The sequence below is a fragment of the Stenella coeruleoalba genome (assembly GCF_951394435.1).
Source record: "Stenella coeruleoalba genome assembly, chromosome: 9".
In the NCBI taxonomy this organism is placed as follows: Eukaryota; Metazoa; Chordata; class Mammalia; order Artiodactyla; family Delphinidae; genus Stenella; species Stenella coeruleoalba.
In genome coordinates, this window is record NC_137155.1 from 8,739,481 (window position 1) to 8,861,376 (window position 121,896).

The 121,896-nt window shown below is 52.3% G+C and overlaps 2 protein-coding genes across 5 annotated transcripts; one reads left to right on the plus strand and one right to left on the minus strand.

Moving 5' to 3' along the window:
• Positions 1-53,281: 53,281 nt before the first annotated feature.
• On the minus strand, positions 53,282-107,133 carry RAMP3 (receptor activity modifying protein 3). Of its 4 annotated transcripts, XM_079931503.1 has the most exons (5): positions 107,090-107,133; positions 103,274-103,444; positions 92,040-92,107; positions 58,509-58,641; positions 53,282-54,468 (listed from the first exon to the last, which is right to left on the minus strand). In XM_079931503.1, exons 1-5 carry the CDS (start codon positions 107,092-107,094, stop codon positions 54,213-54,215), a joined length of 633 nt encoding a protein of 210 aa, XP_079787629.1. In that variant the 5' UTR covers positions 107,095-107,133; the 3' UTR covers positions 53,282-54,212. The 4 variants fall into 4 exon arrangements, 3 of the variants coding, with proteins under 3 accessions (XP_079787629.1, XP_079787630.1, XP_079787631.1); XM_079931504.1 differs by lacking the exons at positions 103,274-103,444; positions 107,090-107,133 and having other exon boundaries at positions 92,040-92,329; XM_079931505.1 differs by lacking the exons at positions 92,040-92,107; positions 103,274-103,444; positions 107,090-107,133 and adding an exon at positions 70,727-70,837.
• Positions 107,134-107,229: 96 nt separating this feature from the next.
• Positions 107,230-117,116, plus strand: TBRG4 (transforming growth factor beta regulator 4). Its single transcript, XM_079931492.1, is given in 12 exon segments — positions 107,230-107,295; positions 109,199-109,663; positions 111,580-111,903; positions 112,509-112,680; positions 112,957-113,114; positions 113,727-113,837; positions 114,604-114,748; positions 115,106-115,132; positions 115,135-115,350; positions 115,723-115,834; positions 115,948-116,062; positions 116,717-117,116. Coding segments are annotated over 11 exon segments (1,896 nt in total). The 5' UTR covers positions 107,230-107,295; positions 109,199-109,249; the 3' UTR covers positions 116,819-117,116.
• The last annotated feature ends 4,780 nt before the right edge of the window (positions 117,117-121,896 follow it).

The following is a 121,896-nucleotide window of genomic DNA, read 5'->3' on the forward strand; positions in this document are numbered from 1 at the left end:
CCTTGGGAAAAAAGGGCAGGGCAGAGCAAACAGCTTGGGAATGGCTGGTTTGAATAATTCTGGGGGGCTTTGGGCTGTAGATGTGGTCCCTAGTTGCCTGGTGCCTGGCCTCTGGGTGATTAAGGCAGAGGAATATTGCCGCCTGGGAGGCACGGTCCAGGCAAAGGGGGTCTGGCTCTGGATGGGGGAGTTCTATATCACAGGTCTGCTCCCGGATGGGCCCTTTGTTGTCTCTAAGGAATGGCTGATCCAGGAAGGGTAGTCTCCCCTCAGCCAGAAAGGGTTTTCAAGATGCCAAAACATCATAATATACAGAAAATTTTTCACATCAGGCGTACCTCAAAGATACTGCCAGTTCAGTTCCAGACCACCGCAATACAGTGAATATCACGGTAAAGCAAATATGGTAAGAAAGCAAGTCACACGGATTTTTTGGTTCCCCACTGCATATAAAAGTTACGTTTACACGACACTGTAGTCTGTTAAGTGTGTGGTAGCATTCTGTCTAAAAAAACAATGTTCATACCTTAATTTAAAAATACTTTATTGCTAAAAAATGCTAACCGTCATCTGAGCCTTCAGTGAGTCATAAACTTTCTGCAATAGTAACATCAAAGGTCACTGATCATCATAACAAAATGATAATGAGGAAGTTTGAAATATTGCAGGAATTACTAAAACGTGGTCACAGACTCATGAAGTGAGCAAATGCTGTTGGAAAAATGGCGCCAATAGACTTGCTCAAAAGGCAGGGTTGCCACAGACCTTCAATTTGTAAAAAACACAGTATCTGCAAAGCAATAAGCAAAGTGCAATAAAAGGAAGTATGTCTGTGTATATAGTACAGAAGCAAAATGCATTGTGAGTTCATATTTCAAAATTAAACACAGAGCTCCAGAGTTTTTGTATACTTTAATCAGTCTTAAATTTGCACCTCCTTTGTCTGTTGATTTTTAAATGCCAGTTCCTATTTACTTTATCCAGTATTCCATGCACCTGGTTAAATTTGGACTCCATTGTATACGGAACACATAAATATATAAACAAATGTATATATTAGATAAAATGTAAAATAGAACATATAATATATACTGTTTAATATTTCCTATGTAATATTGTATTTAGCCTTTAATAAATAAGCATAATGCATATAACATAGTATATAAAAACGAGGAAAACACAGCAAACTACAAAGAATGATTGTCTCTGGATAGTAATATACGAGCAATTCTTATTTTCATTTTTATACTTTTCTGAAATTCCTAACAAAACAATATTTAAAATGCGAACCTTGATAAGCACTGATTGATGCTCTCGCAAATTTTAATTTGCATGCAGGAAATAATACTGCAAAAGAAATATAAAAGCAGGGAATTCCCTGGCGGTCCAGTGGTTAGGGCTCTGCACTTCCACTGCCGAGGACACGAGTTCAATCCCTGGTCGGGGAACTAAGATCCCATGAGCCACGCGGTGCGGCCAAAAAAAAAAAAAAGAAATATAAAAACAACCCCTTATGAATGATTTTATGATGTCGTTAATATTAGAAATGTTTGTTTTGTTTTTAGTTAAATGTGTGGTGTTTGTAACTTGAGCCCTAACATGCAGGATGTCACGATGGTTGTCTCTAAATGTCAGGACATCCTGCCTAGAAGCAGTACCTGCCCCGCCCACCCCAAAATGCTGTAAGGGTCAAAGGCTCCTGGTTATTTTCCCCTGGCTGACCCTGCATTATTGCCCTGCCCTTCTTGTCCACAAAGCAGAGCCCCAGGATTCTGGGGATGAAAGGCCCCAGAGTCCACACCTCCACAAACCATGCCTTCCTGTAACACTGTGGAGCACCCTAATAAATGAAAGCTCATCACTGCAATTAACAGGTTTCCTAACTCACACCTTCGATCTCCTTGTCTCGTCTTCCCTGAATGCACCTCCCTACCTCTTCACGTCTACCTCCGGTGCATCCTGCGAGATCCAGCTCCAGGGCCAGGCTCTCATAGCTGGCCCACACTTCTCTCCACCGCATTCCATTTGTGTGGCCCTCCTACCTTGCGGTCCAGTCATTCCTTCTGTGCCTGGATACCCATGAGTCCCCCCAGGTTGGCCTGTGGTTCATTCATCTCTGCAGCTCTCAGCACCAAACACATCACAGGCTCTAAACTTGTATCTGTTCAAGAAATGGAAGGTGGGCTTCCCTGGTGGCGCAGTGGTTGAGAGTCCGCCTGCCGATGCAGGGGACACGGGTTCGTGCCCCGGTCTGGGAAGATCCCACATGCCGCGGAGCGGCTGGGCCCGTGAGCCATGGCCGCTGAGCCTGCGCGTCCGGAGCCTGTGCTCCGCAACGGGAGAGGCCACAGAAGTGAGAGGCCCGCGTACCGCAAAAAAAAAAAAAAAAAAAAAAGAAAAGAAATGGAAGGTGTCCTTTAGAAAAAAGCACACAGAGCTGTCCAGTGCTGAAATGGGAGACCCTGTGGGTAGAAAACTCACCACACACTCCATGAACGTCAGGAAGCTTCCGCCCTTCCGGGCGAGGGGTGTCAAACGGTGAACAAGCCCCTCCTCACCAAGCTTATGGTCCAGAGGCTATGAGGAGCCTTGCAGACCTTCTCAATACTGTTGGGCTTTATTAACTATTTTTATTGGAATGCAACATGTAGGGGGCACTGCACAGCTGCACAGCTCACCGGCGTACAGCTTGCCGGATTTCCACAACACGCAAACACAGTGTGTCCAGGACCCGCCCAAGAAGTTCCTAGGCTGTCTGGAACCCCTTCCAGCCACTGCCACACTTCAGGGTGCGGCCGACCCCCAGACGGACCTCTGACTCTACCGATAAAGACTTCAACTTTTGAAACTGGTGTAATGGAATTTTATGATATGTACTCTCTTTGTGTGTGGGGGGGTTTTTTTTTCACTTAACGTAATGCTCAAGGGCCATCTTTTTACATGAATAAAGAGTAAACTTTAAATAAATTGCACACCTGAGTCGTTTTAATAATTCAGACAAAAGGGAAAAGGATTTACAGTGAAAAGTAGGCCTGTCTCCTACATCCCTTCCTCAGAGGTTACCGCTGCTACCAGTTTATTCACCTTCTTTTCAGGCAAACAGGCTTCTGTTACGTATTGTGTGTGTATGTGTGCGTACCTTCTTACAAACAAAGTGGCACATGCTACGTACAGAAAAGAACTCTTTGTGAGATTATCTCCTGAGTATTTCCGTCAGAATGGCCATCGTTAAAAAGTCTTCAAATAGGGCTTCCCTGGTGGCGCAGTGGTTGAGAGTCCGCCTGCCGATGCAGGGGACACGGGTTCGTGCCCCGGTCTGGGAAGATCCCACATGCCGCGGAGCGGCTGGGCCCGTGAGCCATGGCCGCTGAGCCTGCGCGTCCGGAGCCTGTGCTCCACAACGGGAGAGGCCACAACAGTGAGAGGCCCGCGTACTGCAAAAAAAATAATAAATAAATAAATAAATAAATAAAAAATAAAAACAGGAGGGGTCTGCAGTTTTGTCTATGGTAAAATCACCGAAATCAGTCTGTGATGAGTTTAGTAATTTGTGGGGCTTCTGTGAGACAATGTGTCTCTTTGTCATCAAGCATCCATTCACAGGGGTGACGCCGCCAGCGTCCGCACTTACTCTGGCGCCTGCCGCAGGCTCGGTCTGTGCTCCTGTTGCCTTAACTGCTCGGAGCTCCGCTGCCTGTGGGACCAGGCAGTACTTCTCAGATCTGTGGCTCCTGCGGTGCTGTTCAGCATCTTCAGGCGGCCTGCCTGTGGCTGCAAAGGCTGAGACCCAGGAGGAGTGGTGGGTGGTGAGGCCAAGGGTGAGGACCTCCGATGCAGAGCCGTGTGCCCAGTCCTGGCCCCAGAGGATTCTGGGTTGACTTCGATGCCCACGGCTGCTCATCACGGGGATCTTGTCCCTGGTCTTGTCTTCACTCTAAGGCCTCGTGAGTTGTCTCTTCCTCTGGGCGGAGCATCCAGAGCTTTGATTTTGAAACCAAATTTGCATTCTTGACCCTAGAACCCCTGTTTATTTGGCAAGTCACAGTCTAGAATCGATGCAAGGGAAGGATTGTTCCTGAATGCTTTGATGAGTGCGTGTAGCCGGGAGGGGGCGCTGCGGGTACGATGCCACCTGGCTCCTCCAGCTTCAGTCTTCACTTGAGGGTGGTCTTGTCCATGATCTGGGCTTAATTCTAACACCTTGCCTTTTCCGGAATGGAGACCTGATTCTTCAATTCTAAAACCAAATGTGGATTCTAGATTCTTCAGTACTGAGATCTAAAGTAAGTTTTCAATATTACTTCAATGTGGAATCTGAAATATGACACAAATGAACTTATCTACAAAACAGAAACAGACTCACGGACATAGCAGATTTGTGGTTGCCAAGGGGGTGGGGAAGGGATGGATGGAGAGTTTGGGATTAGCAGATGCAAACTATTATATATAAAATGGATAAACAACAAGGTCCTACTGTATAGCACAGAGGACTATATTCAGTATCCTGTGATAAACCATAATGGAAAAGAATATGAAAAAGAATGTGTCTGTGTGTATATATATATATATATATAATATATATATATATATATATATCTGAATCACTTTACTGTACAGCAGAAATTAACACAACATTGTAAATCAACTATACTTCAGTAAAATTAATTTCTAAAAAATATAAAGTTTTCATTGGGTAGTACAACCTGGGTGAATGCGTCTCTAAGGGTCTTGATTATCTGTGAACTTAGCCTGACTGCATGTGTCATTTGTAGTGTAACCATGTTTGGGGTCACCCCGTGACATGTTGGAATAGAGTCCTCACAGCTAAGGATGTGACTAGGCACAGGATAATGTCTTTAAACGCATAAATACGATCCTGACAATCTCAGAGACAATGCAGTTGGGATATTGTGATACGTGCGCTCCTTTATTGACGCATTAAATAAAGCAACAGCCAGCAGAGTGTGCAACAAGCGTCATCATTTTATGAAATTTAATGATGAAAATAAACCATTTCAGACTCTCTGCCGCAACTGTCATGCAATATGGAATCATTTGTGATTTTTCTTGATGACACAGTCACAGGTGCTGCTGACAGTACGAGAGCCGCCAGTTAGGTGTTGAGAGCAATAGTCACACCTTTTCTGCCGCCTCTTGAAGTGGAATCAACTAAAAACATGGCGGTCGGGGTGATAGAAAATACGTGTGTGCGTATGTGCACGTGTGTATGTGTGTTTCACCTTCATCACTGATAAGGTGCCTTGGGAACTGCAGAGTTCAGCCTGCAGCCACAGCTGGACCCCTTCCCACCCCTGACACCTCGTCTGTCATACCCTCCAAGGCAGTCTCCAGTACGTGGAGCAGACATTTACCCCGAAGGATCCTCAGGTGCAAAGAGGAAAGAGAGAAGCAGCTTCCTGACCTCCTTCTAGAAGGAAGGGCTGGTGGATCCTGACCTCTGGGGCACCACCTGCCCCAGGCAAACCTGGCAGGTCAGGCCCGGGGGCTCATGCCCATCCCTGCTCCTCATGTTGCCAGTCAGAGAAGGGGAGGGGAGACCACCCTCCCAGCTCCCGGTTCGCAGGCCCTGGCACGGAAGTGGGAGGAGTCTTCCGTGTACCCACTGGCCTTTCCCCCTGAAGCTTGGGGCCTGTGGTGCCGGGGGGCAGTCCTGACTCTAGCCACCTCCAGAGGGAGCTGCTGCTTCTCCATGATTCTCTAGAGCCTCTGTCCCCAAAAGACTCCAGAGTGGACAAGAGAGCATTGCTGAGACTCCCAGCCCCCGGCCCGCTCCCCGTCCCCTAAACAAAAGCTCTTATTTCAGCCTCACATGATGCCTGTGATAACTCATTTTGTGTATCAACTTGGCTAGACCATGGTACTCAGTGTTTGGTCAAATACTCATCTAGGTGTTGCCATGAAGGTATTTTTAAGATGTGATTAACATTTAAATCTGTGAACTTTGATCAAAGTACATTACCCTCCATGACATGGGTGGGCCTCATCTAATTAGGTGAAGCCTGTAAGAGAAAAAAGACTGAGGTTTCCTGAGGAAGAGGGGGTTTTGCCTACACACGCCCTTCAGACTCAAGATCGCAGCATCAGCTCTTCCCTGGGTCTCCATCCTGCCTTCTGCCCGGCAGATTTCAGAATTGCCAGCCCCATGATTACATGAGCCAACTCCTTAAAATAGATAGATGGAGAGAGAGAGAGACGGAGTAACAGAGAGACTGAGAGAGACAGATAGAGGAAGGGGAAAGAAAGTTTGAGACAGAAAAAAAGATAGAGACTGGGAAAGACAGAAAGAGGGAGAGAAAATGCAGATGTCAGAGTCTTTCTTGGAGATCAGGGAAGCAGAATACAGAGGACAGAGCAGGGGCAGGGTGGTCAGGTCCACCAGGGCCACGCTGTGTCTCTGTGTCCCTCACACCTCAAAGGCAAATAGAGGATCTTCAGGCCGGACCTGCAGAGAAGATGCCGGGTACCTGGGTCCCACAGCAGCGGGCGGAAGGACCAGGGAAGACACCACTGTGGTCCACCTGCTGTTCGGGGGCAAGAGGTGGGGGGTCAGGGAGTAGGGCACTTCTGCTCCCCTTACCCGGAGGCAGGAATAAATGACCAGTGATGAAATCAGGATGAGAGAATCTCTCTCTCTCTCTCTCTCTCTCTCTCTCTCTTTCACACACACACACACACACACACACACACACACACACACAGAGTTTGCTGCCGCTGTTTCATTTTTGTTCTTGTTCTTGTTGCTGTTTACTTATTGTGTGACTTTCCTGGATTAATTCTGCAGATTCTGTATTCCTGGCAATGCGTGCACACTGAGTTCTCTCCTAGCTTTAGTTCTTTTCGTTACTTTTAAGCCTGGCTTCCTATGAGTCACGCAGATCAGGATCATTTAGGGATCAGCCAGTTATCGATCTTCAATGCCTTGAACCACCTTTTGCCAACGGGGTCTGTTTGTAAAGGCCCATCTTGAAACTGTAGGCAATTTACAAGACGGTTTAGCTTTCGTTGCCTGCTTGCCCATTTCCCAGGTCCTTCCTGGGCACGGATGCAGCCTTATGCATACCCAGGAATGTGCCAGAGCTTTTTGAAGTACCCTATGGTCATCTAGTTCTCCAGGTCTTCCTTTTATAATTTTGGCCAGTCTTTTTTCACCTCAGCTGAAAGTATAGCCTGTGTAGCTGCCATATTACTAGCAGATTGCTAGTGTTTTCTGTAATAGGATAGGGCTTTTTTTTTTCTTTTTTTTTTTTTTTGCGGTACGTGGGCCTCTCACTGCTGTGGCCTCTCCCGTTGCGGAGCACAGGCTCCGGACGCGCAGGCTCAGCGGCCATGGCTCACGGGCCCAGCCGCTCCGCGGCATGTGGGCTCCTCCCGGACCGGGGCATGAACCCGCGTCCCCTGCATCGTCAGGCGGACTCTCAACCACTGCGCCACCAGGGAAGCCCCGGATAGGGCTTTTTTTCCAGAACTCAGCTCTGAGTCAAATCAAGTAGAGACTATACCAGGGGAGTGAAGATCTTCCAGGTTACTTCTAGTTTGGTCAAGCTGTTGACTCTGTTCTGAGCTTCGGGCTTTTAGTGGAGCTCTCAAAGTGGTCATTCCTCTGTTGGCTGCGGGGCTGCCAACATTTCATGCCACTGAGCTGGGGAGGAAGGGCAGATGTCATAGCCTTAATTTACACCACCACATCCCCTGCTGTTCTTAGGACAATTCAGGATAATTTTTTTCTCGAATGTATGCGTTTTAGTTTGTTCTGTACCTTTGGTTAATTTCCAGAGTTCTGAAATGGTTGGGTTTTATTGGCTTGTCATTATTTCTGCTGCTTTTGTGGGAAAGTAGGTTCCTAAGGTTCACCTTTCCAGAAGTCAATCTTTCTCAACAGCCTATATTTTTAAGCTGCCTTGAAACCCTTTAGGAAGCAGGTGAGGTGTAAAGCATGAACTGATTATAATAGTCATCCTAGGGCTTCTCTGGTGGCGCAGTGGTTAAGAATCCGCCTGCCGATGCGGGGGACACGGGTTCGAGCCCTGGCCCGGGAAGATCCCACATGCCGTGGAGCAACTGGGCCCGTGAGCCACAACTACTGAGCCTGCGCTTCTGGAGACTGTGCTCCACAGCAAGAGAGGCCGCGACAGTGAGAGGCCCGCGCACCGCGATGAAGAGTGGCCCCCGCTCGCCGCAACTAGAGAAAGCCCTCACACAGAAACGAAGACCCAACACAGCCATAAATTAATTAATTAATTAATTTTTTTAAAAAAAAGAATAAAATAACAAGAAGCTGTAATAAATCTCCAAAAGAAAGTGGATATTTAGAGCTATGTCTCTAAGAAATGGTGTTTGCGAATTCAGTGAAAGTCACTGAATTCAATGGCCATCTTCGGCCCTCCTTACCCAGCCACGTGGCAGGATTGGTCACTGCTGCTGCTCCCATAGCTGGAAGACCTCACAAACGCCATCTCTCCGGGGTCTCCTTTGCCTCCTTTTCCAGGTGATCCTGTCTCCCCGCCTTTAAATGCAAGAATCCCCCAAGGCTTGGTCCCCACCCAGCCCAGCTCCCCCATTTCCAGGCCATGCGCGAGACAGAGGGAGGAATCAAAGATGATGCCAGGGTTTGTGCCAGAGAGACTGTAAGAACCTGAGCCTGGCCTGGCCTGAGCCAGGCCGAGGGGAGCAGATCTGGGGCCCTGGTGGGGCTGGAAGTAAGGAGACAGACGGGTGACCATCTTGTTGGAGTTACAAGGGTGGGAATAATTGGCCTGATAAATCCAGATCAGATGTGAAAGGACACTTGTATTCATTTTCAAACAAGACGACTTTTGGTACATGGTAGAGCACTTTCTGATTGCCAACCTTTGCTGCATCTCCCGCTGTGGGGAAGTGTAAACTGCTGTCACTGTGTGCTTGTAATGACCCTCGTTGACAAAGCAGCAGGCTGACAACAGCCCTGAAACCTCGGAGAGGAAGGCCCCCCGTGGTGTGGTTTTGCCATCAGATACACACAGACGTTCAGGGGAGGTGGTCTGTTGTCGGTTCATGAGTTAAATACAACTCTGTCAGCTACTAGCCGTGTAATCATTGGACATCCCACGGGGGGAGAGCCCTGGTCTCTGGCTGTCCTAATGGACTCCGTGGGCCCACACCGTGCTGGTGGGTGATGGACCTGAAGCCGTCCGCTGCTGTGCAGAGGACGAAGGCCCCCATTTAAACTCATTAGGCAGCCGATCGCCCACGCCAGGGCTCTGTGTACCTGCAGGGGCCCTTTTCTGTGGTTTTCCACTGCAGGCGTGTTTGGGCAAGTGTCCGTGTTCTGGTTTCTTTGGCAGGTCTGTGCGTCTGGAAGGGAGCAGTCTTTCCAGAGACACCACGATGGCTTGGAAAGTGTGGTCCTTAGGCCCGTGCCCTTGACTATTAGGCAGTCCCAGGAACACAGGAGAAGATGGATTCAGAAGGACATGTCCCCTGCCCAAGGGAATGAACAAGCCTCACATTTGAAAGGCAAATCTGTTTGTATTGGTTGACAGATCCTAATAGGCACTTACATAAGACCTCTAAGAAGGAAATGAAAACCTCCTAGTGCTTTGAATTCAAACACACTGACTCTTTAAGAAAAAGTCTCAATGCCGTGGAGGGGGTACTCCAACTCAGAGGGACAAATGGAACTGAAGCCTCCACCCACCTTGAGTTTAGATGCTGTTGCTAAGCTACAAGGCCAAGAGCAAAGAATGTGATGAGTTAGTAGTGAAAAGGAAACAGCTCCAAAAACGCCTAAAATATCAAGACGTTTAAACAAGATCTTTTTAAATGTCACTATGTTCTGAAAACACAGGAGAATTATACAAGGATTTTTCTTGGATTACAAAGAATTTTCATTGAATATTACATGTCACCGTTCCTCCTTAGACAAATTTAACTGGTCTAATCTTGATAAAAAATTCTGCTGTTTATCTTCTCCTGTATGGTATTCACAGTGTGGAATACAATGCAGGCAAAGCAAATTGTGTTTGTTTCCTCTTAATAAATTGAATTAATTCAAACGTCTTAAATTTCCTATTCTGGTTTCATGAGTCACTGTCATTTCCACTAAACGTTTAGCACTGTGGATGTAATCATGTATTCAACCAAATTGAATTATAATAACTAATGTCTTTATTTTTATAAAATCAGTTTGTACATGTCAAACCGGGCTGCAAATGCCGTGGGTCCACAGTCACGCCAACAGGTCTGGGACACCTGCAGTGAGCGTGTGGCTACACTTAGCTGAAATATCATTTCCAAGGTGCCTGATGGGCTCTAAGTCCACGATTCGTGAATGATCTTTGATTATCTGGAAATTTCTGAATAAATTAAAATTCCACAAAGAGAGAGAGAAAATACGGTGCACTGAGTTATTACTTAGTTATTACTTAGACATTACTTAGACAAGTTATTACTTACATGTAGACATGGCTGTCTACATAAAAACAGATTTGCTCTTTTGCAATTTCCATTGGGATGGTAACTTGGATATAGGAATTGTCACGTGCTGTTAAGGTTAAGAATACTGCACTGCTAAAGTTGGGTGTTCTATTAGTTTGCTAGGGCTGCCGTAACAAAACACCACAAACCAGGTGGTTTACACAACAGAGATTTATTCTTTCCCAGTCCTGGAAGCTACAAGTCCAAGATCAAGGTGTCGGCAAGGGCTGGTTCCTTCTGCACCTGTCGGGGAGAATCTGTTCCCAGCCTCCACCCCAGCTTCTGGTGGTGTGCTGGCAATCTTGGTGTTCCTCGGCTTGTAAAAGCATTGCCAGATATCCGCCTCAGTCTTCACGTAGTGTTCTCCCTTTGTGCCTCTCTGTCCAAATTCCCCGCTTATAAGGACACCCGTTGTTGGATTAAGAGTCCGTCCTATTCCAGGATGACCTCATCCTAACTACATCTGCAACGGCCTTATCTCTAAATAAGGTCACATTCTGAAGGGCTGGGCACTAGGGCTTCCAACATATGAATTTTGGGGGGACACAATCCAGCCCTTTACAGCCACCATTCAGGAGTGGGGTTGTGCTCCCAGGCGGAATCCAAGCCCCCAAAATCCCTAGAGAACGATGGCTCATGTTCTGAGGTTCTGGGGCTGGTATTATGGGAAGTGAGGAAGGTCCCTCACAGCAGACAGGGTGTTGCAAGTTTCAGGGCCCTGGGAGACAGACCCGCCCCCCTGGCAGATCTGGGGACCAACTGGTACAGACAAATGGTCTAGGCTTGGTGAAGAGAGTTAATCCTTTAAGCTGAAAACAAGTTTTCTGGATCCTTGAGGAAACTCCAGGTGGGATTTTGTACAACTTTAGGAGGTTGACTGAACCAAAAAGCAAGGCAGGGCCAAGTCAGCTCACACCTGCTGCCCAAGGAGATCACAGGGCCCAGATGGGATGAGCAGTCACTATGAAAGGCCCTTGTAACACGAGTGACCACGGGAGCGTTTAGAAATCTTCAGAGGAGGAGGAAAGCAGCTTAGAGGAATGAAATCAATGTGCAAATAATCATGATAGGGAAAATGTGTTTAAAGGTAAACCTATGTCTAATTTCCATTGTAGAACGTGATTGACTAAGAGACGTGTTCCATTAATGATCTTAGTACAAAAGCACAAGGAGACAAATCTCCAGAAATTGTCTGTGTTGAATGTGGACAGTTAAGGAGAACTTGGTCCAAACTTGGAAGAGCTCTTAGGCGTCTCTGCAGGTTTCCTCACTAGTGAGTTAAATCCAGCTTTGATATGAACTTGTCTATTTGCATGAGAATGTTGTTTTTAATAGTGATCTTTAACCACGAGATTGAATTAAATCTAACAGAAAATCGCCAACAGAAAAGAGGCTTTCTGGGAGGACAGAGCCTGGGGTGCTGCCCCCTCAGAGGTCTGAGATGAGGAAGGACCCAGGAGAGCAGTGACTGGGAGCCAGGTGGTGGGAGCAGTGACCAGCTGACCGGATGCCATCTGAGAACTGACGGGTGGAGGTTGGTGGTGACTGGCTCGGGAGCCCGGGAAGGGTAAAGAACAGGCTGGGGAAGAAGCTTCAGGAGAAAACAGATGGAAATTGCTTAAAGCCAGGAAGTGAGTCCTCAGAACAAAGGCATCAAGCTTCACCGGGGACCAGTGACGAGGCTCCCAAGGGGCCACTTACCAGTGCATGGGCAAGGGTGGGGGACCACAGGGGGCGGCCCGCAGGGAGGGGCAGGGGCATCTGCTGGGTCCCGGAGGCACGTGTGGAGGGGGCCGGCCCCTTCATTCTCGTTCCTCTGTGAGCCCGTCTCATTCAGAGATGCCCTAACACAGGCTTGCTGGAGTTCACTAGACGGGAAAACTTGAATCCTAGAAAAATGGCTGGTGGAGCAAGCCAACCAGAGCACAAACCCTGGCTATGCCATTTCCTTGCTGTGTGTCCTTGGGCAACTCCCTTTGCCCCTCTGAGCTTCTCTTCCCACATCTGTAAAAGGGACAAAAACGGTTTCAACCTCATAAGTTGTTCTCCAGGTTGAGTAAAACAGCAAAGAAAAACACTCCACACCCAGTAAAATGCTCAATAAATGGTGCTTCCTTCCTCCTAACTCACCCCCCAGGCTGTGTCCCCAATACTAGGCCAGACAGTGGGGCTGAGTTTATGTAAGACTCACTGTACTGATAACAGCATCAGCTCGGCCCTCGTGAGCACTTGCTCTGTGCCACACAAGGACGCTTGGCCCCACTGAAGCCCAGCTATGCGAAGAGGAAAGTGTCACGGGGGCAGGGCTGGCCGTCAGGGGTCACCCCAGGACCTGAAGCCAGGCGCCCATTCTCGCCTCTGCACACCACTGTCTCAAATAAGACAGTGTTCTCACCACAGCCCAAGCCCTGAAGCCAGCAGGAAGGTCGGCGATGCAAGGCCAGAAGGACACTGGCTCGGGGTCCAGAGGCCTGGGTGACAGACACAGCCCCTCCCAGGAACAGAGTCAGGCGAGCCCGTCGGGAGACATCTGGACACTCCACCTGGAAGCCTGAGGATCAGGGAGGAGGACTCCCAGGACCCGCTCTGCTGAACCCGCCAGGAGGGAAGGAGCAAGGGCTCTGTGGGGAGCCCCAGGGCCCCTGAGCACTGCCTGGAAGGTGGGCTCAGGGCGGTCGGAGGGATGACTGGGACTTGGCCAGTGGGGACTTGGAAGGCAAGCACGGCGGATGGAGGGCCCGCCCTCCTGGTGCAGCGCCCACAGCCATGGGCCCTCAGGAAAGTCACAGGGTCTTTCTGGGGCTTGATTTCCTGTCTGTGATATGAAATCCAGCCAGTACACCCCAGGACAGCTAAGCCCGCTGTTAACATTTAACAAGGCTGCTCCTAACCACACCTCCGCGCCCAGGGGTCACACCTGCCACCTGCACGCCTCCTGCTTAGCCCCACTGCTCTCCCAGTGCCTCTGCACCCCACTTCCTAACTCAGCCAGAGGACTCTCTGCCCGGCAGCTGCTGAGCCCTCTCGGGGCATCTCTTGCTGCTCCTCTACCCTGAGCGTGTCCTCCCAGCTTCTGGGATGACGGCCTCCTCTGCCCCGCGGGTGTCAGCCTCCTGGTCAGCGCCCACCGCCCATAGGAAGGCAGGACTCATCTGCTTTCTACTACTGCTAGCAGACCCTGTACGTCCCCTTCCCTCCGTTAAAGGAAGTCCAACTTTCTTAGGGTGTCTGTGTGTCCAGAGGCAAATGCTGACTCCCAGACACCCTTGCAGCTAGGGGTGCCAGTGAAGGCAAGTCTGGACACTGAGATGCCCGTGAACGTCTTCTGAGCCATGTCTCTGGGAAAACTGCCGTTCACCTGAGCAAAGAGGCAGGCCCAGGAGGGGTGCACCCACTCCACCTCCCTCCTGAGGCATCTGCAGGTGCACAGCCCACGGTGGCCCAGAAGCTTGGATCTCATGCCGCAGAGGGCCTGGATCCTGATGGCGGAGCTGGACTGTCTCCCCAAGACTTCTGACCACAGAGGGAGGCCCGGTAACGTCCGCCTCCTACAGAGCCAGCACCCAGTGAGCGTGTGCAAGTATTTGTTGTGGAATGAACCGTTCAGGGTGTTTCAGAATCAGAGGGGAGGTAGTTAGGAGATGACGGAGGAGGAGGCCGGCAAACATGGGGACTACCCCCCAAAATCCAAACCCGGCTTGTAACGTAACTGGAGAAAGCCCACTGAAGGCAGCTTCGACCTTCACCCGCAGATGTGTTCCCACTTAGCGTCTGACCCAGGGACTCTCTGGTCGGCGCTCCTGTCTGAATTGACCTTGTCACCTGTCTTATTTTGTGACACTAGGCCAAGAGCCCAGATGGAGAGGAGTCTGATCCACAGCCCCCCCCAGGGGGCCCTGGCTGAGGGAGGGTTTCCACTTCCACCCCCGGCTGTGTGCCCCTCCCCACTAGCACCCATCTGTCCCCGAGGCCAGCCTTAAAGCCCCACCCTGCTGCCTCTGAACACAGAGCTCTCCCTCAGCTTGCTGGCATCAGAAACCCCATTTTCCCCAAAATGCTTCAGTGCATGGGACACAAGAATGTGTTTTTGCTGTCATTATCTGAATAACTTGACCAATATGCTGAGGCAGCGGGGTCTGGCTCTGGAGGGGCACAGATCAGACCTCCTGTAATAGAGCCCTTGCTGTCTACATAGCCAGAGCCCTCTCAGACCACCAGGGGCCAGCGTGGTCCAGAGTGGGATTTAGAGAGAGTTTCTATTGAGTCCAAGGTCACCGTGACTGCCTAGGGCCACGTCTAGTTTGCTACACAGAAAACAAGAGTGACGATGGTTGGGGTGTGAGCACCTGAGACGCCAGCCAGGGAGACACAGTCTCTTCCGTCCCTGACGGAGCCTCTCCCATCATCTCCACAGAACGAGCTCTCAGCCTGCACGTGGGGCTTAACTGCGAGTCCAGAATAAAGACCCCACCTCAATCCCTCAGTGCTGCTGGTACCCAGCCGTCCTGAGAAATGCTGGCTGGCTGGCTGGATGCATGCATGCATGGATGGAGGAGTGAATGGGTTTTCCCAGACTTTCAGACGGGAGGCTGATCCCATATCCCAGGCAGAATTGACTCGGAGCCCAGGCTCTGCACCCTCACCCTCCATCAGCCAGAGCAGTCATTCAGGAGGCTCTCAGCCCTCAGGGGGCTCATCCCCCACCCAAGGACCAGGAGCTCAGTAGGGAAGGATGTGCTCAGCTATGACAAAAGGCAGTGGTTGAAAGATAAATGGCATAATGGTACTCAATGCTTTCTTTTTAAAAAGCCAAATGCACACCAGCCAATTCTTCCAACATACACTGAAGGCTGGCCATGGCCAAAGACTGCAGAGGCCACCTCCGTGGGCGCGAATCCAGGTCCCTGAGTGGGGAGGTAGGGGCCACATCCCTGAAGGCTGGCCGTGGCCAAAGACTGCAGAGGCCACCTCCGTGGGCGCGAATCCAGGTCCCTGAGTGGGGAGGTAGGGGCCACATCCCTGAAGGCTGGCCGTGGCCAAAGACTGCAGAGGCCACCTCCGTGGGCGCGAATCCAGGTCCCTGAGTGGGGAGGTAGGGGCCACATCCCTGAAGGCTGGCCGTGGCCAAAGGCTGCAGAGGCCACCTCCATGGGCGCGAATCCAGGTCCCTGAGTGGGGAGGTAGGGGCCACATCCCTGAAGGCTGGCCGTGGCCAAAGACTGCACAGGCCACCTCCGTGGGCGCAAATCCAGGTCCCTGAGTGGGGAGGTAGGGGCCACATCCCTGAAGGCTGGCCATGGCCAAAGACTGCAGAGGTCACCTCCGTGGGCGCGAATCCAGGTCCCTGAGTGGGGAGGTAGGGGCCACATCCCTGCAAGGCTTCCACATCTGCAGAGAAATACGACGGGTGCACCTGAAGGGGGCCAGGCCCGGGACTCTGCCCTCTCCCCACAACAGGTGAGGCTCCCGAGGGGCGGGGCTGGCCCAGGGCCTTTCCACAGCACCCCAAGGGCTGTGAGTGCAGGGCCCCAAGGAGGAGTCTCGGGTGTGGGAGACCCCTCACACCCAGCACCCCCAGCCAGCCTCTGCATTAAGGGGCCAAGGTTGAGCCCAGGTAAACTGCGAGGTGGGATTTCGTGGAGTCAGGAGGGCAGAAAGCTGAGAAAACAGGGCGGGAGGCCTGCTGGGGATGTGGGTGAGCCCCGTGGGGGAAGGTCAAGGCTCTGGACACCTCTGCAAAAGCTGGGCAGCCCGCACACCAGAGGGCCCAGCCTAGTCAGTCCACACGCTTTCACCCATCCCTTCAAAACCTCAGGGCAATATGCCTCAGCTCTCAACCCACCCACGTGAGGCAGCTAGAAAACTTGGTGGCTCCACCTTGAGCTAAAATTATAAGCAATTTGTGTGGGTACATCAGCTACCTGTCACTCCTCAGAAGCCAAGGGAGCTGCTGAGCTCTCGTCTCACCCAGAAGGGGAATCGCCTTGACGCCACGCTCCCTGCGCCGCTCCAGACGCGAGGTCTGCAGTCAGGCAACGCTAGGAGGGATCCAGGGGCGGACAGGGGGTGGGTGGGTGCCTGCTCCAGGGTGTTGGCGGTCTCCTGGGTGCTCACCCGAGGGGTGGGAGTCTTCTGAGCAGCAAGGGACTGTCCAATCCTCCGAGCTGAGGATTCAGCAGCCAGTAGGACCCTTGACCCTGCCCTGGAAAAACCCCCTGGACTTCAGCGCCCAGCCCCGCCATGATGCCTTTGCTCTCCCCCCAGCGGGAAGGGGGTGGGGTAGGGCTGGCTGGCTGCCCACTGCCCAGGAGGAGGTGGGAGGCCCAGAGGGACCAGTGCCCACCCCTCCCCCCAGCTTCCCCAGGGAGTCTGGGGTTTGTTCCCATCGACAGCAGACACGTGGAGGGGCTGCCATGGGCCCAAGTGTGCCCTTGCACAACCAGAGAGCGCTGGGCAAATGCCACAGTGGCCACGTTGCCCCCTCCCTTTCCCGACTTTCCCTGACCACCTCCATCCCCATCTCCATGCCACCAAGATGCCGGGTACCAGCTGGAACCGACCTGGTTTAGGAAGGATCCCACCTCGGGCCCCCAGAGGAGCTCAGAGGATGGCTGTGGTGTTGGGGGAGCGAGACCAGGAGGGGAGCAGGGGGCGCCCAGGGTGACTCAGGGTCTTGGTGTCGCGGGATGCCCACGCGGCAGCCCAGGGGCCTTCCAGAGGCCACAGAGAGGGAGGGCAGTCTGCGAACACGGGGGACTTACCCAGGAACCAAAACATGTCCTGGAAGCGCCCAGGCAGCCCCCAAGCCACGACCCACCTGCAGCCCCCAGAGAGGCCAGAGCCTTGGCCTTAACCCAAGAGAGACCAAAATAGGCCAGCCGGGGAACCAGACAACGTAGTAGGAGGGTGGCCTTGGTGGACGTGGGTGTCGTTGTGACCCTGGGAGTGTTGTGTGTCTGGGTGTGACCCTGGGTGTGAGGATCTGACCCTTGACGTGGACGTGACCCTGGGTGAGGGTATAACTCTGGGCGTTTGGGTTTGCCCCTGGGTATGTGAATACGACCCGGGTATGTGAGTTTGACCCTGGGTGCAAAGGGAAGAAATGGCCTCCTAGGCTCCCCGGGCAGCAGTGTTGCCATGGGGGACAGCCTGGTGCCGGAGGCACTGGGTGGTGGCCACCTGCCCAGTGGCCTGGAGGAGGCAGCCCTGCCCCAGCATGGGCACCCTGGGTCTGCAGTGGGAGGGGCAGCCCTGCTGACCTCTGAGTCGCCTTGAGGTCGGTCTTCCCTTTCCTTGAAGGATTACCTACGTTCACAGCCAAGTGGCCTTGTCGTGCGTCCTGTAGGATCTGGGAAGTCTGATGGCTCCTCCCTTTGTCCAGCTCTGCCCGCTTTTGTTCAAGCTGCAGTGTTTCCACTCTGTCATTTCATGATCTCTTTACCCAGTGATGGTGAAACGAAAACAGGACCCCATGGTCCTTGCCCTCCCATGTCCTCCGCCTGCCTTTCATTTGTGGAAAACCTTTAGCCGAAGAGTAAGTTTAATCAGAGACATGAGAAAATGCAGAAACAAAGGAAAGCAGTCAAAGGAGACCACATAATAATAGTTCAGTCATTAAGCACAGTAAGGACACTTAGTTCCTTCTCAAGGGCTACAGATAATATTCTGAGCCGTATCCTGGGAGCTGTCTTACAGACACTGATACCCACACCAAGTGGAAGAAGGGAACTACATGATGACCAGACCGTAGCCATGACATCACCTGCCACAGTTCCAATAATTAGCCTCAGAGAAATGGGAACGAACCAACCATGGAACCGAAGATTAACTGTACTTAAAACAATCAAGATGATGCTGAACAGACCACCCCATGACCAATTTCAAGATGACTGTCGGAGCTGACTGTGATGTTTCTACACGGAGCACCCTCCCTCCGTCTATAAAAGCTCTTGTCCACGGATTGTCGGGGGGGAGTAGGCCTTTGGACGGGAGTCCGCCCTCCCCACTGGCTGCCAGCGTCCAAAATAAAGCAAGCTAAAAAAAAAAAAAAACAAAATAAAGCAAGCTTTCCTTTCCGCCAACCTTGCCTCTTTATTGACGTTTGAGCGGCGAGCAGTCAGACCCCACTTTCGGTTATAATGGTCCAGCCACTGCCTGGTGTCCTGGTATACATGTATACTTAAAGGAGTATAAGAAGCTCATAAAGGGTCTAGTGGGTAAGTCTCCGTGCTCCCAATGCAGGGGGCCCAGGTTCAACCCCTGGTCCGGGAACTAGATCCCACATGCATGCCGCAACTAAGAGTTTGCGAGCCGCAACGAAGACCCAGAGCGACACAACTAAGACCTGGCGCAGCCAAAAATAAATTTAAAAATAAATATTTTTTTAAGAAAAGAAGAAGCACGTAGAGAGCATGTGTACACGTATACGTAATGTCCACAGATAGATGTAGGTATGTGGACAGAAGGAGAACAAGATGTTCATTTGCCATGGTCACAGTCGGTGATCCGGGTAAAAAGTTTATGGGATTTCTTGCAACTCCTATACATTTGAAATTACTCAAAATAAGCTTTTTTTAATATATAAAATATCATTATGTGTGAACCAGGGTTTGGGTTTTCTGGAAAGATGACCCAAACCCGTGTCAAACGAACGTGGTACGTTCGTCCATGAGCTCTGTCCGCACCAGTCCCTTCTCTGGGACTCACCGGATCTCTGACCCACGAGGACCCTGAAGAACATCCCTTTTCTGGGCCTAACGCAACCCACCCCTCCGCAGATCCCACATCCCAGCGCCTCTGGAAACCGCTGGCCTGGGCTGTTTTCAGAGCTCCCCTCTCCCAGATTTCCCAGGGATCCTGGCCAGGCTCTGCTCCCCTGAGACTCGGGGTGAGGGTCCCTCTGCACGCTCAGAAGAGCTGTTTTATAGCACAGGCCTATGTCTTCCTGCTGCCCGTCACCCAGCCGCTGTCACCCCCTCAGGCTCCCCCAGGTCACTGCCCCAGCACTTCTATATCCGGACATTGGTCCAAGCGCTGGGAGTGGGGTGAACACTTGCCCCGCAGGCCCCTGCTCAGGGGGTGCCCTGAAAGCATGGAGGTCACTGAGATGGAAGGCAGGGGGAGTCAAGGGGCACAGCAGGGCTGGGGCGAGCAGAAGGGGAAGGACGGACCTCAGCGGCCCCGGGGGACAGAAGTGGGAACCGCGCCTTCACAGAGGGCCGCGCACTGAGCCTGTGGGCCCCGCGGCCACAGCCCCGTCCCTGTGCCCTAGGTACCAGCGCGCTCTGTGCTTCTGTCCTCCACCTGTGACGTGGGGCTGAGAAGACAACCCTGAGGGCTCCAGGATGGCAGCCCCCCTGCCCTGAGTCCCCTCCAGTGGGCTGCCCCCTTCCTCGCCTCAGAGGTGCACTGAGGCAGGCCCTCACTTTTCTGGTCACTCTCAGATAACAGAAGTCACCTTGGTCCTGAGACAGCCTCCAGGTTGGCTGTTAAACCAGCCAGCCCAACATACAAACCAGTGTCTGGGGAAGGCCTTGCTCCCCGCCACTTCCCGCGCCCACCTCGGGCTCCACCAGGCTACAGGGCAGTGGGTGCAGGGGCATCTCCTGGCATCCCCCTCCCCTGTCTGGGCAGGGGCTTAGGGGCGCTCAGGTCCTCCCCCAGCACGGCATCTCCACGCTGAACAGCAGGAGATGCACGTCAGACCCTCTGAGCCGCCTCCTTTGATGCTCCTGCCAGAAGACTCAAGGTCAGGAGAAGGCACCTGTCTCCCAAGAAGCCTCCCTCCAGCTGCCACAGCCCTGCTGCCCTAAGTCCCAACCTCTCACCTCCCTCAAAGGGAGGCAGTGGGCACCTGTGGTCCCGGGGTCTCAGCCAAAACAGACAGGGAAACCTTTCTGTCTCCGCATCCTGTGCCACAGGACGGTGCTACGGACTGAACCGTGTCTCCCAAAATTCATGTGCTGAAGCTGTAACCCCAATGTGACTTTCAGAGACGACATGGGACCTTTAGGAAGGTGATTAAGGTTAAATGAGGCCATAGGGTGTGGTCCTAATCTGATAGGACTGGTGGCCTCATAAAAGGAAGAGACACCAGAGCTTCCTCTCTCTCTCTCTCTCTCTCTCTCTCTCTCTGTGACATGTGAGGACACAGCAGGAAGGCGGCCATCTACAGGCCAGGAGGAGGCCCCCCCACCAGAACCCAACCCCACTGGCACCCTCATCTCGGATTTCCAGCCTCCAGAACTGTGAAAAATCAATGTAGTTTGAGCCGCCAGTCTGTAATATGTCGTTATGGCAACCGAGCTGACTGAGACAGATGGCAAAACACATCAAGTGCGCCTAAGCCTCCCACCAGCAGATTCCCTTAGCCATCAGGAGAGTTTTTTAAGTCGAATTAGTATCATCTTCCCTTCACATCAGCTTCGACAACGACGCGAAGAGCTGATCTACATGTGGTGCTTCCTTCGTGTCAGGGGTCACTTAGATCCTCAAACCGATCCTGGGCTGGAGGCATCACTCATGACGCAGGTGAAGAAGCCAGCCCCCACCTGCCGGAGGGGAGGGGGAAAAAGAAGTGAGCCCCGGGCTGCCCTGGCCTGTGGTTTGCGCCCCTCGGTGTGCTTCCTCCGAGTTTGCAAAGTGCTTTCACAAGCATCATTATTTAACACGACCATTCAACAGATTTATCCAACAAGGCACTGGTGAGCTCCTCCTGCAGCCCACATGCTGCGTGCGTGAGTGCCAGAAGGCCAAAGACACAGGAGACAGACACACCACCGCCCCGCTGCGCTCCATACAGAAGGTAAGAAGCACTCAAACTGTTACACAAGTATGTGTAAAGTTGCAGCTGTACAAACTACAAATTCAGTGCCACCCCACTCGAAACTCTCACTGGAATTTGTGAAGAATGCGAACAAGGACATTCTAGAATTCATACAGGACAGGAAAGATCTGCAGACAGCTCAGTGCCCTTTGGAAAAAAAGCAGAGGGAGGACTCGCTCTCCCAGGCACTCAGACTGATTCCAGAGGTGAAAAGCTGGAAGAAAGACCTCGGTTCTTGTCTTCTTTGAAGAAAGAATTCAGCAAAGAGACCAAGATTTTGAAAAAGATAAAAGCATTTCTTAGAAGCAAAGTACACGCGGAAGAAGCAGAGTACACGTGGAAAAAAACAAAATACCTGTGAAAGAGCACACAGGCGAGCTCAGAGTGAGTTGCACCCAATAGGAGTGGCTTAGCTTGCTTACATAGGGGCAGTTTTCCGGGTTGTCTCTGGTCAACCATTTGGTCCTGGGGCGAGCACGCATCTCTCAGCCTAGACGGATTCTAGCTGGCATCTTCTCCCTCCTTTTGTCCTCACCCTGGACCAAGGACCTTCTCCGCGCATGTGTCGGGCCGGGAAATCCACAGGAATGCACCCGATCGGAGCCCAATGGTCCTCCTGGTATCCCATCTCGAAGCTTCAGCAGAAGTCAGCTGCAGCTGCTCAGCCTGGGGCCTATATATCTCCTACCTCAAGACCTGCTTCAGAACCTGAATGACAGCAGCCAACTCTGCTCCAAACAAAGGGCCCCTTTGGGGGGCTAACTATTAGAGGGAGCAACGCCAGAAAGCAGAGGAGAAAGGACAGCTTCATGGCAGGTGTTGTTCCTTGCTCCTGACATGGAGACACACAAAGCCAGACCCCATGTCACACCATTTACAAAGGTAGACGCCATGCAGATTAAAGACTTCAATGGGAAAGGTATAATTCTAAAGCCATGAGAAGAAAATGGAGAATATCCTCGTGACTAGGGGTGAAGAAAGCCTCCTTAAATAAAATAAAAAGAATAAGTAAAGTCTTCTTAAATAAAAGCACAAAGTGAAGAACTGATGCATTTGATGACATGCATTTAAGGACTCTGCTCAGTGACGAACATCACGTACAAATTAATGGGTGAAACCACATCTAAGACTGACAAGAGAGTGAAATCTGGACCGTAAGGAATTCCTGGAATGAATAATGCAAAGTCAGACACTCCAACAGATAGATGGGGATGAATAGGAATTATGGGAAAGGAAACCCAATTGGCTAATGAGTCTATGGGACACTCTCACCCTCACCGGTAACAGGATAAAGCACAGCTTTTAAAGGAGAGGACACTTTGTACCCAATAGAATCACACACAGAAATTAAAAAGGGGTATGATGCCAAGTGCTGGTTAAGATGTGAAGAAAGGGGAATCCTCCTGGTCTACCAGGAGGAGAATAAACGGGATTCAGTCATCTCGGAAGGCAATATGGTGACACTCATAACATGAAGCAGGTGTATGCAGAAGACCCAGGAACTCTGCTCCAGGGTAGACACTCCAGAGAGACCCTCTAGGGCTCCGAGAAGGGGTCTGTGGAGGATGTCCACCACGGGATCCAGGGTGGCAGCAGGGCATTGCAGACAACCCTGGCATCCTCAGGAAGAGAATGGCCGAGTCAATGTGCCAGGTGATTGGCTGACCCAACACTCGGTCCCCACCCCTTTGTCTACCTCCACCTTGCAGCCTAGAGAACGTAAATATTCACTCTTTCCAGATGCCCACACCGATAGATGTGGTTGTCAAAGAGAGAGAAGCAAGTCTGCTGAGGATGTGTGGGGACCCCTTGTTCCCTAACTGGTTCGGCACACTAAGAACGGCAGAGACAGGGAGAGGCAGGGGCAGAGATGACAGGTAGAGCGGGGAGAGACACTACAGGGGCCTGAGGCGAGAGCAGTGAACGGGGAGAGATCTCCCTTTCCACCCTTCCACTGGATACTTTGTTTTTGTGTCTCTCATGTCTCTTGCCTTCTGAACTGGCCTTCAAAGACATCCAGTGGGGTAGATGCAAGGCCTCCTGCCTCGCTGAGGACAGTAACACTGTTGGGTTGGCGGTGACGGGGTCTGTCTTCCCCTCCACCCTCCCCTCAGTCTCAGGGTCCTCCCAGCTCCTCTGTCTGCTCTGTTTGCTCTGGTCTCTGTCTTTCAGGTTAGAGGCTAAAATTCCCATCACCAAATGCCAGTGTGCGTGTCAAGTTTGGGGCTGGGGACCCGCACATACCTCCAGGTAATTCTCTGACACCAACTGGATGTCCTCCAATTCCACTCAAATCTGACACTGTCTACCTGGACACAGAGTCAGATCCCACAAGACTGATGCCCTCCCTTCAGATGCCAGTTGAAAGCCCAGGTTGTCACCTGTGCTCCTGACCAGCTGGCTCTAAAGTCGAGGTTCCACGACCCTCTCCATCCTTGGGTTCAATATTAATTTGCTAGAGCAGCTCACAGAACTTAGGAAACATGTTTACTCACAAGATCGCTGGTTTATTATAAGCGGATATAATTCAGGAACATCCCGATGGAGGAGATGTGCAGGGCAAGGTATGGGGAAGGGGCATGGAGCTTCCACACCCTCTCCAGGAGCTCTGCTCTCCCCGAATCTCCACGCGCTCACCAACCTGGAAGGTCTTCAAACCCTGTCCTTTTGGGCTTTTGTGGAGGCTTCATTACATAGGCAGGATTGATTAAATCATTGGCCACTGATGACTGATTCAGCCTCCAACCCTTCTCCCCTTCCCGGAGTTTGGGGGGCGGGGGTATTGGGACTGCAAGTTCCAACCCTCTAATCACATGGTTGCACGGTTGGATCTCCTGGCAACCGGAAGTTTCTTTTCCAAAATCACATTATTAATTATTTATTAATTTCCAAAATTAACATAACAAGAGACACCTTCATCACTCTCACCACTTAAGAATTCCAAGGGTTTGAGGAGCTCTGTGCCATAAACAGGATGAAGACCAAATACGTATTTCTTATTATAAATCACGAAATCCCAGAGGATCTCTGGAGAAGTCAGCTGACCCTGCACCACATGTGACTATTTAAAGGGAAAACAGTGGAACACTGGCTGGAGGCCCCAGTGAGAAGACAGGGCCTGGGGACGGATGTGCCTCGAGTAGGGTGACCAGGCGTGGCCACACAGCCTCACTGCGGGGGTCCCCAGAGGTCAGCGTGCGTGGCTCTGGCCTCCCAGCTGGGTGGCTCCCTCAGGGGGCGATTGTCCAGCCCCCTGCAGGAGCGGGGAACATTCCAGGGAGGAGCACAGAAGGTGGCTGGGCCTCACCTGCCCACCCACGCCCTCAGCCTCACCTTCACCCCTCAGCCTCTCTGGAGTCACAGGGTCTCCTGCAGGGGGAGAGGGCAGGGGGCGGGCATAGAGGTCTCACTGCTCACCCCGCTGACGGGGCCAACCCACGCCGCTGGAGCCCTGGCTCCCCCCACTTGCCTCCTATGGGCCTGGCCCACCCAGGCCTCACTTAGGTCTCACTTCTCTCCACTTTGCAAAATCCACCCACTTCCGGCTTCAAACTGTGCTGTCAATGCTCCTCGGCTGTTGTTTCCTCTGTTGTTCTCTTCATTCTCTCGTTCCTCCTGGGTAGCTTTAGTCAGGTTTAGGTAAATGACCCTGTCAATCCTCCTCTTTAACCAAAAGTCCTGTCCACAAGTTTCCACCCCGCACCTGGGGTTCTCCCCCAACTGAGGAAGAAAAGGGAGGACTGTCGTCAGGCCAAGCAATCCCACCAGGCCTGCCTGTCTCCAAGCCTTCAGTTGCTGGGTCCCGTCTCTCTGACATCACGCTGCGTCCCGGAACCCTGAGCTTTGCCTGAAAGGGGAGGTGTGGAATTTAGACGCCCCTTTTGAAGCCTGGCTTTCTAGACTGTTGCCTCACTAGAAATTCAGGTCAGTCTTGAAACTCAAAGCCAAGTCGTGACCATCTTGTCATATCCGTTATCGGAGTGGAATTAAGTCAGCAGGAGGGAACCCGCGGAACTACCTGATTTATGGGGAAATAGACATGCATCGGTTTGATGTCTGAACAAACACCACCATCCCTCCGGGTACAATGGGCACAGGTAGCAGCGGACTTTGGCCCTACCAGGTCTTCTGGGGAGGTAAGAGACTCAGATTGAAGGATGGGGAGTGTTAATATAGCCCAGGGGGAATGGAACGTGCCCGCGGCCCCGCTGCACCAGCCCTTTCATTACTGCCTTCGGTTCTGACGTTTCAGGTTCAGGGCTTCTCCTCTCTCGGAGGCTGGAAACTATAGCCATTCAGCAAGGGGACAATAGGACAAACCTGCAGGTTTCCTGTTTGAAGTTCACGCTCAGCATGGCTCCATCCTGACCCTCAGGTCAATCAGCCCTCGGCAGCGCCAGGCTTTCTTCCTACGTCGAGGCCGGGTGAGTTCAGAGCCTTGCTATACCAAGCAAAGGCACTGGGGTCAGCCCTGATACCCAACCTTTCCCTCCAGGCTGGCACCCAGGCTGACCTCACACAGCAGATGTGTCATGAGTGGACATGCTTCTCAAGTGGAAGCTCTCATGGGCGTCCCAGGAGACGATGGAAGGAAGCACCTTCCCCTGCCAACCCCTGCACAGTGCCAGCTGTGGGAGGGGCTTCTGGATGACGTCTAGCCTTTGGGAAAACACATGCCGTGTGGTCCCACGGGCAGGCGGAGGAAATCCTGCTAGATGCAGTTCGCTGTGTTTTTACAGCTCCTGCAGCTATTCAGAAGTCCAGTATCAAATTGGAGGCCTGGGAGAAGCTGTCCCTGACCACCAGATTCCATTCCAGAAACATCATCTCCCAATCCTCAGTCCTAGATGAAAATCCTATCATTTCTGGTAGCCACCAGTCAATTCATGTGCCCAAGAATGCAGCCACAAATGTACCTGATGACTCCCACATCTGTATCTTTGGTCTAAATCTCTCCTGAGCTCCAAACTGAGATATGTACCCCAGGCACCCAAAACCTAACATGTCTAGAACTGAACTCATACCAGTGGGAGGGGATCAGGGATCCCCAGGACAAGGAGGCCTTTATTTTTTTAAATAAGTTTATTTATTTGTTTGTTTTTATTTTTAGCTGCGTTGGGTCTTCGTCGCTGTGTACAGGCTTTCTCTAGTTGCAGCGAGTGGGGGCTACTCTTTGTTGTGGTGTGTGGGCTTCTCGTTGTGGTGGCTTCTCTTGTTGCGGAGCACAGGCTCTAGGCGTGTGGGCTTCAGTAGTTGTGACATGTGGCCTCAGTAGTTGTGGCTCGCGGGCTTAGTTGCTCCGCGGCATGTTGGGTCTTCCCGGGCCAGGGCTCGAACCCGTGTCCCCTGCCTTGGCAGGTGGATTCTTAACCACTGTGTCACCAGGGAAGCCTGAGGAGGGCTTTAAATTGGGCTTTGCAGAAGAGTAGGCAGAAATGGGAAAGGGGATGGACAGAAATGGAAACAGATTTGAGAAAATTTTACATAGTAGAATCAATAAGGCCTAGAGATCGAGCTGATGTAGTACTGGGGTCGGGTTAATAGAGAGGAATCCAACAATATTAAGCAACACATTTTAAAATATTATTTTTAGAATTGATAATACATGTACATGTTCAATATTTAAAGCCTACAAAAAGGTATAAAATGAAAAGTCAGTCTCTCCTTCTCTTGCCCATCTCTGGACCGGGTCCACCCGGGGCCATGAAATACACAATGCTCTGAACCTGACAGCACACCACGGGGATTACCCCCACTCAACACACAACAAATGTACCACCTTGCATTTAACTAGTATTCTGCTTGAACATTCAAGTTGCTCCCAAACTTCTGCTGTAGTGAATGTCCATATAGATTACATATATATATATGCAAGTATTCAGTAAGACGAATTTGTTGAAGTGAAATTGTGGGCCAAAGGTGTATGCATTTCCAGTTCTGATTGACAGATATTGCTGAAGTGCCCTGTACCAATTTACATCCCCACCAGCAACATATAAGAGAGCTTTTTCCTCACATCCTCCCCCGTGCACTGTATTATCAATTTTTTATTTTTGCCAATCTTATCAGTGAAAAATGATGGCATCTTCATATATATATATATATATATATATATATATATATATGCCTCTCACTGTTGTGGCCTCTCCCGTTGCGGAGCACAGGCTCCGGACGCGCAGGCCCAGCGGCCATGGCTCACGGGCCCAGCCACTCCGCGGCATGCGGGATCTTCCCAGACGGGGGCACGAACCCACGTCCCCTGCATCGGCAGGCGGAATCTCAACCACTGCGCCACCAGGGAAGCCCTTCATATATTTTAAATTGTATATTTCTTATTATGATGAGGTTGAATATCTTTTCATATGTGTAAAAGTCATCTTAACAAAACATCTCTACTGAGCACCTAGAATATGCTAGGTACTGGGCTTGCAGAGAAGATAAAAAACTGGAATGATTCCTGTTTCTGCCTCAGTCAACTTGGTGGATGAATATAGCACTCACTGAATACAAGAGGAGGAGGAATTTGGGTAAGGAGTGAAGGGGGTGAGAAGAGAGAAAAGGGAAATTTGATAATCCAGGCAAGGGACTATGGTGGCCTGAACTAGCCCAGCGGCAGAGGGAAAGAAAAAGAAAAGACAAAGAGAGGAAGGGCTAAAAATGCATAAAGGATAGACTTTGAGGACTGAATGGAGGTGGAATGCAGGAGAGGGAGGAGTCATATATGATTCTTAGGTTCTGGGATAGAAAGTTGCCTGAAATATAAATCTATTCCCTGAGAAGAAGACACAACAGAAAATGCAGGAGTAAAAGAAAACATTATGAGATCCGGATATATGCTTCTGGTCAAGATGGTGTAGTAACAGGACATGCAGGTACTGCCATGCCTGGAAAAAAAAAACAGAAAAAGAAAAGAGATAATGTATAAAATAACAATTTTCAAAATATTGGACCTCAGACTATGAAGGACAGGGATCCTGAGAGCTGGAAAACAAACAAGATGAGCCCAATTACGGTCCCAGCTTACTGCCTTGGGATAATTTCCAGGTGTGGCACAGGGACGGGGAGTTGAGGAGATGCAGGCGAGAGACTCAGGTGTTTAGGGTTTTCATGACAATGTACCAGAGAGGATACAAGCTGCACAGAGAGAGAGCTCTGAAGGTCTGCAGAGGGTCCCCCTTGAGTCTTCAGTTAAGAAGGGTCAGTGCATGTGTGAAGAAACCAGGTGAGGCTGGGAGAGAATCATCTCAAAGGATTAGAGACAACAGTACCCAGCGTTGGCACAGAGCTGGTAATAGTGCCTTTTCCCACCATCCAGACTGGATAGTCTCATACTTTGCAGTTCACTGAGTGAAGTACTAAGAATTGTCTAACATCATTCCCCAGAATACACACTGCTCCATCCAGCCTAGCAAACCTTCAAAGTGGAACGTGAGAGATTCAAATGGCTTCTATGAAGATAACTGCATCCAAGAACAAAGTTCAAGAATATTTTTATAAAAACAAAAACGCCCAGTGCCAACAAGATAAAATTCACTGTACCTGGTAGTTAAACAAAAGCTACCAGGCATGCAAAGAATCAGGATAATACAACTCAACATGAACATTAAAATCAGTCAATCAAAACTGACTCAAAACTGACACAGCTATTAGAATTAGCAGACAAGGACACAAAATATATAGACAGTTATTATAACTGTGTTCAAAAAGCTAGAGGCAAGATGGAGTGGGATGAACTGGGAGATTGGGATTGACATATATACACTACTGTGTATAAAATAGATAACTAATGAGAACCTGCTGTATGGCACAGGGAACTCTACTTCACTTCGCTGTACGGTAGAAACTAACACAACGTTGTAAAACAGCTATACCCCAACTTAAAAAAAAAAGCTAGAGGAAAGATGGAACATGTTATATAGAAACACTGAAGTATTAAAAAGACCCAACTCAAACTTTGAGAGATAAAAACTACAGTGTCTGAGATGAAAAACACACTGGATGAGATTAACAGCAGGTTATACATGGAAGTAGAAGAGAGTAGTGAACTTGAAGACATAACAATAGAAACTATTCAAAATGAAACCCAGAGAAAAGTGCTCAAAAAAACTGCAACACATCAGTGAGCTGGGGAACAACTTCAAGTGGCCCAATCAATATGGAATTGGAGTCCCCCAAACAAAAGGATGTCGAGGGGCAGACAGAAAAATATTTTTTGAAGAAATAATGGTCACATTTTTTCCAAAGTTCATGAAAATGATAAGCCCACAGATCCAAGTAACTCAACAAACTCCAAGCACAAAAATCATGAAGAAAAATACACAAAGGTATGTCATAACCAAAATGTTCACAACTAGAAAATCTTAAAAGTAACCAGAGGAAAATGACATGAAACACAGAAAGGAAGAAAGGCAAAGGTGACAGCAAGAGGCAAGGCAAGCAAGAAGATAGTGAAGCATATTTAAAGTACCAAAAAAACTGTCAACTTAGATGTCTATATCCAGTGAAAATATCTTTCAAAATCAAAGGCAAGCACTTCTAGACTAGTGGAATGAGGAGCTCCACAGCCCTCTTCTCAGCAAAACAGCAATAACTAGTGACAATTATTTTTTAAAGCAGTCATTTAGAGTCTCTGGAATTATCCTAAGAGCACAGAGCAAATGGAGAAACATTTATTCAAGAAAACCTACTAAATCTCAGGGATAACAGTGAGATACAATGGCATTTGAGTACTGACCCACTCCCTCACCATCCCCTTCCCCAGAGCTCAGTGTGATGGAACCTAATTCTGGGTAGGTTCAGTCAAGAATACGGGGCTCCCTTTCTCTCCATTTCCCAATTTATGGCTACAGTTATTCCCCAGCTGGAGCAAGCCACCAGCATTTCTCACCTCCCCACCAGCGATAATCCAGGCAAGTGTGGCTGAGAACTCTGGGAATCCCTTCTTCCAACCAACCCCTACTGATAAGGCAGTAGCTCTACCCAGGTGTAGCAGGCTGAGAATACTGGACCAAATTGTCCTCAACTCAACTCACTCATAAGGTAATGTTCAATGTCAGGAGAGGCAAGCCACAAATACCAGAGGCTACTGCATATGCCCATCACCCCAAGTGTAAAAGTGGGGTGTCACTTCAAGAAAAGCAAGTCACTGTCCTGACCCCCAGCCTCAAAACAGTGGCCAGAGGTTTTCAGAGAAAGAGACAAGCAGTGAGAACAGACAGCTCTACGGCTCTCTCTGGGGAACTGACTTCATTTAGAACAGAACATGGGGAAGTTCAAGCCCAAGGGTGCTGCCAAACATGATGTAGATTTTGGTGGTGAGCAATTAAGAGGAGGCTGGCAGCTCCATGAGAGCAGCAACTGAAATGGGACTAGAAACTTAACAGAGAGAACCAGGGAAAGAGACAGCTGAGTGGAGCCCTTCTCAAAGGCTTTGAGCAAGCCTCAAAACTGGCCTCTTAAAAAAAAAAAAAACAAAACTGGCCTCAAAGAAAGCCCTGCTAACCAGTGAGACATTAACTGGATCAGGAAAGGTAATAATGCAGGTAATGATTCTTAAGAACAACATAATTAAATAGTCTTATCTCTTTTCATCTTATTTTATGTAAAAAGAAATAGTATAAAATAATATATATGAAACTGTAGTTTCATATATAGTATAAAATAGTATAATAATAAAATAATTTATAATATAAAATATAATATATAATAATAATATAAATAGTATAGTATATATAGTATATATATAGTATATATACTATATATTATAGTATATAGTATATATATAGTATATATATACTATATATTATATAGTATTATTATAATAGTATAAATAATATGAAATAGTATAAAATAATATATATGAAACATATATATATGTCCAATATTGTTGGACTTGTAGCAAAAAGAATGTAATATGATTGACAATAACAATACAAAGGAAAGGGTGGGAATGAAACTACTGTGGTGTAAGGAGGTGAGTGCAGAGGGTAACTTGAATCCACAGGAGGAAATGAAAAGAGCCAGCAACGGTAAACAAGAATATTACTATTTTTAAGACTATAAATACATTGGTTTTCTCCTGTTGTTTCTTAGCTCCTTTAAAAGACATGGGATTATATAAAGCCATCATTGTGCCAATGTATTGAGTTTGTAGCACATACAGATGTGATACGGAAAACAACAATAGCATATAAACAAGAAAGGGAAGGGAGCTATACCAGAGTGCACTTTTATATCTTACTGGAATTAAGCTAGTATAAATCTGAACTAAATCTGGTATGTTAAGGTGTGTATATAAGCCCTAGAGAAAATAGCTCAAAGTTATACTTTTAAAAACCATTAAAGGAATTAAAATGTTACATTAGAAAATATCTATTTAAGATAGAAGGGAGTAGGAAAGGAGGAATAAAGTAATTATGAGACGTTTAGAAAACAACAAGCAAAAAGACAAATGTAAATCCAGCCATGTCAATGGTAACATTGAGAAAGGAAGCATGGGGCCCCATATCAGGTTTGATTTGGTTTTGTTTACCAGCTATTTTAAGCCCCATGAACCCCAAAGACGCTGGCACCACACCAGGCGCACCCGGAAGCTTCCGACACGTTCAGGCCTTGATTTGTCTCAATGTGGATGTCTCGATTTCATCATACTTGTGTAGTTCGCCGAGTGCTGCTCTTGGTCTTTGTTTCTCTTGGGTAGATTCTAGTTTCCAGAACAGCCCACAGAACGTCCTCCGGAGTCTTTAGTTTCTTCACTTTGCGCTTGCTTTCGAGTACACTCAGCCTGAACTGGGGAAGTCTGCTGGTGTAACTTCCAGTCTTAGGAAGGACCCACTGCTTGCAAATTCAGTCCCATTCTTCATGAGTACCACTGCCATCTGTGACCAAGTTTCCTTCTCTCACAAGCCAAATATTGGACGGAGATTTCTTGCAATGGCTGTGACCACTCGACAGCAACCAGGAAGTTCTCACCTGAGCACAGCCTCCCAAGCCTGCACCAAAGCTGGGATGCAGGGGACAGGATGCACTGATGTTCCTCCGTCTGCCTCTTTGCTGGATGGCCTCAGGCTACAGTCCCTAGCCGACAGTTCCAGCTCCTCCTGGACCTGTACTGACCCCTTTTCCCATGTGTGGACTGCTGCTTCCCTGGAGAGAGGATTTGGGAGAGCTCTGGGTCCAGGCACATGGTCCTACCTATGCAGACAACCTAGACCCTGGTAGTGATGACAGCCAAGCCTGAGGGGCACAGGTTGGCCAGAAGGCATTCTGGAGCAAGTTTTATGGAGTCCCCATCAGTAAAGGGCAAGGAGATGCTGACTTTGTCTGCCCAATCTGGGCAGCAGAATCTTGCCTGCAACCAGGCAAGGACCCAGATAGAACCCACCTGGCCTCACCATCTTCTGGTCCTTCTTGGAAGAGCTCTTTAGTTGGCCTCACTATGAAAACAACAAAAATGTTACCAGTGTGAACCCATGCTGTGAACTGAGCTCTGTGCACAGTTACCATGCTGCTAACATAACCAAGATTATTGTCAAAAATCATAGGAAATGCAGAATGAGATTCCTTCCCTATCAGAGAGGTACTGAAACAGCTAACCTGTCCTATCCCATCGGACCTCCTCTTCCAGCCTCCCCTGGGTTCTCGCATGTTCTCGTTCCCTGCTTGTCTGTGCTGTATTGGTTCTCTCTCAACCAGCTAATTGCTGTCTGCAGGCAACCCTGTATTTACATCTGCAGCTACACCAAGTTCTCTGTAAAAAAGACTCCTGATCCACCGACCTCTAGGAAGATGCTTCGTGCTGATGCCCACTGCTGATTCCTCATTTCCTGGGATGACCTTGGCAATGGAAAGAGCCAAGATTCTACTTTGTTTTATGGAGAAAAGTAACCTCCTTATCATTTTCCCATGTCTGTATATTTCTCTATAATTTTTAAATAACTTACCTTAAAAGAGGAAAAAATGGGAGCAGTTGGGAACTCTTCCAAAAATCACTTTCATTTATTCCTTAGATGTTCACTGAAGTCCCACGGGCCAGGACGTGTGGGGGCCCTTTATGGATTCAGAGGTGGATTAGATATGTTCTTCGAAGCCTCGGCAAGGAGCTGACACCTGAGAGAATAGTGACAGATGTGGGCAGGGGTCCTCGCCCAGCTGGTTCTTGGGGCGTTCAGGGAAGAGGAATGACCTTGGGCAAGTTACATTTCTCTGTGCCTGGTCCATAAATGGAGGGAAGAGGAGCAACCTGTGCTATAAGATGAAATACACAACATACCTAAAGCACTGCCTGAGGCCTGACAAGCATGCCTGGTGCTGGCTGTTGTGGTCAGGAGTGTGGAAGGCAGACATTGTCAACAGATCCTTATAATGATCAACACATGTGCCGTGATGGCGCTCAGAGCCGAATGACCCAGGACCCTAGAGGAGGCAGGAGGGGCTTCTGTGGAGGGAGCAGAGGAAGGCTTCCGGGAGGATGACTCATTGGAACTGGACCTTGGGGGATGAGTGACGGAAGGTGGAGGAGGGGAGTAGAGACCAGGTGGAGAGAGAAGAATGGAGACCGCAGCCTGAGAGCACACACGTATGCAGGAGGCGAGAAGTGTTCTCGAGGCTGGAATGGGTGGTGTGGAGAGGAAGGCTGGCCCCAGCTACAGAGGACTCAGGACACCACATCCAGGGTATGGACTTTTCTTTGTAGGCAGTAGGGAGTCAGAAGGATTCTCTAAGCAGAGGAGAGTGTGGCATCATGGGACTTGTGTTTTAGGAAGACAGCTTCAGCTCTTGGAATGAAGGATACATGGGAGATTCCAGAGATGTTGGGGACAAGGAGATGAGTTCGGAAGTAGGAGTTACATCCAATGGAGTCACTCCCTGAAAATCTCCCAGAACATTTTGGTTGTGGGCGGCGGGAGGTTCCTGAAAAATCAACCACATCATTTCTGCCTGTAAAGACCCAACCTGTGGTGGGGTGGGTTTGTAGAATATTGGTTGATATCACTGCACAATTTTATCATCATAATTCTAATGAATTATAGTTCCAAAAGTAGAGGCATATAAAATGTTGATAGAAAAATTTCTCTATTACACAGTGCTCAATTACTCAATACTCAGTTATAAAACAAATATGTTGGTAAAAGAAAGTGAAGTGCTGGAGAAAGCTGGCTTCTTCTTTGCTTTACACATAAGTATGCCCATGTGAAGATAAAACAAAGAAGGAAAAAACAATTCTTTGATAGTCACCACCACCAACCCTACAGAGACCCCAACTCCCAGAGAGTACCACACTCCCCATGGAACCTGGCCATCGTCACCCAGACTTCAGTAATGCGGACCTCCAAATGGGGTTTTGCTGTTGCCAACTGTGTCACCTCTTCAGATTCAGGGCATCCAGGGTAGACACTGTCAAGGAAGAGCCAGGCTGACTGCAGTAGAAGGAGAGGCCAGCTAATGAAGCAGTGGGGACTTGGCTGGGTCCCCAGAGTGGGAGCTTTCCATCCAGTGGGTGCAGCTGTCAGGTCATGCCAGCCAGCCCACCATGAGAGGCCCTGAACCCAGGGCCAGTGGGTTTATTCAGAATGAGAAATGGGACTGCTCAACAACATGGATTCCCTAACCTGAAAGCCAACATATTCCATCCTGAGGGGAAGGTGTAGGTGGAAAGTCAACACTGTGCTCTTCAAGTTAACGGGGAAGTGCAAAGCCGAGTCCAGGTCATGGCCAGTGTCCCTGAGTGCTGCCTCCAGGGATAGGCCTGCTGAGCGGACAGTGTTTCAGGTTGCACCCTGAGACCTCTTGCCCTGTGACCCTATGGAGACCACTCCTTTTCCTTTTCACCATGAGTAAGTTCCCTTCTCTTTCTAGTTTGCTGAGAGTTGTTATCGTGAATAGCTACTGAATTTTGTTTTCCACGTCTATGTAAATTCTCTCCTTTGTTCTATGAATGTGATGATTTACATTGATTTTTTTAGTAAAACCAACCTTGCATTCCTGTGGTCAGACCCACTTGGTTAAGGTGCATTATCCTTGCTCTCTACAGCTGGATTCAACTTGCTAATATTCCGTTAAAGATGTTTGCACCTATGTTTATGAGGGATATTGGTCTGTGATTTTCTTTTCTTGTAATTTCATTGTTATGTATCAGACCTATGCTGGCCCCACTGAATGAGTTAGAAAACATTTTTCCTCTTCTATTTTATTAATGTAAGATTGGTGTCATTAATTCCTTAAATGTTTGACAGAATTTACCAATGAAGGTCACTGACTCTAAAGATTTTTTTCTAGAAAGTTTTTTTTATTAATAATTCAATTTCTTTAATAGCTACAGGGCTATTCCAATTACTTCTTGTGTCTATTTTAATAAACTAGGTTTCAGAAAGAATTTGTTCATTATATCTAAGTTGTCAAACCTAATGACATAAATTTGCTCATAATATTTCTGTATTCTCCTTCTAATATCAGTAGGATCTATTATCATGGCCCCTCTCTCTTTCTCGATGTAGGTAATTTTTGGATTTTCTTTTTCCTTTTTCATCAGTCTTGCTAGGTTTTCATCAATTTCACTAATCTCTTCCAAGGGTCAATTTTTGACTTTATTGATTCCTCTATTGGCCATCTGCTTTCTATTTCATTGATTTCCACTCTTACCTTTAACATTTATTTCCTCCTACTTATTGTTGGGTTTTCTACTTATTTAATTTTTCTCTAGCTTCTTAAGGTAGAATTGTCATTAATTTAAAATGTGCTTCTTCAGGAATTTTGGTATTAAAATCAGGACAGTACCTAGGAGAGAAGGACATTGTGAGAGGTGGTGAGGAAAAGAAGACTTTCCATGTTATAGTTATTGTTATTATCATCATCATTACTGTCAGTAGTAGTAGTAATAGTAGCAGCGTTATAAACCTTTTGATAGTAATTTCTAACTCTAATGCATGTATCAATTAGAAAATAAAAGAATTTTTTAATTTGTTTTAAAAAATAAATAATGCTTGTTTTCTCATATAAGCATTCAGGGCTATAAATTTCCACTAAACACTGCTTTGGCTCACTGCACAAACTCTGACATGTTGTTTCCATTTTCATTAAGTTGAGATATTTTCTAAAAATTACCTTGTGATTTTTGTTTGACCACAGGTTCTTTAAAAGAGTTTTTGCTTAATTTTAAAATATTTGGGGGGCTTTCTAGATATCTTATTGTTACTGATTTCTAATTTATTTTCATTGTGGGCAGAGAATACACTATATATGACTCTAAACTTCTGAAATTTATTGAGATTTGTTTTTAAGCTCGGGTAGATAGTCTCTCTTTATGAGAAAATGCCTACGTCCTTGCAAAGAATATGTTTCTGCAATTGCTGGGTGTAGTGTTCTATAAATATCAATCAGGTCACCTTGACAGATGGTACTGTTTAAATCTTCCATAGTTTTACTGATTTGTTGGCCTAATTGTTTTATCTATAAATGAAAGGAGGGTGTTAAAATCTCCACCCATAGGACTCAAAAATATTCTCCCCAAATGATATGAAATAACTTAACTATGAAATTTCTATGCAAAACCATAGTCTCAACATTTCTTAAAAATAAAGAATACCTAGACTGCAAAATAACTGTCAGTAAAAAGAGAAAAAGCAGCAAACCCCGGCACAAGGTCCCACCCACTGCCCTACCAAGGCTGCCAGAAAAAGACCACAGAGAGGAGGGGGCTGCAGGGTCCAGGCAGAAGTGACTCTTCAGAAGGTAAGACCAATCCAGCCTGAAAATGCCCCCTCTAATTCCAAAGAACAATTTCAGGGCTGGCATCATGTTCAGGGGCAGGCATGATCTAAAGGAACTGTCCTCCCAAAAAAGCCAAAGGAGAAGAAAGAAGCGTCCTTTGGAAATTAGGGGAAAACAAGAAGAAGTAAGTGCAGGGTCATGCATGACAAAATCCCACAAAATCAGAGGATTTGCAGCCCCTCTCCCAAAGCAAACTCTCATCCCAAGGACCGTAGTTGCCAGACTGACAGGAAAGGGTCATGCTTAACTAGGAATTTTATTTATAAAATAAATAAGAGGAAATAAAACCCATAGAGAACAGCTGCAAAACATCAGGAAATGAATTTATACACAAACCAGCAGAGGAAAACACACCTATCCTCCAAAAATGAAAAAGAAGAAAAGTGTAAGTCTACACTCCAAATAGAATTAGATATAGTCGAAGCATTTGAGAATATGAAAACCCATCTGAATCAGAAATCCAAATGTCAAGAACAGAAACGGACAAAACAGAAAGAAAAGGAAAAGAGTTGATTGAACTCGGAAGAGAAGTGGAAGAAAAGGATGAAATTTCTTAGGAAAAAAGAATAAAATAATAATAATAAAGTAGTTCAGCAATTAAAAAAAAAAGAATAGATCACAAAGTGCCCAAGAGAAAATAGACTTAAATGCAAAACTTTTTTTTTTTTTTTCTGGCTGCTTAGAATTTATTTTCTACTTGGTGTAAGGCACAGTGTTATGTGTCAGGAAGACTCTCATGTGGTTTGCATAGTAAAGAGTGGGGTTCTCTCAACTTCCTTATTGGTGTTTTGCTAAATGCAAATTTAATACAAAGAAATTTAATCAAAGAAAACAGCAAAACAACCATGAGAATAAAAATGACACAAGAGAAAGAAGTAAAGCAAGTCAGAGAGAAAGGAGTAGAAATGGAAGAAATAATATTTGTATTACTGGAATCCCTGAGGAAGAAAAACAAAACAGTGGAATAGAATTATTATTCAAAAATATAATCCAAGAAAACATTCCAGAAACAGGAAAAGACTTGAATCTGTGTATCATAAAGGGCTCACTGGGAACCTGAGAAAATTAACCCAGAATGTCCAAATTCAAGACGTACTTTAGTAAAACTATTACATATCAAAGATGAAGGTAAAATCCTCAAGGCCTCCGGACATAAAGAAAAAAATAACTTAAAAGGCAAAAGAATTAGATTAACCTCAGACCTTTCAAAACACACGAACAAAGCAAGGCAACAATGGAGTGGCATTTTTCAAACACCCAACGAACAGAAGTGTGAAGGAGGATTTAAATACAGCCAAGCTGTCCTTCAGGTATCAAGTCTACAGGAAACACATTTCAAATACACAAGAACTTAGGGAATCCTTCACCCATTAGCCCTTCCTGGGTTCCTCTTTCTCTTGAGTTGAAAGCAAAACTTAAAATTGCCAACACACAAAAGAACATGCCTCCCAGCCAGTAGCCCACTCACCTTCCCAACCCAACACAAGATTTGAAGTGGACCCTCTAGCATCCTAGAGACTTCCCCCCTGCACACCCTCACCCCGTCATGCCCCTAGTAATAAGTGGGATAGCTAAGAGGTGTGAGTCAAGTGGGAGAATGCTGTTTGTAAAAGGGAAATAAAGCAACCCATTGTTCCTTAACCAAACTTCCCAGGCAGGACAGTTTTAGGAAAGAGCTCTATGGAGGCTAATAATCTAGAAACTGATTATTTAATCTCTCTGTGTGTAAGCACATCCTTTGCAGGTTTTTTCCAGTTTCTGAATTACACACACCTGAGATTGAAGAAACCTGTTTAAAAGCAAATTTGTCATTTCCAACCTTATTTATTTGCATATTTATTCATTAATTTAAGTATATTCCTCTTTGCTGCAAAAAGTGCTTACAGAGATCTACAGAATACATACAAAACCTAAAAAACAAAAGTCAAAGATAAATAAGTCTAAACATAAAACAGAACAGGGAGTGGGGTTAATATCCAGCATGTGTTCCATGAGACTCTGCATACCTGCCAGAGACAGGCCCCAAAAGTGGCTCTAAATTTCCTAGTAGCCAATAAGAAAAAGAAAACATTACCCGCTACACAGTTTACAGCATATAAAGGGAAAAAGCCATCCAGTCACTTAAGAGAAATGCAACTGTTCTTGAAGCCAGACCAAAAGGGAATTTCTTCTGAAGGTCATCGAGTGACCCAATGACCATCGTAATTAGTGTCTTCATCGCAGCATGGTAGTGAGTAAACTAAGGCCGTTTTCTCAAAAGTCTCTAAAAAGAAGCCAGTATGGAATCTAAAACATACAACACATTAGTGAATATAACAAAAAAGAAGCAGACTCACAGATACGGAGAACAAACTAGTGGCTACCAGTGGGGAGGGGGGGGGGGCCATATGGGGGTAGGGGAGTAAGAGGTATGAACTGTTAGGTATAAAAGAAGCTACAAGGATATATTGTTCAAATTGGGGAAGAGAGCCAATATTTTATAATAACTATAAAAGAAGTAAAACCTTTAAAAATTGTGAATCACTATATCGTACACCTGTAACCTATATAATATTGTTCAGCAACTATACTTCAATTTTTTAAAGAAGAAGCCAATGTCTTCACCTCAAAGCCCCAGTCGGCCAATTGCTTGCAGTCTTGCTGCTTTGCCATAAGCAGGGTGGTTTTAGGATATCTAAGGCACAGATGTTCTCATAGTCTTCCAGCAACTCTATAAATATTGCATTTCTTGGCCACATATTGATGGACGAGGAGACACAGTCTGTACAAGTTTGCTGGTAAGTCAGGGAGCCCTGTCCCTGACAGCTGACCAAGCTGGCCCTGCAGCCGTGCCTGGGACACAGATGGTGCCGCTACCAGAGAGCTCTGGCCCTCCTTACACAGAGACACCTGCAGACAGACTGACGCCCAAGAACCTAAACCGTGGCCCCTTAAGATGGGAGCAGGGGAACTACTGTGAATAAAGATAAGCATCGGGCACAGGGAGATGGGAAATGACTGAGCAGGGAGTGTGGGGGTGGGGGACGGGCTAGACCCCTCTGCTGCCCCCATGCGGTCATAGACAGGTCTGTTCTCTCTGTGCCTCCGTTCCCCCAGCTGATAAGGGGGGGCGCGGTGGGGTGGGGGGGACTCTGGACAGGACCATCCCCTGAGTCTCTGCTTTGATCACCTAGCACCAGGTTAGAGGAAGTGGACGAGCCCATGCTCCAAAGAGCCTCGGGCAACTCCAGGACACCCCACGGTTACAGACAGCCGAGCACGTCACTGCACTCCCTGGGGGCCAGCTGGGTAGGGGAGGCAAAGCCAGAAAGCGCCAAAGCCCAGCAGAGGGGACGGTGAGCTCCGTGTTTCTCTGTCCAGAGGCATTGGCAATTCTCTCATGCCCAAGTCAATACGGGGGTGGTTAAAAGTATGTGCGATCAGATAAAACCAGCATTTAACCTTTTCTCACCACTAACCAGCTGCGTGGCCTTGGAAGCATTACCTAGCGGCGCTGAGGGCTCAGTTTCCTCATCTGCATAATAGCAATAAAAATAGAATCTGCCCCAAGGGTCATGGGGGGAATCACAGGAAACAGGGCGCTTATGCACAGTTCCCAGAATGCAGTGAACATTCAGGAAGGATGTACTATTGTTTGTTCCTGGAAGCCCAGGTCCCATGTTCCTCCTCTGGTGGCTTTGTTATTGGGAAACACTTTTAATTTCTGGCTAAAGGAGCCACCAAGATCCCTGCCTTCCCACTGCCCCCTCCCTGTCTCCCTCTGTCTCCCTGTCTCCTGGGTCACCCACTTTCTCCTTCTCATGGGAACAGAAAACCATCTCCCCGACCCCCATTCCTGGTGTCCCCCAAACACGTCCTGTGAACTGAAGAACTCACTGTTAGGAAACAAGCAAGGAATAGAGAGAAAAGGAGAAATAAAGAGTTCAGAATCTCCCAAAAAGGTTTCATCTTTGTCCCAGTTCCTGGACCCCTTTCTGAGGTCGTTCTGCTTGCAGATGAAGCTGTCCTGAGTGATGGAGATTGGGTGGGGGAGCTGTCCTGAATGATGGGGGGCTGGGATCAGGGGGTGCTGTCCTGAGTGATGGGCACCTGGGGTCAGGGACACTTGAGTCCTTTCTGACCCGGTTCTTCATCTCTGCTGCCGGTGATCGGGTCTCAGAAAGAAGTCACCTCCGTCCGCTTTGGTCTGCAATCATACTCCGTGCTTTATTCATTTATTCTTTCTTTCAAAAAAAAATTGAGTACCTTCCTCTCTGAAGCTTCTGCCACTCCTTTGCCTCTAGCACATGCGTAATTCTTTACATCTTCCATGAAGTTACAGGCCACAGAGGGGCAGGGACCCTCTGCTGATGGGGTCTCAGGATCACCAGAGTACAGGACCCCACTTCTCTGCAGAGAAGAGAGGTGTTTCTGCCTTAGAGCACATCTGTCCCTTGGTGCTGTCAAAGAAGGAAAACCAGACAGGCAGCAGCTTGTCTCCGGGTACTCTGCAAGTTAGAGGAGAGGTGGGGCCAGCTCTGCCCTAAGCCAACCCCACTCCCTTAATCTGCTGGGCTGCCAAAAGGAAGTACCACATACAGGGCAGCTCAAACAACGGAAGTTTATTCCAGAACAGCACTTAGAGTTAGACAGTCTAAGTTCAAGGTATCTGCAGAGTTGGTTTTCTCCAGAGCCTCTCTCTTTGGCACGTAGACAGCCGTCTTCTCCCCATATCCTCACATGGTCTTCCCTCTGTGTGTATCTGTGTCCGGATCTCTTCTTCTTAAAAGGACACCAGTCAGATTGGATTAGGGCCCAGCCATATGGCCTCATTTTAACTTAGTCACCTCTTTAAAGACCCTACCTCCAGGGCTTCCCTGGTGGCACAGTGGTTGAGAATCCTCCTGTCAATGCAGGGGACACAGGTTCCAGCCCTGGTCCAGGAAGATCCCACATGCCGCGGAGCAGCTAAGCCCGTGCACCACAACTGCTGAGCCTGTGTGCGCACCTAGAGCCGGTACTCTGCAACAAGAGAAGCCACCGCAATGAGAAACCCACGCACCACAGCGAAGAGTAGCCCCCGCTCGCCACAACTAGAGAAAGGCCGTGCGCAGCAACGAAGACCCAACGCAGCCAAAAATAAATAAATAAATAATTTAAGTAAAAAAAAAAAAAGACCCTACCTCCAAATAGGGTCACATTACGAGGTCCTGGAGGTAGGGTTTCAACATATGCATTTTGAGGAATATGGTCACCCACCAACCCACGCAAAGGCAGCAGAAAACCCATCATCAGCTCCAGACGATTGCTGATTTTCAGCCTATATTATTATTGGTTATCTTGGATCGAGCTTTTGATGGACTGTTTTGAAATCAACAAAAGTAGAAGAGCAAACATATCAGTGGGGTTGTGGATGAGTATGTCCTAGAACACCTTTCAGTTGGACGGGTGGGTAAGAGAGGGGGACCGTGACAGGTGGGTGAGGGAGGGGGACCGTGACAGGTGGGTGAGGGAGGGGGACCGTGACAGGTGGGTGAGGGAGGGGGACCGTGACAGGTGGGTGAGGATGGTCAGATACAGCAGTGCTAGAAGTGATAGATGAATGGGATAGATAGAGAAGAGAGAGTACGGACAGTATGTTTATATATACAGTGTTCACCTCTGTGGTGGGATGATAATTTTTATTTTCTGCTTATTTTTCTGGATTTTCATAAATTTCTACAATTAATGTGTATTGTTTTAAAAATAGAAAATATAAATAGATATTTTCACTTAGTTAGAAGTTATACACCCGCCCTTTGTCTGCCTTGACAAGGGGACATACTGGAATGGGATCCCTAAACCAAGTTCTGCTCTGGGGAAAATGGTTTCTGAAAGGGCTCAACCTATAAAACTCAATGCTATAAAATTCTTAAGACCCTTATGAACACATAAATGAGTCTTGGAGGTTCCAAGCCAAAGCCATGAGTACTTTTATTATGGTTCCAGAAATGGTGCAGAGCCACCCGGTCGCAGATAGTTTTAATTAATCCTGGAACGGGCAATCAGGCCTGTCCCTCTCAACTGCCCTCATATCCTGAGGACCCACATTCATTTTAAAGATACAGATAAGTGTCCAAAATACCGGGGGCCCAAGGTGGGGCTCTTTCTTGGCCTCCCTCGTCATTTTTATTGTCACAGTGTTATTAATGCTAGTTAACTAGACCAGCGTCTGTGCTTCCCAGATACCTTATTGATCATAACTAATATCTATTTGGTGTTAATTCCTTGACTGAGTACTCAATCTTCCAGTTGTAAAATTAGTAATACTTCTGTACTAAAGCAGATCTGTATCACAAAGAGACCTCCATGAACGCACCATATTGTGAGCACCATAGACTCCATGCAGAAGCAATGATAATACTGTTTTATCTTGTCTCAGTTACTCCCCACCATGAATTGGTGTCACTGGGGGACAGAGTCCCTTTCACATCTGCTCTGGTCTGAATGTTTGTGTCCTCCCAAAATGCGTACGTTGAAATTCTAATGCAGAGCCTTCATGAATGGGATTCACGCTCTTATAAAAGAGACCTCAGAGAGATCCTTAGCCCCTTCCACCAAGAGGACACCGCGAGAACGGGCCATCTGAGAAGCAGGAAGTGAGCCCTCACCAGACACCTCGCAGAAGCGGCCAACGCTGCAGTCTTGTACTTCACAGCCCCCAGAACTGTGAGAAATGATTTCCGTTTATAAACCCCCAGTCTGTGGTATTCTGTTATAGCAGCCCACACGGACGAAAACAACATCCTTGTAAACAACCAAAACGCTTAGAAACAAGACCTATGGAGCAGAGGGGCATCGGCCAAAGGAAGCAGCTTCTGTGGCCAGAACCCGCTTTCCCTCCAGTTGCATCCATTCAACATCCACTGGCGTTTGACTTGAGGCACATCCATGCAGGGTGGGGTCAGGGGCCGAGGGCTGAGCATGGGAGGAAACGCAGAGCTCAGGCCAACACAGTCCCCGTCGCAAGTAGCTTGACGTGGGCGTCAGTTTACAAACATATGATGTGCATGGCCTGCCTCTTAGTGGGGCTCAGTAGATTTTAGCAGAAACAAACTGGAAAGGGGACACGTGGAACTCGATAAGGAGACTCAAAGGAATGTCCTGGGCCACCTGGGTGGACGATGCCTAAAGCAAGGCACACAATCACATCGGTGCTCGGGGGAAGGACACGCCGCAGTCACCTTCCATCTCCAGGCGCTTTGGCAGGACCACCTCTTCTCCCCCCCAGCTCCCCCCCACCCACTACGGGAGCACCGGAGCCTCTGCAGCCATCACATTCTGTGACCTGGGAGTTCTAAGAACTCTGCTGACTGCTCTGTGACCTGGCGGCCATCGCCCATCTGAACAGAGGACATTATATCACACCTCCAGCCAGAAGGATCATTTTCAGTGCAAAGGTGAACACAGAGATGAGAGCTTCCCAAAGGGGTGGGTCCAGCCGTGGAGACTGAGCCCCAGGAAGTGGGACAGAGGCCAGAGACCCCCGAGTAAGGGTACACAGATGGGTTCTGGTTGGCCAGCTGACTACAGAGAGCCTTCTGGTAGTGATCAGAGAGTCTCAGAAAAGGACCACATGCACAGGCAGGGTTGCAGCTCCACTCTGGTCAGAATCCTGCAAACAGTGTGCGTCGTGCCCGAAGGAGCAGAGAGCTTCCTCCCCGGCTTGTCCGGTTCTCCTAGTGGCCACTGACGGGGAGAGGGGCAGGTCACGATAACTGCAGTAGGCAGCTCAGCTGCCGTCACAAGGCTGGGCAACTTAAACAACAGACATTTATTCCCTCTCTGTTCTGGAGGCTGGAAGTCTGACATCAAGCCGCCAGCAGGGCTGGTTTCCCCTGAGGCCTCTCTCCTTGGCGTGTAGACGGCCGTCTTCTCCCTGTGTCCTCACATGGTCCTCCCACTGTGTGTGTCTGTGTCCTGATCTCCTTATAAGAACACCAGTCATATGAGATTAGGGTCCAGCCATGTGACCTCATTTAACCTTAATAAAAAGGTTTTATCTCCAAAGAAAGACACATTCTGAGATCCTGGGTGTTCGGGGTTCACCACATGCATCTAGGGGACACACACAGTTCATCACAACCACCATCCTGGAACCATATGTGTCTTCCCTGACTTCACACACACGCTCACACGCAATCACACACACAACACGTGCACGCACACTCTCATACTGACTCACACATTCACATTTACACACGTTCACACACACTCGCACACTTTCACAATTATTCCCCAAAGTAACAAGACCTGCTGACAAGTGACTCCCGGGCAGAGAAGACCCGTCTCCCACACAGGAGAGAGCAGCGCAGGGCCCCGTGCAGGCTGCATGCAAGCATTAGTGTGAGGGGTGCGTCCCCCCTAACCAGGGCTCAGGCAGCCTCTGGAGGAAGTAGAGACCTGAAGGTGGGTCGTAACTGCCCAGGCAGAGTCCGAGAAGGGTAGAGCGTCCTGGCATCAGGACAGGAACGGTGCGTGTAGGCTTGGCATTGGAGGAGCTGGTGGTCAAGAATCATGAGGCACAGGAATACTACTCAGCCATAAAAAAAGAACAAACTAATGCCATGTGCAGCGACATGGATGGACCTAGAGATTGTCATGCTGAGCGAAGCAAGTCAGACACAGAAAACCAAATATCCTATGATATCGCTTATATGTGGAATCTTAAAAAAGGGTACAAATGAACTTGTTTACAAAACAGAAGTAGAGCCACGGATGTAGGAAACAAACATGGTTACCAGGGGATGGGGGGGAAGGGATAAATTGGGACATTGGGACTGACATCTTCACACTACTACATATAAAATAGATAACTAATAAGAACCTGCTGTAGAGCACAGGGAACTCTACTCAGTACTCTGTAGTGGCCTATACTGGAACAGAATCTAAAAAAAAAAAAAGAGTGGATATTTGGATAGGCATCACTGAATCACTTTGCTGTACACCTGAAACTAACACAACATTGTAAATCAACTCTACTCCAATAAAAATTTTTTTGAAAATGCCACCAGGAAAAGAACCCCAAAATCAGGTGGTGCAGAGGAAGGTGGCTCGGGGGGGCTGGGGCTACACCGGGCCGGGGGGGCGCGCACATCCTGCTGAGAGCCAAGGACACCGCCGCCTCCTGGCCTCACTTGCACTTTAGGACACTGGCTAGGTGCGGACTGGCTGGGAGGGGAAGCAGGACTGGGCGCTGGTGAGGGAGGCACTGAGGGGGCGGGGACGAGGCTCTGGGGAGGCTGGGGGTGGGGGTGGGGGTGGCAAACCGTATGGGCCTCCACCCCTGGGGTCAGATCACATGGGGAAAGAATCACTCCTTGTGACCCCGCCAGCCTCTCAGCGCCTTTCCTTACTACAGTGCCGGTGTGTGTGGGGGCAGGGGGGGGGGGTGACCCAACATCCTGGGGGAACAGAGAGGAGCCCCATGGCCCCTCCTCCGGGATCAGCTGGCAACCGCAGCCGCAGGCCAGTCAGCCACCTCTGCGGCTGCGGGGCTGCCACAAGAAGGCGCAAGCTCCTTTCAGGGTCCCCGTTAGGGCTGGGAACGGATTTAGATGAGGCCCCGGCGGCCACGAATGCCTGTGCCCTGCAGAATCTGGTCCTGGGGCTGCAGCACCCCAGTGGCGCCCGCTGCCTGTACTTGTGCCCCAAGGTTGGGCAGCCCTAGGCCTTTGATCTCATCCTCTGGGCAGTGACTGCACCATGGGGCAGCTCTGTCCACCTGAGGCAGGCTTTTCTCCAGGCAGGCTGCTCTGAGCCAGCCCACACCTGCGGGCAGCAGGTCAGCTGAGCCCACCGCAGGCCCTAGGAGGGAAGCTGTCCCGCACCGCCCTGGGGTACCTGACGGGGGCCCAGGGCTGTCAGTGAGGCTGACTCCAGAGGGCATCTCTCCTAGGCACGGGGGAGGGGACGATACTTCTGGCTTTAACTGAGTCAGATCAGCTGGACAGATGGGGGGCTTTCGAGACAGGGAGGTCCCCTGAGGCCACAGAGCCCTGGTGAGCTCTAGCTGGGCAGGCAGACAAGATCGGCAGCCCCAATTCCTCCCAGACTCAGGGCCGAGGAGGGCTGTGGAGTGGGAGGGCAACCGTGCATTCCTGTGGCTTATCTTCAGGCTGCCCTCCCCTCCCATCCCACGGTCTCCGGTTGGCTGTGAATTGGCTTTTCCCAGGAGCTCGGATGGAATTCCACCGTATCTCGAGCATCACAGAGAGCCACGAGCCTCAGAAACAACAAAGCCGCCCAGTTTCCTGCTGTGCTGATGGGAATCTCCGTCCGAAAGGCATGGTGGGAGGAGCCGGCACCTCCACCCTGAGGTGCCTAGCTGGAGGGGTGGCCACAGGGAAGCTGCTGCAGAGGCCGACGGAGCAGGAGTGATGGGGAGAAACCCGCCCGCTCTCCAAGCTGCTGGGGCCTTTCGTTGGCCAAACGCAATCCAGGAGTCGCCTGGGCAGGGGGCAGCTCCTGAGCACAGAGCGGGCCCGGAACGGCCTTTGTCAAACTTCCTCCTGGTGACCCCAGGCACCCGCCATGTGGACCCTGTGCCTCTGCACGTCCATCACAGTTTGGTCCAGAGCCCGCACAACAGCGCAGAGCCGAGCCTCTGGATAAGGAGAGCTCTCGTAGGCAGGCAGGTGTGGAGGGGACCCCAATCCCTCAAGAAGTTGCCCCTTGTCCACAGCCTCCCCAGGTCCAAACCTGCATGTCACCCGGCCTCCCCTCCAGCCTCCTTTTGTCCTGAGCACATCTGACTCTCCAGCCCCTGCTCGGGCAGGACCCGTTGCCAAAGCCCCAGTGACTCGGTTCTGGCAGCCTTTGTGGGTCCTCTCCCGCGTCCACCCCGTGTCCTCTGCTGACCGAAGGCCAGGCCTGGGACTTTCCTGGGGCCCCTCGGCAAGTCGGGGAGGAGCCAGGTCCCGGGCACCTGTGCAGCCACACACGGCCTCTCTGCTCCCGCAGGGCTCAGGGAACAGCGCCAGCCAGTTGCCAACCATTCGTCCCTTACCCAGTTATGGTCAGAGACATGAAGAGTGACCTTTGGGGGCCTCTTTCGTCTTCCTGGAAACGCGCCGTGTGGCTTGCGGGATCTCAGTTGCCCGACCAGGGATCAAAGCCAGGCCATGGCAGTGAAAGCCCGAATCCTAACCACTAGGCCACCAGGGAACTCGCCACCCCGGTTCTGATGTTCTGACTGATTCCCTTCCACTGATTGCATTCATTTTGGCTACTTTGCAAGTTAAAGGCATCCACTGTTAACTGAACATAAATGACAGCAATAAGAAGGTGTCTTCACCCCTGGACACAAAGGGACACCCGGCCACAAGTGGGCATCTCTGGACATGAGCGGGCACCCTGGACACCAGGCATGTGGGGGAGGCAGCAGCAGCGCTGGGCTCAGGTGGCCTTGCTCCCCCTTCTTGGCTGCCCCGAGGCAAGCTGTAAAAACAGCCTCAAGGCTTTTGCTGCCTGGTGACCAAACCAGCCCCAAGGAGAAGGCTCCTGACGAGAGGGACCAGAAATAAGCGCGTAGGAGGGGCGGGGTCAAACCTTTGCGGGGAAACGGCCCCCCTCCGCCTGCGCATCTCTGCCTCCCTGCCCGGAACCGCTGCTCCCCGAGAGGACACCCAGCTTCCCTCCACTTGGGCCCCTGCCCGTGAGGAAAGGGTGGGTCTGCTTTGCTGGAGGCCAGACCGGCCACTAAGGGAGCAGTGGGTGGGAGGAGCCTCTGCAGTGACGACACAGAGGGCCCGTTCCTCCTTCCTCTATCCCTCAAATCCGCTCCCACCACGGGAACCTCGCCTTGTTTAAAGCCTTTCCGCATCTCCAGTTGTTTTTTGTAAAGTGGCAGCTTCGGGGCTGCCCACCTGCTCCTCAGCACCTCTCCCACACCCTTCAGGACCACCCAATCTCCCAACCTTCTGACCCACCCGTCATCTGCCAACTCTGCTCTTTCTGGAACCTTCTCCAACAGTCCCAGCAGGATCAGGGCTCCCCCAGCAAGCGTTCCCGGTGTAATCGTGGCCTGCTGTTCGGGGGGATGGTGAGGACATCAGGAGGGTCAGGAGTGCCCTCCCCCCACGAGGACCCGACTGAAGCCACGTAAGCCTCCCACCGTGGGTGACATATTCTTGGTCCTGTTGCCTTGCAGGACAGGAGATGGTTCTGACAGCGGTCCAAGGATCGCCACCTGACCACATCCAGGGGATTCTTCTTGGTCTCCATGAACTGGATCCCTCAGCAGCATTTGACGCCTTCTGGAAACTCTCTGGTTCTCTCACTCCCTCCCTGCTGCCCAGGACCCTCCTTCCTACCTCGGGACTTTGCCCTAAGCTCTCTTTGTGCCCCACTCAGCACATCCCCTGGGATGTCCACTCCCACATCCCACAGCACATCCCCTGGGATGTCCACTCCCACATCGTCCACTCCCACAGTGTCACCCTCCACGGAGGGACACGCCAGGGACTCCCCAGTCCAGACCCCAGCCCAGACTTCCCATAAGAGCAGCCAACAGTGAGCACCTACTGTGTGCCAAGATCAGCAAGCTGTGTGGGTTATCTCATCCCGCCCTCCCAGGGCCCTGTGTGAACCAGGAACCTACCTGTGCAGAGGCCACATACTTGTCAAAGGTCACGTCGTAAGTGTGGTCCCCTGCAGCACCCTGACCATTGTGCAGAGGTCCACACAGAACACACAGAGCACAGCTCGGTCAAGGACACGTTGAGGGTTCCTGCACCAACCCCCTCCAGGGGAGGGGCACCTGGCTGATCTGTGTACGTAAGACAGAGGCAAGTCTGCACGTGCTCTCGGAGAGTACTGGAGGACGAGGGACAAATTGGGGATGGGCTGGACTGTCAGTGTGAGCCCACATGTCGTTCTCAGAGAGCACAGCCCTGGGCTCACCACACACACTCAGGACCACAGAGGCTCCGCAGGGCCGCCTTTGATGTCCCTGCGTCTGATCTCTGTGTGAATCTGCTGTCTCTGCGGGTGTCACGCTCAGCTGTCAGGCTCCACTGGTGTCTGGCTGACTGCGCCATTGTGTTGACGATGACCTGGGACATAGATGCTCCACATTCTAATCCAATCAAATCTGAGCTCCTTGGTGGGGTGGTTTTAGGGCCAGGCTATGAGGTTTGCTCTGACCCTACTGGGGCTCTTTGCATTGGTCTCTGTCCCCACTTCTCTCTGGTGGTAAAATCCAGCTGCCTGGGGCTTAACTTGTGCCCTTATGGAGCTGCCAGCCTCCTCTCATGCTCACCTCCACGGTGGAGCTGCCAGCCGCTTCCCACTACTCACCACCAAAATGCCCACAGTTCTTGAGAGCTCCCTTAGGCTTGGGCTTCCCTACGGCAGCTTCTGGTCTTCTCAGGCTGCCTCTCCTGGGAGGAACCTCCACTTTAGAGGCAAGCTGAAGAGACACTGATGGGGCCCCAGTATTCTCAGCATGCCATGCCTGGGATAGAGCTCCCCAGCAAATACCAGTGAGGTCTGGCCGGGCGCAGGGAGCCCTGACATCTCAGCTGTTCATGACTAAAACTTAGTCTCTGTAACATGGAGGTTGGGGTGGAGGGGATGAGAAATCCTGCCCCTCCCAGGGAAATACCATATCAAGATTCCTTGTCTAGAAAGTGGAGAGACATGGCATCCCCTTGTCTGGGAGCTGGGGGAAGAGGGACACAAATGCACACACATGCATACACACGCACGTTCCCTGTGTGGGCCTGGCACCCAGGACCCTCCAGATCCGAGAAAAGAACCCATGGATAGGTGAGAACGTGAGGAAAGATTCAAATAGGAAACTTGAGTAGACATTCCTCTTATTCCTGGATCCTAAGTTCTTGAACAGGGTGAATGTTGAATGCAGGTTTATTTCCCTTCCTGATGAGGTGAGTGGGGACCGGCACCTGGGCTCCCACCCCCCAGTCCTGTCCACAGCAGTGCGGCAGCTCCACGGCCCCCAGCCCTCAGGACCTCAGTGCAGGGAACTCCAGACTCTCCAAACACACACAGCACAAGGAGCATTTGGCTCAGTCAGAGTCCCAACCTCACCTCGGCCAGAAATGGTGCCCAGGGACTCCCACGCTAATAAATGTTTCTAGAAGTAAGTGCACAAAGGACATCAGACTGCCGGACCGGCCCTAGAGACACCTTGCTCCCTGCACCCTCCATCACTCACAGCCCACGTCCTTTGCTGGACCCTCTTCCCCACCCGCCTTCAATTGATACAAAGCAGGGCACAGGGGTGATACTTAGTGTGCCAGATGGAGGGAACCAGCCCTCTGCCACTGTGAGACTCAGCGATAAAATAAAGGAGTGAGACGAAGAGGAGGAGCTGTGAGACATCCGGGAAAACCCAGGCAGAGGGAAGGGCAGAACTGGGGCTGGGGTCGGGGTGGGGGTCCCAGATGTCCTGGGGTCCCCACCCTGGTAGACACACACCCTCTCCGATTATTCAATCAAACTCTAACCAGGGCAACAGGATTTCTCAGATGTGATTAAGGTCTCAACTTTACTGGCTCTCAGATACGGAGATTATCCTGGCGGGCTTACCGATCATATGACTCCCCCCCCCACCCCGATAAATCCAAGTCTAGAGGTCAGAGGGGTCAATATGATGTACAGTCTCCTTTGCTGGCTTTGAAGATGGAGGGGGCCATGTAGGCAGGAACATGTGCAGGGCCTCTAGCAGCTAAGAGCAGCCCCACCGACAGCCACAGGAAATGGGGCCCTTAGCCCTTCAACGGGCCTTTGCCACACCCCGTGAGCCTGGGCGAGAACCCCGAGCTCCGGATGACATCTTGGCTCCAGTCTGGAGAGACCCTGCACTGAGAACCAGCAAACCTGGACCCCGACTCCAGGCTGCAGAGCTGGACTACTTCCAGCCTTGAAGTCTGTGATATTTGTTACCCAGCAGTAGGTGCTGACACAGCATCCCTGTGCGTTCTTCACCCGACACATTCAGCAGCCCCGCTGCAGGTTCAAGGAGGCAAAGAACTGGGTTAGCCGTGCCCTGGTTTTGCCAATGAGCACAGTGAAAGACGAGAGGGCCAAGGGGCTGACAGAGCACGCAAAGGCATGACCAATAGTCCACTGACCAGGATTCAGGCTGGGCGGGGGGGAAGGCAGAGAGCCAGAGCTGGACGGAGCTGGCCTGGGGGTCGGAGGTCTCATGGGGGCCAGGAGGTCTCTAAAGTTAGCATAGTGAAGGAAGTGCACTGTAGAGCTAAGGGGGGTGGTCGGGTGGCCCGGTGCCTGGCCCAGGATTGCAAGGGTCGCCACTCTTGGTAAGGGTGGGGTCCGCAGCCAAGAGGGCCACTTGAAGGCCATGTGCACACAGGAGTAGCCCCTTGGTGGGGGCCCAGCTTCTTATGGGACCCAGGAAGTGAGGACTCCTGGGGAGGGGAAGGCACACACAGCATGTGCTCCAGAGGCCCTCAAACAGGGAGTGACCAGGGCCAGCCAGGGGCTGGGCTGCACACCCACCAAGGCAGCCACGCCCCCCAGGACATCATCTGAGAAGAGGGCCAACATTTTAAACGTTTGAGATGGTCTGAGACCCGCGAGCACTCTGACCCCGCACCCCGGCCTCCAGAGGCCACGTCATCTGGCAGACGTCCAGCGAAGGTGACCAGCGAGGCTCAGGTAGCGGGAGATGCGCTGGAGTCAGCGTGGGTTCACGTTCAGATCACAGACTTCTGGTCCTCGGCCGAAGCTGCCTCACGAAGCAGAAGTGCCAGGAGTTTCAGATTCTGTCCCTGCACTGCGCCCCTACCCGCACCGCTGGGCACCTAGAGGGGACCAGCAGGCTCAGGGGACCAGCACATCTCTGGGCAGGAAGGGGGCGGGGCCTCTGATGGACACAGGGACTGCCCCGCCAGGTTCTCTCCACGTCCACTCATAGCCATGGCCCACCTCTGGTCCCCAGCAAGACCGTGCTGAAGCCAACAGCCCACATCCAAAAGCCTCGGCCCCAGAACTGGAACATGGACAAGGCCCAGCGAGAGGTCTGCGGACAAAGTGCCCCCACCAGCTGCTCCCAGGTCCCCAGGACCAGGTGGGGGTCTTGGCAAGCCCTAGGCGACCTTGAAACGCTGGAAGGATAGTCGCCCCTCCATCCTCAAAGCGCAGGGTGCCAGTGGGAAGCACAAAACCTCTGCAAGCTGGATGGGTAGATGCCTCCTGCCTGCCCACATTCCCCTGGTGTGAAGCTCTCTTTGCCACTCTGAGCTCTGACATTCTGGAGCCTCAGGCACTCCCCATCTGTAAAATGGGCATGGGGGACTTGCCGGTTCTAAGAGGCCAGGAGGGGTCTCTGGGAATTCCCTGAAATAACACTGGAAACCCCAGAAGCAGCATGACTCTTTACTCAGAGAAAGCACAGACATGGCAGACAGAGCTCAGCCAGAAGGACAGCGCAGGGGACCCCACCCCGAGGCCGTGCTCACAGCGGGGGGCCGTTAGGAAGCTCCAGCCCCTGGTGGTGGCCCCAGAAAGCAGGTCTCAGGCTGTGCTGTGGCTCCTCGGAACCCCCAACCCAACCCTCAGTCTTCCAGATCTGTAGGTGGGCTCCCTACCAAGAGGACTCAAAGCCTGCGAAGCGAGGACCTACAAAAACCCCCTCACTATCTCTTTACCCCCAACCCCCAGCCAGGTGGGAATAGGCACACCTTTCCAGGGCGGTGCCGGGGTGGGGCCAGGGCTTGGGGTGGAGTCAGAGTGGGAGGTGGGGCCAGGACCGGGGGTGGGGTCAGGACTGGGGGTGGGGCCAGGGCTGGAGGTGGGGTCAGGGCCAGAGGTGGAGTCAGAGCCAAGGGGTGGAGTCAGGGCTGGGCTGGGGCCAGGGGTAGAGTCAGTTGGGAGGCGGGGTCTGGCCGGGGCTGCAGATGGGGCACCACGGGACTCTGTGCTAGGAACTCCGAGGCCCCAGCCCAGCCTGGGACAGCGCGGGCGAAGCAGCGGTGACTTGTGCCTAGCACGCAGGCTCCAGCCGCGGCACGTTTTCTTTCACCAGCCCAAAGGCCGCCCAGGTAGGGTGGGGGCAGCCGAAGAGTGTCCACCGGCTCTCCCAGCCCTGGAGAACTTTCTTCCGCTTCCCCAGGCGGGGCCCCTCGGACTCACCGGGCCCTCACACCACCTGGTCGGTGCGTTTGCTGCGCCACACCACCACGCCGGTCATGGCGATGGTCAGCAGGATGGGCACTGCGATGAGCGGGATGAGAATTTCGTCTGGGGGGTCCTGCCAGTGTTGCCTGTCCACGGAGCAGTTTTGGAAGAACCGCCTGTGGACCCCAGCGATGAAGCTCTCCGCCAAGGGGTTGGGCCAGTAGCAGCCCACCACGTTGGTCTCCACCTCGGTGCAGTTGGTGAAGCTCTCGTAGTACCTGCGAAGGCAGAGGGCTTGACCGCCTGGCTCCTCTGCCCCTCCTCACTCTGGCCCTGACCGCCAGGAAAGTGGGGGGCAGTCCTGTCTGGCTGCCTGCTCTCATCATGGCCCCAGGACACAGGGGAAGGCCTCCTGCTCTGAGCCCTACTGGGCCTGCTGGGCCAGCAGGGTCCATCTCCCTGGCGTCCTTGCCCAGAGGCTCTCTGGCATGGCGAGCCCATGCCCTGCTTCCCACCTCTAGGCCTCAGCCCCGCTTTCATCTGCCCCTGAGACCCCTCCCCAAAGTGCACAGCCATGTTCTACTCCCCTTCGCAGGCTGCCGCGTCACAAACTCGATTCCCCTCGTGCCCACCCCAGCAGACAATGACCTCTGCACAGAGCCCAGTGTCATCGAGCCCAACTCCTGGCCCTCCCATCTTAAAACAGAGGCAGCAGAGCCCAGCATGGAAACTCTGAGGCCGTGAGCCCCCCAAAATACACCTCATGCCCCGTCCTGCATCTCCTACGTCATCCCTGCCTCATCTTGGTCATCCACACCCGTCACCTGCTTCCTATGAGGACGTGAAGTCCCAACGCCCAAGGTCTGGGCCCAGCATTTCTCAAGTCTTCCCAGGGGGTACTCTGGGCCTGGCTTCTTTTTCCAAGGCCAAGGGATGTGTGGAGTCACAGCCACTTGGACCTGCAAGGCCCTTGTCACCTAAGGCCACTCTATGGGCTCCCCGGGGAAGAGGTCTCTCTGAGGCAGGCCGAGGACCAGCGGCCTCCCAGTCAAGGCAGCTTGCCCTCATTTACCTGGTTTGGGGGAGCGTGTCCCACCTGTGAGCCCAGCCCCGGCCTGTCTTCCTCTCAGACGTCACCTCTCCCAGCCCCCATCTGACAGGACACGTGGGATTCCCCCCGCCCCAGGGTCCTCCTGTCTGTGTCAGTCAACCGGAAAGGGCACTCAGCAAACCACCCATGAGGAGCCACGTCCATCCAGCGGGCTGGCTCTGGACGGTCCTTGAAGCCAACCAAGGGCTACAGCTACCAGGACCCAGAGTTCAGCCCCACGGCCAGCTGGCCTGGGATTAGCGGCCCCTGGGAGTGGTGGCCTAGGCTGGCAGCCATGGTCCAAGGTGCTCTGGTGAGAGGGCTGGTCAGACACGTGCCAAGGTGCACCAGCTCCACCACTGCCCACACTCTCTTGCAGCTGGCAGAGTGCTGCATGCAGGACAGGTATGGGAGCGGGAGAGGCTCCTGCCTCAGATCCCCACAGGCAGCAGGCCCTGTGGCCCCCCTCCTCCCTCCGGTGTGGACCCAGGGCGAGTGGCCTGGCCTGAGCAACAGGAAGGAACTGCTTCCTGCAAGGAGCTTCCTGTACAGAACCTCGTCTCTGCCTGGAAAGGCGGTGGGAAACGGGGCTGCTAATCACTAAACCAGGCCTTCGTAGTGCCCACGCCTCCCGGCAGCCCCGGGCAGTTTCCCAGTCCAGACGCTTGGGTTGCTGGTCCGGCACACGTCTGCCCTGCACCCCTCAGCTAACGCAGACAAAGGAGAGCCACACGAGGCAAAAGAGAGCGGGAAGCAAAGGGTACAGCCTGGAATCTGTGTGCAGAGCCGTGATGTGGCCCCTGGGACATGCTCAGGCTCTGGGACACCTCACCAGGCAGGTCCTCAGGCAAACCCATCACTCCCCAAGACCCACCCCTCACACTGGGCCCCGTCAGTGACCTGCCACCCCAGACAGAGCCTCTAACTGGACACCCTGCCAAGCCCCGACCCACCCCAGGGCTCATAGGGCTGAAACGAAGCAGATGGAGCTGGGGGAAGCCCCACTGTGGACAGCAAGCCTGCAGGGGCTGGGGAGTGGTGTGTGGCCCGAGTGACCCCCTGTGCACAGAAAACAGCACAGGACAGCAGCTTAGGGGTCAGGATGAAGAATCAATGTCCTTCAATCCCAGCTAGCCCACTGACCATCTTCCTGACTTTGTCCACATTACTTAGCCTCTATGAGCTTCAGTGTCCCTGCCTGTAAATGGGGTTCATAATTCTTATCCGATAAGGTAACTGAAAGGACCAAATGAGGTGAATTGAATACACTCCTGACAAGTGCCTGGCACATAGTAGGTGCTCGGTGAGGTCTCGGGGTGAGCCCCAAAGGCCAGGAATGGGGCAGAGCTGAGCACAACACCCATCTCTGTGGGTCGACCTACGGGGCCAGGCGCAGAATGCCCACACCTGGTGCTTCCCAAGAACGCTGGGAAGTGGCTCCGAATTTTAAGAGCAAACGCTTTTAGGATAAAAGACACCGAGAGGTCGGGCACTCAGGCACATGGCGAGAGTTGTAGAGGCCAACTCCCACACCCCAGCATCCCGCCCTTCCCTGGGCTGGGGAGGCAGAAGGCAGGGACGCACACACTTGCACACACTGCTCCCAAGCCCTGTTAACTCGCCAGCCCAAGTTCAGGCTGGAGACGAAATCAGGGTGTCCTTCACAAGGAAGCTGCTGTTTGTGTGACATCGCAGAACCAGGGTCACGACAGGGTCTGTGCTTCCCAAGCGTCCCCTGGTCACCCAGGGCCTCCCCATGTCCTCCCTTCAGTCTGGCTTCCAGAGCAAGAGAAGACGCAGCCATAGGCCAGCTGGGAAAGGGGGATGCAGAGGCCGGGAGCGCGGCAAACCGCCCCCGTCAGACTCCCTCCCCCGCCAGGCAAATTTCCCTACTCAGGTGGAAGTCGGCCCCTCTCTCTCCAACTCCCAGACCCCCCTCCTGGCTGCCCCCTCTGCTGTCCTCAGGCCCCAGGGCTGGATGTCTGATCTCCTCGCTGAGGCTTTAGCAGGTGACAAAGGCACAGGATGGGAAGCGCCCACCTCATCCTCCCTTACCCCGGACCCCTGTGTGTCCACTCCAGGCTTGGCGTCCAGGCCAGGCTCAGAGGACAAGAAGAAGCCTGGCCAAGCCCCTTCCCGAGCCCCCAGCCCCCTTTCCCAGCAGACACAGAAATTTCATACTGTTTGGTTCAGCGAACAACTATGTCTGCGAGGGGCCTGCCACTGTCCCCGGGGGAGTTGGGCCTGGAAGCCCCTAGAACAGCCACTGGGGGCAGAGAGCACAGGGGCCGGGGTCTTGGAGGGGAAAGGGCTGATGCAACTGAGCAAATCTGGGGCTCCCAGGGAGGATGGGGCCTCCAGGCAAGCACGGCTCACAGGACAGTGTGAGTCTGCAGCGGCCGCCAGCAGCGCACCAGACTGAGATGGCCAAGTGGGAAGTGGAGGAGGGCGGGCACAGCCCGTAGGTGATTTCTGAGGAGGTGAAAGGGCCACCTTGACACTTGATGCTAGGTGTGACCAGAGGAGATCAAAAACCTCGGGAGCTTCTAGACGTGGGGCTCTCTGTGGTGAGGCACTGCTCCCGCCGCACCAGGTAGAAACCAGCGGGGTTCAGTTTCTCTGGGGTCCACTGGTCCTGACTACAAACCCAGCCCTGGCCGGTGCTGTGAAGAAAACCCAAAATGACAATTTCCACCCAGCATGGACCGTGAAGAGAGGCAGGCATGCCAGGGCAGGGCACTAACCCAATTCTGGAAGGGCAGTGGGTGTCAGGGTTTCCCAGAGACATGACCTCGCTCAGAGGAATGGGGGACACACAGCCTGGAGTGTCCAGTTTGGAACTGCCAGGGTGGTCCGTGTGGGGAGCGGAGGGCTGTGAGGCTTGGAGTGGACCTCAGAGCATGCGGGGCACAGACGCCGAGGGCAGGACGTAGGCAGGGCAAGGGCAGGGCACGGGCACACGGTCAGCAGGATACAGACGGGCTGTGGGCAGAGGGTAGTCCAGCCACGGGCAGGGCATGGGCAGGGCGTGGGCTGGGTGAGGGCAGGGCGTGGGCTGGGCGAGGGCAGGGCGTGGGCTGGGCGTGGGCAAGCCACGGGCAGGGCGTGGGCTGGGCGAGGGCAGGGCGTGGGCTGGGCGTGGGCAGGGCGTGGGCAAGCCACGGGCAGGGCGTGGGCTGGGCGAGGGCAGGGCGAGGGCAGGCCCAGTGCCTGAGCAGGGACACTCACACGATGAACTCCGACAAGTTGCACCACTTCCAGACCTCCACCTTCTTCATCCTTTCAGCAAAGGTCTGGCCGCAGTGGGGCAGCATGGCCAGCATGCGCTTCTCATTGCAGCCGCCCACTGGGGGACACTCCCCTAGAGAGGAGACAGCCGTGAGCACTGCTGGAATTGCTGGCATGAGCCTTGAAGGGCTCCTGCTGATGACCCTCAAGGCCAGCTGGGGTCCTCCTCCTTCACCTTGACCTCCATGTGACCCGGGGAGGTTGAAGCCAGTGCAGAAAGAGTGACCCACTTGGAGGCGTCCAGGAGACAGGACCCAGAGGGCCCGTGGCCTCCCAGGGCGGCATGGGTAGAAGCAGGTAAGAGGACAGCATGCAGAGGGACAGGGGTCCCGGGAGTGGAGAGGCTGAGGGCTGACGGAGTCCGGGCTGGGTGGGGATAGGGAGCAGGGGCGACCACTGCACCTCGAGGGTGAGGGCACCCGCAGCATGTCCCAGGAAGCGTTCTGAGAGTCTGATGACAGTCCCAGGCCTCTGGGCAGCGACAGAGGGCCCTTGACAGTAAGGACTGCCCACCCTGTCAAAGCCACCCCCTTGAACTCCAGGAGGCCAGGGGCTGAGGGCTGCAGGGTCCAGCAACAGCGGCCAGGCCTTTGAACACTCTTGGGGTCTGGCAGGACCCCTGCCCCAGGATTTCTCATCACTCTTCCGGAACTCTGCCCCCAACACTTCCTGTGCCCTCCACCCCCAGAGAACACCCTCCTCCCACTGGGAACACCTGCCTGTCTGACCCTCAGGACCCGTCCCCCCACCCTCTCCAGGCATCCGATTTCCAGGGGTCAGTTCCCCCCCTCGTAATCTTCCCTCTCGTGACCCCCAGCTTTGGCTCCCATCATATAATCAAGAGAAAGCCCTGCTGTGCATGTCCTGGAGTACATATGTTGTATTGATATATGTATGTGCGTGCATCTATGTGTGTGTGTGTGTCTTTGTGTACGCTGCCCTGCCATGTGTGTCTTAGTGTGTGTGTGTTGTGTTCACATCTGTGTGTGTTGTGTGTGTAGGTGTATCTGCCCTGCCATGTGTATCCTGACATATGTGTGTGTGTATATATGTGTGCTGCCCTGCCGTGTGTGTCCTGATGTGTGTATGTGTGTATACGTATGTCTGTGTGGTATGTGTGTTTGTACATGTGTGTGTCTATGTGCACGCTGCCCTACCGTGTGTATCTGGTGTATGTGTGCCTATGTGGGACTCACAACTTCACAACTTACAATAATCTTACAATAATGAAGACAGTGTGGCACTGGCATGAGGGTAGACATATAGATCAATGGAATAAAATTGAGAGTCCAAGAATCAACCTTCATTTTAGAATAAAATTATTTTCTATAAATGTACCAAGACAATTCACCAGGGAAAGAATAGTCTTTTCAACAAATGGTGCTGGAACTACTGTATATACACATGCAAGAGAATAAAGTTAGACCCTTTCCTCACAATCTACACAAAAATTAACTCAAAACATATAAGAGAGCTAAATGTAAGAGCTAAACTATAAAAATTCTTAGGATAAAAGGAGAAAGTCTTTGTGTCCTTGTATAAGACAAAGTCTTCTTAAATATGACACCAAAAGCACAAACAACAAAAGAAAAAGACAGAAAGTGAACTATATCAAATTTTTTAACTTTTGTTCTTCAAAAGATACCATCAATAGAGTGAAAAGACAACCCACCGAATGAAAGAAAATGTATGAAAATCGTATTTCTGATAAGGGGCTTGTATCTAGAATAGATAAAGAACTCTTATGACTCTATAAAAAGAGAGCAATGACCCATTTAAAAATAGGCAAAGGATCTGAATAAACATTTCTCCAAAAATATACACAAATGACCAATAAGCACATGAGAAGACAATCAACATCATTAGCCATCAGGGCAATGCAAGTCAAAACCATAATCAGATATCACTTCACACCCCCCAAGATAGCTATTATCAAAAAGATCTAACAGAGGTGGGGGCAGGGGAGAGGAGAAAAAAAAAAGATCTAACAAATGTTGGTGAAGATGTGGAGAAATTTGAACCCTCGTATGCTGCTTTTAGAAACGTAAAATGATGCAGCCACATGGAAAAATAGTTTCCTGGCAGTTTCTCAAAATGTTAAAAATACAATGACTATATGGCCCCACAATCACACTACTAGAGGTAGTAGTGTAATGTCTTTCCATAAAAGAATGAAGTACTGACACGTGCTACAGCTTGGATAAACCTTGAAAACATTATGTTAAGTGAAAGATGCCGGTCACAAAATACCACATATTGTATGATTCCATTTAATGAAGTCTGCAGAATAGCCAAATCTATAGAGGCAGAGTGCAGATTAGATTACTTAAGGCCAAGGGGGTTGGTGGAATGGGTCATCACTGCTAGTGAGCATGGAATTTATTTAGGAGTGATGAAATGTTCTCAACTGGATGACGGTGATAGTTGCAAAACTCCGTAAATATACTAAAAAACATTGAACTATATACTTTAAATGGGTGAATGTGTGGTATGTGAGTTATACCTCAAAAAGCTTTTTTAAAAAATAAAAGTTTTTTCAAACATTCAAAAGTTGAAAGAAGGTATTACAAGCACACTCAAACTTCAAGTAATATTTAAGAATTTCCTTTAGGGAGAAGGAAAATAATATCAGAAGTAAATATTGATCTTCACAAAGGAATGAAGAGCACCAGAAATTGTAACTCTAGGAGTAAATATATAAAGTTTGTTTCTCAACATTTAAATCTTTTAAAAGATAACTGACTGTGAAAACAAAAACAATAACGTACTGTGGGGACTTCCCTGGTGGCGCAGTGGTTGAGAATCCACGTGCCAGTGCAGGGAACACGGGTTCAATCCCTGGTCCGGGAAGATCCCACATACCGTGGAACAACTAAGCCCGTGAACCACAACTACTGAAGCCCACGCACCTAGAGCCCGTGCTCCGCAACAAGAGAAGCCACCGCAATGAGAAGCCTGCGCACCGCAATGAAGGGTAGCCCCCGCTCGCTGCAACTAGAGAAAGGCCGCATGCAGCAACGAAGACCCAAAGCAGCCAAAATTAAATAAATAAATTTATAAAAATAAATAAATAAATAAATAAATAATGTATTGTGGATTTACAACTTAAGTTTAAATAAAATGTATGACAGTGATAATATAAAGGGCAAAAATGGAAGGTTCTTGTGCTATACGTGAATTGATATATCATTTAAGAGACTGAGTCTCTCAGGGTGACCACGTGAGGTGTCTGACTTGGCCGCACACCAGACTCACCCAGGCCACAGCCCAGGCCCTGAGACAGGGACCAAGAATCGGTGTTTGTTAAACTGCCCCTACGCCCACATAATTCCAACGTGCTGTCAGAGCTGAGAACAAGTGGGAAGAGCAATGCTTGCTCACAGTTACGTGCACACAGGCACGTGGAGATCTTGTGCAATGAAGATTCTAACCCCGCAGGCCTGGGGCACCAAGATGCTAATCTCTGACAAGCTCCAGGTGGGTGATGCGAGACCCAGGCCCACACTCTGCAGAGTAAGAGACAGAAAATGGGAGCGCTGAAACCAAGAGTCAGAGGGGAGTCAGACAGCCCCGTGGCTCTGCTCCCCAGCCCAGACGCACTCACTCTCCTCTCTGAGGCTCGGTTTCCCTATCTGGAAATGGAGCCGTGACACCTGCCGTGACACCTCCTTGCCCGGCTTCCCTCCACTTCAGTACTGACCAATGTCCACTGAGTGCCCTGTCCTAAGTGTGGTCCAGCTCGCCGAGCCCTGCAACAGCCCAACAAGACAGGACCACTGTGACTGGGGAAAGTCATCGACCTGCTCAGTAACACGGTAGGGGGCCGAACCCAGGTGCAGCCCTGGGTCCAGGGCCGTGCAGGCCCGCAGTTAGTGACTTTAGGGAACGCAGGCTCTCAGGCTGAGGTGGAGGCAGATGATGAGAAGGCAGCCTATGCTCCTTTCTCCCGCTGGTTGCCCTGTTCCAAAGGCATCTTTTCCCCACAGCTCACTGACAGGCTCCCCACCACAGGCTCTGAAAGTCCACCTGACATCCAGCCCTTGTACCCATTCCTGGGCCTGGTCTTGTCATCCCCTGACAGCATCCTCTCAGTATCCTTCATGGCTGTCCTGGGCTCCACCCTCCTCCCACATGGGCACGGGCCAGGCAAGTCTCACACTGTTCGCCCCTGCTGGCTGCTGCCACTCCTCCCAGCCATGGCCCGACTGGACCTGGCCTGTCTAGACCACCTGGACCACCATCTAGACCCAACTGAACCTGGATCCATGGACCTGGATGACCTGGACTTTAATCCTCCGGACCTGGACCCCCTGGACCCCTTGGGCCTTGAATACCTGGACCCTGGACCTCCTAGATGCCCCCTAGACCTTGAATACCTGGACCCCCTGGACTTCTTGGACCCCTTGGACCTGGACCCCTGGACCTGGAACACCTAGACATCCTCAGCCTGACCCAACGGCCACCTGTCGGATCACTGAGACCCAGCCCAGGGCTTTCTCCTCCTCCCCTCCCACTTCTCCCCACCACTGGAGCCCCTTCCTCCTCTCCCTTCCTGCTTCCTCATGGACAGAATCTCCATGAACCCAGAATCTCCATGTGTCCCAGAATCGCCACATACCCAGCACCACAGGGGCCTGGCCAGGGCAGGTTGAGAATGTGTCATCAAGGACCACGTGACATCCTAAGGCAGGTTTCCTGGGATAAATTCTCCCGCCCATGGGGGCGGGCAGGGGGTGCTGTGAGGAGGCACAGGGCAGGCACCATGGGACACCTGTCTGATCAACCACAGGTGCCCTCCGTGAGGGGGTGGGGAGACTGGTAATTACGGCACCATTTCTTTTTTTTTTTTTTTAAGTTTTATTTTTGCTGTGTTGGGTCTTCGTTTCTATGCAAGGGCTTTCCCTAGTTGTGGCGAGCGGGGGCCACTCTTCATCGCGGTGCGCGGGCCTCTCACTATCGCGGCCTCTCTTGTTGCAGAGCACACGCTCCAGACGCGCAGGCTCAGTAGTTGTGGCTCACGGCCCTAGTTGCTCCGCGGCGTGTGGGATGCTCCCAGACCAGGGCTCGAACCCGTGTCCCCTGCATTAGCAGGCAGATTCTCAACTGCTGCGCCACCAGGGAAGCCCATGGCACCATTTCTGATGCACAGGCTTCAGGGGCTCCCAGCCAAACCCAACAACCTGCCCTGTGTTATAAGAGTGAGGTAAAGATGCAGATTCCTGACAACACCAAGAAAGTGTGTTGCTGCCACCCACTCAAGCTACCAGCTGCATTAGTAAAGGTCTCGGGAATTAAGTTGAAATAGAAAACCATTTCAGTTGGTTCCATCAGGGAAACAAAGAAAATGCACTGTGTTCCTTTTGTCTAGGGGACTTCCAGACTCTGGGAGATGAGAAACAGCCAAACAGATGCATTTCCAAGAGAAAGGCCTTTTATGGCCAGTCACTTGGAAACGAAATACAGGAGCTCTCGTTCTCCTCTTGCGCAAATCAGCATCGAGCAGACTGCAGGCTCTGCAGCGATGGGCCATGGCCAGTAGGGCTGTGGGAGGGTGTGGTTTCTGAAAGGTTCTGCCCCCAGTCCCTGCAGTCTGAGGAGTTCCCTCCCCACCCTGGACCTCAGTTTCTGTATCTATATGATGAATAGGGACGTCAGAGGACCTTCAAACACCTCTCGGCTAACCACCTCCTTGCAATCACTGCGTCACTGGGCTACTTGATATCCAGCCACTGCCTCTGGGCTCGCTTGAGTCCACAGAATCCAGTGTGAAAGGAGGTGGCTCAACAGCAGGACAACATTACGCCCACCAGTGACAAAAACAGTGACAGTGACATGTTCATACACATACACACTGGCATGGGCACTCTGCCTGGCGGTGCTGTGAGCCGCTGGTAGCCACAGCTGCTAGCAAACTCGAGTGCCCACAGAATGTGTGCCAGGCACTGATGGGAGCTTCCCATACACACAACCCTTTCATTCCACACTCTTGGTCCCCGCACATCGTTATGGGGACTGAACTCATTGAATCCAAATGGCTATCACAACAGCCCTTTATAGGGTGCTATTCCTGCATCCACACTAGAGTGGGGGAAACTGAAGCTAAGGGCCAGTAAGTAAGTGTCTCATAATCTTGGTGTTAAGGTGCTGCAAAGGGAGGCCCCCAGAATTCACACCCAGACCCAAGGGGCTGGTCAAGGGCTAGGCATGAAACCGAGCAGTAGGCCTTGGGTTAATTAGTAGAACTTCAACCAAAAGTGAAAAAGGATGGGGGGAGAGGCTTTTTAAACTGAAGTAAGTAAACTTAACTTAGTTCAACTATTATTTTTGGTTTTACACTGGCCAGGTGAATTGCCATGACACACGATGTCCTGATTCCCTATCTTTCCATTTATATGTTGTTTGTTGTTAAAAAGAGGAAACCTCATTTGGGTAAGTCGAGGGAACTGTTGGACTTCACCCTTCTGTTCTTGTGCTACAAGAGTTGAATTGTGTTCTTTGTGTGTATCTTTGCATTTGTCTTGGGCGTAAGTGTGACTTCTATGGGAAACAAAATCTGTTTTCGGAATGCAGCACCTCAGGGTGCGTCCTGCAGAAGTGGACCACTTCCAGTTGCAAAGCAATGAAATGTAAAAAGATGATTTTCCTTTGTAATACAACCTGGCCATAATACTCCCTAGATTCAGGGGGAAAATTTTGCCCTTTAATGGGTCCCTAAACTACACTACTATTATGCATTAGAGCTGTTTCACAATAGAGAGGAAAAATGGGATAAGATTTATAAACTAATAAGTTTTGTATTGAAATAAATACCTGATTCATGAATAAGTTTTAAAATGAAGGTATGGGACTTCCCGGTGGGGCAGCGGTTAAGAATCTGCCTGCCAATTCAGGGGACACGCGTTCGATCCCTGGTCCAGGAAGATCCCAGATGCCACGGAGCAAAGAAGCCCGTGCACCACAACTACTGAGCCTGCACTCTAGAGACCACGAGCCACAACTACTGAGCCCACCTGCCACAACTACTGAAGCCCACACACCTAGAGTCCATGCTCCACAACAAGAGAAGCCACCGCAATGAGAAGCCCATGCACCGCAATGAAGAGGAGCCCCCACTCGCCGCAACTAGGGAAGCCCACATGCAGCAACAAAGACCCAACGCAGCCATAAATTAATTAATTAATTAATTAATTTAATGAAGCTATGAGATCTCTGCCTATCTGGATATATGTATGTCTATGTATACATTATAATTATATGTCTTTATCTCTGGATAGTATTACCAAAACTAATTTGTAAATGAGCGCTACTTAATTGGCTTAAAGAAAAGTAAGTGCTTACAAATCAAACATTTCTAAATACAACAAAAAACTAACCAAAATGAATTTCAGGTTCATGTGATCTGGGGAATATTCAGTATTAAATTAATATCCAGCATTAAAGTTAGTTTAAGTATAGTTAATACAGACATGTCTTTAGAGTCATCAATGTTAAGTATGATAATTTTATTGTACCTAGGTTTACTGAAAGTCAGTAAATTAATATTATATCTACTGAAAAACTTGTCAACAAGAAAATGAATTTTGTATGATGATACTGTCATAAGTAAAAAAAATAAAGATAAGTGGTATAGAAGCTTTTAGGTGAACTCTTTAGAAGTAATTATGTTTTAGTCTTTCCAGATTCTTAGTAACTTGAAACTTTCGAGTTTTTCTGAATTAAGTTAAATGATAAACATTTCTTGAAGGTCTAGGTCATTTTTAAGATAAAGTACTGGAACACTGATTGCTAGACAAGTCTATCTTCTTTTGTCTTACGAGAGAAAAAAAAAACTAAAGGTGTTTGGGTTTATTAGACACACATCTTGAACCACTTTAAAGAGAAATTATGCTATAAAAACGTATTTTTTAAAAAATGTTTTTAGAGGTTAGAGAACATGTTTATAAGTTTGCCAATCAGAAAACGTTGGTATAGCAAACAGTTCAGTTAGTTGGCTTTTGGTTTTTGCTGGCGATTACGGTTTTTAAGGGTTAAAAATTCTAATAAATATGCGATTAAACTATTAAAAATAATAAGGAAATCACTTCAGAATGTAAAGAAAATACATTGTCAGCAAGAGAAGGATGGAGATATTTTTGTTAAAGAAAAAGGGAAAATAATTTTGTCCTAGAGCTCATTGTTTCTAGATGGGAAAAAATAAGGGACAAACTTATATAGATACAGAAAGTTGTAGAAGGTTTATGGAAAAGGAACCTTAAGAAAAGAGTTTTGTGCATGGTCAGGATTGATTGAGATTAGATTGAATTTAAAAGCAAACTAATACAGGACTAGAGTTTGTTTTTCTCTCTCTGTAAAGAGAACAAAGTTTTCCTGGAATATTGAGCAGCTTTGATAACAGACTGTAAGTTTCTTTCTCTAGCTAACTTTGACTTTCCCAAAGGGCCCCTGAGCCATCTCAGAAAGACATATTAAACTAATTAAGATTATTTGGTCTATTAAACTACATGGAAAACATTATATGAAAAAATTTCTCTAATAAAGTTGTCACAGAGTATAACTACTCGTGACATGTATCACTGCTTGCTTTAAGTCTACTGCTTGGAGCACGTGCAATGTTTGTGTGACAATTTGATATAATTGATAAGATGTATAACCTATAAAATGTTTCCCTGTCAACATACCTTTGTAGCTGTTTGTTATGTCTGATTAGTTTTCCCCCAACATGGATAACTAGGCAAACATATAAACAAAAAGGAGGAGTAGCACCAAGGGACATGATAGACCCAGGGCAGGCAGCAAACACAATCAAGAGACAGATACTTTGATCATCAGTGCCTTCTACTGAAAGATTTGCAATCAAAAGGGGGAAATGACAGAAGAAAATTTCACATATTGAGGTATAGGGAAGTCTTTCTGGTTTACATGATTTAACTCAAATTTCATGCTAATTTAAAACAGCCTGTTTGTGGTCTATTAAACATACATTGTATGTCTGCTTTAACCATTAAGGGAAAAACTACATTTGGAGAATAGTACAAACATGCATTTTGATTATTATCCTCATTGTAATATATCTACTAATTTTCAAATGTTTGTCTAGGTGCTATGACAAAGCAATCAAAGAGGGAAGTACTGTTTTCATAATACAAAATATTGATGCTAAGCTTGGAAATAGGGACTATTTCCAACTCTGTGTCCAATTCCCCAAATTGTGGCAGGACTAGGCCTCGTTTCACCAGGAAGTAACCAGAGTGATCATCACCCCATTCCCTCAAAGATTTGGGAAAAGTTAAAACAAAAACGGAACCAAAGCCAAGTTCCTCTGCTAAGTTTATGATTAACCTTTCTATCCAAAACTTTCTTCCCTTTCATATTCTGCACCTCTTCCTCCTCAGGATTGGAAAATATCAAAGAAAAGGGGGGACTGAAACCAAGCAGGACTCTGCAGGACCCTCTCAGGTACAGAAGCCCTTCTGGGTCCCCTGTTTCTTGTTTGTAGCAAAAAGCTTTAGTCTCCTAGGGGCCTCCCCTGAGTCACAAAAGCCTGGCTCAAGAAGTAATGATTGAAAGGATGTAGACATGTAGTGACAAAAATAGCAGTTGGGCCTAGAGAATGGTAACAAGTTAAAGAGTAAATCAGCCATAGAGCAGTCACAGAATCTTTATTCCCTCCCTGCTCTTCAGGGAGGACAGATGACAGTGTCTGATGCATACTCCTGGGCTGTTTTGTACATACTTGATAAAAACCGCCGCCAGAGGGGAAAGGCTACCTGCGTGACGATCAGACTGTCGCCATGACACAAGCAACTCCATCTGTTCTGCACGCAGTCTCCTGCACGTCCTGGAAGCTTTCCTTTAAAAGCTCCTGTCCGCTGATTGGCAACGTGGGGTTGGTTTGGGGGATGCTAGTCTGCCATCTTCCTAGGTTCCTGGATTCCTGAATAAAGCATCTCTTTCCCCCCACCAACTCCTGTCTCTCGAATATTGACTTCCGAGCAGTGAGCAGCCCAAGCTGAGGTCAGTGTTGGCTCCGGGTGGGAACAGACACAGAGGCAGAGGCCCAGCTGAGTGGACTTCTCTTGACCTCACTACCCCAGGGCCCTGCACGGCAGCAACTGCTTCTGAATTAGGGTTTGTAATTTTCAAAGAAGCACCTTCCCTGATGGGCCCTTCAGAGCCCCTGATGGGCCCCTATGGTCAAGAGGAACCGCCCCCCCCCGTGGCCCTGCGCCCTGGGAAGCCAGGCCCCCCACTTGGCACAGCTCAGAGGCAGCTCAGGGACAGCAGGGTGTCAGGATCCACAGCATAGACAGCCGGCAGCCCTGAAACCCTCCTTCGAGATGCAGCAGCCTCCAGGGCTGATATGGCCCCCATCCCACCTATGACAAAGCAGCACGGGACCAAGAGCCGGTTCGCCTCTCCCTGCATCTCCCTGACGCAGTCAGGAGCCAGTTCCTGAGGCCCTCACTCTGACCAGACCAGCACCGGGCTGTGTCTGCTGAGAGGCTGGCCTGGTCCCCACCCCAGGCTCCATGGGAGGGGGACACTGGGACCAACAAGACAAGACAAGGTGGCCTCCAGAACCATGCCCACGTGAGCCCAAGATTATTAACACAGGAGATTTCTGCACAGGGTCTGCCTTTGGGCCTTCTCAACTCCATGCTACAGGCTGGTGAGGAGAACCTCGGATTCCCTCATAGTGAAGCAAAGGATTCCTCTTCCATCTCAAGGACCAAAACCTCCATCCAAGAGCTTTGTATTTGAAGGTTGTGAAATGCCACATCAGTGCACTCCTGATTTCTGGAAGCCACCAATCACCCTTTCCTTCAACACAAAACCCAGCTAATCCTAGGGCTCTGACCCCAGAATGTGAAATGAAGTCACACTTTCTCCACCCCAGGCATCTCCAGTGGAAGGGTAACCTAGAGTTCAAGATGTCGATGGGCCTATGCCGCCTTTTCCAAATTTCACGTCATCAAAGCTGACAATGGGGCTTCCCTGGTGGCGCAGTGGTTGAGAGTCTGCCTGCCGATGCAGGGGACACGGGTTCGTGCCCCGGTCCGGGAAGATCCCACATGCTGCAGAGCGGCTGTGCCCGTGAGCCGTGGCCGCTGAGCCTGCGCGTCCGGAGCCTGTGCTCCGCAACGGGAGAGGCCACAACAGTGAGAGGCCCGCATACCGCAAAAAAAAAAAAAAAGCGGACAATGATATTTCAAATAAGCCCAATTTTGCATCTTACAGCCAGGGAGACTGAGACCAGTGAGAGCAAGGGAGCATCCCAAAGGACCCAGGGGACAGTGGCCCCCACGGACAGGGCCTGAGACCCTTGAACCCCAGGCCAGGGCTCCCTCCTCCCAGAGCTGGCCAGGCTCAGACCCTGCTCTGCAACTCCCAGTCTCAGCAAGTCTCTCCCACCGAAGCCCTCCCCAAACACGCATACCCTATTATTTGTTCTTGGATGATTTCTTTAGAACGATTTTTCAAAACAACCTTTTCATTCAATCCATTCCCAATTTGTGAGCAATGTGTTCTCCCAGGAGTTGTGTTTTCTTGCTGGAGAAGGGATCTGAGAGGGGAAGCCTCGGAAAGCCGCCCCCTGCCCCCTCCAGCCAGTCTCTCCAGACACGCGCACACACACTCACACTGAAACATTGTCCTCGGAAGGACCGGCACAGCAGGGAAGGTCTAGCACTCCCAGTTCTGGATTCCTCTCATCCACACCCCTGCGCCTGGTGTGAACGCAGGAGCCCCGGGACGAGGAGCGCACTATCTCACAGGGAGGAGGGAGACGGACATGCTCGCCGCCGCTGCTCGCTCGGGGTGTCGCGCTGGCATGGCGTCCCCAGCTCCAGGGCAGCGAGGCCGGGGACATCGCAGCTGGGAGGGGCAGGCCCAGGCCGAGTCTGCGGCTGGCGATGCAGAGCCCGCAGGAGACCCTGCGCCTTCCTTCCTAGTCCGGTCCGTCGCCATCGGCTTGGAGAGAGCCTGGGGACCGCACCCGGTCACCCCTCGCCCCTCCGGAGCGGGGCGCGCCAGGCTCGCCCAGGTCGGTGCAGGGGAGGAGGTGCAGCCAGGTGCGGATGCAGGAAGGCAAAGGCCGCGCGGATCCCACAGCCCCAGAGGCGGTTGGGCCCCCGGTGCCGGACCGAGCGTCCCCTTACCGCAGAGCAGCAGCAGCAGCAGCAGTAGCGGGAAAACGTGCGGGCGCCGCCGCGCTCTTGTCTCCATGGCTGACCAGCTGTGGCGCGCGGTCCAGCTGTGTGGCGCACCATCCAGCTGAGGCGCGCGGTGCACCTGAGTCCCGGCTGGGGGCGCTAGGGGCGCCCGGGGGCGGAGCCCAGGCGGGGAAGGGGCCGCAAAAAGCCCGCCCCCAGGAGGTGCCTTCCCCCAGGGTGTGCTCTGCGCCCCTTAGGATGCGCCTCCCTCCCACCCAGGTGCCCTCCCTCAGGTCGTGCTCCCCCAGGACGTGCTACCCCTCAGGACGCTTCCTCCCCCAGGATGCTCCCATCCCTAGGACGAGTACCCTAAGGACGCGCCCTATAACCCAAAATATGTCTTCCCTCACTGGACGGTCCTTCCCCCAGGACGGATCCCCTCCCCAGCGCAAGCCCCCTTCCTGCAGCCCTGGGGGCGCGGCCCACCGCAGGTGAGCGCCTGGAAGGCTCCGCGCCCGACTGGGCTGCAGGGCAAGATGAGGGGCGGGTGAGGGAAGCCTGCCAAGGAGCGGGCAGGATCCTGCGGATGCACCCACCCTCCCCCCAGCCCGAAGAAGAGCTGGGCAAGGTGTCTGGAGAAGGACTGCTGTGCGTCTCTGTGCCATGAGACCGGCGAGGGCAGCGCCCCTGGGGAGAGAGCTGGCTGAGAGTGGGGATATCTCTGTGTGAGGGTGCGGAGAGGAGCCCTCAGGGTGGAGCGCAGCTGACCCCCGAACTCTTACTGGCCTCAGGCCCCCAGGATACTTTCCTGGGGCCTCGCCTGTGCCAGGAGCCTTTGCACCCCTCTGGACTAGAGCGGGTGGGGCCATACACGCGTGCACCCGGCTGCACTCCTGCACACACCCCACTGCCCATGGCTAGAACCGCGTCCTCAGGCCCTGGTCCTGCCCTGTGCCCTCTGGAGGCCTCAGGGGACAAGACGAGGGCCAGGAGAGTGACTGGGTACCCCTAAGGACCTGACCTAGAGGAGTGTCATGGGCTCCGAGGGGAGGGAGGGAGGGACTTGGGATTCTCCAACCATGGATCACTTCACCTGGCTTGGTCACCTCTGTCACCCTCAGCCCCTAGCATAGACTCTGGCCCCATGGACAGCTGGTCACATTGTCACTGGTGGTGACCCCTCTGCCCTACGGTGCCCCCAGTCCACACACCCCCCAGCACGTGCTGGTCTGAGGGCTCAGGGAGCTGGGTCAGGAAGATGGGGGCCCCCTCAGGGATTGGTTGCTCTCGGCCTGGGCCCTTCCCAAGTCAGAGGGATGGAGCAAGTGGGCTCCCCACCTGGACAAGGGCTCCGTCTCTCTGAGTGGTGGAAGATGGGTAACACCCCCACCCCGAAGTCCAGGTCCTGCGAGGGAGGGTTGGGGAGAGGGATTCTAGTACAGGCATCGCAAAACAACTACCTTGCAAGAGCTGAACTGACCTTTCTTGCGTGAGGAAGTCCACTTAATAAGGGATTGAAGCTTTCTGTGCTTTTTCTGATTACAAACAGAATTATTTCAAGGGAGAATTCAAGCTAGTTAAAATTGACCAGCCGTCCTGCCTGCCTCTGCCCTAGGTGGTGGCAAGCACAGATGCAGGGGCGACTCAGCACCTGTGACCCAGGCCTTCCACGCGTTCAGCGGGGGCTGAAGTCTCGGCCAGTGTTTCCTGCCAGCTGCCCTCTCTCAGATGCCCTGCACCAAGGGAGACAAGCCAAGAGCACGGCCCAGGTGTCCACCAGTGTCCCAGGAGGCCACAGACTCACAGAGGCCTGCACCACTCCACGAGAGAGGCTAGGCCAGACCTCGCAGGCGATTGCACACAGCTAGCAGGCTGGAATGGGGGAGATGGGCCGGATGCGGGGGGCAGATCAGACAGCACCCTGGAGCCTGCCCCAGCCTGGGGCTGTGGCTCCACACTGACCGGTACTAGGGAATGAGCACCCTGGGAGGCAGGGCGCTGGATGAAGCTGCTCCCCTGTCTGCGATGCCCTCCCCTCCCCCATCCCGTAGACTCGGGTCCCTGCACCCTACTTCCATGGAGCTCCTCCGTGCCCCAGGGCAAACTCCCGAGGCCTACAGGCTGCCCACGCATCCCCGTTAGAGGGAGTGCCTGAGAGGCAGGGCCCTGGCTTCCGTTCCCCGTGCACAGGGCACGTGGTCTGCTGGCGCAGGTGGTTTCAGGCAGGTAGTGAGAAGGGGGTTGGGAGAGTCCCAGAGGGGCCATCGTTCTGGGGCCCCACGCTGCTGCTCCCACATTCATCCTGTCCTGGCACCCGCTGGGCACACTGGACCCCCCTGTGCAGAGCTGTCTCCCCTGCTGAGAGCCGGCTGCTCCTCTTCTCTCCAGAGAGGTCATCAGAGACTCTTCAAAGGTCATCAGAGACGCTTCAAAGGTCATCAGAGACTCTTGGCTGCCCCTCCCCCCACCAGATCCAGGCTGGCATTAGTGGTTGCTATGGTCTGTGGATCACAGAAGAAGGGACGTTCTGGGAACTCCAGGGCCAGAACTTAAGAGATGGGCAGCTCTGGCTTGTTGCTGTGCACAGCTGCTTTTTCACGGACAAGGAGAAGCCATGTGGGCGGCCCTGGGATGAGAGGTCACCTCGACATTCCTCCAGCTGCACTGAGGTCCTGGCTGAGTCGGGGCCAGCCTCCCCCAGGATGGTGAGGAAGGACACGTGTTTGCTGTATACGCCACTAGGTCTGGGTGCAGGGGTGTGAGGGTGTGATGTTCCCAGGAAGACAGGAGGGGCTGTCCCTGTGGAAAGATGAGCTTGAGAGGGGAAGGTGGGACGGTGGAGGCTGGGTAAGGGGACACCCTGGACAGGTGGGTTAGGGTCAGTGCTCATGACAGTGGGTGCTGCCCTAGGATGATGCTGTTTCATCCACAAGCAATCTGCCCTTAAGAGGGGGAGAGGCTGTAGCCTGGATCCCTCCAGGGATGGAAGCCCCTACTCACAAAACAGCCAGCTCCTCTGGGCCAAGCTGATGACGTCTGGGAGGCCAGCTGCAGCCCTCGGGCCTCAGGGCAGAGAGAACAGGCCAGGCCCAGGGGATTCCCTGAGCTCACAGGCTAGAACCATCTCCTCCCCACATGGATGGATCCAGAAACCCACCTGAGGGTCTCCCAGCCAGCCTTCCTCCTGTTCCCCTGAAGCCCCAACTGCCCTCGGTTCAGCTCACACACCCTTGAGAACAGGTCCAATCAGCTTTTATAGGAACCCGCCCCAAGCTCGAAAACCCTCAGGGAGCTTCGAGTTTTCCATCTGAAGCTGAAGGGGATAACTGCCCTGCCTCATTCTCAGGTCAGAGGTGAGGATTGAGGTCAAAGAAGCTTCTCTGTGCTGAGATTCATAGGCACTGGGGGATGGAGGTGGAGATGGTGGAGGTGGAGGTGCTGGAGGTGAGGATGGTGGAGGTGGACATGGTGGAGATGGTGATGGAGATGGTGGCGATGGAGATGGCAGAGCTGGAGATGGTGCAGATGGTGGTGGAGGTAGAGATAGAGATGGTGGAGGTGGAGATGGTGGAGGTGGAGATGGTGGTGGAGGTGGACATGGTGGAGATGGTGGAGGTAGACATGGTGGAGCTGGAGATGGTGCAGGTTGTGGTGGAGGTAGAGATAGAGATGGTGGAGGTGGAGATGGTGGTGGAGGTGGCGATGGAGATGGTGGAGCTGGAGATGGTGCAGATGGTGGTGGAGGCAGAGATAGAGATGGTGGAGGTGGAGATGGTGGAGGTGTAGATGGTGGTGGAGGTGGACATGGTGGAGATGGTGGAGATGGTGGAGGTAGACATGGTGGAGCTGGAGATGGTGCAGATTGTGGTGGAGGTAGAGATAGAGATGGTGGAGGTGGAGATGGTGGAGGTGGAGATGATGGTGGAGGTGGCGATGGAGATGGTGGAGCTGGAGATGGTGCAGATGGTGGTGGAGGTGGAGATGGTGGAGGTGTAGATGGTGGTGGATGTGGACATGGTGGAGATGGTGGAGGTAGACATGGTGGAGCTGGAGATGGTGCAGATGGTGGTGGAGGCAGAGATAGAGATGGTGGAGGTGGAGATGGTGGTGGAGGTGGACATGGTGGAGATGGTGGAGGTAGACATGGTGGAGCTGGAGATGGTGCAGATGGTGGTGGAGGTAGAGATAGAGATGGTGGAGGTGGAGATGGTGATGGTGGAGCTGGAGATGGTGCAGATGGTGGTGGAGGTAGAGATAGAGATGGTGGGGGTGGAGACGGTACAGTGGAGATGGAGGTGGAGATAGGGAGGACCCAGATGGCCATGACAGGCCCAGAGTGGCCATCATGCCTGTCAGGCTCGTCTGGCTCCTCCTTGCGGCACAGCCACTCTGAGCAGGTGGCTTCCGCATTGGGAAGGCAAGGCCATCAGACCCCACCTTCTCTAGCAGGCCTGCAGGCAGCTCCCTGAGGGTCCTCTCCTCACCCCTGCCTGGCCACGGGCCACCAGATGGGAAAATAGCAGCTGTGTTGATTGAGGAGGGGCCCCTGCAGGGTCCAGGGACCCATGCCAGGTCCTCTGGGAAACACAGGCACTGGACGAGCACGAGGCCCTCCCCTGTGGTTCATGGTAGGCTCAGGCCCCGTGGAGTAAGCTGAGCCCTGAAGGGTGAGCCCAAGTGGTCTTTCTCCCCTGCGAGTGGCCTGGCAGCCAGTGCCACCCAGAGACCAGCTCAGACGGTGTCATGGGGTGGGGAGATCCCCTGCCCCCAGGGGAGGGGACAGGGCTCACTGCTGGATCCCACAGGGGCTGCTCCCCGTCTGTACTGCCGGGCCCCAGGGTCTGAGACCCCAGAGAGGAAGCAGCCGCCCCTGCACCTGCGTCTTCTCACGTGTGACACGGGGACGCTCGGTTCCCACGCCCACGTATGATGCGCCCAGGCAGCGCCTGGCCCCTGACTCACTCCTCCTGAGGGTGCGGCCCCCTGCCGCTGGGGTCTGCTGACCAGGCATCCCTACAGCTGCGGTCCTGCGTTCCTTCGTAGGCCACCCAGTCTCCGTTCACGGTCCTCTATAGCAAACTCTCCCGTGCCAATTACTGTGTGGCTTCTCTCTCCTGATCCAGCCCTGACTGACACAGTAGTCTCATGATATTTATTCAATAATTTTTCTTGTAATGGTTTTAGGAGCAAATTCTCTCGACAGTAAAGGAGCTTCTTCTCTAAGTGGAGGGTTTGTGAGCAAATGGGATCAGAGAAACACGGGGCGTATCGGCTCCACGCATCTCGCCCAGGAGCCAGCATGAGAGGAGCCGAGACTCCTTCTGGGAGACTCCCCTCAAAACCCAGACGGTGGGAGACTTGGCTGGACAGGGCGGCGGAGCGGGGCAGGTGCACGGGTACTTGGCGCCCCCTGCCGGTGAAACATTGTCTCTCCATCCTCAGTGAAGCGCCAGACGTGACCCCCGCAAGTGATGAGGCAGAGGGTCTGTATACAAAGTAGGGGCAGCAGGGAGATCCCCCTCGGCCGGCCGGGAGAGGGACCTGACCCTCAGCTGTTTCCCAGGGCCCAGAACTCAACTCTCTGTGTTGCTGTTGTTGTTTTTGTCATTGTCGTTGTGAAACACACATCGCATAAAATTTACCATCCTAACCACTTTCAAGTGTACAGTTCAGGGGCATTAAGCGAACTCACATGTCGTGCTACCAACACCACCATCCATATCCTGAACTTTTCATCGTCCCAAACTCTGCCCCCATTAAACAGTAATTCCCCTTGTCCTCTCCCGCAGCCCCTGGCAACCACCATTCTACTTCCTGCCTCTATGAATCTGCCTGCCAATGCAGGGGACGTGAGTTCGATCCCTGCTCCAGGAAGATCCCACATTCCGTGGAGCAACTAAGCCCATGCGCCACCACTACTGAAGCCTGCGCGCCCTAGAACCCGCATGCCCCAACTACTGAGCCTGCGTGCTACAACTACTGAAGCCCACGCACCTAGAGCCCGTGCTCCACAGCAATGAGAAGCCCGTGCAACACAAAGAAGAGAAGCCCCCGCTCGCCTCAACTAGAGAAAGCCCTCACCCAGCAATGAAGACCCAACGCAGCCAAAAATAAATTTTTAAAAACAAGAAACGTGGGTGACCTCAGAAGCTGAGAGCCAGTGAGGAGGGGGGACCTCAGTCCTACAACCGCAAGGAAGTGAATTCTGCCAGTGACACAAACAAGCAAGGAAATGGATCCTCCCCTGGAGTCTCCAGGAAGAAGGGGGCCCTGAGACACCCTGACTGTAGCCCAAGGGACCCAAACTGGACTTCTGACCTACAGAACTATAAGAGGATAAGCGTGTGGATTTAAGTTGCTGCGTTTGTGGTCAGTGTCATGGCAGCTCCGGAAAGCTCACCCACCCTAAAACAAATACGGTAAGTCCCCTACGTATGAGCGAGTTCCGTTCCCAGAGCGCATTCGTAAGTCCAATTTGTTCACACGTGTAACAGAGTTAGCCTAGGTACCCAGCTAACACAATCGGCTATGTAGTACTGTGCTGTAATAGGTTTATAATACTTGTCACACAAATAATACATAAAAACAAACAAACACAAAAAATAAACATTTTTAATCTTACAGTGCAGTACCTTGAAAAGTACAGCAGTGCGGTACAACAGCTGGCATCCAGGGGCTGGCATCAAGTGAACAGGCGAGAAGAGTTACTGACTGGAGGAGGGAGAGGAGGTGGGAGATGGTAGAGCTGAAGGATCGCCAGCAATAGGACACGGAGGGCAAGCTGCAATGTCGCTCATGCCTGAGGTGGATGGAACACACGTTCACATCTTTGAAAGTTCACAGCTTGAAGGTTCGTATGTAGGGGACTTACTGTACAGCTCACGTCTTGCCTTGGGCTCCCTGAAACAGACCTCGACACCAGGAACCGCATGAAACCAACGTGAGTGGTTTCTGGGGAGGCCCGGGGAAGTGGGGTTCACTTGAGGTGGGAGAGGTGAGAGAGGGCGCAGGGGAGGAAGAGGAGGTCCAACCCCAGAGGAGTGTGGGCCAGGCCAAAAGCAGTGAAGCCCCCAGGGGGCGCTCAGGGAATGTCCGTTTTATTTTGCGGGCAGTAGGCCTGCTCTGCAGAGCTGATTAGGTGGTGCTTTCAGCAGGCCCCTCTAGCCACAGGGAGGGCACAGCCGGCAGATGCTGACAGGACTCCAGAAAGGATGGACAGAGTGAGAGCGAGTGACGAGTCAAGGACGGCTGCCCAGGGAGTGCCCCGGCAGTCCAGTGGTTAGGGCTCCACGCTTCCACTGCAGGGGGCACGGGTTCGATCCCTGGTCAGGGAACTAAGATGCCACATGCCGTGCGGTGAGGCCAAAAAAAACCAACCAAACAAACAAAAACCAAAAACAACCACAACAACGAAACACAATTTAAAAAAACAAAGATGGCTGCCCAGGATGGCAGCTCAAACCCCCAGGGGGTGCTGGTGGCGGTCCCTGAGTGGGGAGAAGAAAGATGTGGGCTGGCGGGAAGGGGTCTGCTTGAGCCCTGCAGGGGAATGTCCCCAGGCAGGTCCATGCCTGGGCCTGGAGCCCGGGGGGCAGGTTGGGTGGAGAAACAGGCCTATAGGTCTTTGGCATCCAGATGGTATCTGAAGCCAAAGGAAAGCACGAGATTCCCAGGTAAAGTGTAGAGTGAAGAGAAAACGAGCCCAGACAGAGGTTTGGGCGCTCTGACGCTGAGGTGCTCCTGGAGCACCATTTCTGAACCACCCAGACCCCGGTCCTGTCACTCGAGTTTCTAGAAAACACAGGCTTTGGAGCCGGCCCTCTCGGCTGGAAACCTCAGGCTGAGGGTCCGTGAAGTGAGCACATCGCTGAAACTCTGAGCTTCAGGATTTTACCTTGAAGATGGAGCGCAGGGTCCATGCAGAGCTGCAGTGGTACCCACGTGAGCCGGGCCGTGTGCTCTGACCCTCCCTCCACGCCATGCCGCACCACACACACTGCCAAGCGATAGCAGAATTCAAGGAACTGAACAAATTGAACGAAAGGACAGGGCCTTAAACAGGCAGCATTTAAAATCAAGGAGGACAGAGTGGGCTTGGAGCACTCTGTCAGCTTTGAGGGAAATTAATTATATTAATTCCTGACCTGATACACTTGCACATATACAATTTCCAATGAACCAAAAGAACTTAACGTTAAAAAATCCATCAGAGTATTACTAAAACTACAGAAGGATGTGTTTCTAACTCTGGGCTAGATTAGTCCGGGTTATAGCAAGAAGGCATAAAGGAGCGCACAATTCTGACCACATACAATTTTACATCTTTCACAGGACAGAAGAATACCATAGAGTGGTAATAAAAACAACCTAACGAAAGGAAGTATTTGCAACACACGGAATTCATATCCAACAGGTAAGAGGAATGTCTACAAATCAGTAACAGCCTGACAGGAAAGTGCGCGGGCCACAGAGTATGAACAAGCAGGGCACAGGAGACGATGAAACGGGGGTAACGTAAAATGCGGTCACCTCGCTAGTAATGAGGGAGACAAAATTCAAACAGGTGTAAATTCTGATGCCATCAGCGTGCCTGACATCCACAGAACAAGTGTGGCTGGCCGAGGGGTGCTGCTGAGCACCGAGCCACAAGGCCCGCTCCAGGGTGCTGGAAGGAGATGGACGCTGGCCACTGCAGGAGTGACCCTGCCAGGACAAGATAGGAGGCCATCTCCTGCCCCACCCCCTCCAGTCCCCCTCTGACGCCTCCTACTGCAGGATCTAACAGGAAGCCAGCTGGCAATGCGGCCTCGGAGATGTGGCTCTCAGATCCCTCGCAAAGGAAATGTGTGACTATTTAGGTTTAATTACCCGCAGTGAAACAAATTACAGTTTCAGGTCCTCAGTTGCACTAGTCACGCTCGTACTCAAGAGCCTCCTGTGGCTGCATACTGGACATACTTCCACCGCTGGAGAAAGTTCTGGGGAGCAGCGCTGCCCAAGTCATAGGGGCAGGCAGGCTGGTGGCAGTCCACGATGGCACTCTTGTCCTCACAGTGTCTCCTGAGGGCAGAGAGCGGGGCCATCTCCCCAAACCTCCCTTCTCAGGCTTGAGAAATGTACGCATTGCAGAGGTGCCCCCCACTTCCCTGGGGACCAGCAGAGAGACCGCCACGCTCACCACCTGCCTCGGCCGTCCCCCTCTACTCCTCCCCTACAATCACCTCCTTCACCACATCCAGACAGGGGTGGGACACACATGACCACTGCCCATCCATCCATTCACTCAGCAGGTATACACTGGAAAAGTCCCACCATAAACAAGCTTTCCTTTTCCAGCTGGACCCTGACAGATATTCCGGCTGAAGTGCACATTAGTGATGGCAGACCTGAGCCTTCAATAACATGACCTGCTTACCTCATCAATGACCTGATTCGCATGAAGTCCCTCTGTAGCACATGCTGGAGCCTGGCTTCTCCAACTTCCCTGGCTTCAAATCTCGGCCCTGCTCTCCTACACAGCCCTGTGGCTGAAATGAAAGAACGGTTGTCTGTCTCCTGTGGGAAGCATGCTCCTTGAACAGTGCCAAGTCAAAAGTATGTGCCCAGTGCATACCTGCTGAATGAATGGATGGATGGGTGGTGGTCATGCCTGTCCCACCCTCTCTGGCTGGCAGATCACTCAGCCTGCCAAAGCTGGTGAGCAAGAGAGCCATTACATCTGCATTTTGAGAAGCGGTTAGGAGGACGGACCCTGAGGCACAAGGTCACAGGGACCGGGAGGTAGGAGAGAGTGAGGAGTGGAAGTGACATATTTAGGGATAACATTGGCAGGACTTGGCCAGAAGCCCCCAGGATTCTGGCCAGGCTTGGTGGAGGTGCAGGCTTAGCTGGAGAGGGGCTGGCCGGAGCTCAGAGGAGAAACAGGGCTGCCTGGGGGTGAGCCGTGCAGAGGGCTCGGCCACGTGCCTTCAGGACCTCACCATTTAGAGGCTGGTTGCAGGAGGTTAAGCCTCCCGCCAGGCACAAAGGAGGGGCTGCCAGGCTGGGAGCGCCTGGTGTCACAGTGGGCACAAGAGGAACACACATCACGGGGAGCAGGATGATGAGGGCTAGGGATGCCCACAGAGGTCGGCAGAATCCTGGCAGGAGTGGATTCAGAGGCGGCCGGGTCTGCTCTCCCTGCACTGAGCCTGGAGGGGAGAGCTGTGTGCAGTCTCTCCAGCCACAAGAGACCTCTGCTCCTCTCTCCAGGCGTCTCCGTGCCCTCGCTGTTCACTTAGGACGCTGACTTTTCTTATTCTTGGAAACCACCATTTCCTTCGCACTTAGCCTTGGGGGCGGGCCCTCCTCCATGTCTGCTGCCCTGGATGACTGTGCCTTCTGTCTCCACCTGGCTCTGCCCCCAACTTCACACGCCAAGATCCAGCTCTGGAGTCGTCTCCTCTGAGCAGCTATCCCTGGCTCCTTCTCTGACACCCCCTCCCACTTCTGGGCTCAGGATTCTCTGTGGTGACAGTTCTCTGCCGTGACATCTGGTAGCCCCAAGCCACCCCCTCCGCAGCTTGGGAAACGGGTTTTTTTGCCATCAAGTGCTGGAATAGAACTGTCTTTGCCGAACTTAATGAAACTGCCCGGCAGCATGAGCAGTGGAGAACACTGGTCTGCAGAGAGATGGAGCCCAAATGCCGGTTCTTTCTCTGGTCTAGCTGCATGCTTCCCCCACCTCTGTGTGATCCATGGTTTCTCCTTTTGTTACCGAGTCCAAGCTCGCTCTGCTCACCGCACGACAGGCCAATAAATCAGAGACAGGTGTTGAGGCACGGAATACGACTTTATTCAGAAAGCAGGCAGATCAAGAAGCTGGCAGATTAAAGTCTCAAAATAACCATCTTATCGGGGTTTGGATGCCAGTTTCTTTTATAGCACAGAGATGGGGAGGAGATGAGGAAGTAAAGTAAAAAGGCCATAAGTTTTGCAGATATCACCTGGAATGACCAGCCTTGGGGAGGGGAGGTGTTAATTTCTTCTTTCTTGCAGCCATCCACAGGTGGATAGGGCCGGATGTTTGCCTAAACAAAGGCACTTTGGTTTAACATTCAGGCAGAGGGGCGGGGTTCCCAGAGGCAGGCCATTGTGTAGAGACAGTATCCTTTTAGTGAACAAAAGCGGCGGAAAGCAAATGTTAAAGTAAAAGGAACAGATCCAACACGTCAAATTTGGCTCTTCCGGTTACACTTTGGCTGTGCAAACTGCTTTTTAATTTTTTAGATGAGATTCATGTAAAATAATAGAACGTGGAAGATGCCAAATTGTTTTTAATTAATTTGTTATGATCATGCTACCACTCGGTAATTGTAAAACTGTCTTTTAAAGTTAGAGTGACCTCAGAAACATGGTGGAGTGGAAAACTACCTTTGTCCTTCCCCTTCGATCTATACCCGGTAAGACATCCACAGCTCAGCAAAGGCTCCTCTGCCCAACACAACAGGACGGGGAATGTCCACACATCAGTACATCTAAAGGTGGGTGAACTGAAATAGAGAAGACAGAACCGTGGGAACAGTGGAATGGGTGCCTGCCTGCAGTCCCAGCCCTCTGACCATGGCAGCTGAGCCCACAGCTTCAGAGAACCCAGGAGCAGCAGAAGAAGGGGCACATATGACTCAGGCGTCCCAGATGCACCGGCACCCGTGGCCACAGGTAACTGGGCAGCAGTGGCAGTGAGGGCTGGGGGACCATCTTCCCAGCCGCTGAGGCGCCACGACACGCCCCCATCTGCAGTGGTGGAGCCCGGGAACCTTACAACACCAGACACAGGAGAGGTGCCCCGTGGACCCTGGCTCCCCTCCCCTCGTCTTCCCTCCTCCACAGGGAGCCTGTGTCTCCGGGGATCCCAGACATAAGGAAAGAGCCCACCATCCCAGGGATGACAGCAGCCCTGGCAGAAACAAGGCAGCAATGACCCCAGAGGCACAAGAAATGACAATGAAGGCACAGAGCCACACTTTTTACAGAGAAGACGAAGCTGGAAAGTGCACTGAAATAGAACCAGAGGCAGCTCAGCTAAGAGAAACCAAAAACTTGTGTGATGGCGCCACCTACTGGAAAATAAAAGAAAGGACTCTAATTCCCAATCTGTCCAGCCTCAAATGCACCAGCACAGTTCATCAAACAACACGAAGAACCACAGTAACACTACACAAAAAGAAAATGACAATTCTCCAGACACCAAACTTAAAGTCATGAAATATTGTGATCTGATAGAGAATTCAGATAGCTGTCATCAAGAAACTCAGGGTTTCCCTGGTGGCGCAGTGGTTGAGAGTCCACCTGCCAATGCAGGCGTGTACACGGGTTCGAGCCCCGGTCCGGGAAGATCCCCACATGCCGCGGAGCGGCTGGGCCTGTGAGCCATGGCCGCTGAGCCTGCGCGTCCAGAGCCTGTGCTCCGCAACGGGAGAGGCCACAACAGTGAGAGGCCCGTGTACCTCAAAAAAAAAAAAAAAAGAAAGAAACTCAGAGATACAAGAAAAGTCAGAAAGGCAGTTTAATGAGCTCAGGAATAAAAACGATGAACAGAAGGTACACTTTACCAAAAAGACCGAAACTCTCAAAAGGAACCAAAGAGAAATTCTGGAGCTGAAGACCTCAATAAATGAGATGAAGAGAGTATTAGCACTGGAAATGGAGCAGACCATATGGAAGAGAGAATTAGTGAGCTCCAAGATAGAAGATAGAAATCTAACAATAATACAAGGAAAAGAGGAAAGAGAAATAAGATATTCCTTTAAATGAGGAAATCCTACAAGAGCTATCTTTTAGGAAGGGCAATATTAGCATAATGGGTATCCCAGAAGGAGAAGAGAGGGAGAAGGGAGCTTATTTAAAGAAATAATAGCTGAACACTTCCCAAATTTGGGGAAGGAACTGGATACACAAGTCCATGAAGTTACAAGAACACCTAATTACCTCAACGCAAGAAGACTTTCTTTGAGACACATTATATTAAAATTGCCAAAAGTCAAGGAAAAAGAAAGAATTTAAAGGCAGCCGGGGAAAAAATGATAATCTACAAAGGAACCCGAATTAGGCTATCAGCAGATTTCTCAGCAGAAACCCTACAGTCCAGAGGGAGTGGAGTGACATTCTCAAAATACTGAAAGATAAAAACTGTCACTCAAGAATACTCTATACAGGGACTTCCCTGGTGGCGCAGTGGTTGGGAATCCTCCTGCCAGTGCAGGGCACAGGGGTTTGATCCCTGGTCTGGGAAGATCCCACATGCTGCAGAGCGACTGAGCCCATGTGCCACAGCTGCTGAGCCTGCGCTCTGGAGCCCGCGAGCCACAACTACTGAAGCCCGCATGCCTGAAGCCTGTGCTCCGCAGCAAGAGAGGCCACTGCAATGAGAAGCCCACGCACTGCAACAAAGTGTAGCCCCCGCTCGCTGCAACTAGAGAAAGCCCGCGTGCAGCAGTGAAGACCCAACACAAAAATAAAATAAATTAATTTTTTTAAAAAAAGGAATACCCTATACAGCAAATTTGTCATTCAAAAATGAAGGAGAAATAAAGACTTTCCCAGACAAACAAAGGTGAGGGAATTCATCACCACTAGACCTGCTTTACAAGAAATGCTGAAAGGAACTCTTCTACCAAAAACAAAACAGCAAAAATACACAAAACTTTGAGCAAGGGGCTTCCCTGGTGGCGGAGTGGTTGAGAGTCCGCCTGCCAATGCAGGGGACACAGGTTCGTGCCCCGGTCTGGGAGGATCCCACGTGCCGCGGAGCGGCTGGGCCCGTGAGCCATGGCCGCTGAGCCTGCGTGTCCGGAGCCTGTGCTCCGCAACGGGAGAGGCCACAACAGTGAGAGGCCCGCGTACCGCAAAAAAAAAAAAAAAAAAAATGGAAAGCAGAAAAACAGCTATAGCTATCTCATTTTCAGGTATAAGTAACAAACTTACAGCAAAAAAAGGGATAATTTGAGACAACAAAAACATAAAAGGGGAAGAAGAAAAGGATGAAACTCATATAGGTAAATGAAAATAAGATACTATCAGCAGAAAAAGGACTGTTTTAGACTCACAGACATAGAAAACAAACTTTTGGTTACCAAAGGGGAAAGGGGGGAGGGAAGGATAAGTTAGGAGTTTGGGATTAACAGATACACACTACTACGTATAAAATAGATAAACAACAAGGATCTACTGTATAGCACAGGGAACTATAATGAATATCTTGTAATAACCTATAATGGAAAAGAATCTGAAAAGGAATATATGTAACTGAATCGCTTTGCTGTACACCTGAAACTAGCAAAACGTAAATCAACTATACTTCAATTTTAAAAGGTGGGGGGGGAGATGAGATTAGGAGGCTAGCTTTGATGCTGTATTTCCATAATAATTTACACAAGTTTTTTTTTTATAAATTTATTTATTTACTTATTTATTTTGGCTGTGTTCGTTCTTCATTGCTGCACACAGGCTTTCTCTAGTTGCAGCGAGCGGGGGCCGCTCTTTGTTGCAGTGCATGGGCTTCTCATCGCGGTGGCTTCTCTTGTTGTGGAGCACGGGCTCTAGGCACAAGGACTCAGTAGTTGTGGCACACGGGCTTCAGTAGTTGTGGCTCACGGGCTCCAGAGAGCAGGCTCAGTAGTTACGGCGCACGGGCTTAGTTGCTCCGCAGCATGTGGGATCTTCCCGGCCCAGGGCTCAAACCCTTGTTCCCTGCATTGGCAGGCACACAAGATTTTTTAAAAAGAAAAAGGACTATTTTATCTATGAGACATTTTATACAAACCTCAGGGTAACCAAGAAAACATAAACACAGAGCAGAGACATGACACACAAAAAAACAAAAAAAGGAAACTGAGAAAAATACCAAAGAAGACCACCAAACCAAAATGGCAGACAGAAACACAAGGAAAAAGAAACAATGGAGGTATAGAGAAACCAGAAAACCAAAGATAGAATGACAGTACTAAATCCTCATTTATCAATAATCACCCTAAGTGAAACTGGATTGACTTCACCAATCAAAAGACACAGAGTGGCTGGGTGGATTAAAAAATAAGACCCAACTATATGCTGCCTCCAAGAGACTCACCTCAGCTCTGGAGACAAACATAGGCTCAAAGTTAAGGGATGGAAAATGATACTTCAAGCAAATGGCAGCCAAAACAAAGCTGGTATAGCCACACTTATATCAGACAAAATGACTTCAAGCCAGAAAAGGTAACAGGAGACAAAGATGGACATTATGTATTGATAAAGGAGACCATTCATCAAGAAGACAGAACAATGATCGATATATATGCATCTAACATAGGAAAACCAAAATATTTAAAGTAATCATTAACAGTTCTAAACGGAGAAATTGACTGTAACACAATAATAGTAGAGGAGTTTAACACCCCAACATCAGTGGAAAGATCATCCAGACAGAAATTCAACAAGGAAACAACACCCTTAAGTGAAACATTAGACCAGATGGATTTGATAGATTTATAAAGAACATTCTATCCAAACGCAGCACAATACACATTCTTCTCAAGTGCACTTGGAACTTTCTCAAGGATAAACCATATGTTGAGACACAAAAGAAGTCTCAATAAATTTAAGATTGAAATCATATTAAACATATTTTCTGATCACAATGGAATGAAACTAGACGTCAACTACAAGAAGAAAGTGGGAAAAATCACAAATATGTGGAGACAGAACAACATGCTACTGAACAACTCCTGGGTCAACAAAGAAATCAAAGGAGAAATCACAAATTACCAGAAGACAAATAAAAATAAATATACTACATACCAACATGTGATGCTGCAAAAGTGGTACTAAGAGAGAAGTTTATAGCAATACAGGTCAACTCAAGAAACGAGAAAAATCTCAAGTAAACAATCTAACTTTATACCTAAAGGAACTAGAAAAAGAACAAATGAAGCCCAAAGTTAATATAAAGACTGAAATAATAAAGACCGGAGCAAAAATAAATCAAATAGAGACTAAAAAGACAACAGAAAAGATCAAAGAAACTAAGAGCTGGTTCTTTGCAAAGACAAACAAAATTGACAAACTATTAGCTAGACTCACTAAGGAAAAAAGAGAGAAGGCCTTGATAAATAAAATCAGAAACAAAGAGGAGGGAAAAAAGCCAGATACCACAGGAATACAAGGACTATAAGAGAATATTATGAACAACTACACACCAACAAGTTGAACAACCTAGAAGAAATGGACAAATTTTTAAAATCATACAAACTTCCAAGACTGAATCAGGAAGAAATTTTAAAAATCTGAATATACCAATCACTAATACAGAGACTGAAGCAGTAATCAAAAAGCTTCCAGGGCTTCCCTGGTGGCGCAGTGGTTGAGAGTCTGCCTGCCGATGCAGGGGCCACGGGTTTGAGCCCTGGTCCGGGAAGATCCCACATGCCGTGGAGCAACTAAGCCTGTGCACCACAACTACTGAAGCCCATGTGCCTACAGCCCGTGCTCTACAAGAGAAGCCACGGCAATGAGAAGCCCACGCACCGCAACGAAGAGTAGCCCCTGCTCGCCGCAACTAGAGAAAGCCCACACGCAGCAACGAAGACCAGCAACAGCCAAAAGTAAATAAATAAATAAATTTTTTAAAAAAGACAACAGCCATTGTCACCACAAGAAGAGCTTGAGCCCAGGTGTTGTTCCACACCTGATCCATTCATAGCCCTGTTTAACCACCAGAGTCAGAAACCCACTTGGACAAGATTAAGCACTAGGTGGGCTGGCCGGGGGCCACCTGGGACCCCTGCCCCCACTCTCCCATCTCCCTCCCCGTGCTGCAGAGGGACCTAGGCATGGACGTCCATCCTTGGAGCCTACCGCTAAGACAGAAATCTCCAGATCGAAAAGGCCTGCTGGCGGGCCCTACCATCACCACCCTTGTGTGCCAGAGACCAGCAGCAGCTACCAGGAGTGGGGAGAGCCCTGCCCCACAAACACCCTTCCAGAGAGGAACCTCGGGACCCCACACGACGGTCTCCACAGTGTTTCTCTTCTCCGGGTTTTACTTCGTAAAGGGCATCAGCCACCCCTGTGCCTGCAGAGCGCCGAGCTCCCCTGCAGGCTGCTCTGTGCTGCACGTGTTTGGTGCGAATCCTCAAGAGGTATATTCTCTACTCTGTTCTGGGCCACAGTTTGAGATGGTTTTCCTTGCCATGTTCTGTGGGTGGGAGAGTTTGATTTCTAGATCTTTGAGTCCTTAGAGCCCCATCTTGGGCACATCCTGGGTTTTGTCTCCTGCTGGCTGCGTTCAATATCAAGTTCGGCTGGCAGGGCAAAGGCCACTTACGGCTCTGCTGAGCCTTCTTGGGGTCCTTCTTTCACCTAACTCAGCTCCTGATCATTTGTTGCTACCCGGCGAGGTTTGTTTTCTGTTCAGGACTTTTTTCCTTGTCCTCACAAGGAGGCTCAGCCGGGACACCTAGGGGGAATCCCCTCCCCTGGAAGGTGCTGCTCTTGGTGCTTCCATTCCGCCCACCCCTCTTCCACCTGGAGTTCTGCATCCTTCTCCCCAACCAGTTCCCAAATGTGGTGTCTTGGGGCTCAGCCAGGAACCCCTCCCTGCACTCCTTCCCTGCAAACCCCATGCATTTCCCATAAGCTGACAGCTCCCCTGATGTTCCGGACACTTCTGGCCTCTGGCTTGCTGCATATCCGGGTCCCAGTGGGTCTGCCTCCAAAGTGCATGGATGCCCCTCACCGCACAGCGCCCCGCCTCACCCCTGCTGCTGTAGGAGCCACCTGGTCTCCCCCCTCACCCTGCCCACCCCTCACTCTGTTCTCCACACAGCAGCCCAAGAGGTCTCTCTAAACACGCACCAGACCCTCCTCTGCTCAGGCCCTTCATTTATTCCCATCACACTTGGACGAACGTGCAAAGCCCTTTTCCTGGACCATCGAGACGTGGGGTCTCTGTCTCTGCTGCTGTCCCCTCGGTCCCCATGTTCCCACCGTTCCAGCCCCTCCAGACACTCCCCACTCTTTTTTTTTTTTTTTTTTTTTGCGGTACGCGGGCGTCTCGCTGCTGTGGCCTCTCCCGTTGCGGAGCACAGGCTCCAGACGCACAGGCTCAGCGGCCATGGCTCACGGGCCCAGCCGCTCCGCGGCATGTGGGATCTTCCCGGACCGGGGCACGAACCCATGTCCCCTGCATCCGCAGGCGGACTACCAACCACTGCGCCACCAGGGAAGCCCAGACACTCCCCACTCTTGGCCTCAGTCCCCTTCTCCCAGACTGGACAGGCCCGAGCTAGCCCCAGTCTGGCCCCGTGCCTGTATTCTCCGCTGCACTGCTTGCGCTCATGGATCAATGGTAACGGAGTCCCCTGTCCCCGGAGGCCTTCCACAAAGCCCACGTCATGGATCAGCTATGACAAAGGGACATGGCCAAAGCAAAGCTGCTGTTCACGGCTCACTTCCTAGAGCAGGAACGCAAAGGCAGCTGTCGAGGCTTACCTTGGGGTCCCTGTCTTCCAATCCTGTGGGTTTTGATGCTTTCAGTGAGAATTCTGACCACTATTGCTTGGCTTCCTGAGTCGCCCTTGGGAAGGGGAAGTGGATCTGAGTTGCCTCTCCACCATTACAGAAGCGCAAGGCTGGCTTCTGATTCTTCAAGAGGACCCAGTGAGACTGACGCCCGAATCACATAGACAACAGACTTCTGGCCCGCAGCCCGCAGCAGCCAGCCCAGGAAGCCAGCCTGCTGTCTCTAGGGACAATCCAGGAAGCTAAACAATAACCCCTGTAACAATCAGCCCCAAAAGGCCAGAATTTGGTCGATAACTGACAGCTTCCCTAATTTCAGTCCCTACCTCCAACTCAGGACCAACCAGAGAAAGCCAAACACGCTCCCCCAACCAATCACATGGGACCCCCCCTTCTAGTGAGGGCACCTCCAGCTTCCCCAGGCCCACAGCCCCCACCAGGGCAGCCCTGAGCCCTCCTTCTCCTCCAGGAAGCTGTCCCACTGCCCTGCCTGCCCTTGAGTCTCTGCCAAACCAAGTGATGGGAGCAACTCCCTCGCTACAGCCAGCTCTGAACACACACTTCTGCCTTCCCCATCTGGTTGGTTTTGTTTATTTCCACACAAGAAAGCTAGATTTTATGAAAAATCTCCAATTACTTTTTTTTTTTTTTTTTTTGACTGCGTTGGGTCTTCATTGCTGCGTGCGGGCTTTCTCTAGTTGCGGTGAGCGGGGGCTACTCTTCATTGCAGTGCGCAGGCTTCTCATTGTCGTGGCTTCTCTTGTGGTGGAGCACGGGCTCTAGGGTGTGTGGGCTTCAGTAGTTGTGGCACGTGGGCTCAGTAGTTGTGGCCTGCAGGCTCTAGAATGCAGGCTCAGTAGTTGTGGCGCACGGGCTTAGTTGCTCCGCGGCATGTGGGCTCTTCCCGGACCACGGCTCAAACCCGTGGCACCTGCATTGGCAGGCGGATTCTTAACCACTGCGCCACCAGGGAAGTCCCTCCAATTACTTTAATGTTGAGAACAAACATAAAATTTTAAATGTCATGGAGGTGACAGGGCTGCAAGGTTGTCATGTCTGTTGAGTAAAGTGGAAGCCTCTGACCTCTGACTCCTAGTGGCAGGAATTGTGGGAAACAGTTTTGGCCTCTTTTCTAAGCTGCAAGGTTGTCATGTCTGTTGAGTAAAGTGGAAGCCTCTGACCTCTGACTCCTAGTGGCAGGAATTGTGGGAAACAGTTTTGGCCTCTTTTCTAAGCCGGCAGGGTGGTGCTGTGGGCCCTGGCCTGGCCCTGGGGATGCGACCTGCAGGCTTGTACAGATCCACTCCTTGGTCCCTGTCCTCCCGGCAAGCCTTGCTCCGCTCTCCGAGCTGTCAGGCCCCCATCATGAAGGAAGGGGTGTGCCTCTGGCTCGCTGGGCTTGTTGAAAAGCCCTCCCATTTGTGAGCCCATTAGTGCTAATTCTCTACCCAAGGCTCCATCTGAGGCAGGACAAGCCCACTGGGCTTGGATTCAAGGGTTGATGGAGACACCACGAGGGGGGAGGCTCCACCCTGCTCTCCCCCTGATCACGGGGCTGGACCCCCACTTCCTCAGCTCCAGGACACCCAAGCCCCTGGTCCCACATTCCTTCTGCCCAGGCCTCACCCTTATCAGCAGGACAGGCAGTGGGCTCTCCCGGGGTCTCCCTGCCCCTCACGGTCCCACCTCCCAGTCAGCCAGCAGAGGGTCTTTCTGAAACATACTGGCCGTGCCCACCCACCCTGACACCTGGCCTGGCTCCATGCCCTGTGTGGTCCAGGTCTGCAGCCTCCCCAGCTCCCTCCCACTTGAGTGACGTGGTTATCAGACTTCCCTAGAACTGGGGCCCCCAATGCCGGGGCCGTAGACCAGTACCGGTCGGCAGCCTGTTAGGAAGCGGGCCGCACAGCAGAAGGTGAGCGGTGGGTGATGGAATCTTCATCTGCCGCTCACCATCGCTGGCATTACTGCCCGAACCACTCCCACCACTGCCCCCCGCCCCCCGTCCGTGGAAAAATTGTCTTCCACGAAACTGGCCCCTGGTGCCAAATAGGTTGGGGACCGCTGCCCTAGAAGACCCCGTTTCTTTGTGCCTGGCAGCACCACCCCTCATGGCCCCTGGACCATCCACATCTTCCGGCCTCTCTCAGCCTCCAGGTCCCCAGCCGGTGAGATGCCTGCACCAGTGCACACCTGGGACCAGAGGGCTGCATTCACTGGTGTCCCTGGCCAGACAACCAGCCTGGATGAATGGATGAAGAGTAGGGACCCTGAACAGGGGTGATGCCGTGGGGTGCAGCCACCCAAGCCTTCCTACCAGGACCACCCGGCAGCCCCTGCAGCACACCCTTCACCCTGGATGTCCCGCTAACCCAGCAGACCCCATGGGAGCCCGAGGGGACCACAGTGCTGTTGGATCATGAGGGAAGGGGCAGGGCTCCCCGACAGCCCCACACCCAGGAGCCCTGAACAAGAGGTGCCGATAGAGCCTTGAGAAACTTGGGGGAGGAAAGAAATTTCTGGAGAGGAGCAAGAGGCAGGAGAAGCAACCGCTACATGCACTGACTTGGTAAGATCAGGGTGTGGAAAAGTTCATGAGCTGTGAGAGATCCGATGAGGACGGGACTCCCACCCAGGGGCTGTGATGGTCCCCACTGAGAGGAGCAAGCGTGTGAACGGCGTGGCCTCCCCTACCTGGTCTTGGGCATGAGAGTTTGGAGGAAACCCCAAACCCAGCCGACCCCACAGAACCAGTGGGGACACTATGCGCTTAGCTCACCATGTAACTGATGCTCCGGGAGATCACAGCTGAGCCTCAGTTTCCCCATCCATCCGGACACACAGGAGCTGTGCAGAGAGAAAAGGCCTGCAGGTCTTGGAAGAAGATTGGCTGAGGCCAGGCCAGAGGGGCCAGTGAACATCCCCAGGGCCCGAGGACCCCACGTCCCTGCCCCGGGGCTGGTGAGCCCAGGGAACATCATTCCTGGAAACTCCTGGTTCTCCGTCTAGCCCTCGGGGCCGAGAACCTGCCTGAAGGCCTGGCCTGCCAACACCTCTTGCCCCTCCCCTTCCCCCCAAGCCCACCGGGCCTGCATCCCCCCTGGCCTGGCCTCCCCAGCACCCAGCAATTAGAGCTGGCCTCTACTCCCCCTCCAGATGAAAAGTGCAGTCCCAGTCTCATGGCTGTGTGAAGGGTTCTCTTAGAAGCTGAGGAAATGGGTTAATGGTGGTGGCCTGCCAGGGAAGTGACCTGGTTCCCCACCACTGACCACCATGCTTTCCATAAGTCTTGAAGGCATGGGAGTGCTCTGAGTAAAATGTGACTGTACCACGCCTGCAGCACAGCCCCAGTGACACGAGATTGCCTGGGGGGAAGAGTCTGTGTATATATGGTGGGATGTGACAGATACACATGTGCTTACATAGGAAAAAGCCAGATGAAGGTGAACGAAGACATTAACAAGGTAGCTCCAGGACACAGGTCACGTGTGATTTTCTTTTTCTTCTTTATGCTTTTCTGAATTGTGCAAGTTTTCTGCAATGTGTATCAATTATTTTTCTAATTTAAACTTTGAAATTATCTTCTAAATAACCTCAGTTGAAATCTGTAGAAAGCTTTCTAGATAAGAGGCACCTTCACTAATTTACCACCTCATGTAACCCTCACACCTACCCATTATGAAAGATGCTGTCGTTGCCTCCGTTTCATAGGTGGGAGAACTGAGGGGCACGTGAAGGGAAACGACCTGTCTGAGGTCACACAGCAAATGAGACCAGAGCCCGATTCCCAAGGACAGACTCCTTCCACGAGGGGTTTACCCAGGGGCCTTAAATCTCGAGCCTTCAAATCTTAGGCAAGACTTCAACGTTAGCCAATGCCCTTGTGTTGATCATAACAAAATACATTCTGAGATGTAATCTGCTAACAGCCCTCACCGCCCCAAAAGTCTCAACCTAAATCACAGAGATCAGAGAATGTCAAGGACAGGAATGTCCGCTAACCTGCTATGCCCCAGGTGCCAAATGCTTTTGCAACACCTGGGTTCCCTAGGCAACAGCCTCACCCCATGCACAGGTGAGAAACAGTAAGTAGTTCAAGGTCACAGAACTAGCAGAGCCAGGGCGGGACCCAACCCAGGCATGGATTCAAACCCTCCCGCTTGACCACTTCATGGGAAGGGCATTCATGCCACACCCTGTGTTTGGACTTCACCCCCCAGGTTGTATAGGAAGAATTTCAGATGGCAGGGGTGGCTGGGGGGAGGGATGGTGAGTGATAGGATCATGCTAATGTGCGAAAGCTCAGCTGGCCAGAAAGACCAGCATGGGGACTGCCCTGGTGGCGCAGCAGTTAAGAATCCGCCTGCCAATCCAGGGGACACAGGTTCAAGCCCTCGTCCGGGAAGATCGCACATACCGCTGAGCAACTAAGCCCATGTGCCACAACTACTGAGCCTGCGCCCTACAGCCTGAGAGCCACAACTACTGAGCCCACATGCCAAAACTACTGAAGCCCGTGCACCTAGAGCCCATGCTCCGCAACAAGAGAAGCCACCACAATGAGAAGCCTGCACACTGCAATGAAGAGTAGCCCCCGCTCGCCACAACTAGAGAAAGCCTATGCGCAGCAACGAAGACTCAATGCAGCCAAAAGTAAATAAATTTATTTTTAAAAAAAAAGAGTGAATCCGAAAATAAAAGGAAAAAAAGTGAAGAGAAAGCACTTTCTAAGTTTTGTGCAGAATGAAATACATGTGCCCATCCCAACCAGGGATGTAAAGTACGATTTTGGTGATTCCACATAAGAGTCAAATGCTCTCGTGCTCTCATTTAAACTGGCATTGCACAATACAAAGATGAATGGTGGGCTTCCCTGGTGGCGCAGTGGTTGAGAGTCCGCCTGCTGATGCAGGTGACATAGGTTCATGACCCGGTCCGGGAAGATCCCACATGCTGCGGAGCGGCTGGGCCCGTGAGCCATGGCTGCTGAGCCTGCGCCTCCGGAGCCTGTGCTCCGCAACGGGAGAGACCACAACAGTGAGAGGCCCGTGTACCGCAAAAAAAAAAAAAAAAATGTTGGAAGATTTGCATTTTCCTGTGGTTCAACCTAAAAATGTAGCCAATCAATAGGTAATAATTTCAATAGATGTATAAAAGTATATGATAAAACTCACCACCCATTCCTGATTAAAACCTCCTTTTTGAGGCTTCCCTGGTGGCGCAGTGGTTGAGAGTCCGCCTGCCGATGCAGGGGACACGGGTTCGTGCCCCGGTCCGGGAAGATCCCACATGCTGCGGAGCGGCTGGGCCCGTGAGCCATGGCCGCTGAGCCTGCACGTCCAGAGCCTGTGCTCCGCAACGGGAGAGGCCACAACAGCGAGAGGCCCGCATACCGCAAAAAAAAAAAAAAAAATGAATGGTAATATTCACACTAATAATAGGAACATTTAATTTTAATTTAGCTAGAGTGACATTTTTAAAAAACACCATTTTTAAAAATGAGAGATGTGGAAAAGAGGAAAACCTTTGTATTTAGTATCCTTACCAACATTTTCTTCCCACTTGTTGAACAAGGCACCCCACAAAGTATGTAGCCAGCCCTATGGTCAAGGAGGAAGGGACCAGGCCCTGTGACCCTATGACCACAGGTCCCATAGCCCAAGGGCTGTGTCCCAGGGAGCCAGAGGCTGGCGACTCAGTATGAGGCCACGGCCCCATGGCCTGAGTTCCTGGTGTGGTCAGCCTGGCCTCAGACTCAGCATCTGAGCCAGGAGGACCCTGAGTCCTCCCGGCCATGGTGTAGGGGGAGGGACAGAGAAAAGGGAGAGAAAGGTCAGCAGGGCCAGCCAGTGAGTGACCGTGGCCTGGCCACCCCTCACTTCTCTGAACCTCAGTACCCCGCTCTGACCTGTGCACTAAATTCTTCTCAGACTGCAGGAGGGGAAACAGCCAAAGGGGGAGCATCTTGTGAGCTGCCAGTGTAAAGAGGCACCAGCAGGTAGCAAGTCGCCACTGGCCAGGACTCCAGACCCCCATCCCTGAAGGCCGGCACTGGCCACCCCGGGAGGGACCTGGGCTGAGGTCCGAGAACTCTGCTGAGGGGTCCTAGGGACTGAGACGGTGCTACATGGGGCCCGGAGTCAGGGAGAGCCAGGGGGACCTGAGCTGCTTGTCGTACTGGCAGGGTGTTCCGGGCTAAAACATCTGGAAACGCGAGTACCCAGGGAAGCACTGAGGGACTCTGTGTCAAAGGTCAAGAGGCCACAGGCCAGGCAGAGTATGGCCTGGACCAGGGGTGGGCACTGACCATCAGCACACGTGGTCACCCCGGGGCCACCTTCCCTGTCCAGGCCCTCAGGGCAGCAGGATCAAGGAAGTTTCCCCAGAGAAGGAGGGGCACGTCTCCTTGGTGTTGGTCCCGCTCACAGGGCACAGGCGGGCCCTTCTGGGAATCCGCCCTGTGCAGAAACAGCCCTGACACTGCCCCTGCCCCTCCCTTTCTCGGATGCCCGACATTCTCTGCACAGAACATGCAGCCCATAAACTCAAGACGGCCTGTTCTTGCTGTAGAATGTTCAGGAAAAGACAAAAAGACACCATGGGAGAAATAAAACGCCCCCCCAGATACCCCTGCGCCTGGGCTCCTCCTCCTTCTCCGTTACCTGTGGACCGTGTGCTGAACTGGACCCGTGACTCCCTCTCCCTGAAGGGCACCCCCACAACCACGGAAAAAAACACCACGTCGTGTCGTTGTGGATTCTATTTCTTCCTTCGTCTGCCCTTCATTTTCTTAATTCTCAGAGTAAACACGCATTACTTTCAAAGTGGAAAAAAATGGTCCACCTTATTAGGAATTCTTTTTTTGTTTACAAATGCGGCCCGAGGCAGCAGCTGCCCAGTCTGGGCTCCGTCCAAGCCGGAAGCCCCTTGGTCCCCCTGGGGCAGCCCCAGCCGCCCGCCCTGCCCTCCCCTCCCCGCCATGCTCCTCCCCCCACTGCCTCCTTTAAAGGTGCCCCGGGGCCACAAGCCACCATCTGCCACCTGCCTGCCACCCGCCACCATGCGTTGTCTTGCCAGCCTGGCCCTGGCCCTGCTCGTCCTGAAGGCTGCCCTCAGGCTGGCCCCGGCCCTCACCTTGCCAGGTAGGCCCAGGAGGGTCATCCTGAACTCCCTCCCCTCCAGGTGCGCCCCTGAAACACTGCCGGACCTGGCAGTTTGGTAACTGGGACAAGAGGAGAGAACGGGGGAGGCACATCCCGCGGCGGGGTGTGTCAGTGACAGCAGAAGAGTGGGGTACTGCCCAAAGATGCCCGTGTGCTGGGGGACTAGAGCCACAGGGCCCAGGCCACTGTCCCAGGGTGAAAAGTGACCGGGCAGCTAACTGGGCATGGGGGGAGCCTGTCCTGGCCCCTCAGGGTCTTAACTCCACCTCCTGCAGTGCGCCTGAGGCCTTGTTTCCTAATTTTTACAGCTGATTCACACTTTTGTCAGCTGTGTCACATTTCTGGCAGATTTTTTCTTTCCTAGAAGCAGAGCAGAGCGCTGGGCTGCTGGGGACCAGCCTCCCCATGGTTCTGTCCTTGCCCCACCTTGCTTTCCCCTGAGGAGCCCCAGGGGAGGCGGGATCCGGCCACCCCCCACCCACCTGCCCATCCTGTGTGCAGGGCAGGCGTGTGTCCAGAGCTCAGCTCCTCCTCCGAGGATTCCTGCACAATCTCCTGTGTCAACGATGAGAACTGTCCCCAAGGCACCAGGTGCTGCGCCAGGAGCCCCTGCTGCTGATCCTGCATGGTCCCCCTCATAGGTAACGCCGCCGTCCCTGCGCCCCAGTGGAGCCCCATCTGGAGGGAGGGAGGGACCAGCTTTGTCAAGGGTCCCCTTGAGCCGGCACTCCACACTCCGCTCTCAGTGAACCCCCCAGTGGCCCCATAAAAGCCCGGTCATGACACCGCTTCACCTGCTGGACGCACTGGAGGCCCAGCTGAGGCTCGCCCACTTCCTCCCAACATCACCAGTGCCTGGCTCAGCGATCCATGAGGGCTGCTGTCTCCCTCCCAGCCTTCAAGCTCCAGGCCACCAAGGGGGGGTGAAGGTTGGGGGCCGCCAGAGACCAGCAGTGGGGCAGCCCCAGCAAGCCAGCGGGCAATGAAGGCCTGGCCCGCCTCTCCCCTAGTACCTGTTCCAAAGGCTGGCCGCTGTCCCCGGGTGCAGGCCCTGCTGGCCCCAAAGCTCTGCTTAGAGAGAAACGAGTGATCCAGGGATGACCAATTATGGAAAACCAGAAGTGCTGCTTCAGCTCGTCGTGTGCCATGAGGTGTATGGTCCCCACCACAGGTAAGCATCCCGGAGACCCCGCCCTCAAGACACCTTCCCGAGACACTGCCCTGGGGATGGTGGACTTGGCTTCTCCCTTTGCCTCCCCTGACCTTGGGGCCTCTGCAGGTCCCTGAGGGCAGTAAGACACAGGAGAGGGCGGGGGCTCAGGCAGCAGTGACCCAGGGCTGCAACAGCTGCAGGCCTCTGCATGCACTTGATGCCGTTGGGTTAGAGTGGGTCTCAGACTAGCAAAGGGGGCACAGAGGAACACTTGCTTGGTGGGACTTGGTCCAGCTGGGCCCACCTGCAACGCTTGTGCCTTTGCCACTTAATCTGGGGAGGAGCTCTGGGTTAGGAGCCCAGAGACATGGTTCCCAGATAACAGTCCCTGCCAGCTGCGACCTCGCCTGCCTGCCTGCCCACGGGCGATAGTGAGGGCCCGAGACAGTAGTGTGGAGGGCTCACTGGCCCACACACAGCATCCCTCCCTCCCCTGCCTCCACCGTGACCAGGCTCCACCTCCTCTGAGGCCTCCGCGTCCCCTGCAGAGGGCTCTCTCCAGTGAGGGACATCCCTGAGAGCCCCTGGCTGCCAGGAGTGACCAGTCCAAGTCCTCTCAGCCAGAATCTTCTCTCTTGGATCCAGTCAGCCCAAGATGCCTCCTAGCTGCCGCTAATAAAAACCCACTTGGGGCTTCCCTGGTGGTGCAGCGGTTGGGAGTCCACCTGCCGATGCAGGGGACACGGGTTCGTGCCCCAGTCCGGGAAGATCCCACATGCCGCGGAGCGGCTGGGCCCGTGAACCATGGCCGCTGGGCCTGCGTGTCCGGAGCCTGTGCTCTGCAATGGGAGAGGCCACAACAGTGAGAGGCCCGCGTACCGCAAAACAAACAAACAAACAAAAAAAACCACTTGGCTTCATGTCTCTCGGTCCTCTGTCTGTCTGTCCTTGGCACCTGCCCGGGGTGGCGGGGGGCAGGCGAAGCACACAGGCCTTGCCCCCAGGAGCTCCCCAGCAGGCCTGGAATCTCCTGGAAGAGCCAGGCGCTGGGAGCTGGGGGCCATGGTGGCGTCTCTGGGCTGGGAGAGACTTGTCCACCAGGCTCTCGGTGCCGGCCCCTGGGGTCTGACCCCTTTCAGAGGTGCTGAGGAATGGGGGCTCGGGAGCATGAGCAGAGGCTGCAGGGAGGGCTTGGGGCTCAGCGGCTGCCAGACCTCACTGGCCTTGACCAGCTTCGGGGACACACGGAGGGCAAGGTGTTAGAGGCTGTTCCTCGGGCAGCCTGGTTTAGAGCCTCCAGTGACGTGTGCATACCCCACCCCACACCCAGTGAGTGTCTTATAATTCATTTCAGCTCTGACAAAACCAGCCAGAGGGAAGTCCCTCTGGTCCAGGGATTAGGGCTCCACACTTCCACAGCCAAGGACATGGCTTCAGTCCCTGGTTGGGGAACTGTGCAGCTCCCACAAGCTGTGCAGTGCAGTGCAGGCAAAAAAAAAAACAAAAAACTACCCAGAGTTCAAGTCAGGCCCCACAATCAAGGGCTCAATCCCATAAGGCAGGGGTCCCCAAACCCTGGGCCACAGACTGGTACAGTTTGCAGCCTGTTAGGAACCATGCGGCACAGCAGGAGGTGAGTGGCGGGCGAGAGAGCGAAGCTTCATCTGCTGCTCCCATCGCTCCCCATCGCTCCCCATCCCTCCCCCATCCCTCCCCATCGCGCCCCCATCACTCCCCATCGCTCCCCATCGCTCCCCATCGCTCTCCATCACTCCCCATCACTTCCCCATCACTCCCCCATCGCTCCCCATCGCTCCCCATCGTTCCCCATCACTCCCCCATTGCTCCCCATCACTCCCCATCACTCCCCCATCGCTCCCCATCACTCCCCCATCGCTCCCCATCACTCCCCATCCCTCCCCCATCGCTCCCCATCACTTCCCCATCGCTCCCCATCACTCCCCATCACTTCCCCGTCACTCCCCATCACTCCCCCATCACTCCCCATCACTCCCCATCCCTCCCCCATCGCTCCCCATCGCTCCCCATAGCTCCCCCATCACTTCTCCATCACTCCTCATCACTCCCCATCACTCCCCCATCGCTCCCCATTGCTTGCATTACTGTAGGAACCATCCCTACAACCGCGGTCCGTGGAAAAATTGTCTTCCACGAAACCGGTCCCTCGTGCCAAAAAGGTTGGGGACCGCTGCCCTGAGGCTAAAATTCAGGGGTTCCCATAACCCCCACAGATTCAATAGTTTGGTAGAACCGACCCGCAGATCTCTGAAAGCACAATACTTATGTTATAGTTCTACTATAGAGGATACAGACCAGGAAGAGCCAGATGAAGAGACACATAGGGTGAGGGCGTGGGAGGGGGATACAGGAACCTCTGTCCCCGTGGGCTCAGGGTATGCCACCCTCCCAGCCCATTAACCATCACCAGCCCAGAAGATCCCTGAGTTTCTGTGTCCAAAGGCTTTCTTGTGGGTTCTTGAATAAGCATTATGAGGAACTTCCCTTGTGGTCCAGTGATTAAGACTCTATGCTCCCAATACAGGGGGCCCAGGTTCGATCCCTCGTCAGGGAACTAGATCCCGCATGCCGCAATTAAAAGCTCACATGCCGCAGCTAAAGAGCCTGCATGCCGCAACTAAAGATCCTGCATGCCACAATGATGATGATCCCACGTGCCACAGCTAAGACCCAGCACCGCCAAATAATTAATTTAAAAAAAAAAAAGCATTACAAGGAAATCATCAGCAATCGGTGATTAACTCAATCCCCAGCCCTCTAATCACCCTAGAGTCACCTCATTAGCATAAACTTGGGTATGGGAAAGGGGCTCATTACAAATAACAAAAGGAAATTGTAAGGAAATTCCTATCACTCAGGAATTTGCAAGAGTCTTTGAAGCTGTGTGCCAGGGACAAGGACCAGATTCAGTTTTTATGTGCAGCCCGGTTTTCGACACCTACAGTCCATGTGAGCAACTTTCAGTTCTTTAAACACCTACACCCAGGCCAATTTGCCATCTCAGGTGGCTCAAAGTGCAGCTTAGGGCAGTTCCCAAAGTTCGGCCCACATCGGCAGCAGCGTCACCTGGTGGTGTCAGACGGCTCCACCCAGACCCACTGGGTCAGAAAGGCAGGTGGGGCCCACACGCTGTTTTCAGCAGCTCCAGGAAATCAAGGACTGCTGGGTGAGGCTGCAAGGCTTCCTGATTTCAAGGTGCTCCCCAATCTCCAGGAATCTTGCCAAAATGCAGATTCCAATTCTGGAGGTCTGGAATTCTGCATTTCTAGCTGCTCCCAGGGGAGGTAAAAAGTAAAAAGGGAAAGAAGGCTGGCCTTCCAGGACTGGGGCATGTTGGGGGCCAGCTGGTGGGAGGAGTGTGTGGGCGGCCACGTTGGAAGGTCCTGAGTTGGGTAATGCACAGCTGGGAGCACAGTGCAGCGCCAGAGAGGAGGGGCTGCAGGAGGACGCACGGGAGGGAGGCCTGGACGCTGGGCAGGTAAAGGGCCATTCCAGGGTGTGAGAAAGATGGGGCTACAGGTCCTGAGGGAGCCACACCTACCATGCAAAGGGACTCACAGTGCGGTGCTATTGTACCTCCAGGAAGCCCGGAGGCTGGAGGCCAGTGGGCACACCCTCCCACACCCCTGCCTGTGCTGGGCAGGTGCCAGAAGAGCTTCTGGGGGAGAGAGGTGAGTCTGAGATGGAGCTGAGCCCCTCGACGGGGCTGCCGCTCCTGCCGGGGCCCAGACCCAGGAAAGATCCCCGGTGGGCCCTGAGCCCACCCTGACTTGAGCTTAGAAGGAACGGGGTGGGGGGGGGCTCACCAGCCTCCCCCCTCCCCCTGCCATGCTGAGGACTCCTCCCCTGCAGAGAATGCTCATCACGCCCCAGTCTCTGCATTAACCACGTGTCCAGCTTCTGTAAACTTGATGCTCTAACATCTGTCCTACATGCATACCCTGGACACCTCGATGATATGCCTGACTCACCTTGCTCAGCCTCCTGCCCCCCACACCCCTCCTTGGGGGTGTAAAGTAAACAATTCGGAGACCACACCCCCACCGCCTCGTCTAGGGGGTCTCATACTCCTGGTCACTCTCCCAGTGCAAGGCCAGGGACCACACCACTAGGGGGAGACCCTCCACCCCACAGCCCACTGACATTATTCACACTAGCCGGTCCTAATAAGCCTGTCATCCTTCCTCTCCAGCTCCTTCCAAGGAAACCACAGTAAAGCAACCCACAGTTTCTCCCCACTCCTGCCCCGCCACCTCCCCACCTCCTGGCTGACCCTGTGCTTCCCCTTGTGGCTCTTCGTGGAGGGATGTGCCTCCTTCTCCTGGGAACTGTGAATGATAAACTATCTTCACTGGCAGTCATCTCAGATTTTCTATTAACACGCTATATTTTAATAGTCACTTTCAGGGGCTGGACATCCATCCCAGAGAGACCCGGGGCTGCGAAGGGGGTTCTCTCCCCACTGCACCACCTCTCAATGCTTGCTCACAGCAGCCCACCCCAGAGCTCCCAGCACCCTACTGGGCTGATCCCCTAGCCCCACCATAGCTCTATCTAGAGAGAGGCCGCCCCCTGCAGCACAGGTACTCAGTTCCTACAGACCCCAGAGCAGGAGCCCAGGTGGAAGGCAGGAGAGTCTGGAAGAAGGGCCCCATCAGTACGGCTCAGTGCCTGGCCCACAGGCTGCCACCCCCAGGCCCCACTCCATACACTATACTGTGCACTTCTCCACCCCGCACCAGGAGGGCTCTGCAAGACTTGCTGGTGGACAAGGTGGAAGGCTGGGCAAGGTGGAGTGATGGGCAAGGGGGATGGATGGAAAGGTAGAAGGACGGACATAATGGAAGGAAGGGCCAGGGGGAAGGCTGGAAGAGTAATTCCATGGGCTGTGGGCCCCTGGAAGCCGGCCGTGTTCAGGATTCGGGAGGGCAGAAGGCCCAGCACCCTACCCAGCTGGGAGCGAGCCCCTGGCCAGGATGGAGAGGCATGGGGAGGTCTGGGCGGCTGCAGGAGACCTGGATGTTCACTCTCCATGTGCCCATGGGCTGTCCTGCCCTCCCTGGGCCTCAGTTTCCTGTACACAGAGAAGGGCAGAAAGGACATGTTCATGTGCCCAGCAAGAGCTGGGGCCAGGCTGACTTTGGGACAGCCACCAGGTCTGATTCCTCCTCTTACTCGGGGGTCTGGAGACGCAACAATGCTACCAGGCCCTGAGGGAAAGTCTTCTCCTGAGAGGAAAGCCCTTGGCCAGGTTTGTCCAGGGTCCCCAAGGCCACCCCCCAGGTTCTGTGATTCTCCAAAAGGACTCAGCATAGAGTCACACTCATGGCTAAGATTTATTCTAACTAAGGAGACAGAGCAAAACCTGCAAAGAGAAAAAGGCACATGGGGTGAACTCTGGAGGAGACCAGTCATGAACTTCCAGACCTCTCCCCTTAGAGCCACCCTGGAGGCACTGAATCCCCTGGCAACAAGCTGGGACCATGAAGCGTCTACCAAGCAAGCTCGTTAGAGACCCAGCATCCAGGGGTTTTATCAGGCCTGGTCTTGTAAGTACCCTCTGCCCAGCGTGTACCAAAATTCCAGACTCTCCGAGGGAAAGCAGGTGTCAGCACAGCGCACTACTTGTCCAGTTTGGGTGCAGGGGGCTACTCTTACCATAGCGGGAAAGTTGTCGTCAGTGTAGGGGACTGTTTAGCGGTCACGTTTCCAGACACCAGTGGAGGGCCAACCCGGCCGGCGGGCCCGTCAGGACTGGCAGCCTCAGACGTGCTGTGTCGGGGCTCTTCTGCGCACCAGGGCTTCTGGCAGGTTGTGGTTTGAGTACACCTGGGGAAAGAGAGTGGGCAGGTTGAGGACAGAGTGATCTACCACCCTGGCTGGCCTGGGGCTGGGGGATTTCCCTTGATGGGGACTTTCTGTGCTAAAAGCAGGACGGTGGGCACGCCAGGATGGCTGCTCATCTCGCGGAGGCACAGTTTCAGGAGAGAAGATGCTGTTGGCAGAGGGTGGTGGCAAGAGTGCGAGGCTCAGCCTGGAAGGAGGCAGAGGGAAGGGAGGGAGGGTAGCCACGTGGGGGCCTTATCTGGAGGGCTCCCGACAGAGGCCTGTATCCCTGCATCCTGACCACACATCCTCAAGTAGCACTTTGACAGACCTGGAGACTGAGCCAGGCAGGTTCAGTGCCCGGCCCAGGTTACAGGGTGCGCAGGCAGTAGGACCAAATTGGTACCCTAACCTCCTCACAGTCATCTGTCAGCTCATCTGGCCCTGATTCCAACTGGAATGGGAACAGGTGTTGGCGAGTCCCCACACCTCTCTGCACCTCAGTTTTCATCTGTCAGCAAGTGTGTTGGATGAGAAAGGCTCTGAGGTATCCTGGCTCTCCTTTCCACCCTCCCTCTGGGAAGGAGACAAACTCATCTCCTACAGCTCTAATGTCCTGCCAGGTGGACCCATGGCTTGTTCCTCATCGAGGACCTTGCAGTCCGAGGAGGGCATTCAGGTCAGATCCCCACCCCAGGCCATTCCATCCCTCAAAGTCACCAATAAGGCAGTTCTGGGATCAGGAGGAAGGTGGAGGGTGCTAGCAAGTAGAATCAGGAAGGAAATAAGGGGACATCCCTGGTGGCACAGTGGTTAAGACTCCGCGCACCCAATGTAGGGGGCCCGGGTTCCATCCCTGGTCAGGGAACTAGATCCTGCATGCTGCAACTAAAGGATCCTGCATGCCGCAACTAAAAAAAAAGATCCCTCACACGACAACGAAGATCCCACCATGTGCTGCAACTAAGACCCGATGCAGCCAAATAAATAAACCCACAGAACTGAGTAACTACCTTTCTCCAACACCTCTCCCCACCAAAAAAAGGCCAGAAGTTTCTCTCCAGAGAGGGTAGTGGAGGGCACCTGGAATGAATTGCCTCAACCCTCTGGGAGAGTGGGCTTACCTTGCTAAAATCTGAGTGACTGTGGCAGTTCTAAATGCAGCCTCAAATCCTTGGGCACTCCTCCCCTTGAGACTGAGGTCAGAGACCCCCTCTTGAGTTTAGATGGGGCCGTGGCCACTTCCACCATGGAGAACGCAGACCCTGCGTGCTTCTTGAGGCTGGTCATAAAAGGCAACGGGGTCTCCCTTGTTTGCTGGAGCACCCACGGTTGAACCCCTGAGCTAAGCAAGAGAGGCTGGCACACGCGGGCTCTTGGTAGACTGTCTCTAGCTTTGAGTGGTTCCAGTGGAGGCCCCAGTCATTGTACAGGAGAGACAAGCCATCCTCAAAACATCCACAAGCACAATAAAGCAAGCGGTGGCGTCTGTTCCGTAGCAACAGTAACGATGATGAAGGAAACATACGCATGCTCAAACCTGAGGCCACACACCCCGACCCACCCAGCTGTCCTCCTCAGCCAGGCTCCCAAAATGTTGGCAGCTCTGGAAATGCCTCTGCAAACTCTCACCAGCCCAAGAGGAAAGACCTAAGAAGATGACAGCAGTAGCTACCCAAGAAAATGGCCTGATGGCGAGGTTCACTGCCAACATGCTCTACTCATGTGCTAGAGTTCCTTCTTTTTAGCCCACCGTTCTTTTTCTTTTTTATATCACAGCTTTATTGAGGTATAATTCACCTAACATAAAATTCGCTCTTTAATGTGTACTCAGCGGCTCATCATACATTCAGTTAATCGTGCAACTATATAATTCCTGAACATTTTCACCACCCCAAAAAGAAATCCCATACCCATTAGCCACTCCCCATTATACCACCACCCCCATCTCCCCAGCCCCTGAAAACAATTCATCTACTTTCAAGTCTACAGACTTGCCTCTTCAGGACATTGCATATAAATGAAATCATGTAATATGTGGTCTCATTGGACTGGTTCCTGTTAACTGAAAAAAATGCGCAACCTAAAAGTTGAGAATTGTTTTATCTGGTGGACTTTCTGAGGATTTCAAACCCGGGAGGCAGCCTCTCAGATTGCTCTGAGGGACTGCTCCGAAGAGGTATTGAAGAGGAACCAGGATATATAGTTTTGTAACAAAAACCAGGTGGTCATAACAACAAAAGATTACTGTTAATTAAAGAAAACCGGGCATCTCAAGTTAATTAATTTAGCACTTTTTATGTCTGCGAAGATGCTAGTCTGGGCTCATTGAATTCATTCCTTTGATATGCACCTCAGCTATCTGGGGCCAGTATCCTGTTCGTTCCCATCCTGAGTCCCCTCAGGGCTCACCATCAAGGGGCAGCTGTAGTGGCTTGATGGCTGCAACATCCTTTGTTCACTGATTTAGATTCCACACTTTAGAAATTAAAAAAAAAAAAGGAAAAGAATGGAGGAGAGGAGAAGGAAACAGGAAGAAAAAAGAAGAAGGAAGGGAAGGAGGGCGGGCGAAAAAACACCTCACGTACAATTTTTGGACTCCACATAAACTCAAAAAGCTTGAAAGCTAGAGGCTCACAGAGTAACCAAGGCTTCAAAATCAGGAAATGATTTCTAAAACACCCAGCCACACTATCAATCAAGCAGGAGGATATAATAAAGACATTTCAGACCTGCAAGGCCTTTACTGACCTCCTTTGCATCATTTCTCACAGAGGTACTGAAGGATGTGCTCCACCCAAACAAGGGCATAAATCAAGAAATAAGATAAAGAACAGAAAGTAAGAGAAGGGAAGCCCAATAAGTTTATTTTTAAAAACTAAATTAAAAATAAACCGCCAGGCAGGTCCCTGGAATCTTAAGCCAAAAATACAAAGCAATTCTTAATTCCATGGAAATAAAAAGTCGTGCAGGGCTTCCCCGGTGGCGCAGTGGTTGAGAGTCCGCCTGCCGATGCAGGGGACGCAGGTTCGTGCCCCAGTCTGGGAGGATCCCACATGCCGCGGAGCGGCTGGGCCCGTGAGCCATGGCCGCTCGACCTGCGCGTCCGGAGCCTGTGCTCCGCAGCGGGAGGGGCCACAGCGGTAAGAGAACCACGTACCGAAAAAGAAAAAAAAGGCGTGCAGGAAGAAAGATAAATCAAGTCCACGTACACAACTCAGATACATCTTGCTTGGCTTACCCCGCAGTTTCTTTTACAAGTAAACGTCAATATTTAAAAGTCAAGAGACTGCACATAAAATTCCAGAATCCTAGATTCTTTTTTGGAAAAACTGCAAGATCTAGGCAATCTGTGCCTACATTTCCGCACACCTGCGCTGAGAGGCCTTCCCAGCGTGCCACAGCCCAGCCCTGGGCAGTCTACAGCCGGGGCTTCTCTAGAGGCTATGAGAAGCCCGCGGGTAAGGCGCGGGGGTGGGAGGTGGTGGGAAGCACGCACTGACGACAAAGCGTCGCCTCCTATACTCCGAATGAGGGCTGGGTACTGACCAGAGGGTCCCCAGGCCTCCCAGCCTCCGTTTCTCCACACTTTATTCTTCCCCACCGCCCCTCCCATTTTTCCGAAGTTGCTCGGCGCCTGTCACTCACTTCATCTGTCCGCGCCCTGAGCGAACATCGCCCCAGCAGGAAAAAGGAACCGGAAGTGATTTCCGGCTGGGCGGCAGGCGACGAGCCTCGCTTCCGGCGGCGCGCCGAGTGACGTAAAAGAGCGCGCCGCGCAGCGTAGGCCGAGGGCCGTGCTGGGACGTATGGAGGTCAGCCGGGGCTCTTGCGCCAGCGGCGGTGGTGGCGGCGTAGGTGTCGGGGCCGGGGGGAAGAGGGTCCTGACGAGCCTAGGTCCTGAAGGCATGGGGGCGTGGCCGGGAGAGGAGACCGGGAGGGCGCACGGGACGCAGGGCGTAGGGGTGGGGGACGGGGGTCACAGTGGTGGGGGCGGGCCCGGCCCAGAGCCTCGCCTGCTTGTGCGCACGCGCCCTTTTTCCGAGGTCCAGCGTGGCGGCCTGCGATCCCGCACTGGTCCTCCGCGCTGTCGCTGGCTGGCCTTCGTGCAAGTCGTTCTCTTTCTGCGTCTGAGGGCCGAACTTCTGGGTTGGTGTTTCCACAAATCCCAGTTGGGCTTCTGAACTTGTTTTCCTCGCTAGCTCGTAGGACGGTCTTTAGTCGGGAACGTTTTCAGTGCTTCCCCGCCGTTGGGGCTCTGTGGATGGTGGATGTTACCCTTGGATCGGTGTTCCTCCTCTCTGAGTCTCTTGCTTTATGTACAGTTAATCTAAGCTTTCTACAGCTACAACAGTGACCTCACGTAAAAATAAAATGTCCCAGGCCAAGTTCTCGGAAATCGAAGGTCAAACACGCTCTCTGCTTTGGCAGGAGGGAGGCCCAGGTTATAACACCTTTTATCGTGCCCCGGCGGGGTGCCTTACCCAGGTCATTTATTCACGCTGGTGAGCAGGACAGAGTTGTTAAAAGCAGCTGCATCGGGATATGTAACATTCATGGAGAAGGTAACGTTTTTTGTCTGGGTGCGGGAAGATGGGGGGTGATTTTCCGGGCCCTATGAAGGGGGGTTAAAAAAAAAGAGGCAGTAGGCCTTGCCCTGCCCTGCCAAGGTGTAATGAAAGTGCAAGGCCTGTGTAGAATGAGGGTGTGTTCCAGGGAGGAAAAACAGGTAAAACTGGGAAGACAGTTCTGGGCCATGTTGTGAAGTGCTTTTTATGATTGGTTCAGGAGGTTTGCCCTTGGAAAGTGTGTGTGTGTGTGTGTGTGTCTCTGTGTGCGTCTCTGTGTGCGTGTGTGTTTAGTAGGTCGGTGAGTAACAGTGTAGCTTGGTTTGGGGAGGCTCACTCACCATCTGTAAGTATTAAAATAACATCCACAGAAGCTGTGGGATGTATATGTGGATGATATGTCCAGGGTTTTCCATGAGTAGTCTAATTTAAAATATCCTGTCTCATCGTCTCCATAAGTCAATAATTTTTAATCCTGCGTACTTTTAAAAATTCAAAAAGTGTGGGGGGGGGACGCTGTTCAAGCCCTGTGTGCAGAGACTCCCACTCGAGGTCTTGCATCGGGCCTGGGATTCTGAGGTGTTGAGCCATTCCCTAGGTGATTCTACAGCCAGGACTGGAAACCCTCCAGCCCAAACTCCTAAGTGATGCTCCTAAGTCTTGTTATTTGGTTATATCATGTACCGAAGCAGAAGTCCTCTGAGATTTTTGCTTCAGAAAACGCTGCTGCATGCGCACGGTCAGTCAGGAAGGAGAAGTTTGGGCTGGTTTATGGGGAGTGTGGCTGTGACTCTTTATTTTTTTAATAAATTTATTTTATTTATTTATTTTTGGCTGCGTTGGGTCTTCGTTGCTGCGTGCGGGCTTTCTCTAGTTGGGGCGAGCGGGGGCTACTCTTCATTGCGGTGCACGGGCTTCTCATTGCGGTGGCTTCTCTTGTTGCGGAGCATGGGCTCTAGGCACATGGGCTTCAGTAGTTGTGGCGCGTGGGCTTAGTTGCTCTGTGGCATGTGGGATCTTCTCGGACCAGGGATTGAACCGTGTCCCCTGCATTGGCAGGTGGATTCTTAACCACTGCACCACCAGGGAAGTCCTTATGATTCCTTTTCATTTGTCTGGTTCTTCTGCTGTGTTTGGGAGTCGGGAACTGCCTCTGCACCACTCCCTTCTCTGTTCTTTTTCTCTTCAGGGCTTTGGAGTCACTTGCTAGGAGGCTTCTCTCCCCGCCCCCCAGGCCACCATGGCTGCTCGGCTGGTGAAGCGATGCACGTGCTTCCTGAGGGAAGCCACCCGTCTGGCCCCTGCCGTGTCCGCGGTTGGCCAGCTGAGACTCGCCCGGAGAGCCCAGAAGCCTCTGACGTCCTCGGCTACCTCATCCAGCTCCCGCCTCCCAGGTCCTTTGTCAGAGCTTGTGGAGAAGGAACAGGTGTTTACTCCCTACCCTGAGCGCCAGGAGGTGGACCAGCTCATCGAGAAGGCCACCAGGCCAGAGGAGCTCCTGGAGCTTCTGGGTGGCGGACACTGTCTGCACGAGAACCACGCCGCCCTCACGCTCATCCAGCTCTCTCGCCTGCTGTCTGAGAAGCCGAAAGACAAAGCCTTGCTCATACAGGATGCCCGCTTTCGGCAACTTCTCCATCTTGTCAACAGCCAGGTGGGTTCGAGAGCCCTTCCTGCAGGTTCAACAAGCAGAAAACAGCAGAGGCCCCGGAGTCCGAAGCATCCAGTCACTTTCCGGGTGTAGACAGGAGCTCTGCTGTGTGTTCAGGCCCTCCACGTCCAGTGGTATTTTTTCATTTTATAGATTCCAAAGTACTTTAATGTGTTTCTTCTCTTTTTTAAAATTAATTTTTATTAGAATATAGTTGCTTTACACCGTAGTTTCTGCTGTACAGCAAAGTGAATTAGCTATTCAAATACACATAATTCCTCTTTTTTGGATTTCCTTCCCAATTAGGTCTGCTTTCTCTTGTTAATCCTCACAGCAGGTCTGTTAGGTGAACATTGCTGTCCTCATCTTACAGATAAGCAACTCAGACACAGTAAATAGAAGCAGAAGGATGGAGCATGGTTCTTCTCAATGCCTTGGGGGCTTTCCCCCTCGCCCTGCAGTCTTGGCTTGCATAGCCCCCACTCAGTGTGTGGCTGACGGGGGAAACACTCTTGAAGCTGGAGGAGATGAGGGGTGACTAGCAGAGGATCTCAGAAACTTGACCTGCCCATGGGCGTTATCCGATCAGATCCTTAAAGGTGGAGCGTGGAGAGAAGGGACCTGTGTGTGGCAGGGATTGGGGGCAGGACTCTACCCAGTTTGTGTTCCGTGTGAGGAAGGACTCCCTTCATGCAGACTCTTCCCGTGGCTCCATGGGGTCTGCTGGAGCCAGAGGGCCTGGGGCGCAGCAGAGAGGTACAGACCCTCCCCCTGGCTGCTTCAGAAGGGCGAGGCCCTGTGTCCACTTGTCAGGGATGGTGAGGAGGAGACTTGCAGCTCAAGGAAGGGACCACATTAAATGAAATTTTTCAAACTGTAGGTTATGAAAGTGTAGTGGAAGTGGCCAAGTGTTTTTAATGAGATAGAGTAATGTAGAAAACAGTTCACATGTAGTAAGGGAAGTGTTTCGTGGAACTTTTTTTCTTAGTTAAGTGTGTATGTGCAGGTCACAGTAGAGCTTTATTTCTTACTGAGAATATAACTCAAAAATTAAGTAGATCCCTTCATTTTCTAAGACTATAATTCTAGTTGTTATTCATTGAACATTTTACACACAAAGTAAGCTTTAGAGACAAGGCTGAACATTTGGAACAAAATTACATTGTAACAAATTACATTGTAACAAAATTACAAACTAGTAATGAACCAGGAACAAAGTATTTAGAAATGTAAGCAGTGAACAAGATTTCTTTTAAAGAGCCTTCCTACTTCAGGGAAATCTGCAGAAAAAGCAGGAGCCACTGGAGGCTCATGTGATGCTGAGATCAAATTCATACCTCTTTTTTGTTTTGCTGCACCACGCAGCTTGTGGGATCTTAGTTCCCCAAACCAGGGACTGAACCCGGCCCCTGCAGTGGAAGCGCAGGGTCCTAACCACTGGACTGCCAGGGAAGTCCCGCATACTTTTCTCCTTCTGCCCGGCCTTTCACACAACAGCTTTTTTGTTTGCCCCTCACGTGTGTGTGATTTCAGCTCCCCCTCTCAGCAGTGCAGCCCCATTTCACAGATGAGGGCTCAGGAGATTTGCAGAGTGGCAGAGTTAAGGGCCTTAGCGCCGCAGACAACAGAGCCCTGCTCAGCTACTGAATACTGCCTTCCCTGAGGGTGGGACCAGAGGGCTCCCCGAGTGGCCCCCGTATTCCCCTGAGGCCTGGAGACACACCCTGCAGGGAGCGCTGTGGTGGGCCTGCTGGCCCAGACAGGCTGTGAGGGAGGAGCAGCCTGGTGCGCCCGCGTAAGTGACAGGTGGGGAGCTGCTTCTAGGGAGGCAGCCACCAGCTTGGAGCGTCGGCCCGCTCTGTGACAGCACAGGGTCAGCAGGGTCCCGGGTGTGACCTTGCCTGTGTCCCCCCACCCAGATCACTGCAGTCTGGCATGGGACCCTCGTGAAGCTGCTCCGGAGCCTCTATGCACTGGGCCTTCCCCCCACCTCCAAGGAGCTGCGGTCGGTGGAGCAGGAGGTCCGCTGGCGCATGCGCAGGCTGAAGTACAAGCACCTGGCCTTCCTGGCCGAGTCCAGCGCCAACTACATGCAGGAGCAGGACTCCCAGGAGCTGCTGGCCGAGCTGCTGGTGCAGCTGGAGCGGCGCTGGGCAGAAATCGATGACAGCCGCATGCTGGTGGCCATGATGATGAAGACGGGGCACCTCTCCGAGTCTCTGATGACCCGCCTGGAGGACAAGGTACTGGGATCCAGAGCCCTGGCAGCTTCTGTCCAGAGTCTGGGGCATGGCATTGGAGGGACTGGCGCTTCAGACAGCTGGAGGCAGCTCTCCGCACCCACTGGCTCCTCCAAGGATCCAGGGGGGTGCAGAGCCTGAACCCCACTCCTTTGTATTCCTCCAAAATTGCGTCTTGCACATAACCTGGAGGTGGCATGGCCGGCAACTCCTGAAGTGTGTCCTGGGCCGCCCCAGTGGCTCAGCCTCCGGCTAGTGCTTCCTAGAGACTCCACGCCTGCCCACCCCCTGCTCCACCCCCAGCGCTGCAGTCTAGTCAAATTCAGCCCCTGTTCCCGTGGTAGCGGGGGCTGGCCCAGATGACTGCTACAGCAAGCTCCGCAGCTCATGGGCCCCGGGTCCCCTGCCCTGGGGCCTGGGGATAAGTTTGGCTGCAGACATGGCGCCCCCGTCTGGGGTCTCCCTGGGGTGGGCGTGGGGGCAGGCCCTGCACGGGTGGGGCCTGTGTTTAGTAAGCTCAGGCCCAGTTACTGTCTCGCAGGGCCTGCACTGCATGGGACCCCTGGCCCTCGGGCCGTCGAGCTGACCCTGCCGGCTGTGGTTGACAGTGCCTGGAGCTGGTGGAGCATTTTGGCCCCGAGGAGCTGCGGAAGGTGCTGGTGACATTGGCAGCTCAGAACCGGCGGTCGGTGCCCTTGCTGCGGGCCATCTCGTACCACCTGGTCCAGAAGCCCTTCCCCCTGACGAAAGGCATCCTCCTGGACCTGGCCTACGCCTATGGTGAGCCCTGTGCGCGGAGAGCAGAGTGGGGCGGGGGCTGAGCTCTGGCCGCAGCTGTGTCAAATTCGGTGCCTGCCTCACCGTGGCGGGCACTGGCCTAAAAGGCTGCCACAGAAACACTGTGACTCACGGGCCCTGATCCTCTCTGCTGGGCCTCAGGGATAAATTTGGTTACAGACACCAAGCTCTTGCTTCTTGAGACCAGGGTGGGTGGCGGGTGGGCCTGAGGGTGGCCTGCCGATCCTCACCAGTTAAATCTCGGGCTCTGTCCCCAAGGCAAACTCGGCTTCCACCAGACGCAGGTGTTCCAGCGCTTGGCTGCAGACTTGTTGCCCCACACTCCTAGCCTGACGTCCAGCGAGGTGGCCCGCTGCACCAAGTCCTTTGCCTTCCTTAAGTGGCTCAATCTGCCCCTGTTTGAGGCCTTTGCCCAGGTGAGCTGGGGTGCAGGCCTGAGGCCTGGCTTTGAGGGCCTTCTGTGCCTGACCCCCTGCGTAAGCCGGCTCCCTGGTCATTCCATTAGGGAGCCCCCTCCGGCCTGGAAACACTTCCTGGTGGCAAACATGGAGTCCTTATTCTGGCTTATTGGAGAGAAATGATACGATTTAGTAGTGAAAGAAAATATAGTTGTAAACGGTTTCTTCCATTCTTTCACCAAACTTCATAGGAGTTTTTGTCTGTCTTTGGCTAGCTGTGTGGGGAGCAGTGTAGACAGCGAGGCTGAGAATCCACTCAGAACTCTCCCTGAACTTCCAGCTACCCCAGAATGGAGTTGTGAAGAAAGAGGATGTTTGCACTTAGGTTTATGTGCAACAGGTTGAAACTGTGTTTGTAGGCTGAGGAGTATTTCTAAAGCTGCCGTCAGGGGCCTTTTGTGTGTGTGATTGCCTCTGGGAGGATAGGGTCTGGCCCTCTGCCCACTGCCCTGTGTAAATTACCCCTTGGGGCTGGGAGCTCATGGGCTCTGGGGGAGGGCCAGGTCTGCATGGGGCACTGGCCACCGGGCACCTCTCATCCGGCCTTTCTGTCCTACCTGACCGGCCCAGCACGTCCTGGACAGAGCCCGGAGCATCACTCTGCCACACCTGTACAACATGCTCCTGGCTTTTGCCCGTGTGAACTTCCGCCCGGAACGGGAGGATCCATTCTTCAGCCTGGTACAGTCTTCACGCCCCCAGCTCCTATACTCGCCCTGCCTCGGATGCTCAGCCCTCCTTGGAGCAGCTCGGGACTGAGTGGGAGGGAGGGAAGAGACCGGATATGTGCTGAGGGGCCCCGGGTGTAGGCAGTAAGGAGGAAGGCCCGGCATGGGCACGTGGAAGGAGCTGGCTAGAGCCAGGCGTCCCAGGGATTGTCTGGGGACGAGACACGCAAAATCCAGCATGGCAGCCAAGGGTCAGGAGGGCATCCGACGGCTCACTGTGCAGTAGGGCTGGGGGACCCTTGCTCTTGCTTCCTAGGGCTCCCTCAATGCCCTGTTGGGGCTCAGAGACCTCAATCCACTTGCAGGGGTGAGAGCATCCTGTGAGTGGACTGGGTATGACCCTAGGGCCCCGCGGTGGGCACTGCCCCAGCCAGCCAGCTGCTTCCCCTTTCATAATCTCTAACTCTTCTCAGGGCCAGAAATACCTCCCCTGTGCAGGAGACGTGGTTTTGTGCCATAGGTCCCTGCCAGTGGGAGGGGCAGCGGGGGGAACACAGCTGCTGTCCAGATTGGGCCTAAGGGATGAGGAGGGTTTCTGGTACCTTCCACCAGGGGTGCCCCAAGCCTGACCAAGAGCACCTGGGCCAGCGTTGCTCCCCATCACCCCCTCGGGCCTCAGCGTGGCCAGGTCATAACGCAGCTCCAGGTGCTGCCCACCCAGGGATGCCTGCGGCCACGGAGCAAACCTGCTTTCCCCACCCCACCCCGTCCTTGCCCAGGTGCATGAGAAGCTGGGGTCAGAGCTGGCGGGCCTGGAGCCAGCCCTGCAGGTGGACGTGGTGTGGGCCCTGTGTGTGCTGCAGCAGGTGCTGGAGGCCGAGCTGCAGGCTGTGCTCCACCCTGAGTTTCACACCCAGTTTCTAGGTGAGCGGTGGGGGGTATTCCTCCCTCTCCTGAGTGATGGCAAGCCCCCTGTGCATCCCCCACCCCATCCCAAGTACCGCCCCAGCCTTGAGCCAGGAGGGCGCCTGGGAGCCTCAGGGCTCCACTCACCATCCGGGAGACTGGGCAAGCCCGGGCTCACCCAGCATCTGCTCCTTCTCTGTCCACTCCTAGTGGGTGACCGGCAGACCCTCTTCCCGCTGCTCCTGGCCGAGAGTCCAGGGTGAGACTTGGGTGAGGGGTGCCTCTGGCTCTCCCGCCTGGCCCCCGTGTCCCTCCACCGTCTTCCTCCTGGCCCTCCGCTAGCTCCTCCCCTTTCTCTCCATCCTCTACCGTTAGGTGTCGAGTCGCCAAAGGATCAAAGCACCTCCAGAAGCTGCTCCATATCAATGCCACTGCCCAGCTGGAGCACCCCGAGTACACGGGCCCCCTTTTGCCAGCCTCAGCCTTGGTCCCCAGGCCCTCGGCCCTTGACAGGAAGGTGACCCCCTTGCAGAAGGAACTACAGGAGACGCTGAAGGGGCTGCTGGGGAGTGCCGACAAGGGCAGCTTCATGGTGGCCACGCAGTATGGCTGGGTTCTGGGTGAGGGCCCTCCCCTCCCCTCCCCTCCCCCTCCCCTCCCCTCCCCTCCCCTCCCCCTCCCCTCCCCTCCCCTCCCCTCCCCTCCCCTCCCCTCCCCCTCCCCTCCCCTCCCCCTCCCCTCCCCTCCCCTCCCCCTTCCCCCTCCCCTCCCCCTCCCCTCCCCTCCCCCCTTCCCCCTCCCCTCCCCCCTTCCCCCTCCCCTCCCCCTCCCCTCCCCCCTTCCCCCTCCCAGCAGTCCATCTGGGGACTGTTCTAAACCTGCCCCCTCTGCTCTCCAGGGTCTCTGTTCATCCATCGTAGGGGCGGGGCTGTCAGCCCAGTTGGACGCCAGGGGACAGTCCCCAACACGTTTTCATTCCGTGCTCTCCCTAGATGCTGAGGTGCTGCTGGACACCGACAGCCAGCTCCTGCCCCTGAGGGCCTTTGTGGCCCCTCATCTCGCCCTGCCCTCTGGCAGCCAGCCACTACCCCCGGGGGCCAAGAGGTGAGCGACCACACAAGCCTCGGGGGCCACGTGCACTTGGCTCCTCAGCATTCGCTCTTCCCTCCAGGGGCCTAGGAGAGCTGTCAGCACCCACAGCGCCCCTCTTCCTGCAGGCTGGCCTTCCTGCGCTGGGAGTTCCCCAACTTCAACAGCAGGAGCAAAGACTTACTGGGGCGCTTCGTGCTGGCCCGGCGTCACCTGCTGGCCGCTGGCTTCCTGCTGGTCGATGTGAGTATCTGTTGGGTGGGTGGTGACTGCACAGGGAGAAGCCTCCAGCCCGGTCGGGTTATGGGAGGAGCCAGTGCTCACGCGGACCCCAGCTCTTGAGGTCAGCCATGTTGGGATTCCCCCTTCACGTGAGAAAAGGGAAGTTTGAAAGGGTGTTGTATCTTTCTCAATGTCACACAGCTTTTAAGTATCTGATGCCATAGGCACTGTTCCCATCTCCACAGCCAGGGCCTCTTAGTCTTAGACGGGGTAAGAGCAGCCAGGTGCCCAGGTCCGCGTGCCGACGTGTGCCTCAGCCAGGGTTCTGCTGTGCTCCGGCCCTGGGGCCTGGCTCCAGCTTTTCACTGCAGAGACTTGTGCCACGGGAGCAGGCTGTCCTGTTAGGGGCCGGGGATTCACATGAGTGACTCTCCTGTTGAGTTTTTTGTTTTGCTTTTGGTACAACTTTTAAAATCTAGAGGCTGCTCTTGGTCCTGTGTAGCCGTGGGCCCCTGCAGCTCTGAGCACTGACCAAGTCAGGGTCTCTTCCCCACCCATGCTGCGGCAGCTCCGTGGGCTTCTTCCTTCGGGATTTGGAGGCCAGGGGTGTGGTGTGCAGGGCAGCAGGCGGGACAGGGGTCCCCGCCTGCCCTGACTTGTCTCCTGCCTCCCCAGGTCCCATACTACGAGTGGCTGGAACTTAAGTCTGAATGGCAGAAGAGCGCCTACCTCAAGGACAAGATGCGCAAAGCAGTGGCAGAGGAGCTGGCCAAGTAACCTGTCCCGTAGCAAGGACTGTGTGACCAGGGGGCCGGACTCCCCTGGAGGCCTAGCCACGAGCACTGGTGGGCCAGAGGTGGCACGCCCAAGGACAAACCTCAGTGCAGGACCTTGGCCGGAAGTGGGCTGGTGGCCAGCATCTCTGAGTGGCAGGTCGTTCTTTCATGGGTAATAAATCTTTAATCAGCTGCCTGTCTGTACCAGCTTCTCTGCCACCCACGGAGGACCCTTCTTGTGTACATTCGTGCACGGCTGGCCTGTTGCTCAGGGCTGGCAGTCAGCCCCAGCACAGGCTGAGTCCTGCAGTGCTGAACCTCAGCGCACGAGGACCTTCCCGGCGGGGGGGCAATGGGGTTTTCAGTGCATGGCTTGGGGTTCTAATCATGGTGTGGTTACTGATGACAGTCGTCCTGGGAGTTCCCCTCCCATCCGATGGTCTTGGGAGAGTGGGGGACCCTGATGGCCTACACTGCCACGTGGCATAAGGCCAGTCACTCAGGAGGCACTGGCTCTGAGTAGAAGACAGGCGTGCACTTGACTGACACTGGGGCCGGAAGAGACCCCTTGCTATCCTTACACCCAGACCAGAGTGCCGTGGTGTCATGCTGCCATTGTGGGAACTGTCTGCCTGCGTAGCCCAGGCCCCTTCACCACACCAGCAGCAGCGCCCCCAGATGCTGGAAAGAAATAGGCATTCTCCGGATTCCTTGGCGGTCTAGTGGTTAGGACTCCACACTTCCACAGCTGGGGGCCAGGGTTCAATCCCTCGTTGGGTAACTAAGATCCCACAAGCCACGCAGCATGGCCAAAAAAAAAAGGGCTTTCTTGCAGTCCCTCACAGGAGACTTTGCTGGAGACAGGGCAGTGTCATGTGCCCCCCAGCAGTACAGAGTGGAGAGAGGCTGGTGTGAGTGGGGCTGAGCAGAGGAGAAGGGCCATCTCGCCCCTGTGGGTCCCCATCCCAGCTGTTCCCCGCTCCCTCCAAAGCGGTCCCTCAGAGAGTGAGGCACACAGGCATTGGGGTAGCGGGGGAACCATCGGACACCAGCTCACAGGACGTGGGTCCTTGTCACTTGCACAGGCAGGTGGGGGTTCTTCACCCAGAGACAAGGGCAGCCAAGATGGCTTTCTGAAGCTGCTGAGTCCAAGCCCAGGCAAGATGAGGGAGCAGGGAGCACTGCACAGTGAAGGGCGAGTGTGGACAAGGGCGCGGGGCTGGGCCAGCGGGGGCGCCTCTGGGGGCTCCCAGCGAGGAAAGAGCTCGTCCTGTTCACCAGGATCTCTGGCTTCTATCTGAGGTACTTTAACAGCTTCTCTGCAGTTGTAAGGAACTACACAGTGGTCTCGCGTGCCCCTACCAGTTTCCCCAAAGGTGACATCTTGTAGAGCTCTGGCACATGTCACACCAGGACACTGACGGGAATAAGGGTCCACATGCAGGACACGTGCATCACCACCAGGACACGGTATGTTGTCCTTTATGCTCGTACCTCCACCTTGTTCTCAGCTAACCCGCAGCTGCCAACCTGTCCTCCATGTGTTTTGTCACTTGGAGAATGTTCTATAGAGGAATCATACAGTATACAACCTTCAGATACTGGGTTTCTTCACGGGCACCATTCTGTGGCGTTTCATCCAGTAGGTCCTTCCTGGTTACTGCTGTTAGACTGATTCAGCGCTGTGTGTGGGTGTTTGTGTAAACCTAAGCTTTCATTTCGCTGGGATGAGTGCCCGGGAATACAGCTGCTGGGTCGTATGGGATTTCTATGCTGTTTAAGAAGCTGCCACAGTGTGTGCGGGGGGTGCTGTACCATGTTACAGTCCCACCAGCAGTGTGAGGACCTCCACATCCCTGCCAGCCTTTGGTGTTCGCAGGGGTTCCTGCAGCAACTCTGGAGCGTATGGAGTGATACCTTTTCACTTGCATTTGCCTAATGGCTAGGGATGTTGAACACTTACCTGTTGTTTTATTCTAGTCATCTTGGTGGGTATGAAGCGCTATCCCATTGTGGTTTTGATTTTCATTTCCATGATGACTAATGATATCTTTTCATGTGCTTATGGCCTATTTACATATAATTTTTGGAGAAATACCTATTCAGATCCTTCGTCCAGTTTTTAATTAGGTTGTCTTATTGGGTTGTAAGAGTTCTTTATACGTTCTAGAAATAAGTCCCTTATCAGATAAATGACTTGCAAATATTTTCTCCCATTCTGTGGGCTATATTTTCACTTTCTTGATGGTGGCCTTTGAAACACAGAAGTTCTCAATTTTGGTGAAACAGAGTCTCTCTTCCACAAGTGGGGACTAAACAGAAGGGAGCCCCACCTCTTGGCCACACTTGCCTGGGGTTCACCTCCAGCAGCGGGTATCTGGGGGCAGGATAATAAGTGCCAAAGCCCCCATCCCCCCAGGGTAGGGGCAGGGGGCGAGGGGCCCTGTGTTCTTGGCCGCACCACTCTGTACACGGTGGATTCTCAAATACTCTAGACTGCTTTCTTCGTAAATTTGCATATATTTTATTTTATTTGGCTGTGCCACGTGGCATGCGGGATCTTAGTCCCCCAGCGGGGGGGAAACCACTCCCCCTGCAGTGGAAGTACAAAGTCTTAACCACTGGACCGCCAGGGAATTCCCAGCATAGATCTTGAATAGCTATTGCTTCACCTATTTGCCCTTCAGACCCTTTCCAGGAGCTTTAAATGTTTGCCTGTTTTATAATTTTCACCAGCTTTCACTGGGGAGCTGGTCAGTGGAGCTCCTCATGCTTTCATTCTGAGGTCCATCTGCTTTTTACTTATTTTTCTTGCTTTACTGCAGGGGTTAGAACTTCCAGCACTGTTTGAAAAAAGGGCGGGGGAGGGGAGCTTCTGTTGAGAACAGGCATCTCTGCCTCGTTCCCAATCTTAGAAGGCATTCAGTCTTTCACCACCAAGGGTGATGTTAGCTGTAAGGCTTTTGTATATGATTTTTATCAAGTTTATTTTAACTTGCTGAGAAGTTTTTTTTTTTAATCTGAATGGTTGATGGGCTATGTCAAATGCTTTTTCTGTATCCATTGATATATAATTTTTCTTCTTTAGTCTGTTGGTGTAGAGGGTTACATTGACCTTCAAGTGTTGAACCACACTTGCATAGCTGGAGTAAATTCTACTTGGTCATGATGTGTAATTCTTTATATACATTGTTGGATTTGATTTGCTTATATTTTAGACTTTTTGTGCCTATGTTCATGGAAGATATTGGTCTGTAGTTTTTGTTTGTTTGTTTTGGGTACTATCTTTGCGTGGTCTGGGTATCAGGGTATTTCTTGTCTCCTAAAATGAGTTAGGAAGTGTTTCCTCCTATTTTGTGGAAGTGATTGTCTAAAATTGATGTTAATTCTACTTTAAGTACTTGGTAGAACTCCAGTGAAACTATCTGGGCCTGAAGACTTCTTTGGGGAAGCTTTTTTTAAGTTACAAATTCAATTTCTTTCATGGTTTTAGGACTATTCGTATTATCTATTTCATCTAGTTTGAATTTTTGGTAGATTTCAATTTTCAAGTAATTGTCCGTTTCTTCAAAGTTGGTGAATTTATAAGCATTGCTGGTAGCATTCCCTTAGTATCCTTGAAATGCCCTCAGACTCTGTAGCCCTGTTATTAGTCAGCATTCTCCAGAGAAACAGGGCTAGCAGAATATGTGAGAGAGAAAAATGTAAGTGGAGATTTATTACAGGAATTGGCTCTGCAGTTATGACGGCCGAGAAGTCCCATGATTTGCATTTCTCAAGCTGGAGAACCAGGAAAACCATAGTCATTGGTATAAATCCAGTCCAAGTGCAAAAGCCTGAGAATGGGGAGGGGTGTGGGGTGGCGTGTCACTGGTATCAGCCCTGGAGTCCAATGTCCGAGGGTAGGAGAAGGAGGTCCCAGCTCGAGGAGAGTGAATCCACCATTCCTTCATTTTTTGTTTCTCTCTGACCCCACCCCAGCGGATGGGCTGATGCCCACCCACATTGGTGAGGGCGGATCTCTACTCAGTCTACTGAATTAGATGCTGATCTCCAGAGATGCCCTCACATACACACCCAGAAATAGCATTTAACGGGCTAACTGGGCATCCCTAAGCCCAGTCAAGTTAACACATAAAATTAACCATTATAGCCCCCATTGCATACTGGTCATTTGTGTCTTCTCTATTTTTGTCCATCTTGCAAGTTTATCAATTTTCCAAAGAACTATTCTTTTTTGTTTCATTGATTTCCTCTGTTGTTTTCCTGTTTTCAGTTTCATTGATTTCTGCTCTTTCCTTCTTTCTGCTTGTTTTGGTTTATTTTGCCCTTCTTTTCCTAGTTTCCTGAGGTAGAAACTTAGATGATTGATTTGAGACCTTTCCCCTTTTCTGATGTGCTGTAAATATCCCTCTTAGCACTGTTACCTGCAGACCACATAATCTGATTTTGTATTTTTATCTTCATTCAGTTCAGTTCTGTGTTTCTTAAAAATTTTCTTCTTCTAGATGTAATTTTCCTGGTTGTTGGGTTCTTCCCTGATTTCCGCGGTATGATGGGTGTTTTGTTTTTTTTTTAATTGTATCCCAGACAGGCTATTATGTTCAAATTTTTAATTTTAGCAGGCAGTCATCCTGTTTGGGTTCAAGATGCAGGTCCTGGGCTGCTTTCACGGCCTGTGGACCTAAGGACAGTATAACATTCAGGAGCTTTCTTGCACTGTGTTGGTCTCAGGCCGCTGGGCCCTGCTGGTGCTCTCGAATGGGTGGGAGGCACTTCCTAGGCTGGACCATCCTGTGCCTTGGGTCGGGGAGGGGGTGTTTTCCTGGGGGAGGAAGCCCTGCTTGCTGGGCTGAAAGCCTGCTGTGGTGGGGTTTCCCTTGCCAGTGCCCCCATCCGCCAGAGCCTCTGGTTGGGGGGGGGGGACAGGAGCCTGAGTGAGGCAGGGCACGGTGTGGGGAGGAATGTGCTTCCCTTGACCCCATATCAGGAGACTTCCCTTGATCTTCGTACCAGTTCTGCCAGACTCCCTAGAATTGTGACAGACTCCCGTCCACTGGCCCTCCTCCTGGTAGCAGC

Coding starts and splice junctions, on each gene's coding strand:
- RAMP3 (XM_079931503.1), bottom strand. Junction 92,108..103,273: donor ACGACAACTTTCCCGCTATG/GTAAGAGTAGCC, acceptor CTCTCTGCACAG/CTCCTGTGTGTCCGGATGGA. Junction 58,642..92,039: donor CCCGGAGCATCAGTTACATG/GTGAGCTAAGCG, acceptor TCTCCTCTCTAG/GGGAGTGTCCCCCAGTGGGC.